The sequence below is a fragment of the Haemaphysalis longicornis genome, unplaced genomic scaffold (genome assembly GCF_048455015.1).
Source record: "Haemaphysalis longicornis isolate Haplotype H1 unplaced genomic scaffold, Haemaphysalis longicornis Haplotype H1 scaffold_1, whole genome shotgun sequence".
NCBI lineage: Eukaryota > Metazoa > Arthropoda > Arachnida > Ixodida > Ixodidae > Haemaphysalis > Haemaphysalis longicornis.
Genome location: NW_027526203.1, coordinates 223,646,387 through 223,790,565, shown reverse-complemented (window position 1 = coordinate 223,790,565; position 144,179 = coordinate 223,646,387). Strand labels below are relative to the sequence as shown.

Below are 144,179 nucleotides of genomic sequence, written 5' to 3'. Positions count from 1 at the left end.
TCTCAGCTCTCGTCCCTGGAGGCCTCACTCCGTAGACTTAACCGCATCGCGGTGGGAGTACCCTCCTACGTCCCCAGCGCCACCATTCTGGAACTCGGAATATACAACACCCTTGAAGAACGCATCGCATGCCGTCGGCAGGCCCAACTCGAGCGCCTGTAGACTTCTGCCCAAGGCCGCGCTATTCTTGGCGTACTTAAATATTCCACACTCCTGCACTGCCCCCCCCCCCCCCCCCCCGTACCTCTGTAGCAGATTCCCAGTTTCTCGCAGAATTTCACGTTCGCTATTTTCCCTAACTTCTCCTCATGACGAAATCGCAGAAGTGGTCATGGAGGTCGCAATGCATGATGACAATAGTTGAGCAGCTTCCGAATATCTTTTGCCCCACTTACTTAGGAAGGTCGGTGCCTCCTGTGACTGCGCGTGTATGCCTTGTGCTGCCCTCTTTGGGCGTGTGACAAAACTTGTAGGGTAATATTTTGATACCTTGCATAAAAAACACACATTTCACGCAACGTCGGAGCGGTGGTCATTTATGCGGCAAGCTTTGTGTAAGCCACAAGTATTTTGCTGTCCGCGATAAATGTTTGTTGCTGTCGTTGTTGTAAGGGTAGCTTTTCTGCCATGGACACAGGACACGGAAGGAAGAAAATTTCGATGCAGTTGATAGTGTGGAGCAAGAAGGCGCAAGTAAGAAAAACGTAACAAGGATCGCTTTTTGAGGGACTATTAAGGCGAAGCTTTCTATGTTTCCCTAATTCGTCCGTGAGCGCCGAAAACGCACTCCAGAAAGGTCACCTTCCACTGACGATGATGATGATTGTGAAGGGCCTCATAAAAAACAACGCTCTGTGTGGTCAGAATCAAACCTGGGTCCTCCGCGTTATGAAGCCGACGTCCATCCGACTGCGTCATTCTTTTTTCATACTCCATGGTATTTATTTCAAATGTAGGGAAACATATATGCAAGACCTATTTACAAATCTTGGTGCTTAATATACACGGTGTGGAAGGATTTAGATTTGGAGAGGGGTGCATCGATGCGCAAATAATCCAGAAAAAATTATGCACCCCTTCATCCAGTGACGACGACGGTTGAACGCGAAGCTTTCTTCGTGAGAAATCAGTTGGTGAAGGGTCAAAGGCAAAATTACTGTGATCAAAAGTCCAAACTGCGTGCGATTCAAAGTCAAAGCTTAACGAGTCGAAGTCCAAACCATCTGCGAGTCAATGTTTGAACTCAGATGACAACCAAGTAATCCGTTACGAGAATTGTTCGCGTTCAACCATAGTCGTCGGCAGATGGAGGGCTGCATGATTTTCTTAATCTTGACTCAGAAAACAAACCAAAAAAGAAAAAAAAAACACCCGGAAAGCTTTTTTATTAAACTTGAGACCCAACTCATCTAGATCTTGCGTCTCAGTACTGCGCTTTTCTCCCAACCAAGTCCGATGGGAAGGTCTTCATCACCTACATACCGAAAATCGTCGGTATGCACACACCAGAACTCTACATTTGCCGATAAACAAAAGGCGGACTGACATGAAAAAACACCCTCCAGGATCGCTACCATGCTTCTTGCGTAGGAGCTTTCCGAAGAAGCTTTGTGGGGTCGGGATAACTAGTGATGATGTAATGCAAAACTCTGATCAGGGGTCCCTGGGTACCTAGTAGTGTTGGAAGCTTTAGTGGCTCCTTACAAAAGATTAGTGGCTACTTACAAAAGTCTGGTGCTGTCGTAGGGGTCTTATTTCCTGCCCCGCACGCAGGTCTGCCTCATGGTCTCTGCACCCCTTCCCGCAGTAGGAACAGGAATGCGTTGCTACCGTCGCCAACACCAAGAGACATCACTTCTTTTTAAGACCCCGCGTCATGTTTCCCGCATTTCGTACTCAGAGGCAACGTTGCTCAGAGGGGCGCAAAGGCATTCCCATTTTTTTCTCCATTGTAAAACACATTTTCCCCTCTGCCTTGCCCATTGGTGCCTCCTGATGGAGAAGGGGGGGGGGGGGAGACTGGGTGATGAACAAGTAAATGAGCCCATGTCGGTGCTCGCACTACTCAAGGGAAACGGCAATACTGTAGCAGTAACTTATCCCAGGGAAGAGGAATGAAAGAACGAAAGCAAGCGAGGGCAGCACATCGGCTTTCCTTTGTGAGTTGACCGGGACGAGCGAAATGCCGCCGACCGACGTGGCCAATAAGCTTCCATACACTCTCAGGACAGCCTTGATATTGTTCTAATGTAGGCGCGTTCAGCAAACGTGGCGAAGGAAGGGCCGGCGCGCTCGCGAAGAGACCCGCGCAAAAGCAGGAAAGCGTTAAACACGGTAGCCCCTACATCGCCGGCGGCAATAGCGGAGCTTCGGCGCAGTCATGCGTATCGCTTACAAACACGGCCGTGTTTGTAGAGGCAACAGCGCTCGCGTGCCGGCGTCTGGCCGCCAAGGGAGCAGGTTCCTGTCCGGCCTTGAACCGCTGAAACGGGGTCAGCGCTCCTGCCACGGCCGCCGACTGGGGCACCCCGTTAAGGCTACGCGGCGGCCCCCTCCAGCTGGCTCGCGTAGTGCACGCGACACCCCGCTGCACCGACCGCGCTGCCCAGAGGCAGCCGGACGCGGTGGTAGCTGACCACGTAGTCTTTTTCACGAGGACCTGGGTTCGGTAGCTGAGCAGTAGGAGTGTCTCAAAGAGTCTCATGCACTCCCGTTTCGAGCTACGACAGCGAACGTCAGTTCAAATTCGCCATTTTAGAATCTCCAGAGAACGTCTTTGTTGGGATCAGGGCACACTAGCTTTAATTTCACACTCCCGCTCGGCCAAGAAAGAAAAAAAAACAAGACCGCTTTCTGGCCATCGTATGTGTCTTGGCATAATGGCTATGCAGTACATTCATTGTTACACAGGGGACTGGGAAGGGATAAATGGTGTCTTCGAAGACACCATTTATCCTTCCAAAGGTTCGTCACTGTCTGCCACTCCGATCGGAGTGGCAGACAGTGACGAACCTTTTGTGGCAGCCAGATATTGTGAAATGTTGGAAGGAGTGCGTGTTGGAAGGAGTGCGTGTTTCAGAGACTTGGTAGTTCCCTATCAATGGTTAATGGTGCGGGAGATACGTAGTATGCGAAACGCTGTGTTGCGAATAACTCATTTCTGGTCCCTAGTCCCAGTCTCATATTACAAGTTAGAGAGGAGTGGCACCAGGCGCGAGATAAACTTTCAACCTTCGACGCTCAATAAAAGCTACTTAGAAGTGGCCAAGACGCAGATGCATGCAGACCAATTCTGAGACCACAAGGCCAACCCACGCATACTTTCTGCCTTGAAAAATAAAAATAGACAGAACTCGTCCGTCTTGTTATAACCAAGGCATGGCTGTGTGTACGGGGCAAGGTTTCAGCAACAAATCAAAGTGCGTAGTCTTCACGGATTAAGGAACTCATTAATTCACGTACTCTTGACCCGTGTTGACATTGAACTCGCGTGGCCGCTATCACTTGTGTTCTCTTGTGTAACTGGCTGCATCAGAGACAAGCCGGGCTGTCGAGCTATAAATAATGTCGGCAAAACGGCAAGCTACGCGTCGTTGTGCGCGCTACAGCGCACTTTTTAAAGCGAAGCTTCATATGGCTAGAGTTCCTGGCATTTTTCTCGTGCGTGTGAAAAACGCCTTGCGGCAAAGCCAACTTTTCCGCGAATGCGCAACAGGAAACGACTGTAACTGTCGTTTACAAGACAAAAACGTCGCCAGAAACAATTGTGCGCCAATTTGCCACTAATACGACTCTAGCAGTGCGCTGAGTTTCATTTATTTGTAATAATTAGCCAGTTCAGAGTCAAGTTGTAAACACAACTGAATTCCCGTTTGCTGTAAGTACGGGATCTTCTACGGGAGGAAAACGGGCATTCACATAAAACTGCTAGGACCAAACTCTAGTGTTTCTAAGCTTCTTTAAATATTCACAAAACCACTCATTACCACTGCCAAGTACGTGCTCACTCTCTGGCCAAGGCTGTGATGTGTATGTTACGCAGCTTCGGTGGTCATCCACTTCACAGAGTGCCAGATGCCCGCGGAAGGGGGCACGCAGATGACCTGTTTTACGAATGCCATCAGTGACCGTCTTGGCATACACCAAACATTCTTTTCAAACTTGAATATGGAACCTCTGACGAAAAGCTATATGTGGTGTCAAGTTCTCTCCGGCCTTTCGCAAGCTGTCGTGCCTGCTATTAGAAATAGATCATTAAAACGAAAAACTAGACTGTGACGACAATTTGTCCACGGGCTCAACTGCTCGCGCCGTATATCCGCGGCCAAGATCGCCAGAGTAGGGAGGAAAACGCATGTAGACGCCACCATGAAATTTAGGATACCACCCGCACGCTAGGTTTGGTAAATGATAATGTTTGAACCAATCACGGCACATTTACATCAGCGCAGAGCGTGGTCGCAGCGCCATAATAATCCTTAACATACTTCACAAGGGCTGTGCGTGGACACCAACAAGAGGTGTCACACGGTGTTGTTAGTATACGAGCCAAGTCGCGGGAGACCTTCGTTCGAGTTGAACCATTTCGTAAATGACTGCCGTATTTCGCTATCGGATTTGGATTACAATTGCTAGCAGGCGTCCAGTTTACCGAACAGGCACTTATTTCCGTACGAAGGTTGTAAAGCTCCATTAGCACCTCGGCGAAACACCCTTCATTACAATTTCGCCGGTTCGTCAAAGATGTATGGTGACTCCTGCACGTTTAACCTCCTGGAGGACAAAGTTAAGGCGACACACTTGACTGTTGCGGAACTACAGTGAAACATCATTTGTACCACATAAAGCAACGCAACCACACAAAGGAGAAAAAGAAAGCTGCCTTGTATAAGCGTTTTTAACCGAAATATGCACGCCGCGGTGGACATTCATCTCGTGTCGGCCTTGGATCGTGCAGCCTTGAAATGTTTATATCATTTGGGGGGACTCCGCAGCACCTCCGACTGCGTAAAACCTTTTGATGTAGCAAGCGGGTGATTACCAACAAGAAAACTTCGGTCCCTATTGAACAGAACATCAGTAAGCATTGCCTGGGGCCACTTCTAAACGCTTTCTTTCAGTCGACAAGGGTCAAGCAACCTACATTGACCAGACAAGAAAAGAGCCCATAGTCCGGACTCGTCATTCGAAAGAGGCCTGCACGATGTCAGATGTAAGTTGCCAGTTTTAAAAAAAGGGCCAGCATAAAGTGGCCGTTATACTGTGGGCCTAAAAAATGAGCGCTGGAAGAGGGAACGGGCGAAGCAGTCGCGGCATTTACGGCGTGGACGCAGTGCACAGCGACAGGTGCCTGTAGTCCGAGAGGAGCACTCATGTCTAGTACGACCCGTGCGCCTTGTCGGCCCGTTCGACGCATTGTCGGCCACCGCTCGCAAGGGACGCCGCTCAGAACGCGGTCACCGTGCCACGGGTATAGTGCACACAGAACACGGCGCTGCGCAGCCTTCTTTCCGCCTTGTCAATCTTAAACGGAACTACAGCTCTCCCGAAAAATGAACAGCACAAAACGTCGATCGTCCCTCGTTTGTGGAGCGCGCACAGTGAGCGACGCGGGCTCGCTGAGCGACTATGCGCGATCCTGCGTGGGGCACCGTGCGAACGTTCCCGCTCGTAGGGGAAATCGGCAAGCGGTTGGGCGGGTTTCTGTTGGTCGGGGTTGACAGTAGCCAAAGCCTCTGTGGGGCAGTTCGTAGCAAGGAGGAAAACGAGGTGTCTGAACAGGAGTTGACTGTTGTGTTTGCTTATTCGCTCTTTTTCCTTCCAATAAACAGCACACAATAGCAGCTATAACACCAAGACACAGTTCTATCGCCACCCGCCCAACTTTTCTGATAGCTGGCACCCCGACACATGTTTGTAATACGGGGAAGTGTTTATCAAGAGCGAACATCTTGCTTCTTCAACGTTTACACTTTTCAGATGAATAGGCACAGGTTTTTATACGCCCTTAACCATGACGCAGGGAAGAGCTATCGGTTTTTAGCCCTTTTTCAAAGCCAAGGTATTAAAATTACCTGTAGGCGTGACTGCACCAGGCGTTCCAACGATGGCTAACACCGCTTGCTCTGGGGTTAGGATTATTTATGTTCATAGTAAGGGCTCACTTCACTTCCACTTTCCTCTTTAGGTGTATATCGCTATTTACACATACGTCGCATACGGTTTCTTTGTATACACTAAATGTGAGGGAGTCTAGGACGAGAGGTATCTACGCGGGTGATACACGCAACGGCATGCTTTGGAAGAAACGCTCAATGTAAGTGCACCAGCCAAACGTCGAGTTCATAACCAGGGATACACTGCACCTAGACCGGTATTTAAACTAAGCACTAGTATTTCAGTTTGTTATTTAAAGCGATGCTTATACCGTATTTGTACGTTTCTAACACGCCCCCGATTGTAACGCGTAGGTACGTTTACTCATGAAAATTCGAAAAAAATAATTTGGCGTTGATACTATCGGGCAGCAGTAAAAGACATGACACCACGTACCTGGCAGAAGACATTTTATTTGACACACGCAACTGTGGTAGCGAAACATCATTGGGCTTCATAAATTTGCCTATCCATCTCCTGCCTGCTGGCAATAAAACTAGAGCGGGGAACATTGAAAAGCGATTTTGGTTTTGAGCTCTATTGTAACGCGCACGCAAATATTATGGCTACCTCAGCGAAAAAAGGCGTGCGTTACAGGGGCGGATCCAGGCTTTTTCTAAAAGGTCAGCTCCTATCAGTGATGATGATGATGATAAGCAGGAGGAGGAGGAGGAGGAGCCTTATTTATTCACTGAAATTTCCGGAAAGCAAAAACACAAGGAATACAACAAGTCATCAATTCACATTTTTGTGCGACCTGAGTGGTCATCTTCTTGGAGGTTTAAATTCAAAAATTAAGGGAGGGTCAGGACATCCGGCCCCCCCCTCTGGATCCGCCAATGGTGCGTTAGAATCGTGCAAATAAGGTATTTTATTAAGCCTGCTTTCCCGCCCACCGGGTGGAGTGCGGACCACAAGCCGTAAGCCAGCTTTCCCACAGAGTTGGCGTGGTTGTCGACGTAGAGTATTCGTTGGGAAGGGCCCGAGGTCACATATGGGCCAAGAAGTTGGATAAAACACTCCAATTCTAAGAACAGCACTGCGTATCCCACGCACGGGCAACCTAACTCTGGGCTATGCGGTGAAGCCAGCTAGCAATGACTGGTGTGTGGGCTGACTGGTAATATTTACGAATTAAATGAAGCGTGCGCACGTAGCAATGGAAATACAAATTGCAAGTTGTGACAATATTGTTCTATTTTGGGGCTGCGCTCGGAGCGTATAAGGAAAAAAAAAGGAAGGGGGGCGGCGGTAGGTGTGATAGGGTGCCTAGGTTTTACGGAAAGTCAGGACTGGCAAATATTTATTTTATTTATTCGCAATACTGCCAGTCTCGAGCGAGACCATATACCTGGTGGGTATTCATGCAGGTCCAGCAGGAAGGACGGCTATGGGTCTAACACTGTCCAACAAAACAAAACAAGATGAAAACTGCACATTTGAAAGGTGCCACACGTTTGCACTTCACATGCAGTTCCGTTGAATTACTCTGCAGACAAAACCGCGTAATATGTTCATTGGGTTGAACACATACATATACGTATCATAAAATCAAAACAAAACAAACAAAATTAGCGATACCAGGCATGCCGCTTTGGAAACCAGGGCCTGTTTGCCCGTACGCATAAATTCCTGATTAAGCTCTCGCTCACGAATAAGATGCTTATAAGTCGAAGTCGGCCACGGCAAATAAGCCGGTTACCAGAAAACCCAACGGAAACGCTACCTGGACCGAGCGTTTGTATCAGTGTCGGGCAAACGACTTATTACCTAGACAGCGCTAGCTAAAGTCGTAGTTGAGAACTTATTCCCACACTTATAGCGTTCGGGCAAACGGGCCCAGGGCCCTCTGTACCTAAAACCATTAGTTGTGTGTGCAGTGATAAAATGCACTAAACGTGTTTAAGGTTCGCTAATGTGGTCAGTTTAGACATTGACATTATCCAGTAATTTACAGAAATTTGACGAGCAGACTGTGTTAGATATAGTTTGGTCCAGTTCATTCCATTACTTCACTGCAAGCGGAAAAAGCGAGTATTTAAATGTATCATTATGGATCGAGTGCTCTGTTAGTGTGTAAGAGTGTTTGTGCCGTGAGAAACGAAATTTAAAAAATGATAAATACTTGGAAGAATCTATTTTCAGCCGATTGTGGAGTGCCTGGAGTAGGAATTTCAAGCGCGCTAGTTTATCCCTAGCAGATAGTGTTGCAAGACCCGCGAGAAGAAGCTTGTGGGCCAGTCGTGACGGGTATTTGTTGTATATGAACCTGATGGCTTTTCTTTGGACCCCTTCTATTATACTTTCGTGAGCAATCGTGCGTTGAAAAAAAAAAAAAAAAAAAAAAAACGTTGGCACATTCCAGAATTGGGCACTCGAAGTGGTGTAGGCTAGCAACTTGGTAAGCCAATTCCAATATTTCGGAATTTTATGTGCGCTATCCCAACTTCGGTCTTGGCATCTTGGCATCCCGTTGCCGCTGTGGAGAGGAAATAGCCATTTATTACTTACGTACTGTGCGTTACGTGCCGATGCGAGTAAGTACGGTGAGCCCTGTGGGCGAATGAGCACATGCTGTGAAATAACTGTCATGTTGCCCTCGTTTTCAAATCTCGGTAGCCGCTGTCCGGTCTCGTTGCGTAGTAGTTCGAACTCGAGAGCTGTCTAGAACGTGCTTGAAGGCTCTGCGTTTAACAGGTGTCTACTTAACGTCCATCGGTGCGTCCACTTTAAGACAGAGCTTTGCGGTTAATCGCGGCGGACACACTTCAACCGGTGCGCGCGCGTGCTGGCCACCGCGCGGCCCAGAAACATAGATACACGAGTGCAGTGGCCCCAAGTGGGCCACTCGAGGCGTTTCGGGTTACGCTTGGCTCTGCACCTTGCGTCGAACAGGGGCGCCTAAAGGATTAACTGGTTCAATCAGACGGCCAGCTGCTTAATCCGGCGCGTGGAAGTGCGTCAATGGCTGATCGCGACTGAGCCCGGAGACAAGGAAGGAAGGAAGCGACGCGTTGCGCGAGGATTGGGGTCCGACGCGCAGAGGACGTGCCGGAATGGCCGATCGCCTCTCCGACAACACGGCCGTGGTGGCAGCCGGAGGAACTGGTTCCGCATGGCCAAACCGGTGCGCGTCTTTTATGTTCTCTGCATTGTCAGTTGGCCCGCTGTACTGCTCTTTGGTTGAAGGTTCCCGTATACCTCCTCGATCACATATACTAGGAACCTGGCAGAGCTGAAGAAACGGCTTTGCTGTATTTCAACACCCCAACGCGCTGTTTAAATTGAGCCGCTGTCAGCGATGAGCAAAGAACGTCAAGAAGTTAGTCAGGGGGACCCGCACGCCCGAAGTACCAGCTGAGGCTCGAATACAAGTACCGGGGCTTGTATTCGAGCGGACTGAACGCCAAGTTCCATCCGCTCCCTTGAGCAGTTAGGCTGGATAAGCCCAAGTGTGGTGGCACGAGACGTGAAGCAGCGGAGCCATCGTAATCGGTCGCATTAGATCCCGCAGAGTGAGATGGAGGAATACTTCTGATGATGGAAACGAAGTCCAAGTTTGGTGGTTACAGCTCTAGGGAGTCGAGAATACTCGGCGTTGTAAGCTGGCGAGGAGAACTCTGCTTATCCATTGCACGTTGCCGCGGAGGGTCCTAGGGCAGTTAGAGGTCTACGACAGCTTGCGGAGCCACCGACAGCTCCTGTGAAGCAATTAATTAGGAAACAGAGATGGATGGGTAGATGGACTACTCTTCTAACAAGAGCGCGGGACGGAGTCAAAGGAGCAAGCTACCGAGTCACAGACTATAGGCCTACTGCAAGAGCACACGCAACATCAGCGTTGGCCATTGCGTCTCAGCGCGTTTGAACGGGGTGAAATGCGCACAATTTCAGCAATTACGTATCAGGGAGCCCGTAGAACTGCCCAAACAATACCTATACAGCGGGCTGCCTACGCAAAGTTTGGATACAGTACATCCACAATGAATATTCTACAACGAGTAAACTATTTTATTCACCCATGCTTTCGACGGGAAGGAGTCGGCGTCCTAAAAATCCACTCTCTGCGGCGAAGCAATCAAAGAGAGATTACGTAAGATTAATCGTGCGAAAAAAACTTAAGAAGTACAAGTCCCTAGTATTGAAACGCTGCTCAGGAAAGCGTATGCAAGAAGTGCCTGGGAAACACAAAGCTCAATGGGACTTGAAATGTAGCCGGAAAGTAATGTCAGATTCGATCTAGGTTTATGACGGAGTTTACCTACTTACATATCCTGGCGATTTTCCTCAACAGTCTCGAAAGTAGGCTGGAGCCACTTCCTGTATTTTTGGGTGGGGGTACGAACATACGTATTATCAGGCAGACAAAATGCAGCGGGGGAGAAGGAGAAGCAGCCTATACGTCGTATGCCGTTGCGACCTTCTCTGACCAGTCCAAGATTCTCTGTGAGGTACAATGCGAATGATATTAAAAAAAAAAAAAACTCGCCTTATAGGGCACCACTTTGTCTCTCGAGTACGTTGATCGCAAAAAAAAATCATTTCTAGATAACGTTGGCCAGAAATTCTGTACGCAAGCCTTATAGTAAAGTCATCGACGACCCCCCCCCCCCCTATATGAAAGCAATTTCAAGGAATCCGCTACAGTTTTAGTGGTTTGGTTTCATAAGTGTAAGAGATAATAAATATACGCGTGTACTACGACCAATAAGCAGTTATGACTGACAGGATTGAACCGTACTGATTGCTCTAAGGATTTTCGCAGTAATTAGTAGTGAACGCAGAATGCCGCACTGTTCTTTATATTTATTTTTGACAGAAAAAGTGTACGGTGGATGACACAGGCAACTAAAAAATGACTCAGTGTAGTCACCAAGTTGGCACCTTGTTCATTTGCTTGGTGACTATGTGCAAAATTACGATAAATAAAGGGCTAACTGACTCAGTGCTGCTGTCTCAGTCCGCTGCTTAGGAGGTAGGAATTTTCGAAACTCAAGTATGCGACAGAATTCTGACGGCGTACCATCAGAAAATTTAGCTCATCCAGAACTCCCCAAAATATCAAAGTTTGCGGAACCTCTTCTGAGCCAAGCAGGGATGAAGCGCTGTTTTACAGCTTCAGTACACCTTTCAGACGGTTTGTACCTGCGTAAAATGCAGCCCCTGGTGGTCATAACCTGCTGTCCGAAGGTGCCATGTATGCGTAGAGGTGATCCTTTACTCCTCACAGAATTCCCTGCAGAAATTTCGGTGAGCTGAGAAAGAGGAAATATCGTTTCATCGATTTCGCTCAACAGTATTTATATTTGTTTTTCTTTGTGCGAGCACACAGCTTCCTAGTTAATCAAAGCTGCCCAGGACCATTTATTACCCTCAAATTGTATATTCATGTTGCGTGAAAATGAAAGCCGCTTATTCGATTTTTAGGCCGCATAGAGTTGCATACGGGGAAATAGCTTGCAATCGAAGGAAGATATACCAAAAGTGAGCAACATGGTGAAAATTCCTCTTCCAGGTGAAGCACTACTTGAGTGCCTACCAATCCTTGGGGTACCCATCAGGTCCGAAGTTGTGTCTAAGGAATTCTTCCGCAACACAAAACGCCGCTGTATGTTCAGTTTTAGTCTTACCAATGATCTCCTTAGGGTCTGCTAAAGAAAACATGTGGTCCAAGGCGCGTGATGTGAAACACTCGATAACTCCGGTTAGGTCACCCAGAATGGCGCCCGAGCTTGATTCCTTTCGGAGGGTGTCCAGCCAACGTCTTAGCGAATTGTTTTCTTCGCTCAAGCACAGGCGGACAGTGCCGAAGTTGTGCACGCACGCAGAGAGCATGGAGCGTCGGTAATAACCCCGTTTGGCACCAAGGGACGGACAAAGGCACCGTGTTGAGAAGACAAAGCGGGCACGGCCGGCCTGTGCCACGTGCAGCGCGTACTGATGAGAGCACACACGTCCGTACACATGCGTGCGTGTTGGAAAGTTCTCACGCGACCATTCCGGTAGGGGCTGCTTGCGAACATATTAGCCCGCGAAAGCGGTCACCTTATTTCGGGGTCTCAACTTTAGAGGCCGGCCACGACGGGCGCAGTGGAATTTAGCGCACGTCGCAATTGTGCAAAGTTTTCCGAGTAGCACAGTGCATCGTTTTCTTCTACTTCCAAAGACGGTCGCGTCACCCAAGTCAGCGGCGCGGTGGAGGACGCACATGAGAAGCCTAGATTAAGAAAGCAGCCACCTGGCTGCTTTCTGCAGCCAGCGCATGGAGATGCGCACGTAGAAAATGATATCAAACAACATCAGCAAAAAAGAAACCACTGGAGTTGGCACCCTGTGTACGCTATGAATATACATATATCATTTGTCGCAACGGGCTATTTAGCCCTTCAAAGGCTGTTTACTTCAGATAACCATAGGGTAGAACCATTATTTTTTTGTTCGTTGTCGTTTCATGTGTTATCGCCGTTACTCACCATGATGGGTGATGCCGATTGAGCTATGACCAATTTTTTTAGTGGGTACGAGTCGACATTTCGGTGTGATCATCATGATCATTGCTATCATCATCATTTTTGTCGTTATAAGTACACCACATGGGAGAGTTTAGGGGTGGTAGTAGTAACAGGGGAATACTTTGTAGTGGAGGATGTCGTCAGGCCTAGTCCGGGAATGACAAGAGAGGAAGTGGGTTCACACGGAAGGCGATAAGTTCTATGATAGGAAGGGAATAAGAGCTTGGGAGAGGAATCCAGCCGTTTCTCGCTAATTGCGGTGTTTGAAGGATGGCAAAGACATGGGTTTTGATGGCCAGCGGAGAGCCGTGGAAACAGCGATATAGCAACGACGCCGACAGGCCGACCCTCCGGCGCCCAATGGCTGCTAGCACAGCTGACGAGAGGAGACGCTTACTTGGCAAAGGCAGAAAACGCGTCGAGGATGGGCAGAGGGGAAGGAGAAAAGGTGCTCCTCTCAAGATGGCGTTCCTGGCCTCTCAGAAAACTAGACGACGTGGCCTCTCCTACGCTTTTATTTCTTCCGTGGTCTATAGCGGGTTGTGCCGCTTCGGCGGCACTTCGTGGCCGGAAACGGCGCCCAGGCATAATCCCGCAAGCTGCAAGCCCTTCGTGTGTTTCAATGCTCCAGGCCGGGATGAAGATGCGTGCCCACTACACTTGCAGGTTGCATTTCACACTAATGCGCGACAAGTTCCTACATAAAACAGCGTGCAGACGACCTTTCTCACATTCTTTCCCGCCAATATTCGCACAGAAGAAGCAGCTGAACGCGCTCAAACAGGAACGGGTGCAGTTCATGCGGGAACCAAGTAAGGGACGAAAGGGGGCCTCTCCCTCCGGTCGCTCCGCTCATCTCTGTTGGCCGAGTCGCACCCTTCCAAGTTCCGAGGCACGCTTCCGTCTCGAGAGGCGACAAGGCACACCGAAAGCAGGCGTCTCGCACACTTCGGAGGAAAAGGAGGGGACCTACCAAAACAAAGACACTCGCGGAGGCCCCCTTCGAAAACGGGTCAAAGAGGTCTCCGCGCCTAAATCGAGTCGCTAAACAAAGCCTAGAACAGATGAAACGCTTGACAGGTTTGCGCTGCGCAAACGACTCAGCTGCGCATCGCTTGTGTGAGCGTACGCGGCCACATCCACGCTCAGGTAGGTGGGGAAACGAAAGGCGGCCATTGAGCCGACGAAATGCCCATGTAAAACGCAAAGGCATCCGTAAGCCGCGTGAGACAAAATGATCGGACGCAACGACTCTGTATGCTGACCTAGAGACAATCGCGTACCGGTTTAGATGTTCGGGACATCAGCGTAGGGGGTCCTTCTCTGTACTCTACGTTTTTGGACGAGCTTCCATGTCTTCTTTTCTAGTAAACGTATAAGACGCATGCCATCCTTTCACTTGAGGATAGCAGTTTTTCGCCAGCCGCTTAAATGGCAGCAGTTTACTGCTTTGCTCCGGTAGTTCGCGTTGGTAGATTCCATAAAAATAATTAGGTGAATATTACGAGATTTTCTATGGACGGATGCTTCCTCTGCTCTTTTTACGTTTTTTTTTACTTTCTTGCATGCTGTGTTCAACCTTCCGTTCGTCATTGCTCGCTACCTTCAAGAGAGCCGTCAAGTTTGGTTTAATCACCTCTGAAATAAAAAAAAAGGGGCAGCCGCTCAAAGAAGATGAAAATTGGAGTTAGACCCTACGTTCATGGGATATCAAACCGCTAAAAAAGGTTGGAAGCAAATATACTGTAATCACCGTCTGCCTCGCCAAGAGAAAACTAGCCGCGTGTCCTCTGCTGTTCAGCGCACGCTTCAAAACAAAAGTGTCAGATTTACCAGTACCCGTGACACGTGCCATGCCCTTGAGTTTGCCGAGTGTAGCAAAATAGGGGTTTTAAATGGGAGCGTGCGTCAAGGATACGTAGCACACTCAGGAAGATGTGTCGATGATGTTTGACTCCGAGAGCACCCTTCTTCGTTAAAAACAGGCCATGGTGCCACTTGTCTCTTCATTTTTCTAGAGTGTCGATGGGCCCCGCCCTTCAGCGACACAATTTTTTCATTTTAACACGTCGATCAAGCAACTATATAAGTGCGAGAAGCATTCACAATTGAAAGCTGGGTGGGAGGACGGTGCATAAGCCACCCGTATTTATCCCGGTTGAAAAAAATAATTAAGGTTGCAAATTTTATTGATTGATTGATCGATCGATTGATTGATTGATTGATTGATTGATTGATTGATTGATTGATTGATTGATTGATTGATTGATTGATTGATTGATTGATTGATTGATTGATTGATTGATTGATTGATTTGTTGGTTGGTTGTGGGGTTTAACGCGCCGACGCAACGCAGGCGATGAGGCGCACCGAGGGCTCCGGATTAATTTTGACCGCCTGGGGTCTTTAACGTGTGCCGAAATCTCGTACACACGGGCGTTTTTGTTTTTCGCCTCCATCAGAAAATCTTCCGCCGTGGCCGGGAATCGAACCCGCGCCAAGGTTACATGGTTCAGGGATTTCAGTTTCTAAGGGTGGTTAAAAATTGTAGATTGGTCATTGACGTACAAAGTCATTGTGCATGGCTATTGTATGTATATCTACGTTTGTCGCTTTTTGTAAATAAACTTCTTTTGATGCCAGCCACGCTATGAGGGAAAAAGAATGCATCGCCTATATACAGCATTTTTCATATAGGCTTCGCCTGCTACCTACTGACAGATGGGAAAGCAAATACAAGAGCAAAGCGTAATTGAGGAGGACACAAAGCGTACAAGAGGCGAACAGAAGAAATTCAGTGGGAACTGGTGGGTAGCAGAAGTCAATAGAATGATGAGATGAAGGATACGTTGCCTTTTGTTGAATCTGACGCAGGAACTACATCAGTCGCATGTCGATGATAGAAACTTTCGTCGTAAGGTTTGACCAACGGTGGTATGGGAATATCAGAGCGAAAATCAGGGACGCAGTCATTCTGGGAAATAAAATCAAGTTTATATAACCCCTCTTGTTCTCTCATTGTACATAAAATAGTGCGAAAAAAAACGGTAAAGCTCAACTAAATAAAGAGGAAGGAAGATTACTTTCGTGTACGTGAACCCAAAAGTCCTACTTAGAGCAGTGCCCGCGCTGCGAGGTCCGAACAATGCCTAGCAGAGACGTCCAGTGGAGTAATATGAGCAGCTTTCATTGACCAACATCACTGCATGGTAGCGGATACTTTTAAGTAACCCGAAAACAACTGAAGGTCGTTCAGCGCGCGAGATAACAGGCGGGCGTCGTTCGTAACCGCGAGGACAACAATGGCCCTCGAAGCGTGCTCGCCGTCATCGAAAGAAGCACGCGGTCGCCCCTGGGCTCTGCAGACGGCGGCGAGAAGCGTTCGCGGATCTGGGTAATTGGCGGGGCCGGCCCCGCTGACCCAGTTCCCAGCCGAAAATCGGCCCCAACAAAAGGAACAGCGCAATGGGGATGGCCCGCAGCGGAGGCGCGGAGAGAGCGAGTGCCCAGGGCGGCTGGGAAGAGCAAGACGCCAGCCTTCGAGGTTGCGACCTACACGGGTTCGACCGCAGCCACTTGAAGCGCCGGCCGCAATGGAAAACAAAAATATGAGGCCCGACAGGGAGAAACCGCGCTCGCGCCAAATCAGAGCAGTGCCGCCCGCTATGGGCAGGTTAAAACAAAACAGCACACGCAGTGGCCAGGTAGCAAGCCCTGCAGCGGGCTCCACGAGAGAGGCCAGGTGAGGGTCCGAGGTGAGGCCTGGTCGAAAGCAGCCCGCTGCAAGCGCCACGCACGTGTCCGTTGTGCGAATCATCAAGGCGTCCCCGGAGCAGAGTAGGCGGCCCATAGCATGCGTCGGTGAAAGAGGACGAAGCGTGGGCTGCTCTTTTGTGGGCCTATTACGGCAACTTCCGAAAACAAAAATTATAACGTCAAAACTATGAAGTGAGCAAGTTTGGAACATTTAGAGCCATAGAAGGCTACGGAGTGAGTGTATGCGTGAGTGTAGTGTCGGTCTTTGGTCGCCGTTCTGGGAAAGTGCGCATGTTTAAAGCGAGGGGGTGACCTTCGTTGCAGGTAACATTTGGAACTGCCCGCCTAAGCAGGAGGGAAGAGGATGCAGCACCTGACTGACGTGAAACATATGCAGTCGATAAAAACTATGACAGCTGTAACTTGCCAGCGAGCCAGGCGTTCTTTTTTTTCGAGCTAGATTTCGCCCCACCAAAATTGTCGTTGTTGGATGTGCCCGGAAAGTGTGATTACCGAATGCATATATAGATTACGGTCGATCTTTGGTGATTCTTTGGCGAGGATGCACTTTTGTTAGGCATAGCATTGTTTTAGTGCAGCATATTTATAAATCTGTGTTTCCTTGGTAATGCTTTTACTCGGGTGGAAGGTGATTTACGGCACAAATTAACAATCTGCCCTAGCTCGCACAATCCATGCGGGGGCCTCTTAAGATCATAACAATGTTGATCACTTCATCTGTGAGGTTGGGGACTATAAGCGTTCGATTTATTTGAACATGGAAGTCTATAGCTACGAATAGAACACGGATAGAACACGGATAGTTATAGTCATCACCATCCGAGTTGCGAAGTCCAGAATTTTCCAATGGCCCTATCTGTATTTCCATCTTCTGCGTTAGTCCCTCGCAAGAACAAGTGCTATCACATAGCCAGCTTCTTCACATACCAGCTGGCGCCACAGGCACTGGTAGAAGTTATTTCATTGTTCTCCTCAGTTTCCGAATACTGAAGTGGTAGTGCAAGTGCGTTCAAGACAAAGATGCAAATACTTTTAAAAATACACTGACGGCAACCCTGCACTGTACGAGGTGCAGGGACCGATTTCGGTTTGGACGTGACATGCAGTGGGCAAACCAAGTAGACTGTGTAGTCTCCTCCATTGCGGGATAGCTGGCAATGTGAATTGCTGAGGCTTCAGCACAGATACACCACCGCCGACTCGGAGTATAAGCGCCTTCGCGCAGTGCGTCGAAGAGCAGAAAGACAAGCACGTTGGACACAAGCGCCTGAAGATATTCGAGCATCGAAGGGAGCACAGAAAGCGATTTAGAGGAATATGACCAAGCTCTCCAAGCGCGACAATCCTTCTGCTCCAAGCTGGACCCCCAGAAGCAGCTCTCCAGAATATGGCATCTGGTCCGAAGTTTGCGGGCACACAAACTCAACTGAAACCGTTCAAATCCACCTCACTAAGCACGAACACTATAGTGACAATCAAGTCGCTGACGCCTTTTGCAGGAAAATACTGCAGCGTCAGCAGCTGTTCTTCCGCAACGCTCTCTCCCCAGCGAAGTATTCTCAGGACCGGTGTCCCCAATGGATGAGCCATTCACCATGGCAGAGTTTCTCGCTGCACTGGCTTCCGTCAAGAAATCTAGCTGCCCAGGTCCAGATGGCAGCACTTACACAACCCTATCGCATCTAGGTGCACAGGGAAAAGTTGTATCCTTTATGGCTTGAATCGTTCGTGGAAAACTGGCCGTCTAGTGCCAAGGTGGAAACACGCGTGGCTTGTCCCAGTCCTCAAGCCAGGTAAAGTTTCCTCTACCATTGATTCCTATCGACCTGTAACACCCCTGATTTCTGTCGGGAAACTGGTGGAAAAGATGACGCTGTACCGCTTGGACTGGGATCTGACCATGCGAAACATATATCCGGAACAAATGTCTGGCTTCTGCAAAGGTCATAACAGCCTCGACAACGTTATTGCCCCAGCAAATAGCATTACACAAGCAAAGTGTCGGCGGACCATTACTGTTGTTGTGTGTTTTGACATAACGTCAGTGTACGACTGCGTAGAGCATGAAGCCATCCTCTCTGCGCTGAAGTCCTCGGGCATCAGGAGCCACATGTATGCATGGCTAACGTACTACGTCTCCAATAGGTATGTGTACATGTCTACGGACAGCGGTGATTCATCACTGCACAAGGCGACCCGAGGTGTTGCCCAGGGTAGGGTGCTTGGCCTTACACTCTTCAACATCACCATAATAGGCCCAGGAAATGCATGCCACCATCGGTAGAAATCTCTCTGTACGCCAACGAGATTTGCATATGGAGTTCTAGCCGCAATAGGCTAGTGTTACGGTCAAGGCTTCAGCGGACAACCGATTCCATTGCGGCATTCCTGCAAACACCAGGTTTAGAAATCTCAGGGTACAAATACTCTGCGATCGCTTTCAGTAGGAAGCGTGACCTTACGTGCTACGGCTTCACTGTTGGAGGGTCTGAAACTCCATACGTCTTGACCTACAAGTTCTCGGGAATAACATTTGATAGAAATTTCACTTGGTCACCTCATGTTCTCCACCTCAAGGACAAGATCATATCGTTCGCCAGCATATTCCGCATGCCCTCTATCAACCGGCGGGTGTTTAGACAGCTCTCTCCTCCGACTGTATGAAGCGCTTTGCGTTGGCCTGATGCGCTGCGGCATCTCTGAGTTGGTCCCATTATCAAAAGGCACTGTCAAAGAGCTAGAGAGCATGCAAGCGCGATTCTTGCGCGTTTGCATTGGCGTTTTAAACACAACTTCTACCATTGAAACACTGACAGAATGCAGGCGGTTCCGACCACTCGTTCTAGGCACCAAGGAATTGCTTCGTGCTGGCTGAAGATTGTGGCAAGACAGCGCGGCCCTCCTTTATCGACAATCTGGGCCAAATAAATGCGGGACTTGTTACTGCAGCTATATCAATAGCGTGGTCCTCCTGAACACCCGGGCTGTAGGTTCCTGCCCATACCAGTCACGACCAGTGGGCCCGGCATTACGAAAAAAAGAGCACGTTCCGGCTCCCACCCTGAACTACTCTGCTGTGGGCTATATTTCACGAAAATACAAAGACCACACCAATTTGAACACTGATAGGTCACTGTTGTCCACGTAATCCCGTATTGGGGTGTGGTTACCGTCATCCTGCAGCACGATCTGTGCCATGCACAGCCACGGCTACAAAATTTGCAGCTCTGCGGGTAGCTTTCGCTCACATCAACAAGCAGCCAGCACGCGAGTGGGCTATCTTTAGAGACTCCAGGGCTGCACTTTAATGTGTACCGTCATTCCCAAAAGACCAGCTTGTGTTTGACGTATACGCCCTGCATTTCCAAGCTATACCATCACCATCACATGCACCATCACATAGCGGCCCAGTGGATTCCTGCCCATTGAGGGATAACTGGCAATGTGAAGGCCGACATTGCTGCCTCCACCACGCATTAACATCGGGCACCAGAAATATCCATTCCATTCTACACGCAAGATGCTTCTGTTCTTGGATCTAGGGTGGCATAAAACATGGAGCGTTCAACCTGGGCTGACGCATTACATCATTACGCACCACTACATTCTATCTATCCACGCTGCAAATTCAAGATGCCTCCTGGACTCTCCAAGTAGGAAGAAGCAATACTACATTTCATGCGGCTGAATGTCGCCTACACGCGAAACTTCCTACTTAAGTCGAAACGGGCTACATCGCAACTTTCCCCGCACTGCGATGTGCGAAAAAACCTGCAGCTCCTGCTCAGTGAATGGGCTTCATTTAGTGCGCAAAGAGTGTGCCCCGCAGTGTCTTTGGGACTGTCACTTACGGGGAACATTCTACTGAAGGATGTCTTAGGTCCGTGGGCATGTCCCAAAAGTACTTAATGGGCAACAAAAGCTCTGATCGCGTTTTTACAATACACAGGTCTTGCCCAGACTCTGTAAATGACTGGAACGCATCCTTGCGCATTAACTTCTTTAACATCATCCCATTAACATTATCTCTGTGACCACATTCATCTGGCGTAGCAAGTTAGGCATATTAGCCCAGCTAACATCACCAGCCTCCATTAAAGATCGTTCTCTTTCTCTCTTCCGAATAGATAATGAAGCCGTGCATTTAGCCGCATCAACCCCAATAAGAACGTTGCCTCGAACAACCCCTTTCTCGGAAGTTCTCAACGGCAATATAGAGCAATGGTATCGCATTTTCATCGATAATTTTCCCGGTAATTCCAGACATTCTTTATATGACAATGAAGTCGGCATCAAACCTGGGCAAAACGGACAGGACTGAGGGAAGGGGAAAAGGACGAAGCGTTTCGTATCGTTGTCCTATCTAGTCCTGTCCGTGCATTGTTTTCGGCAAGTTCGCAATGTATCAACTAGCACAAATTTCCGCTTTGTTGAGGACTGTGTATATGTATACCATGTCCTATATCCGTCCCAAAAGGTACCGTGTCGGAAACGCTATCACATAAGTATGCAATGACTGAGCGCTTTTGTTTATGACCATCGTTCACCGTGGCCCAGGACTTCTCGTTCCCTGTTTCAGAATGGTCCGCTCACCATCCATCCCTCACCGTCCCTTTCGTGGTCCGGGAGTCTCTTCACTGAAATTACATACCATGCCCACGTTGAAGAAATGTAGCAATTTGGTATTCGTGGGGTCCCTTTACGTGCCGCAACAACTTTTAAACGTAAACAGACCGACAAATGCGCAGAAACTGGAACACGGCCTCGTCAATTCACAGAAATGCCTTCTTCCAGAAACTGCCTAGCTGCATAGGTGTGCATTTAAAGGAGTCCTCCCTAAGAGAGAAAAAAAAAACTTTGTGAACACCGGTGATGGCTGTCATAAAGCCGGTAAGACTGATATTTTGTGATATTCACAACTCCTGGTTCCAAATACTTATGCCGGCACCTGTACATTGCTGAGCAACGCTCGAAAGGGCCACTAACGGAGCACTAGCATCGCTATGATAAGCCGGATGAGAAGAGAGCAGTGAGCAAAAAAAAATCATCCTTAACGTGGAGAAGATGCGTGCAACCTGGCATGGACACAGCAGTAAGGGCTACTAACGTGCACATGCGTCCGCATTCGTCAGCTGCTTGACCATTCATCGCTCTCTGCATCGCCGTAATGATGCGCAAGGCTTGTTCCGAGGTCTGAGAACAATGCCCTGATGATATATATCGTACTGCGACGACGACGATGCAGTCGTTACGTGCCTAGTAATCGTCAAATACGACTCTGGTTGCGCCTAAGTGCGCATTAGCGGTTGCTGCGGTCCCCTAGGAAAAGGGCGAACGGTGCGTTCCCATGGCGCTGTGTGTGCCAGCCCGACTTGCGCCAAGTCGATCCTCCGTGGCCTCCATCGCGGCTCCAGGATTATACGCTTGGAAACTGAGATTTTGACGCTTGTAAATTGAATATTTCTGCAAGTTCTTAAAATCTAAATTAGTACTCCCCCAGAACAAGAGAAATTGTATTCAAACGGCAAAATTTCATCGTCGATTCCAGAGAGATGTCACTTCATTGCACTAAAAGACGCGTTAAAAATTGTTGTGTGGCTCAAAATAGCGTGTGTTAGCAAATTTACCATAAAATAATTACAGGTTGCGCCTTCGTTAACACCGTACGTGCTGGTTGTTTGTGCACATTGCGTCCGGGCCGACAACACGGAACAGGGTTAGCAGTTTTCCTCCGATGTTTGAGAATAAGTACGAGCTAGCGCAAATAAACAACAAAGGACAGTGTAAACTCTTTAATTTGCTTGCCTGTTGAACTCGGCTAATCAAACGTATCCAAACAAGGGAAAGACGAAGGTTGCAGTGTTGTGAGGCTAAAATAGTCTGAGCCACTACGTGCAGGGGCGGGGAAGCCACAGCCAATGCGTTTTGTGTCTGGCCAGGAGGGATAAATTTATGGCCGTGTAACGTACCAAAGCGGCACTTCGCCAACAACTTCGGCAACGGTTACGCCTGACACAACGCTAAGGCCGGGTTAAGACTGTTGCCGCAACTGTCGTAATAACTTTGCAGAATGAAGTCATTTCACGTCTCAGCCAACCTAACTGCGTTACATGCAGTTTTCCTACGTCCACAAATCAAGGTATGGCTTTTGCGTCGGCAAGCGTCATCCTGCCATGCTAGACGCGACTGGCTAGACGCTCAACACAATCAAATAGATTTTCTTTGATTAAAGAATCACAGTCATTCACGCGACCGAAGATAGTTTCACTACAGAATAAGGGCTCATGATGTCCTGAAGTGCTGCAGTCCTGACAGTTTCCAGAAAAAAAAATACAATTCACGTTCATGCACAGATGCTGCAGTTACAACTAATTTATCCGTGAGAAGCCGAAATAAACGTTGGACATATTCTCTCTCGTGATTGTGTCTTTCGCGCTGGCTCCCCCCCCCCTTCCCCATTCTTTTTTTTTTTTTTTTTGCGTAGGAGGCGGACAAACCAGGGCACACCGACAAGACTAGCAAGGCGCCGGTGGCAGGTTGTGGCGGCTATTTTATAGTTATGATGGCTCCCATGTTCAAGGAGGTAGCTCCGGGGCGCGTGTGCACATCCTCCATCGGCATCAGGAGTGCCCTGGCTTTCATGGACGCAGCAAACAGAGCTTAAGTTTGACCCGAGACAAAAACTTCCAATTTTGAGCCCCCCACTGCAGATAGACGTCGGCGATGAGTGGGCCGAAATTGAGAGCTGCGGAATAATGGAGATTACCCTGTGTGGGTTAACATTCAGCGCCGATTACAGAGGAGTCGAGGTACTTGAGCTCCGTCGCGAATTCAATGCTCCGGTAATCTAAACGATGACGTCACGCTCAGCAGTAAAATGCGTTGGCGCCACTGAGCCCTCATGGCGGTTAAACTTGAAACGGTGACTCGTAAGCTTCATGCAGCAGTCGTAAATGTCAAGCGCCTTGGAATCTTTCATCCAATTGTGAAGAAACCTGTGGCCCAAAAACAGATCCCACGTCCTACGCATACAGGTGATGCCAAAGTTGCTTTTGACGTTTTAATCAGCGAAACAGGTGTCCAGCAGAGCTTAAAGCCCACCCATTCTCATAAGAAATGTATACTGAGACAAATCTGCTCGGAAAGTTGGAAGTTAAATATAGAAAAAAGAAGGAACGCAAGCACAATTACAGCCTTAAGGAATCCAGATCAAAAGCATAAAATAATTCAAGTAAAATTATAGTGGCGTTAAAACTGTTTGACACATTCAGAACCAGGGCCGTACCCAGAATTTTTTTTCGGGGGGTGTTATGACTTTTGGGAAGGGGGTAATTTGGCTGAAAGCAACAGTAAGTATTGTTTACGTGCTGCTTGGAAAAGATTTCGGGAGGGGTTCGAACCCCCAAACCCCCCCTCTGGGTACGGCCCTGTTCAGAACACACAGTTAGCAAAAACTGGCTTTAAATTACGCCAGGAGCGATTCGCAAACCGCATTTGTGTGGTTCCCTTTCGAGCGGCGAGTATAGATTTTCCTGCGTTTCCACCCCATTCATAATAAGATCATAACCTACTTTTAACCGATGTTTCTTTTCTATCTGCGTTATGTCGGCCCGGATATTTCTTTTGCATTAATGGTAGCGGTAGAGATTACATTGCCCTGTGTTCGCCGCCGCGTGTTCCATGTCCGTTCCGCGCCATGTGAACGCGGCTTTTGGCGCTTCTTCGCACGATCACCCGACCGTTACCAGAGAGCTCCGGCCTGTGCCGTGCCTTACGAATGGGTAGCGCTGATGCGCCTGACATTTGTTGTCTTTGGCGGGAGAGCCTGCAGCCCATGTCGATGCACGCTCAGCAGGAAACAGGGGCTCCGCATGCAGCCCGTTTCGGAGTCACAAAGCAAAGCAGCGCAGATGTTGTAGAAGATGTTACGTTCAGAGCAACATGGCACGAAAAATTCCGAATTCCGAAGTCAGTTACGTGCGTAGATTAATTCTCTCGATGCTGTTAATCTCACGTGGAAAGTACAGCTTCGCGTACTGTCGTGCGGCATTTGCATGAACCTGAAGGGGCGGCGCGTGTTCGTTTTTTGGGTTTAAGCGATGTAATGCACCGCTTTCTTTGACAGTCATGAAGTAAGACTCCACACAAGCCCAGATTTCCCAGCATAATTGTCCGACTGGCGTATTTCAGGGCATGCCGCCATGGCGCCGCCCTCACCTCGGTCCTTGTGAATGCTAGACCTGTCTACTCACAGAAGCAAGAAATTCTTCGCCTTTTTTTACGAGATAAAAAAGAGAGCCCACATCGTGCGGTGCGCGGTGCAGATGCACGAGGCGAGCAGTCGCAGACGTGACCGCGACGACATCGGGGGGGAGCAGGATGCGCCTGCTCCGGGAACCGTCGGGCAAGGATGCTCGGGGCGGGTAAACAAACGCTGACAAGTTACACAAGACAGCGGCTGTCATTCAATACAGGTCGCCTTGAACTTGGCCCTCATCGCGCAAGGTCTTCGAGAGGGGAAGGGAGCCTTCAGCAGCGCTCTTGCACCGGCCCCGCCGAGAGGAGGAGGAGAGAACTAAGTGGAACGCGCGCGATGCTGCCCAATAATAAACGGTGCGGCTCCCGATCAGCGGAAGACGTCAACCTGCACCGTCGATCAAAATCGGAACTCGAGGACGCGTCACGAGCAGCAGAGGCTGCGCGCCGGGGCATCCGGCTCTGGGCGGCTGCAGTGAACAGCCGAGCGGCCAACCGCGGCAGCCAGAGACGGATCTCCGGCGGCACGCTTGCGTGCTCGTGCGCGCGGAAAAGAATGGGGTCTGCAGCGCTGGCAGCTGGGTCAGCACGGCGTACCATGCTGGGCGCGTTCGCCTACTGACACACAAATGGAGAAGGGCCTTTCTTCGGCTCCGCCCTTGACGGACGCTCGCCGGCCTCCGAGGGCCCCCAGAGGTGGAGGAGAAAACGCGTGCCGCTGGCCGGACCCGCGCGATGAAAGCACGCCAACCTTCGCGCGTGTCCGCTCAAAACTGCACTCTTGTCCCACCGTCACGAAATATGATAAAAAGGAAGAGCTTCGCAAGCGGCCGTTGGCAGTGCTGCAAGACGCTGGGTGAGTGTCCTGGGGCGGTATTCTCGAGGTTTGTCCCTTTTGCGTCCCTTTCAAAAGTGTCCCTTTTGGCGAGCCCTGATTGGCTAAAAGCAAACAACCGGACGTGACGTAACGTAAGCGCAACAAACCTACTGTTAACGCCCACTGCTTAACCGGAAGTACGTCACGATGAAAGGGACTCAAGAGGGACGTTTTCAAAAGGGACAGTTACGAGAATACCGCCCCTGTTATGCCTGCTGGAGCACTCGGCGGCGCCAGATGGCGTGCGGCGAGTAGGAACAGTAACGCTATTAACTCCAGTTTTATTCATCTTTTCCCATTTATATTCGAATCTCAGGTGGGAGTAGCTGCAATAATTTAAATAACTTCTCGCAACAACACTTCCGAGAGTACCGTGATTTCAACAGGTCTCCTCTACGGCGGAATATTAGGATAGTTGGCAGCGCAAAAACGGGACAAGACGCGCTGCCGTTTGTTCCCTTGTTCGCCTTGTCTCATCATTGCGCTCTTTTTCTAATAAATGACTTCATGAATACGTCAGCACGCAGTAAGGGGAGTCACCTAAATTCTCAATGCTTACGACCAAAACATCGCTGTCGGGAACGATCCTCAGCTAAGATTAGCTCAGGCAAGCAGTCGAGTAGGACCTGCTGCCGCTATCATTTCGCAAATAGCCCTCGCCTTTTCCACTCTTTCCCGCCATCGCGAATCGAGGTCATGACCAGACGACCTGGTCAAGTCATTTCAACTTCCCCTATCTGCAGTCGTTCCCTATGACGCATAACGAGCTGGCAAGCGAAAACGATTAACATTAAATATGCATGCACACATCTTAAAGCCTATATTTTAAAATCAAAAGAATTATGCACCCATTTTTTACTATTGAGGTCACGAGCTCAGCTATACTGGGGAAGTTCTGGAAACCTGTGTACACATTAGTAAAGCAATTTTAAAATATTTCGCACCGCATTGCCAACGTGTCCAACGTACTCGGGTCTATGTTAGGATGTCCGAAAATATCTCTTTATGTCCAAGTACTCAATAGTAGCGATGGCCCGGTGTGCTCCACTTAGTTCCGCCAACACTAAATTGCTACAGAAATATATTAAACTGTAAAATAAGTCGTCGGGTTCCGGAAGGGGCCGTCGTAGCTGGCGCACTTTGCACGGCCTGCGAGCATAAGCAGGAGGAGCATTCGGAGTGGAGATGTTGATGGGCAGGCGGACAATGAACCGGAGAAGATGCAAGCAGGAGATAATGAATGAATGAATGAATGAATGAATGAATGAATGAATGAATGAATGAATGAATGAATGAATGAATGAATGAATGAATGAATATATCCAAAAAGGTTAAGACGTGTACCTGGTGTAGGTGAAGGGTAGAAAGGGCAATATGCAATCTAGGGAAAAGAATTTATTATTTCTCCGTGCTCAATAGGCGCTCATTTAGCTAGACCAACGCCAACCCAGTGCAAAACATCAACATATTTAAAGCGAAAGATGTGGCGCGTCGTTTGCCGCGCATTAGTCGAACCAGAGTATCTTTTCTCAACTAACTGTGCATTTTCTTTTCTCTTCTCGATTTAAAGTGACCGCATTTTTTAGAACGGCCGTATACATTTTCTGGTTGTTTGTACACCTAATCTATTTTTAAAACTACACACCTGCGTCCAAACTAGCAGACGTAAAAAAAAAATGTTCACATTCTTTAAACGTTACTGAGTGACGGCCGCTTCCACATTATCAATTTTGAACAGTCTTAATATTTTAGCCCTATAATGTCTTTTGTAAAATCTGCAGATCCTTATAATATCTGCTCTATCTGAGTTCATGTCGGAATGGGAGACATTCAATTTCAGTCCCTTACGGTTAGGCCGAAGCTTAAAGGCCAACTGCCCTCAAATGTTCGACAACGTAAAAATAATGTAACCTAATACCTCACATAAAAAAGTGCGAAATGCAAAATACTACGTTTCATTCAACATGAACGTGGGCGACGAGAACGGCTCACGACATTGGCGTTTTCGGAACCCAAACTGAATAGAAAAGGCAGCATTACCAGCTGCCGGACGTGACGTATGTGATGGAACGGACGCGTTTCGCACTGTTACTTCCACAGGAGAACTCCCATCAACATTTGCCCATGAAAATGCAGTTAGGCGCAATTCTGACATCGCGAGTATCCCGAACGACAGTTATTTTTCCACCAGAATAACCGCCGTTGTAGCAATCCTTGGCATTGCGAATAAAAAAGCGGGCCCTCATTTACAAAGATAGTTGCGCGTACAATATTTAAAAGCAACTTTGGTTAGCCGGCATCTCGGCTATCACATCGCGCTCTTTGAAGGGAACAAACCACACGCGGGCGAAGATCAAGCACTATTTTTACTATACGTTGCGTGCAAACAGCTTCGTGAATATCAGCCTACTATTTTTAGCCTTGCTGCACATCTAGAATCGAATTGTAAACGGGTTCTGAAACTATACGCCCGTTTCCACAGCTATATATGATGCACTAAAACAACATAAACGTTTCCCATTTACCGCTGTTTTCTACTTTCACCAGAGACATGTGCTGTTGAAAACAATTTACTTTCAAGCAAACTAAATCTAGTTGTTTACAGAAGTAAATACTTCATTTGGGAATTGAGAAAAAAATCAAGTTTACTCTTAGGTGAGGAGCAGTTTTGTTAGCTTTCGCACTTCGCGAAGATGACGGCCGATATCTGTGCGCATGTATGTTACCACGAGTTAGGCTTATTTTGGTTCACTTAGCAAACGAAGCAAAAGTTGCACAAATGTTTATACCCACGTGTACAACAACTCAAGTTACGCTGCAAAACTTTGGACATATCTAAGGGATGGAGGTGGCGTTGGCTTAGCCCAAATATTGCAAATATTGGACGCACAAGAGCACGTGGTCAATAATTTATAAAAGACCCTTTTTTTCTGTGATAGATGCAATAGAAATGGCAAATCTAAGGCAAGTGTGGAATACCATAGTCAATTATGGAATACAATAGTCAGCAACGGAACCGCTGGCACAGAATAGACAGCAAAACTGGCATGGGGGATGCAAGAATGAGAAGTCAGCCAGACTTTTACATAATTTATTCTCCCATGTGCGAGAGCCCCGTCACTGTGCCCACAGTCAGCCACTTCTGCGTGTTTGTTTTTGATTTTTTTTTTCATGCTCCTCCCATTCGTGTTTCGTTGTTAGCAAGACAGAATAAAGGTAGGAGCGGACCAGGTTTTGTTGTTTTGTAATGCGAATAATCTCGGAAACATTTCACTGGCTGGTGAACCAGCAAATAGACGGCGGCTGGGTGTTTATTTATTTCGTTTCCAGATTGACTCAGGAGGCGATAAATAACGTGGCGCATAGTCGTTTTGTCTACAAACGCTTTGTTTGTATACATGCAAACAAACTGATTTTATCTTGTGACCACCGGTGGTGCAGGCTGGGAGTCCCTTCTCCTTCTCACACACTGTCACATTGCGCAGAAGAAAAACAAACGGAGCCTTTTCGCCCTGATGATCCCTTCGTACCACTCAGACAGAGACAGAGGGATACGATCAGATCAGATAAAATTTTGCCACGGGTGGGACCGTTTTCAGGTCGACTTCAGTGTCCTTCCGGTGACGGCAGGATTCATGCAGATCTCTGCGGCGTCTTCGGCCACCTGGGCTAGTGAGACCTGGGTTATAGGGTCTGTGCTGAGCAGCGCGGCCTAGGAAAGATTTGTAAAAGGTGCATGAAAGAGATACAGTTTCCTCACATATAAGTGTTCACGGGAAGTTCCTGGAGATAATTCTGCTACTTGTTAAATCATCTCGTTGACGAGCACTGGGCGACGGCGTTCAATAAATGCGGAGCTTACGCTTCATAGCTCGGTTGTCCAGGGTGCATGGACAGAGGCATTCCTGTATTCCTGAAATACTTTGAAGGTGAAACCCCAGCAATTATCAAAGTCTTCTTTACTGCCACATGGGCTATGTTACGCTGCATCTACCTCACAGTCAGCGCTCCCCTCCGGGTGCACCCGTTCTACTCACGTGCCACCACGTTCACCTATCACGGCACACACATCAAGCTAATTTTTGTTCAATTCTGCCAGGGTTCCGAGACAGCGTTGTCGTTGTAGTACTTGGCAGCTGCTCTGGCCACCCTGGTTCAAACCTGACATGAACCCAATGCATTTTCTCTTTACAGCGGCGGACATTTTGGTACCATCGTGTTGACGCCGACGATGACTACGGTCACTGTTCGCGTTTGATGACATACATAAAGTTTTCTCCTTGTAAAAAACAGAAGGATGAAGGACGCACAGGTCTCCGTCCTAAGCGTTTTCATAGTGATTTGGAGACGGAGAGACAGAACAACTTTATTTGGCCACAGCTGGGGCGACTAGGCCGGCGACGTCTTCTCCGTCGTCCGTCGGGCAGCAGGGCCCTTGTTGGGCAGGGGTCCGGTGCCGTCGGCAAAGCGGCCCAGGTGTTGTTGGTCTTGGGGGTTTGGGTCTCGCAGGGCGGCCTCCCAGCGCTCCTCGCTGGTGATGGTAAGGAGAATGGGGTAGGATCCGTGCCTGAATAGTGGGATGCTATCGCAGGCCCATATGATGTGGGATAGCGATGCGTGAGGGACCGAACAATATGGGCATGCGTCTACGTAGGTGTCGGAAAAGATCGCCGACATGATGGCGGGGGTGGACAAGGAGCGAGTCTGGAGCTTCCGATAGATGACTGCCAAGGATCGGGATAGAGATGGGTGAGGAGGGGGAAAATGGAACGCTCCAAGCGGTAATGGTCAAGGATGTCCCCGTATGTGCCCAGGAAATTTTTGCAACGAGCAACAACGCCACATTCAGCTCCATGCACGCGCTGTTTTCCTGCCATAACTTAAATGGAGGTCGGCAACAGCCCTTAACCTATTAATGGCACGAAGTGGATCGCGAAAAATGGGGCCAAGGGATGTTTTCGCTACGGCATGCACAAGAGAGAGTGCTATGAGTGGGCATCAGTGGGCATCCGTTATCGAAGTTTTAATCCTTACGTTATACACCGCCCGCAAGTTTGGTGTTCCACCTTCGTTTTTCGGTTTTCTCGTTTTGCATCATTACAGGCTCGAGCGCAAGTTTCACACCCGGCCCACACATCCTTAACGACATCTCAGGAGAGATCACTTATAGGCTGCTTTAAACAAATATGTCCTCCCCCGACGAAATTCACCTAATATATCCCACGCAGTATTCCACTCTGTGTCAGTTTTGTAGCGAACCTGGCACGCTCTACCCTATGGTGCAGGGGAATTAAAAAAAAAAGAACAAGTTAGACGGAATTCCTCGTCCGTCTCATGAGCAGTAGGACAGCGTGCTGTCCAGTGTCAGTGCGGACGACCAGCTTCGGTTCGTGGAAAGGGCCGCCGCAGCTGGCACCACGAATGGGGTTCTGCAATGAGGCCACTACGCCGCAAATTGTTTGCTATTAAAGAAGCTTATTCCTTTTCCCCACCTTCCCCTTCCCCACATGCAGGTTATAAAACTACGCTATTGCCTGGTTGACAGTCGTGCCTTTTACCTCCTTCCTTCCTTATGTCATGGGGCTTATAAATCCGAATTCAGCACTGCTTCAAAAAAAAAAAAACATCGATTCAGGGTCTCTTTCGAATAACCCAATGGCTCTCGTAGGGTTAGCAATTCGAGTTCAGTTCGAAAACGTTGAAAATTTATTTCAGATACACGCGAATAGCAAAGAAATGCGTTTCCGCCCTTTTCGCTATCGTCATCGCTATTTGTTCGCCGCTCGGGTGCACAGCTGGGAAAGTGATCTACGTACTGTCCGACCCGCTCCTCCACTGCTCCGATTTCTAATTCTTGGTTGATTGATTGTAGGGTTTAACGCGCCGCCGCAACGCAGGCGATGAGGCGCGCCGTAGTGGAGGGCTACGGATTAATTTTCACCACCTGGGGATCTTTAACGTGCGCCGAAATCTCGTACACACTGGCGTTTTTGCTTCTCGCCTCCATCAGAAAAGCGGCCACCTTGACTTGGAATCGAACCCGCGACCTCGTGCTCAGCAGCGCAACCCCTTAGCCACTGAGACACCGCGGCGGGGGATTTCTGCTCGTAAGAAACCAGGTTCGTTCTGGCACCCGAGACGCCAAAGCACAGGCAGTGAGCAAACAAAGGTGCGGGAGTAGCAAGCGAGCTTTTAGAGGAGCTATGCAGCCGCGACTGGGCCCCATTATTCGAGTGTCCTGGGGTGCCGACCTACCTGATACCAGTGGGGCCCTTAAAATTCTAGCAAGCAGGTAATTGGCGTTGCTTCAATGGCAGTGCTGAAAATTACACAGGACGCCGCGATCCACTGAGAAGTGGTCATAGAGACGCCAGTCCACTGACTGCCTATTTAGACGTCTATTGTCCTACCCTCGTGGACGAAAAGGTTAGAGGATCTGACTGATTACGGGCACGCAACAAAGAGTGGCCGCAGTGCGCGCGATGTTTGAAAGCACTGGAACTACCTCTGAACTGTTGGCTAAACACTTTGTTATTTAGACTGTAAATGAAAAAAATAGCCCCACGTCCCGGATGGAACCACAACAACTCCAAGGTTTCATTGGCAGCAGCCGCCGCCCGACGCGGTCTTTGGGGCGCTGATTTGTTATCTGAGAGGGCGCTCTCCCCTTTTGCATGGTTCATTGTTTTTCCCCCTCTCCTCCTCTCTCGACGAAAAATCCTATCCTGGGTGGAGTCAGCATGATCTGTACTGCCATGGGGCATCCTTAGAAACTACTTTCGTACTGGCATCGTAATGGGCCCCGATGGCACAGGGTCTCCAATGGTTGTCAACCAAAAGCAGTGAATTCTTAGGGCGGTCCTTTTAGAGCATTTGACGGAGAAAAAGTTGCCAACAAATGCAGCGCGAAGTACTCCGCGGCGAACAAATCATCGATGCCCGTTACACGTGGGATCTTTGTAAACTGCGAGCAGCCATAAGTAATGCTCCCAGCAGTTTTTACAGCGCAAGTGGTAAAGAACTGCTCGCCCATGGTCCTGGCTTACGTGCAGTAGCCGTTTATTAAAGAGGAGCCGCCGGGGCCTTGATAGCTGGAAAGATACCAGCAGGTATCAGCGGAGGGGCTATCTGTACACTCTCTCCAGCAATGCAAAAAAGCGGCAGTAAATGCACAGCGCACAATCGGTGCATGTGCGCATCCATAAAACAAGTGACGTCACGCTCTTGATGGCGCCGCAGGTGCACTCCGCCATCCTTCAAACGGTCAAGTGTATATAGTGCGAGTATATTGCGTGTATAACCACAGGTAGTATCAGTGGCACGCGGTAGACCGGGAGGCGGTTCCAATGAATGGATCTCCTGAAGGGGTATTCACACGATTGAGAAATCCGCTGTTATGCTCCTAGGAGTGCGTGCCACTTGACCGCAACGTCACGGTTTCTCTCCGGCGCACCGCTCCGATCGGAGGTCGGGGCTTCTCCTCCATGGGGCTTCTGCTCGCGAGCTACAAACGATCCGATGCTTGGCTACGGAGGCGGCGGGATTTCGTGTGCTCGTCGGGCCGCGACTCAAGTTTTAGAGCGGTTGCAGGCGCTCTATTTTTATTGCTTTTTATTACACTGGGCACGAAAATGCAACGCGGAAACGACAGGCGCACTGAAAGAGCCGCGTATACCACCAGCACGGTCGCTGGGCGAGCGGCGGCCGCGCGCAGTGGCGCAGGCCGCCGCAGGTAGCTCGAGCGATAGCTTGTTATCGCTACCCAATGCGCAAACAAAGCTGCACATACGAGGAAGGTGGTAACGATGTGATGGGAAATTGCATTAAAAATCGTCATCTGCGCCGCTTGCGAGAGCGGCGATCGAATATTCGCAAAATCTGTATGCGGGCCCATTCTAGGCGGACCGGCCGGCTGATCCCAGCGCGCGGTCGCCCCACCCACTGCCAAGCGCGTCGCGCGCCGTTCTCTTTCCGCGGCAGCGCCTGCATCGCGTCCGTGGCCAATTTTTGGGCGGCTGACAAGATCAGTACGTAGGGGCTTTAGCAGAAATTGCCGCCGTCACGGAATCAGCGGCAGGCCTGCTATTGAGATAGCCGACTGCAAACAGTGATATCCGTCCGATCGTCGCATCCTTCGTAGCGAAGGAGCTGGCCGAGCGGAAGTCCGCCTGCGGTGACGCCACGATCTCTCTCGGATATCTCCGCCGAAAAGCTCCGTCGTGTGAATACTGCTTGAAAGGAAAGCAGCGTACCGTTAATGTGAGCATCTTCGCACCCGAGAAAAGCTCAAACGCCTTTGGGAGCATGCATTAACAGTGCATGGGATGGAGAACTGATGGAAGCACCCAGACTCATCTTGATAACAACGGAATAAAATTATTTCGACAAATCGTTTTGCGTTTAATTTCATTTAGTTTTCTTAAACGGCTGCAGCTACCACTGTCAGTTTAGATCAAAATATAATGCTCTTCTTTGAATTTTAGCCACCTCATTTGTCCGTGCAGCGTCGGGTCTAGGGTAACGCCAGATCCTGACTAGTTTTTGCATTGCATACATAGACAGAACTGAAAAATCACTAAGGATAAAGGGCGACTTCGCTGTTGGATTATCGTTTTACAGTGTAAGTGTGCGAGTAATAATTCCTCTATGCAAAGCTCCTTACCGTTTACGGGTTCACATAAAGGATTGTATGACGTATCTAGTGAGATTTGTGAATACAAGAAGAACAATGAGGTAAAATTGCCCGGTTGTAGTTTCCTTGGGCGTTAATCGCTCCTGTGATACCGCTACTCCTCACGTACATGTTTTCAGGGGCTAATGTCGCTCAAGTAAAGGGCCTCTTTTTGCAGTGCGGAATGGTACAGCCCAGGAGCATTTCTTTTCTATCCATGTATTCCTCAAGAGCCTGTTTTAAGCCAGACACTGTTCAATGCGGTCCTAACGCAAACGCGATGCATTCTGCGAATACACACGAAATTTGGGTCTGAACGATGCTCCAGGCACTTGTTTAAATGCTGTCTAACAGCGCAGTCTCATGGAATCTCATCGAGACTTCCCTCTTGTCTCGTTGCTGTCTGTCAACAAGAAACCCAGGTGGTTTCGTACCCCCCCCGTCACTTTTCACATGCCCGCGTGAGCGCGAGTCCGCACGCCACGTTCCACTTGCTCACGACTCCCAACATCCTCTTACCATCAAAAATTTGGCCGCGTATCTGCTCCTTTCGTTGCAACTGTCGACAAAATACGATAGTCTTTATCGACATTTGCAAAGTAAATGCCTCCCTTTGCTATCTCGCTCACCTCTCATGTTCTTCCTTTTGCGTCGCGCTCCTCCCAAGGTAAAGACGCCAAAGGTTCGCTTAAATCAATTGAAATTTACCGCGTTCTACTGCTGCATGGTACTTCGATGCCAGCGCTGCCGTACGGCGGAGACGCGCGTGAATCGAGGCGCCCTACTTTCAACGTTTATAGAACCACGTTACCCTACTCCACGTGCGTTCCAAGCAGAACGTGGAACCTATCTAGTGGAACCTTTCGTAACCGTTGCCGCTTGATTTCTTAAAATTCCGCCAGAAGCTATAGTGGCGCGGGCGACAGCAGGCTACGGCGTAGTGATTTTTTTCTCTGCAGTGGATGAAGTATTTATTTTTGCAAAAATCAAGCATCCGTAAATTTGTTATAAAGGAACAATGCAAATATCGCTTATGTATTAATTTTTTGTCTTACATTTACGTAATGTCTTGTTCTTGTTCAACAATGTTGACAAGTATGAACATTACACCGGACTTAGACGGGTAGATTTGGCTGTGACTGTATAAGACTATTGCGCAGCCCGCTGTTTTACTTCGGCCGGGTGACTGAATCGAGTTACAGACAGACGTACAGACAGACCAAAATCTATGTGTTTAAGTAGACCAAGAAAGACTATCGTGTTTAAAAATTATGTGTACCTTGCTGATAATGGCTCAATACGACGTATGCCGTCATGAGCATAATCTACTTTTCCGTACCTGGGGAATCCAGCACCACAGTAACATAGAGCGTAATGCTGATTGTGCTCCAGCCCCTCATATAGGGTCATCCCGCTCCTGACGGTTGTCGGTTGGGGAGTGTAAAGCCGTAGTGCCGCCCAGCTCCCCATGAGCGACACTGGCGATCTGTATAGGGACCGGGCGGCCGTTGTATGGCACCACCGTCGCTTCAGCGAACAGCGCCGCCCGTGGCGAACCGCTCGTCAGTGGAATGCCGGTGGCGGTCAGCGCTGCGTTGTTGTTCATGGCTTTCTGTCTGTTTTCTGCGGAGCGGGTTGCAAAGCGTACATAACCAGGAGGGCTTTTTTCAGGTCGGTAAATCTTGAACGTGGATGTGACCTTTTCGAGGCATGCCATGTGCGTGATTTACGCCCATACTCAGTATTTGCAAATAGCAGACGACGCTCAATGCGCCAGGCTGGAAGCCGAGCTGGAAGTGAAAGTCCGTTCCTTTATGCGATTTTTTCATGCCTGCATGCAGTTTCGCGTATCGAGGAGTATATTGCAGCTAAATGCTCCCACAAAGCCGGTGTGCGCAAACGATCCAGGAATGCTGCGGCGCTGGCCTTTGCAGCTGACGATGAAACGGCGTCGTGCACAAGCGAAAGGCAAAGTTTGCGGGTGTCTTCTAAGATTTACCTCAAAACATAAATTGTGATGGTCGACGCTTCCGTAACTTCATTAGCTACGGCTGAAACGTGTTTAAGTTCACCGAAATGCTCCTACAACAGTTATCGGGAATCGTTAAAGAATAAATACCGCATGATAGTAGAACGTTATTGCTTGTCATGGAGGAGCATTGCTTTGCAAGAATTTCAATGGTTGCTGGCTAGTTGGTTAATGGTTTTTCAAAAACCAATTCCTGAGTGGATGAAGGACGCGAGACAGGAGGGCGCCCGAAACCTGTACACAGTTTCACAACAGAATGCTGCGGTCAAGCTGCCACCTACCCCTGAAAAATCTTGCACTCCTCCGCCTAACGAAGATGATGTTGTTTTATAGCAAAGCTTTCTCGTGTGTGTTACCTTGGTTGTCTTCTGGATTTGAAATTTGACTAACTGAGCTTCGAATTTGACCATCACGCAGTTTGTCTTTTGATCGCAGCGTCTTTGACTTTGACCATTTCCCATTCGATTTCGCGTGAAGAAAGTTTTGCATTCAACCATCGTAATCATTAGATGGAGGGCTAGATGATTTTTCTGTTTAATTTTGAACTTCCATGCACCCCTCTCCAAATCTAAACTTTTTCCAGCGTGTCGGAAATGTGTCTGTACTGAAGGACTCGGGCTGGTGCACCCATATTTGAGGCAACTAATCGCGCGTTTTTGGTGTCTTCACTAGGCATTACACGATTTTTCAGGAATTCTGTAAAGAATGCTTAACCATTAAATAACACCGGCTGACGTCAACACTGCCACATTTTTAAACTATCGGTGCCAGCCTTTATTACCCGCAGGTGGGAAAACGGGAAGGGGAGGAGGGATGGTTTGTAGCTTGGGATGTTGGGTGGGTGAATAACTTTGGCTCTTGATAAAATTACCACCACAAACGTGGGAGTTCCACTTCGGCTTTCAGGCTCCCATGCTGTCACAGTGTCGCTCACCAAAACCGAAGGCACAAAGCTTACGGGTACAGAAAGAAAGTACACTTCTACGGCTACACGGTAATCCATCTCGTACGCAAGTGCCTTTCTCTTCAAAGCACACGTATCGAGGTATCCCAGCGCTAAGACTGGCGTGGAAACCGTAGTCAATTAAACCAGTGAGGATAATTTAAAATGGTAGAAAGAAATACTAATATAATATTTTATTCCTACTCAGAGAGCGGGCAGCCAGGCGCAGAGCGCTGTAAAAAGCGCTCATGTCAGTGTCGCCCGTTCCCAAACTTAGAAGCGTCAAATACGTTTATGTAGCCGTTAGTGCATTTAGGAAGAAATAAATACTAATAATAGTAGTTTTATTCGTACTCAGAACGGGTGGAGCCAAGCGTAGATCACTGCAAAAAGCGCTCATGCCATTGTAGCCGATACCCAAATTTAGAAGCGTCCGACAAGTTTACGTAGCGTTACTGCATCTAAGAACCCAACGAATCTGTCTAGATTTCGTTTCATCTCACATGTCCGCTCACAACACCGCCAAGACATTCAAACAACCGAAGCAAACACGACAAAAACAACGTGAGGCTGTGTAGTCGAATGCACCGGCTCATTCCACTAACGAGGGGAGCGCCGAGTGGTGGCGCCACCCGTACAGCTGCCCGGTCCCTATACAGTGGACTGACACGAAACGCCGTTGTCCCTCTTGTGGATAAGAATGTGTATGCGTATTCTCGACAGGGGTATCCTAGGGAGCAGGGAGCGTTTGAGATTCGTGGCACGTTTGGGCAGGAGTGTTTTTTTTCTTTCCTCTTTATTTCCATCTTTGTAAAGCAGTACCTCCTAAGGTCTTCTTGCGGGTGTTCACTGCCTATTGGGACCGTTCATCAAGGCCAGCGTGAGGCAACTTACTGTACACACGCTTTTCGCTTGATTCTGTCCCTTCTTCGGCGTGTGGGTCTCCCAAGTCGATGGTCCCCATCCAATAACGCCCTTGTTCCCCAACGGCTTCCCCTTTTTGCTGTAACACCCTCCCTCTTTCTCGCTTTGAAGATAAAACTTGAGGTTTGTGTTTTATGACAGTACCTCATAAACGGCCTTCCGGTCAGAACTGTCATCCATATGATATTTTCATGAAGTTATCATCATGATATTTCCTTGATATGCACACGCTGTACCCAGCGCGGTGGCTTAGTGGCTACGGCGTTCTGCAGCTGAACCCAAGGACGCGGGTTCGATCCTGACCACAGCGACCATTTTTCTGATGGAGTCGAAAAACACAGAAAAAAGCCCGTGTGCCAAGATTTCGCGCAATATTGAGGGACCCCAGGTTGTCGAAATTATTCTGGAGTCCTTTGCGACGGCGCCCCTCGGGATCAGGTGCAGCTTCGGAGCGTAAAACTAAAGAAAAAAATTGTAATCGTTTATGTGTACCCGTAGCGCTCCTGTATACAAATTTATTGTTACTAACAAATCCAAGTCCATGACAAGCTGGGGATTTGAAGTTTAGAAACAATTGGACATTCAGCGTTTCGGCGAACAGAAATAAGTCACCAAGAACAAACCGGGAGAAAGCTTGAACTCAGAAAGGCAGGTATTGGAGCCCGACTGGCTTAGTGCTTCGTAGGAGGCCAAAATACGGAGGCTAATAACGCGAACACTGATAGCCCAGCCCGTGTGCCTGCGGAAGCTCACCTTGGAAAAGACTAAAAATAATAAATTAAGGTTAAAATCGTCATTAGTCTTTACTCTGACAGCGCACCCTACCGAAATTTTACCTCTACATTCAGCCTGCCTCACGATGCTGTGCATGTTTTAGATCGAATCTCCCACTGTCTCCTGTGCACAGACTCTCAAAATGCATCACTGCTTTTTAAAGCTTTATACGCACAAAAAAGTAAAGTAAACCCAGTTCCATCCATTGTGAAATTGCTGAAACAGAGGGTCTGTGGGTTGTCTTTACGGATATTCCATTTAGCTTTGTTTTCTTTCTCGTGCGTAATGTTAGATTCATCTTAAAATTTTTCTCTGGGTAGTTCAGATAAAACAACAGTCACAGCCGTTTTATGTAACCATACTTCCTTCGTAGATGGCCATCTAATCATCGCAGAAAGTAATTCTTTAACGTTTACAACTTCACTGTGAACTAATTCGGACAAGTAAATAAGACTCGGAGTAATGGTAGAGCCATTTTAGCGGCTAATTTTCTTATACTTTGTTTTGGTATACTTTTGATAACACGAGTTAGAGCTGTTTTCTGTAATCATAGTCCCTCGATAGATGGCCATGCTTCACTGCCCAACAGCAATGTGGCAGAGCCAGCTTACAAACACCAAGGTTACGCCGATCACCTTAAAGTCGGTTTCACCTCTGAACACAAATGAATTACTGAGAAGGAATTTTTTCCAAGGCCCTTCATACCAAAATATGAACGCCTTCGTACCTGTTTCACTTTTGATGATTTTTTCTGTACCGGGACGCGTTTTTTTTTTTGTCGGCGAAGAAACGTGCTCCGCAGAGAGCGTAACACAATACCAGGAGAAACTGTAGTCCAGGCCAAAGCTAGACAGCTCCGCTGTTAAAAACCAGCTCGCATATACTGAGTGTATCGTGGGCAAGTCTACACTGACGTTTTAGCTGGGGGATATTGATGCTGCGCTGACCAGCCGTCGATATGAATGCTTTATGTCAAGTTAGTAACTTACAGATCGTGGACCCAGTGAATATGCCACCTGACCGATTATACATTTGCACACGTAATCCGTGTTAGTGACGGTCAATGGGCCATGCGGTGTGACTTGAAGAGTTTCGCGATGCATAATTACAGATCTATGCCATCACTATCGGCGGGAGCCTTTTCAGTGAGTCTATAGGCTTCGCAACTGATTGCGCGTTATATACATATACTATGAACCGCCCGGCATATATTCGACAGAGGATTCGGGCATGGAAGTACCCTTACAAGGTGGTGTCTATGGGGTTGCAACAGAAGGTTCTATTGTGGCCCATCCAAGTGCCGCGTTCATGTATGGTTTACGCGCATAAGTGAAAATGCACATAAAACATGCTTATAGAATATCGTTGTCTCTTATGTTAAACGGGTGAGTAAATGCGTGCTTTTTGTTGTTGTTGCGCAAACCCACAACAACTCGATACGGGTGAAATACTGTGGACCTTGCTATGCGTTATAACTGCATTTTAACCTATACATATACATGTACATACTACATACTGCCCCATAACGACAACGTCGTTCACACTGCTTAAAAGATGTACACACGTTGAGGCTCTACGTTGTTTACAAAGCCGTCCCGAACACAAGCAAAGAAAGGGAGAATAATTACTTTTTGTAAAGCAAACACATGCACAGGGTATTCGGTGGCGATGGCGTCTCGCAGCGTCAGTTATGTGGAAAGCCAAGAAGCACTGTTCGGTCAATCCAGCGGTTACTCGAAGCTTGGAGTTCGGCAATGGCGACTCTTACAGGCCTTCCGGGCGTCGGTGTGGGATCTTAGCGGTCAACTAGAGGCTATATGAGCAGATCGCGTTCGCCTCGTCGCAATCGAAGCGGATAAACGAACTTACAAGGATATGGGCGTTTGTGTTCGGCCACCGTTCCAGGCCAAGTTTTTTTCTCCCTTCCTTCTAATCTGCCTTCTAATCTGCTACCTCCCTTTTAATCTTACTTGGAGGAAGTAGTTGGTTAGTAGTTACAGAAACAATGAAACCAGTAGCAATCTAAGTAGCAGGAAGGAAATTTCGCGCCATGACGGCGCCAGACTGCGTAATGCTGCGACCTATCGGGGGGTTGAGCAGTTGGCGTTAACGATTGAGTGATTATGGGGTTGATTCTGATGCTCTTTCATTTGGAATAAAGAAAATATATTCGCCAAAAAATTGGTTGTCGGTCACTTTAGGGTGCCATTGAAGGAGCTCGTGTGAAGGAAACTAATCTCGATTGAAGTTATCAGACAGGAACTCTGCAGGTAGCCAACTTGAGAAAGTTATCTCAAGGGAAGTTTGCTCAACTGAAATTTTGCCGGTATCCGGGTTCGGCGCCTCTAACAGCGCAGAGGGGGATTCTTTGGTAGCACCAGAGTCTTTGGTAGTACTGACAGGACCAGGATGACGGAGGAAATGAGGAGCCACTTGATTGTTTGAACGAGTCCGGTATACGCGGTGACGTTGTTCGAGAACCGGCAGACAGTGTCTCTTGATTGATTGTAGTGTTTAACGCGCCGACGCAATGCAGGCGATGAGGCGCGCCGTAGTGGAGGGCTCCGGATTAATTTTCACCACCTCGGGATCTTCAACGTGCGCCGAAATCTCGAACACACGTGCGCTCTTGCTTTTCGCCTCCACCAGGAAAGCGGCCGCCGTGCCCTGGAATCGAACCCGCGTCCTCGTGACAGTGTCTCTTCTCTTCTGCAGGGAGGAGCTATGATACCACGACCGCTATGCCTGTTCCTCGTGCTCCTGGCCGGCGCGTGGCCCCGACAGCAGCAGGTAAGAGCTCCGGCACATGCGGCAGGCTGCGCTTTTCGGAAGAGAAATAGCGGGGGGTGTCGTTGTTCCGCAGCAATGAAGACACCACGAGACTACGCACAGCTGCGTTTTATTTGCAAATGCTAGCCTTTGGTACGACCCTCAACTTCATTTCAGCCACTGCTGTAGTGGATTTCACCAAGAAATGCTCCTTAATTAGTGTTCAGAAACTTTAGATTTTCACGCTGCACGATGTCCGGAGGGTCGTCGAAAGGGGTAGACCAAGAGCAGTGTACTTAGCGCATTACGTCTGCGCTAGAATTCAGCAGCAAATTAAAAGGAACCACAGCCCCACTACAATCGCCCACTCAAGCTGATTGCCGTTGGAATTTGTAGCCGGCATCAAATCGCACAAACTGGTTGCTGTGATGACATAGGGGCAGCGCCAGAAAGTGGTTGGTGAATCACCGCTTCATTTTTGTGAGAGCGAAGCTCCTATCAAATCGTAATTTTTCGGGTACGCAGTTGAAAATACCAAGAAATTGCTGAACGCGCGCACGTAAGAGCGGGCCTCGCGGCGGCCACCGGCAGTTAACAATACCAAGAAAATGCCTAGCGCTCGTGTGTGCGTGCCTCGCGACGACCGCCCAGTGTCCCCGGCGCACGTTTGCAATCCAAGCATACCCAGTTGGTAGGTAGATTGGCGAAAGTTGGCAAAAAAAAAAAAAAAACTCAAGCGTTTGCCGTAATTGTGGCAAAACTTACTCGGAACGAGAAAGACACGTCGTAGCGTACGCCCTCCAAAGTGATGTACAATGCTTATCCCTTCCGAACAATTGAGGGAAGCTTACAGTTATAGCAAAACTGACGGGGAGTAAAGGTCGTTGTCGCAGCGAATATGAGAGCAAATCGGCTGCAATCCTGTCGTGATGGTCGTGAAGGTTGCGCGCAGCTTCGCTACCTTCAAGTATTATGTGTTAGTGTGAGCTTCCTTAATTTTTTTTCGTTCTAATCTAGCTTAATTCTTGGAATTTAGCGTTAAAATTGACTTGACTGTTATTGTGACGTCGCAATCTTTGGAATAAGGGAAACTTGTATTTGTTTTCATGGCACCTTTAAGGCTGTCACGAATATATTTGCTCCTGTTGAAGTGAAACGTAACAACTGGGGCAGGGATGTGCAAAAAATACATTTATTGTGATTAAATGTTCTTGGTACGTTTATAAGGCTTCGAGATGATAGAGAAGGAAGCAAACAACAATCTGCAATTTCCCAAAAATAGCTTGGCGGATCCCACACTATGGTGGGAATAGATGTAAAGCGAAGCTTCGAACTTGCGCTTCTACAATAACATCATCATTTTCATGTTTTTACGGTGGACGTAGATCTCCTCGTCATCGCAAACGTCACGCGAAAGGGTCGTAACCATGTGGTCCCTTGCCTGTAACGTTCGAAGACGAAGGAGCGAAGGCACTCCTACTGGTCAGAATGCTGTTTATACCCCACCAACTCCAGGCTCGGATAACGTGATACACGCACAACCTAGGGCTTCCCCGCCGACAGTCACTTGCGGCCCCACAGGCGCGATACGCGGATAACAGTGTTAACTGGTGTAACTTTACTGGCGTACCCACTACCAGTGACTTCCAGGGCGGGTGGACACAGTGCCCGGCGGTCAGCGTTACTGGTGTACGATAAAAGCCAGTGGTGCGCCCTGCCAGAAAGCAGCAGCAGACACCGCAAAACCGGTCGGAGGGCTGCAGAAAGATTAGCTTTAACAAAGATTCGGCCCCAAAGGGGCCATGTAGCCTGGCGCAACTTACGAGTTGCTCGTTCCTGTTGTGTCAGACCCCGTGTCCTGTCTTGAGCAAGTTCATGACAGGCACCTTCAATTTACCTGTCCCAAATTGTTCTGGATATATTTAACCGGCAGTCCAAGGTACGCCGTCGTAATAAGACCATATGAGTGAAAAAAAAAAAAAAAAAACAATACCGAAATGAGTCTGCAACCGTTCTCGACAGTCGGGAACTGCAAATCGAAGAGACTAAACTTTTCTAGAGGAGTACTTTGCTCATGAAAACGTCGGAAAAAGCGGCCGCAGTCGAATTGAAAGATTACTCCTGGTACCCAACTTGACCTCGGTTGAGATGCGCGCTTCCCGCCTTTTCTCTACTTGGTTCGTAACTTGGCTGTCCACTTGACTTGTGTGTGAGTAATGTGACACCGCTCCGTAGATTGGTTCAACCCAAACGGAAACAGCGCGCTCGCCCACATCGTCCGTGCCGCGCCAGGGCAGACGGAGTAGCCGCACGTGGGGCTGACCCGCTTAGCCACTGCTTCGTGACGGTTGGTGCCATGGCGCCTCGGGGTTTTCAAGGGCCACACTCGGCATTCACAAATAATCTGGAGGAACGCCGAAACTCGGGGAGTGTCAAAAGGACAAGGTGTGGCGAACTTCCGCACTCACTGGAGATTCGTTCTTCTATTTTTTTTTAAGCGGAACGAGGCAAGACGGAACGGTAAGCCGAGACACGCCGGCATAGCGCATGCACGCCGGTGTCGGTAAAAAGCGTGGTTGTCAGGCGCGGGAAAAAATAAAAGAAATGGAGGGGGAGAAAAACTACTAAGAAAGAAACCTCGTCGTTGGATTTTTTTCTGTCGAGATCAAGCGCGACCCCTTCGAGGGGAATGTGCATAACGCGTCTGTGCCTCACACTGGGAAAGAGACGCACGGCCTCGTGCTTCGTTTTAGTGTTCTTATTTATATCTTTTTTAGAAGACGCGAAGGGTTGCGAGACAGGCTCTGCAAAACGGTGCATTTGAGCGTGCGGCTGCCGGGGCTCAACCACTCAGCGCCATGCCTGTCTGGCCATCCCAGGGGGAGGAAATAAAGACGAAGGACGAGGAGGAGAAAAAGGAAGCGCCGTGCGTGCCGTTGAATGGGCCATTGCGCACGCGGCGACGAAAGATTACTCCCACCAGCGTCGTCAAGTTCCAGCTCAAATGTCGATTGCAAACCGCTACCTCACTGAATTTCGGATGCCATCCCGACGCGCACTATGCTAGGTCTCAGGGATTTTTTTTATTTATCGTAGCTTCATTTCAAGAATATCTTGCAAATTTGTATCTCTGAAGTGTGGCAATCGTGCGTCCTTAAAATCGAACCGAGTTCTGACACCGTAGAGAATCGATTACGAATCAGATAGGAAGAACCGAAGAACACTGAATATTATCTCTACGGGGCTGATAATATACAACATCTCCAAAGAGCGCTTTTACTCGCTACCTTTTACGACTGTTTTCCTACGACGAGGTCAAACTTGACTGAAGGGGATTACGTTGATTAGGAGATGACAACATGCGCCTCTACGTTAGCGGGTTGGGGCTTCTCGACGTGCCTCTCGGGCTACGAAAGCCTTATTTGCGTACCTAAAAGACACAAGTCTTGATCAGACCTTGTAAATAGTTGAAATCATATGTGTTTCTCTTGATCACTATAATCATCATTGTCACCGCATTTATGAGGCGCAGCAAGCCGGGCAGCTTAGCTCGGTTGACATCGCCAATGCCACTAAAGATTGTTCTCTTTCTCGAGCAAACCATTAAACAAACAACATTGGAATGAAAACGTTAGTACACGAACAGTCATGTGTCAATAAAGCATTGGTTCTATAAGCTACAATAACTCGAAGATCACAGTTGTTCAAAAACCGTTCGAAAATTATTTTTCGTGTAAACCAAATATTGTTAATTTCGAATAGTTTGAATACGCACTACTCGAGTGGTTCACCCGACCGACGAAGAGGGTATTTGATTCAAGACTGATATGTTTGTACAGTGATCCCCCGTTAACTTGAAGTCGCAAAATCTGCTAAAAATCTCGAGATAAGTGGAGTTTCGAGTCAAGCGAAATGCCAAAAAATTTGTGGTCAGGGATAGCTGCAGAAGAGAGTAATGCGAGTGGGTCGAAGAATTGTACGAAGCTTAGATGACCACGGATGCCTCGGGATGAGCAAATAAGGCGGCTTGAGCATCAAGGGATCCCAGCAGTGTAGAGATGGCGAAACGTCGCCCGGAAGCTACGTCATATGAGCTGGTAGGAAAGTCTCGCAAAAAATCGCGAGGAGCGCGCCAACGTTCGTGGGCACAAGACACCGAATGAACGAGCTTTCACTATACAGTGAAAGCTCGTTAATTCGGATCTCTAGGTAGTAAAAAAAAATGTACGAATTATCCGAATGTCGACTTATCAAAGGAACGACAAAAAATGCCCACTTACAATTTATTTACGCGCGCATTTACTTTGCGAAGAAGTCAGTGATGATAGCTTGTCTTTTACCGGATAGCTGTGTGGAAAGAACAAGGTTTCTGACGTGCGACAATCCGAGCATGGCAAGAGCATTGCGTGGAGCATCATAGCGGAATTGTTCCATAACAGCGAGAGCATCGGCAGCTTCTTTTGCAGTACCACCCGTCGGGAATACGACATTGTAGGGGTCCTCTGCGCCGGACGCTTCATCCTACACACCGATGGCGTCGTTGATGATCGCATCATTGCTTATCTGGCCGGCGGCAACAACGCCATTTTCAATGAAAATATAGTCAGCAAGTTGAACGTCGGTTGGGAGCAGATGAAGGAATGTCCCATCGCCACATTTCTATTCTGGCGCTGTAGCTGTTTTCTGGTCGCGATGTACGCTTGTATCCTCCCCATCGCAGGGGGTATGGAGCCGGTGAGCGCAGAAGGCGCGTGGCGGCGTGCGTTTCGGGAAGACGTTGGTCCGAATTAAGACGTGCGTGCGTAATTTTGCGCCAAAATAATGAAGATACGTGGCCATTGGGCAATGCACATTTTTGAAGAAAGGGAGAAGGGATGCCGAATGATCTGAATTTCCCAAGTAAAAGGGGACCAATTGATGAGCTTTTGCTGTAGGTTGGGCAGGCCCAGCACAACCCCCTTGCTTCCCGGAAAAATGAAAACTTTCCGGCTATGCACTAGGCCACCTGGATTGGTCATTCTGAAATATTGTGGTGAAGACGCCCCACGGAAACGCGTAGCCAGTGATCCCACCGGGGCGGTTGGGCCCACTCGTCCCACCACTCAGCTCGATGCGTAGAAGTTTCATTCAGGACGACTTATGCTGTCCTGTTCCGACTGGATTGAAGTTGGAAAGCACAAATTTGGTGCGCACATTGCGAAATTTGTAATGACCTATAATCGCTCTGCCAATTACAGTGCTCTTTCTAATCACTTGTTTGGTTTCCCAAGCGTTCTACACCTAATATGACTACCTTTTTTTTTTTTAAATACAGGTGCGCTATACGCGGGTTCCTCGGGGCGTGTCCGGTACGTGCGCCGTAATCATCGGCCCGCATACTGACTGAAAAACATTTATTTACAGAAGTTTGTACAGGGAGGGTGGGAGCGGTCCTTAAGGGGCCGCCCCGTACAAAGACTAGGTGGGCTCCCCCTTACGGGAGCCCAATGGCGTCGACCGCGGCCCGGGCCCGCCCGACCAGGGCCCGTTGGGCCGTCAGGTCAGAGCAGCCGAGCAGGGCTGCCTCCCAGTCCTCCCGGGAAGGGTTGGGTAGAGGGGGTAGGTTTGGGGTTTTTTGGCACGCCCACACCATGTGGAAAATGTCAGAGGAATCTTCCTCACAGTGCGGGCACTTCCCCGTGCAAGCGGGGTCGAAGTGTTTTAAGATTGCCGGGCACAAGAGAGTTTTCGTATAAAGGCGAAGGAGGATGCGCTCCTCCGCCTTCGTGAGACCCCTACAGGGCTTGGGATAGACGGAATGGCCGGATCGATAAAACTGTGTGACCTCCTTAAAGGTGCACCTGTAGCGTAAATATAAGATTGTGGGCTCTTCGCGTCTCGGTGTTACTTCTGGCCGCGCTCCAATCCCGACAGAAATGCACACTTCGCGGCACAGTCATTAGGCGCGGCGCTATCAGCGTGCCTCCAGGCACGTGCGAACGCTGCTCGCATGCAAACAGCGATGGGCGGTGCGGCCAGCGGCACGAGCGGATACGGTGGAAGGCAAGGAGGAGGGGGGGGGGGGGGGGGGGGGGGAGGACGCAAAAAAGATGCATGGGACAACCACCGATCAAGCCAATACAAATTTAGCATCCGCTACGCGCGCGCTCGTCGGAAGAAGCGTGCGCGTGCTTTGCGTGATCTTGGCTGCTGGCTACCGGTAGTCAGCTTCTTTTTGTATTTTTCAAGGCCAACTGATGATGTCCCCGCGAAGCTGCGCCTCCCCGCGGGCTTGTCCCACATTTGCCGCTGCACGAGCTGCGTGCCCTCACGTGCATCGAGGAGTCAAAAGAAGGCCGGAAGGAAACCGGGTCAGACGATAGGCGGGCAGTCGTGTAGCAAGAATGTGAATGTTGAGTTTTGCGCGTTGGAAAGAAGCTATGATATTTACGAGAGGCGTCGAGTTTCTGGCGATCACCATATGTGTGTATGAATACATATATAAATTTTTTGAGGGTGACGAGGCTGCACTCGCAGCCGTGAAGGGATGGGTTGACGAAACTTTTAACATTATTGTACAAACAGTAACACAGGATATATACGAATATCGTGTTGATTAAAACTTGGGATGCTGTAAAAATACGCCCAGGCACCCATACTTCAATGAATTTCTTTTAAAGACGCCGCGTGATGTAACACAGAACATTAAAGGGACCCTGGAACAATTTTGTCAACTTTTTTTCGCAATCTTGAATACTTGCAGAACGTAGTCACCCAACACACCCAGTACTTAGAATAGGGGGTCCCAAAGTATCACGGCCAAAAATTACTGCTCTATGGCCATCAGATAACTTAGAAACTTGCTCAAAAGATTTTTCTCTCTTTCTTGCTGTGGGCGTTCTTCGACCGCTATAATTACGTCATCACAGCATTGTATCGCCTATTGGCCGGCTTTTCTTCAGTTGCAGAAATGGACGCATTCGATAGCCAGTTTAAAAAAAATAGCCACAAAAGCAGAGCAAAAACGGGAGGCGTATATCTGCTGCGACGAGCAAATCACGCAGTGCCGCTCCGTGCTGGTGATAGCTATAGCTTTCGCAGTGCTTCCAGACGCGAAGGAAAGAGTGAAAGCGTTTATGGGAATTGTTGCATAGTTTCTTTAAGTGGGCTTTTTGTCCGTTACCTGCTTGTCTACACTGAGGCAATCCCGTAATTCAGCTTGAGCAAAATGCACTCGAGTGTCCGATCCACGCTGCACACAAAGCAAAGTCGACGAATGACAGCAACGTCCACGCCATTTGACTCAAAAAGGTGATCTGCGCGGTGGCACAGCACAATGCAAAACGTCCTGCTTGCATTGCGTAACGCCACCACACAGACGAAAATTTTGAGTCAAATGGCATGCTCGGCTTTCTCACTCGCAGGAATTTTATTGCTGGCTGCAGGAATTGGCAAATTTAATGCATTGGGCGAATCTGAAGCACAGGATTGCCTAAGACCGTACTACATCAGCCTTTCGCTATAGCGGGTAAAATATACACATACCGAAGGTGGGCATCTTGCGACTTATCACGTTAAACCCGTTGGAATAAATGCCCATCAAAAATTGAATTTGATTTGATTAGTGCATCGACCCTGTAGGCACCCTGTCATGATCTCTTGTACGAGCTGCTTAACCGCGTATACACGCACTCAAGACTTCATGCCCACACACCCCCTCACGCTCCTGCCTCAAAGGGTTAACGCCCCTTTGTTCCTCACACCTACGTGCTCTGTAAATTAGCCACTGTTCTTCTATCCATTTACCCCATCATGCCAGGGAAAGGGGTTCCACTCAAGTCAAGTTGATGGCGAACACAGTGCGCTCCAATCGGTCACCATTACGGGCCCCTTGAAGATACCCCTCTCATGACGAGGGCCGTAGGGCCATTCGGATGGGCAGTTAAGCTCTCTCTCTCTCTCTCTCTCTCTCTCTCTCTCTCTCTCTCTCTCTCTCTCTCTCTCTCTCTTACAAACACACACGTGGTCTCCCAGAACTTCATAGTCACCGGAATACATAGAAAATCCATGAACCCTAGCTTAAGCCTTGAATTAGACATCCTATTGCCGGACCTGTAACAAAATCACACTGAAATTGACATTTGAGCTATGCTGAGCTTTGGCGAGGAAAATTGAGGGCAAGGAATAGGGCAGTACCCGAAGACACGCTGTAAACAATCCGAAATGCACTGAAATACTGTGTGAATTTTTGTTTCGATACAGAGCGCTGGGGATTAATTAATGTGGATCGCTGAAGTTCTAATTAACGCACCCAGTTTGTTTTCCCGCCCAAGCGGACATTTAGGCCACACGTTGTCGAACAGGGAAGAGACGAGTGGTGGGCTTTGTGCGCACTTATATTACGTGAGGGACAGTTAAGGTAACACGAGCCTCCGCGGAGGGTAAATGCCAATAACCCTTCTTCTGAACAGCCGTTATCGCGCATCACGCCGTCCCTGCGTATGCCGCCTATTGTGCCGGATTTTCTTTATTTCTTCTGGTAGGGCGCCAGAGATAGCCTCGATAACCTCTGAACCGATGTGCAAGCCGGTTCGCGTAGAGGAACAGTGCGTCATAGCCGCCGCACGGGCTCCGATCGAGATTAGGGCGTTTTTACAACAGCTACGTCGACTGCGTGCCTGTAGCAGCCGAGTGCACATCGCCTGATATGTAGGTCGAGCGCTCACCACGAGTACGACTTTCTGCGGTCGCATACTTCGTGCAGCACTTCGAAGCTTTGCAGTAGCCCGCGGAGGACGGGCAGTGCAGTGCTCGGGCGGCATGCCTCTCGAGGTGCGCCAACAGGGTCAGGCGAGGGGGATTCCGTGAGCGAGTCGTGGGCCGTTTGACCCGCTCGCCTGCGGCGGAGAGCCCCAAGCGCGCTCCGGAGACAGCGAGTGCCTGCAGCTTGCGCGAGCCACAGACATGCCGGTCCCCGAAGGGAACTTGGCGGGGCCAATTTGTCTTCGAGCCCTGCAAAGAACCTCAGTAATTTGGCCTGCGGCGCGTCACGAATTTCGAATATGCCGGCATGAGGCCAGCCGCCTCTTGGAAGCTCGATAGAGGAAAGGGCACTGCCTCTAAGGTTCCTGCGTGCACGTGCGCCTGTCAGGCTCTGTAGTATGGCTGACGGCTTATTTACAGAGGTAACCTGTCTTGGAAGGGGTGATCCGCCTTGCAAGAAGCAATTGGCAAGTGCCGCTCATCTCATCGTATGCAGATCACGTGCAGCGCCTTAAAAAAATACGCGCTTTGCAAAGGGGATGTGCTGCGCTTATTCCCACCGCGGTGGTCCCGTATGAGGCGTAATGCAGTGGGCGAACATATATCGGAAGCATCGCCACCGCTGCGGAAGCAAATCAGCGTTTGGCCACGAGTGCGTATTTACACGCGACTATTTCATGCGTCAAATGTGTGCGCCACAAGGCTGCCACCGCAGAAACAGGGTCCGCGAACACCAATATTATGTAAGCGGGGGCTACAGAAATTTCAGCAACCACCATTTGCGCCTAACTGTATGTCTTGGGGGTTTTGGCGGACGCTTATAACTGACTATGGCTGCTAGATTACGAAAGATTACTAACACCAGCGTCGTCAAGTTCCGGCTCAAATGTCGATTGCAAACCATTACCTCACTGAATTTCGGATGCCATCCCGACGCACAGTATGCTAGGTCTCAGGGATTTTTCTTATTTATCGTAGCTTCATTTCAAGAATATCTGGCAAATTAGTATCTCTGAAGTGCGGCAATCGTGCGTCCTTAAAATCGAACCGAGTTCTGACACAGTAGCGAATTGAATACTGCCGCAAACCATCTATGCGTTTGTTTATTTATTGTTTGTTTTAAAGCAAAGCTTTTTACCTCTACCCCCCAAGGGTTTTTTGCGACCGTTGGTGTCACCAGAAAACTCCCGCGAACCAATAAAAGAATGTACTGCCACCGACAGGAATCGAACCTGGAACTAATATAGAAACAAAGCGAGAGTCCGTTGTCTTACCGATTTAGCTACGGGTCCACGCGGAGACGGGCAAGACATGCAGGGGTAAACTCACCAAGCACGTCTACGGGTTTACGCCCTGCATTCTCGCTGAACGCCACGTGATAGATTAACGCGACCTTTGGCACCACTCTGCGCTCCGCCCGCGGCAGGTCTAGCGGCCCTGTGCGCTCCTTGCACCTGTGCTAGGAGTTACAAAAATTAAAGGAAGCTCACACCAACGCATGGCACCTAACTTCTAATACGCAAATGTGCTAAAGTCTGTGGTCTACAGTGTTACGTAAAAAAACACAGCTCCTTGTCGTCCGCGCTAACGCCAAACGACACATCAAGGAACACATTCAAATACTCCTTGATGGTCAGGTCATCACTCCAAGGCCCAGCTTCAAGATCCTGGGCTTACAACTCTAGACCAACACCAAGAGTGATGTATCCTTGCAGCGCCTCAAACGCAGCGTCAATCAAATCATACACATGGCAAGGCGAGTTGCAACCAAGAAGCGAGGCCTCAAGGACTCCGATACCTTTCGATGAATTCAAACTATTGTCCTTTCGAGAATCACTTACGTCAACCGCCTGTCTTCTTCTCGGCAAGGAGGACATAACGATGCTTTGTATAATGAATAGAAAGGCAGTTCAGGCCATTGGTCTTCCCATGAGAGCGTCCACAGACAGAGTGCTTAGCACGGGGCTTCATAACAGAGTGGAATAGCTGATAGAGGGCCACGTTTCTAACTAGAAGCTCCGAATGAGCAGAACTGTGGCGGGTCGCCGCATCCTTCACCAGATTGGCTGGGCCCCACAGAATGTCACCCGCTTGATGTACTCCCGGACACTTGGCGACAAGGACTATATATGCTCCCTTTGCTCAGAAATATGAACCGCTCACACGAAAAGCGTCACCGATAACCACCGGCTCAAGCGCTCAACAACACCCTCGGTTGAGATCATGCAGTTATCTCCACAGACGCTTCCCAACATCCAGGGCAGCAGTAGGCCATCATCGTGGCAACCTCCAGAACCAACCTCCTTGCGTGTGCCTCACTCAAGACCGAAGATATGACGGCAGCAGAAGAGGCAGCCATCGCATTGGCTCTCCCTCAACCAGGGGTTCGGAAGGTAGTCACCGATTCCCAACAAGCGTGCCGGAATTAGTAGTCGGGTCGGATGTCCCAAGCTGCACTGCGCGTGGTAAAAAACCACTCCCCAAACGGTTCCATTCACCTCATCTGGACACCCGCTCACGCTTCCATGGAGCAGCGAATACGCCCACCAACAAGACTGCGCTTTTACCCCCCGTGCTATGGAGCTGCACGAGGACAGTCACCTGCTTGTCTCGTTAAGGGACATAACCCAGCAATATCGCCTTCAGAAACAGATTCTACCTTCGCCTTACCCTGACATTTTCAGAGAATAACAAACTACCCTTAGGCTCATACAATTCGGCTCCTTCCCACACCCTACGCGTCTTCACATAATGCGCTCGAATAGCTACGACACTGAATGTAAATTTTTCTCAGAAGTAGGAACACTCTGCCACATAATCGGGGTGTGCGACTTTAGCCCTGAACACCTTCCTCTCTTTCCATCAGCTACCCAACAAAAGATATGGGAGGTGCTGCTGTCTAGCCCCTCTCTGCCTACCCAGCTTCCGCTGGTGGACAGAGCACAGGCGGCGCGGACTGCATATAGTCTCCAGTGAAGAAGGAATCACTTTCCTGGGCCGCACTCTGGGGAGTTCAGAAATCTGACTAAAAATATTTCCTCCTCTCCTCCTCGTCCTCCTCCTCCTCCTCCTCCTCCTCCGTCTCTGCCATCAATCTCGTCGCCTCCGTCCCCAGCGGCAGAGACGGAGAAATTAGATCGTCTAACCCCGGAATGGAGCTTCCTTTAATTTTATAAAAAAAGTCTCCAACCAATACAATGGAACTCCACCAATCACCATTCATGATTTAACCTTACCAAGAATATCTCTTTGAAGTAATAAAGGGTGTGGTTAAGTGTATTTCACTTCTCGCTGGTTTTACTATTTGTAGAGCGACGTGAGTGAATTTAAGTGACGTCGCATGGGTAATCGTTGTGGGTGGAGTTTACAGCTTTGCTTTCAACCACATTCACAGGGTGGACTGGCGCGAATTTTTTTACTGCCCGGCCACGCCCGGCTCTGTTTCTGTGTCCCAAGCGAAGCGCGTCTTCCATTCTTTATTTTTATGCCACACGGGCTATGCTGCGCCCGTGTGGCATAAAAATAAAAATTTCTCATTCAGATAAGCAGACTGTTTCGCCGTAACGTCACTAGCCCAGAATAATATTCTTTGATCTACAATGTTCTGGATGTAAATCGAGGGCTCCAGAAACACTCGCGCCGAAAGATAAAAGCCTGCAGAGCAGACGCCGCGGCATTCGAATCGTCGACGCTCGCCTTCGCACGTAACTTTTTTGACTGCTGTCTCGCCGCCTGTGTATTCTTTGAGTTGTTAGGGGAGCACAAGTTTGCTCCAATAAACTCGTTTGCTTTGAAGACAACTGTGTCGTCTTTGACTTCGTGACAATACGAATCGAATAGAAAAGAACTGAAGAACACTGAATATTATCTCTACGGGGCTGATAATATACAACATCTCCAAAGAGCGCTTTTACTCGCTACCTTTTACGACTGTTTTCCTACGACGAGGTCAAACTTGACTGAAGGGGATTACGTTGATTAGGAGATGACAACATGCGCCTCTACGTTAGCGGGTTGGGGCTTCTCGACGTGCCTCTCGGGCTACGAAAGCCTTATTTGCGTACCTAAAAGACACAAGTCTTGATCAGACTTTGTAAATAGTTGAAATCATATGTGTTTCTCTTGATCACTATAATCATCATTGCCACCGCATTTATGAGGCGCAGCAAGCCGGGCAGCTTAGCTCGGTTGACATCGCCAATGCCACTAAAGCTTGTTCTCTTTCTCGAGCAAACCATTAAACAAACATTGGAATAGAAACGTTAGTAGAGGAACAGTCATATCAATAAAGCATTGGTTCTATAAGCTACAATAACTCCAAGATCACAGTTGTTCAAAAACCATTCAAAAATTATTTTTCGTGTAAACCAAATATTGTTAGTTTCGAATAGTTTGAATACGCACTACTCGAGTGGTTCACCCGACCGACGAAGAGGGTATTCGATTCACGACTGATATGTTTGTACAGTGATCCCCGTTAACTCGAAGTCGCAAAATCTACTAAAAATTTCGAGATAAGGGGAGTTTCGAGTCAAGCGAAATGCCAAAAAAATTGTGGCCAGGGGTAGCTGCAAAAGAGAGTAATGTGAGTGGGTCGAAGAATTGTACGAAGTTTAGATGACCACGGATGCCTTGGGCGGAGCAAATAAAGCGGCTTAAGCATAGCGTTCCTCGAAGTCTGGCAGACGATTCTTTGCTAAGCGGTTATCTTGAAACCTGTTCGAGGTTTGATACGCCCTTCAGAAAACATAGGCTAAGCCATCTACAAATTTTTGTGAGTACACGCGTGCGTATAGGAATTACCTCCGCGTACGGTAAAAGTAAAATTAGGTTTTTTTAGTGGTGGGGATTGCGCCGTGGAGTATTGTTAGTTGTGAATTACGCAAATCAAATTCACTAAGAAACGATTCTACTGCTAGTTTGAAGGTACAATTATGGGCTGTTAAATAGAAAATTGGCATGCTGTTCAGATGAGCAGGGAGTGGAAGCAACTTCACCACGGTTTGTACATTCACCCTCACCTCGAAACACTGCACTTCGGTCAACAAGTGCGGGTAAACAGGCCGTTGGTAGATCTGGAGGGTCACCTCGTGTTAATAATATTGCCCAGGTCCCATATTTGCAGGCGTATAGAGCATTACGAGCGGAAGTTTGTTTCCTTGCTGGCTTGGTTTTAGATGTAAAATGTGCCTGCGTGTGGTTGGAAAGACTACTGGAGAGAAAAATGGATGCTTTAGCCTCAAAGTAAGCCTAACGGTCTGACCTAGTGTCACTAGATAAGGTGTCAGAGTATCGCACTGAGGCACACAAGTCTGCAACGGCGGCCATTTTGGTGTTTATCACTGTCGCGATATTGCCGCATCTACAGCCTCACCGCTAACTTTGACCGGGTCTTTTGTTAACAACACTGCCGCAGATGCAGAAAAACGGCATCTTTGAACACTCTTCTGCTGCTGAAATGCTGCCACACGAGTTATCTCAGATTCGCGTTCGGAACGACGTCAGGCGCGCTCAGCCACAGAGCAGGAAGGACAAGCTAAGTCTACCAAAGTTGGCCGACTAAAACGCATAAACAAAAAAATGGCCGCGCCCGTCAACCGTCGCAGTGTAAACAAATTTCACATGATGTGAACTGACCAATGATCATGGCAGGGGCACAGCACAATACGAGAAAAGAGCGCCTTTACTCTGTAACCTTATATAACCCTACCATGCACTCGTGTCTTGCGGCTTTACGTCCTCTCACATTGGTGTGGTGCCACGTCGGAGCGTTTTGGAGCGCACGTTCGGTTAATTGCTGTTTTTGTGAATTATTACAGCGAAGCTATCTCTGCCTCACCCATGGCGCCCGGCGCGCGGCAAAAGGCATTACAGGAAAGCCAACTTTACACAGCCGCCTTAAGAGGAAAACGTGGTCGGAATCGAACGAAGCTGGGTTCCTCGCGTTATGAAGCCGACATCTATCCGATTGCGCCATTCCGACAGCTTCGCAGCAGTTTGGATTTTAAAGCGCAGCTTTCTTTTACTCGCTTATGGCTACCGTGCCATCGCCGAAAGCACTGCAGGGGAGCCAACTTTCTCTGAAGATGTTGATGGTCGTGGGTGAAATGAAAGATGGTTGAAACGCGAAGCTCTCTCTGGTCGAGAGCCAATGTCTTCAAAGTCCAAAGAAAAACTTCAAAAACCAAATCTTTACGCCCAAAACACACTGCAGAAAAGCCAACTTAAGAATGGGTTTCCACAAAGGCACACCAAGCGCAGGTGCTGTCAACACTCGATCCCTGGCCAATCCCCTCGAGTGGGCACGCACCAAATACTTAAAGGCCATCATCACCGTCATCGTCATTAGAGCACGCGGAAAAGCTGGCTTCGGCGCAGGACATTTCGGCAGTAGACGTAGGTGCACATATCGTTGCATCGCGACCACCAGTCAGTGCACTGCCGGCTGCCGTCATGTGTCGCGACAACGAACGAATCCCTCACGAGATTGGACTTTGATTTGACTCTGTTTTCGGCGGAACAAAGCTTCGCGTTTCAACCAACTTTGTCGTTAGGCGATGGGGCTTTGATTTTTTGGTAGCCTGTTTCCTCAGCCTCTTGCGGGGGTGTGGGTGCTACTTCAATGATGTGCGGGCTAATCTGCCTGCTTTCTGACTTGCTCCCTGCCATGCATGATTGCCGGTTTGACCAGGCAGAAAGTCCATTTTTGCCCTTGCACCGGACTTTTTTCTCTCGTGAACGGCCATGTTTTATTGTTTTCAGCCTGAGGGATTTCTATTTTAAAGAAAATTAAATGCCATCATCGTGTGGAAGAAGGATCCTAGAAGAGTAGTTCTCGCTGTAAACCCGTTCAATTTATCCTACTCGTCTTGCTTCTCGAGAGGGTAAATGGTCCCTGAAAATGAAACTGTATCTTTGTGTGAAGCCTGGTTTGTACTAGTAAGGCTCGCGAGAGCGCATCCCCCATCAGGATTCACTTTCTTTAAGATGGGTGGCTGCTGGCGGCGCCACATTCTGAAAAGCAGTGTTTCCTTTGCCATAGTGTCGGGCTCCGTGGTGGGTAGGTTAGGCCGGGGGCAGACAGTTGCTGCAACTGTCGTAATATCTTTAAAGAATGACGCCATTTCACGTCTCAGCCAACCGAACTGTGTGACACGCTGTTTTTTTACGTCCATAGCTCACGACATGATTGTTACGTCGGTAGTCTGCCCATAGCCTTACAGGTAGGCGACACTTGTTCCAGAACTGCTCCTGACAATAAGGGCTCGCTTAAAGGAGGAGCCAAAGGGCAGATCATTTCTGTTATTAAAGACGATGGCCATTTTTGGCTGTTCAGATTGACATGCTGTTCAGATGAGCAGGGAGTGGAAGCAACTTCACCACGGTTTGTACATTCACCCTCACCTCGAAACACTGCACTTCGGTCAACAAGTGCGGGTAAACAAGCCGTTGGTAGATCTGGAAAATTTTGGTCTGTCTGTCTGTCTGTCTGTCTGTCTGTCTGTCTGTCTGTCTGTCTGTCTGTCTGTCTGTCTGTCTGTCTGTCTGTCTGTCTGTCTGTCTGTCCCTCTATTCAGTCACCCGACCAACAGGTAACAGAATCCTTGAACGAAAAGTTCATATAGGCAAAACATTTCTAAACCCCTAAATCTGGTACGACACTTCATACTTATCATTATTGAGCGAAACAGAAAACATTGGGCATATCTCAGGCGAGACATAAAAAAACATAACTGGTACTATGCAGTGTTCTTTTAGTAAAAAATAGGCGTGGTCTTCATGTTTACGCGGTAAAATAAAAATTCTTGCGGACAACAATTTTTTGACCCCAAAATACAAAGAGGGCTAGTGGCGACGTTCCAATTCCAACCGTAACGAAAGGTTCCAGTAGACTGCACGCGAGCAATGGAACGCGGGAAAATTGAATTGACTTTAGCAAAGTTCCACCGTGATTATCACGGAAGGAGCGAAACGGAAGGGATGAGCCTGAGAGGTGGACGAGGGAGATAAGAGAGGCAGTTACGGGGCAAAGGCGGCAGAAGGCTATCGCCTTTCGACGAGATTTGAAGCGAAGTGAGCAGATACGCGTCTAATTGTTTACGCTTTTATATAAACGCTCAGGGACCCCTAACATGTTCAACGTTTTTCTGGGTAGTAAATAAAAGGCTGAAAACGCGTTGTTTGTGGGTCCAAATTCCATGACCACTGAAAACTTCTTCAGGAGAAATACACTCCTAATAAAAAAGGTCGTAAAAAATATTAAGGCTATGCTCAGACTGCTGACGCAAAAGCGATATCGCAGTCTATGGACGTAAAAAAACGGCTTGTCACAGAGTTCGGGCAGTTGAGACGTGAAATAACGTCATTCTTTAAAGATATTACGACCGTTGCGGCAACAGTCTGAAGCCGGCCTAACCGCCCTATTTACTAACTCTTTACGAACCTTACTAACCCGCGGTATGGTACGTAGGCTCTGCCACTATCAAATGCATAGTTAGGAAATTAACAGGTTGTAGGAAGTAGTATACACTAGATTAAAATCGTGCTTGTGAATAGGTTATGCATGGCTAGTTAGTAAACGCATGTAGCTCAGAAGGGTGTTATCGTATAGGACTTTACTAGTGAACGTAGTGGTGCTTACTGCCTGCTTCAGTTAGTAACCTTGGCTAGTGCTACATTTACTAACTCCAGTTACTAACTACCTGGTGTACACTGGGACAAGTAACTTGTTAGTGTTCCGTTAGTGAATGCCACAACCTTTTTTTTAAGAGTGTATATTATAACTTTCCACTGAGTATGGATGCGAGTGGATAACGGTACGAAGTATTCCTGAGAGTGAAATGTTGGGTGAGTTGGTTTGCGGCGTGTTGGGCGAGCGACGTGCTTGTGCTCCATCTTTTCGTGTCCTGTGCCCTTTTAGCTGGTTCTTTTTGTGCGCGAAGCATTCCTGCGTACCACTTAAAAAGGCTTAAGGAAAGCGGCGGCCCACGTTAAAATTTGATACGGCTTTTCTGATGGAGGCGAAAAGCAAAAACGCCCGTGTGTACGAGATTTCGGCGCACGTTAAAGATCCACAGGTGGTCAAAATTAATCCGGAGCCCTACACTACGGCGCGCCTCATCACCTGCGTTGCGTCGGCGCGTTAAACCCTGGAATCAATCAATAAATTTTGATACGGCTTGAAACAGACACTATACTACAGAAGAGAGCACATCACTCGGGCTTCACTAAGAAAGCTACGATAATAGTAGGAGTGACGCCTACATGGAAGAAGCTCGTATGCATGCAGAACGACCCTGTATGCGTACGGACGGAAGGGTGGAAGTGCACCTGTCGCTTTGGAAGGTAAACACCGCCACGGTCTTGTGCACTCGGCAAGAAGCAGGAAGCTGATTTGTAATGCGAAGATACCGAAACATGTTACTTGAATGAAACACCTTTTCCGTACCTAATGCTCCCAGCGAGCTTCCTGCTTTTTTGATGTTACCTTTTTTAGCTCTGAAGGAATGCGGCAATATTAAAGGGAAGAGATGGAGTTGATGCGCCGAAGTGATATGAAACAGCTCAGTCACGAAATGGAAGGAGGTTGAAATGTAGGTCCTCGTAAACTAAAAGAATTCATTTTAGCGTATTTTATATTAAAATACCAGGTCCCTTTAAACTCCAAGATTTAATTTAAAAGTATTTTATGTATGCCAACTGAAGGACTGTCAGGCATGTAACCACGGCGATGTGAAACCGGAGTGCAGCGTCGGCGTGCACCTAGGATATCGGTACAACTGTACTGTTCTTGTCCAAAGTATTCGCGCATGCTGATTTTATGCATTTCTTTGTCACAGGTGTGGTCCAAGGAGATCGACAAGGCGCAGGACCTGCAGCAGGAGGAGACGGCACATATCCCAGCCGAGCACCGCGGGGGTGGCGGCTACGAGCCTCCTGAGCCGCCGCAGCAGCGGCCGCACCACGAGGCGTCGGCTGGCCACGTGGCCGCTGTGCCGGTCATTCCGATCCACGATCACCACGGCGATCACCATGGCGATCACCACGGTGATCACCACGGTGATCACCACGGCGACCACCACGGGGTGGCGGCCGTGGCGCCACAGGACCCGGGTGACCCGTGGCCGCTGGGTCGACCGGACATGCCGCAGATTAAAAGCCTGAACGTCAAGTGTGAGAAGAACCACATGAAGGTGTTCTTGGAATTCGACCGACCCTTCCACGGCATGATTTTCAGCAAGGGTCACTACAGCGACCCCAAATGCGTGCACCTGCCACCGAATACCGGTCACATCGCAGTCAACTTCGACATCTTCCTGGGTAGCTGCGGCATGTCGAGCAGCCAGCAGGGTGGCTACGACAACCTGGGCAGTGGCGTCTTCATCGAAGACACCATCATAGTTCAGTACGACCCACAGGTGCAAGAGATCTGGGACCAGGCGCGGCGTCTACGCTGCACCTGGTATGACTTCTACGAGAAGGCTGTCACTTTTCGTCCCTTCAACGTCGACATGTTGGATGCCGTGACAGCGAACTTCCTGGGCGACAATATCCAGTGTTGGATGCAGATTCAAGTGGGAAAGGGTCCTTGGGCCAGCGAGGTGGCGGGCATTGTGAAGATCGGTCAGACCATGACTATGGTGTTAGCCATCAAGGACGATGAGAACAAGTTCGACATGCTGGTGCGCAACTGCATAGCGCATGACGGAAAGCACCAGCCCATCGTGTTGGTGGACGAGTACGGGTGCGTGGCTCGACCCAAGATTATGAGCCGGTTTCAGAAGATTAAGAACTTCGGTGCGTCGGCATCTGTTGTGTCGTACGCATACTTCCAAGCCTTCAAGTTCCCCGACTCAATGAACGTACACTTCCAGTGCGTCATCCAGGTATGCCGCTACGAATGCCCCGAGCCCAAGTGCGATGGTGACGCTGCGCTGGGTGGCCACTACCTGCCGGCCCCACGTGATCCTTCCTCGGCGTACTCGGAGCAGAAGGCACACTTCGTCAAACCGTCCGAATCGCAGAAGCAGACCGTATCCGTGACCAAAAAGCAGGGCGCCGTGACTGTATCCACAGACCCGCCCAAGGAGAACCCGCCGCCCGTCTTTTACAACCGACAGGGCGAGCAGCTACCCAGTGACAATGACGTGGTGCACTCGAACACTGGTTACGCAATCGCCCATACGGGCGGCATGCCACGTTCGCACGACGCACGCCGGCGTCGACGAGAGGTGGGCGCCGATGCGACGGACATCCAGACGCAGAAGGTGATCCAGGTGGTGGCTCCCGGCGACGTGGCCTTCAACCTGCCAACTGGAGACAACGACACCCTGGTCGACGTGTACAGCAGCCGCTCAGCGTCTGCGGACGGGAACATCTGCATCTCGCTCCCCGGCTTCGCCGCCGGCCTCATCGTTCTCTTGCTCTTGCTCATCGTGTCCGCGCTGGTCGCGTCGTTCCTGTTCGTGCGCGTGCGCCACGTCGCCAAGAACCACGACCAGATCATCTCCTACGACAGCCCAGAGTTCGTCAAGGTCGCCATTACACCTCAGTGAGATGGCAGCGCGCTATCTCCGGCACAGCGCGCTGTTCCCTGCCGGTTGAGCAGCATCGAGTGGTGTACACTTTAGTGGAACGCGTAAGCGCCGACACTTGGTGCTTTCAAAATCACGAGCTTGTGCGCGAACCACGGAGTGATCACAGCTTGAATCGGGTAGCAATAGCACAATGCGATAGAGCTGACTGATCTGCTTTGACAGTATCACTTGGCCAGTCGCATTTAGACTAACGAGGTCACGGCTAAGAATAGTCATTCTTTTTTGCGACGACCTGATGTCGCACGGCCCGGAAGCAAGCCGAGGAAGCCATAAAGTGTGCGGAAAGATCGTCTGTCACGAAGCTACGCAATACTTTTTCTCTTTCGCCGACGGCATTCGCACCGAGCGGTCTTGAGAGCCTCCTTTACTTCCGGCATTTTTCTTCGGAGACCTTACTATGAGAAATGGCAGTGCAATTAATTTTCGGAATCGGTGGTCTCCGTCCCGGTTTCTGTGGCTGTTTATTAGAGGCAGCTGACATTCTTTTGTCACAACATTACCTACTCCAAGCTATGAACAATAAGAAATCCGACAATGTAATGGAAGTAAAACTTCTTGCGGGATTTAAAGAAACAAACATGCTCCCATACCCCATAAACGTAACACGCACAAAAAAACGAAGTGAACCGGTAACGATAACTGTAAAATACAGCGCCAGTGAGCTCCGGTACATAAAGTGGCATTTTCAGTAAATGACACGGATAAATAATTTATGGTTGTATGCAAACATAACCTGCAGCTGCTGCTTGGCTATCAAAGGCTGCATAAAACCAAGTCACTCTTGAGAAGGCCACCGGGAGGGGCGGCCGTTACTGTCGTTTTGTGCTCAGGGACAGCATACTGTTGTTTTTAGAGCAGTTGAATCGTGCACGACAGGTTTAAGGCACTAGGGTAAGTTGCGCTTCTGAAAGTTTTGTTGCGTCTGGCACATATTAGTCACCTATTGACGCGCACGCACCAAGGCCTTTCCATATGTTTGCTGACGTCGTTTTCTAGTTGTATAGACGTCCGCTATGGCTGTGTGTGCGACAGTACACGTCCTCGCCCGCCCGTGCTTCGTTTTGTAACATATTTATTTCGTGTTGACGAGACCACCGTGCTATTTTGTTGTTGCAAGCATATGCACATATCCTGTTGTTGAAGTTGATGGACACTAATCGTCGATAGTGTTGCACCATGGGACCTGGACTTTTAGTTTTGCGACCTTCTTATCTGAATGCATTGTTCCTGAACGCGTGTGTGCGTGTGCGGGTATCTGTGTGTGTGCGCGCGTGTATCCTTGTTGGATATACCCGCTATGTGTATCTACCCCATGTATTTTAGTTTTAGATGTGCGCAGTGCAGCTTGTTGCTCGGCATTCTGAAACAGGCACGGGATTCTGTCTGCACGCCTCGATAAGCAATTGTCGGGGTCCGGAAGCACGGGTGCATGCAGACACTTCAGCACCGCTACTCCTCCACAAGACCGCATTCGTGGGGTTCTGCTTACGACGCAGCAGTGTGGCAGTTCACCTCTGGTCGACGTGACGTGAAGAGTATGAATCCTGCCACGAGCCGCATCAACTCGCGGTCATCACAAAAGGCCGCGACATTCAGCAAGGCCCTCATGTGTTTTACCTCCAGCAATCATGACGGTGATGCTGAGCGTGTAACAGACGGTCGGTTTTTATTTTTTGTGTTATGTGGCATTCTATTTTCTTCGTAACAAGCAGCAGACTATGCTAGAAGTATAAACTGGTCCGCACAAGCCACCTTAGACAAACTACACTGTTTCCGTTACGCTTGTTTGGTTCAGTTTGGCGGCGCGTATGAAACGCCAACGCCACAGGCATAGACTTTTGTTAGCTCTTCTACATATGCCGAAATATGCCCTGCCGCGAAAGGGTGTTTGGTGCAGTTGGTATTTCTATAAATGCTGGCTGATGAAGCTCATTCATTCTTCCTAAAGACACCTTGGAAGTTGCAGGGGAGGACTTCTCTGCTGTAAGGCGATGCGGGTACAGCAGTTGTGCCTTTGTGCTGCACCGGGCCACTACTTTGCCGGCTGCGCGCCCAGTCAAGGGGCCTCCTGTATAGCGTGGGTAACGTTGCCACGTGCCTCGAAACGCTCTGCCCTATCCCGTTCTTTCCTTACCCCGTTGAGAAGCTGTAGATCTTGAGAATACTTTTTATGGTTACCTTTTTTCTTCAAACACGTGCACATGCACTTGGAGTGACTCTACAAGACCTGTGGCTTGGCTAGACTGTAATAATGTACAGTCTCAAGTTGGTTTTGCGACGAGGATTCTAAAACACGGTAGCATATAAGTGCAGTGAGATGGTGTCGATTTACTTTAATAAATACGAAAAGAAAAGACTTACGCTTGTTTTCTGTGTGGAAGAGTGCCTTATTGCGCCTTTGAGTTAAGGATCAAGGTACAACTCTGTAAAAGAGTTTTGTCTTGAACTGCGGCTCAAAAACGTTTATTCCCCTACGAATCAATGACACAGCCGTGTGAAATTCTTTGGAGTTTCTGCCAAGCAGTGTGCCTAAGTGAGCCGTGGGTTGCGACCTCTTTGTTTACACGAAAATGTTATTCTGATATTGTGGGGAATTCCGATCGCCTATCGCTGAACACACTGTCTCGAGTTTTTGGGCGAGTTTTGATGTAAATATGGCTGATTGTGCGGGCAAGTTGAAATCACTTGTCTCTTTGAAGCATTACAATTTCTCTGCACGTAATGTTTATTTCAATGAAATATCGTGTCCTCTCGTGTCCTCTCAAACAGTTTACTGCACACAGGGGTTAACTGGCTGGATCGTAGCGTTGAAGTACCAAGTAGGGGAAAGATAGCTGACGCAGTTTTAAAGCAAATATACTGCTGTGCGATGCTATAATAGCCGTTCGCTGCTCTTACAGGGACACTGCTCTACCAGTCTTCTACAGCGATGCTGCAGTAAATGATAATCCCTCTTTTAGCCGCCAGACTATGCTGTTGGCAATTTCTATGCATTACGAAGACAGTAGAAAGATTATTTCGGACTTAATAATCATCTCTGCGTCATAACCACTACTCCATATGAAGGAAAAGGAGGTGGGGACTTTGAACCAGCTCATCAGCTATAAGAGGACCCTGAGTGGTTCACTTTCGTTCACCTGAGTGGTTCAGTGAAGACCAAAAAAGTTTGTGTAGTGCCTCGCGCTGGAAAAGCAGGCTCAGGGTAAAAGAGTGGTTAGGTTAACCAGAGGCTATAATTTGGTTGACTTCTCTGCACTCAGCAAATTGGAAAAAATTCCCCGCATTTCCCCGAGGGGAAGAATGTGAAAGTGCGAATGCACGAGTTGAATTTGCGCGGTTCGGTAATGTTCGCGAAAGAGAGATCACACACACACACACACAACTACAAAGAAAGAAAGATGCATTTATTCACAGACACCTATTTGTGTTGTCGTTGTACTTGATTGCTAGAGCGGATCTCAGCTTTGAAATTTCGTGTCAGTACTCCTTTAAGCAGGTGCATTAGCCCTTCTCACGCCCGATTCTTGGCCAATCCCCCACGTGGGTATGTGCCATGTCAGCGGCCAGGCAGCGCGCGCCCATCTCCCCCCGTTGCCAAGGAAGACGAGGAGATTCCTGGCCAATCCCCCACATGGGTATGTGCCATGTCAGCGGCCAGGCTGCGCGCGCCCATCTCCACGTGCGCGGACATCGCCGGTGGACGCAGGTTCAGGGTCGCTTAAGAAGTGCATTGCACTTAAAAACGACCAGCAGAAGCGGTGACAATAACAAAATACACACTTGCGTCCGGTAAGCGTCACACAACACGGCTGTGAGTAGCGGGTAGATCAGCAAATTAGCTACAAGTAATGCCCACACACACGTTGTAATGAACCCCAAATGGAAAAATCTCGAATGTGAATGCAGAAACTTGAACATTTAAGTACAATAACCACATTTGCTACGTAGGACTTGCTTTATTTGACGTTTACGTGGAACAATGGCTAAATTTTTTCACTCTTTTTCAAACTTCGTACTACCTGACATTCCATAAGTCGTTTGCTTGAAGAAGGTGTCAATATGATTGGACAATTTAAATATGTGATGCCGCATCACTCAGACGACCTGTAGAGGAAGGTGACGCGATGTTTTAGACCACCTGGCTTTCATCAATGCGCGACGAAATAGGAAATACAGTAGAACTCAGCCGGAAAACAAAATCGCGGTTTCCTACTTAGCCGCAGACGTTTAGCCACGACAACCCGTTAGCGTCCATAACTGGCAGTGAGGCCTGTTGTACGGGGCATTGTTTATCTAAGTGCTAACTTTCCGGGAAATTACCGACGAAGTAGAATGGACTTAGTGCTGTCGTTACTTCATGCAAATAAAGTGACAGCAGCAATGTTACCTTTCAAAAAAATTTTGTAAAAAAGTACTAGTTTCGGTTGTTATGTATGTATATGTGTACATAATTAAACTTCGTCGAACCTTAGATTTCATTATGTGTACATAACATTTGCAGTACGGTTATGGTGATAAGAAATAATACACATACACTGACGTACACAGGGAGGGGTACTGAGAGGCCGCGAACCCCCCCACCCCCTTTTTTTTCTCTTCCTTCTGAAATCTCACAGTCGTGGATGGATGGGGCCCAGACTCTGCGTATCACCAAATAACAACCGAACGGTACATATTACAGCGAACCTGTTAGCCTCCCAGAGGCCCGGATTTTTGCGTCGTCTGTGGGTAGAAAGGAGATGAAAACGAGTCAAAATACAAATTAGTAAGACAAAAAATAGTCAAAAAGAAAATGAACGCGGCCCAGCCGCTCACGTGCCACCAATGGTCAAAAAGAGCGCCTTTCTATTGGCTTGCGTGGAGGAGACTGTTGCGCTAGGATCATGCAGAACCCAATGAGAGGAATGCCGGACGCACACACAGGACGGAATGTATTTAAAACATATTTAGCCACTCAAGGAAATGAAGGAAACTAAAAAAAGGAATGTTCGCAAAGCGGGTTCGGTTAGCTTTCCACGGCAGTGGCTGTCGCTAGGCCCGCAAAACAGTTGCGTTGAGCACGGCTCACAGGTATGTCTTGTTGGGGCGCAGTGGTCGTCGAGGGTGAGGGCCGCAAACTTGGCCGGCCGCTTCATGGACAGGTCGCCAACGAGCTGGTGTGGGACGCTCCGGAACACCTGGGCGACCAAGCACACCAGGCCCGGAAGTCTTGGCCAGGACTTAGCAACCCGGCGGTCCGAGCAGGAGCATGGGGCCGCTGACGCACCACGAACGTCGGCCTCGCAGCAGCAGAAACCCTGGCTCGAGCCGGAACGGGACGACGCGGCAGAGCCTTGCGGTCACTCGTGCCCGAGCCGCACCCAGACGAAAGCTCGCCTTAGTGACCGATGGCGACGGTCTCGTAGCGGACGGCACGTCGACCGGACGTCTGACGTGGGAATGCCAATCCAGCCGTGCCCTGTCTCGGTCGCCCTGCGCTTCCCGGGTTCGCGGCTCTTGCTCCCACCACGCCTCGTCTTCTTCTTCTTCTCCGTGGCGTCTTTTTCCCAGCGGCCGCTTGGTGTCTGGCGCGAGTGAAATCTTCTTCCACTATTTTCCCCGTGCCCCCTCCGAGCCACTCATCACAGAGACCACGTGAACACCTCAAACATGAAAGCTTCAAGGTCACGGCACTAACTTATGCGCAGGAAGCAGAAGATTACGTGGACGCCGTTGACCAGCAAGACATGTAAGGTGTAGCACGAAGGAGGAACGGAGGGTGGTGGCTATAGCAACAACGAGTAGTGCGGCTTCTTACAAGTACTAGTGGGGTCGCAACGGCCATTATCTGCCGCGTTGGGTACTTTTCAAAAAACGTTTGTAACCTAGCTGGAAGGTTACTGCAAACCATCTTACATGCTGTCGTATTTTGTTCACATGTACACACTGAAATAGTCACTGAATGCTGTTATCTCCAACCGCTTCACTGGCTATCCATTTCTGTAGGATAGGATGGATCCTCAGATATTTTGCTTCAAGCTTGGCACTAAGCTCACGCAGCTTTGGTGCCTTCTCTCATCCGGACGAGCTGTCGTTCTTTATTACTAGTCAATAAAAATGAAGAGGAACAAAATAATAAGTTCAGGTACAGTACGACCATCGCGTCCCGAAGTTTGTTTTCAATTGAGCATTAATTGCTAGCTGGCTGAGGCCTTCTTTCTTGTCGGGTTGCCCTTTTCCATGCCTTCATGATGTCCCTTGACTCCCTTCATGCTGTTTTCCGCTGAAATGAGGTTAAAATGTGTGGTTAAGAACTATAGTTCGCTTTTGTAAAATATAAAATGCAACGCTCCTATTTATAAACACAAAAAAAGAACTGAAACCTGTTCTTAGCTCGATCACAAGCAATGATATCTAGCACACTATGACACCACAAAGCACTCCGACGGGCTCCTTGCACAAGCTTAGGAACTGCTGATATATGTATTAAGCATAGAAAAGGGTGAATGTGCTCCCCATGTGGGTGGAATAGCATGCTGAGGGAAGTTGTCCCATTTGACGACGTTTGACGACATTGCGTAGGGAGACGTTAAAAAGCGTTTTGGCTAAATTTTAGAAACACCACGTAAGTGCACCCGCTCTCAGCACCAACAAAACATGCGTGACTTGCACTGGCTTTTTAGGCACAGACGACAGGAGTTGTGTCGCGAAATGGAATGAGGAAGATGAACTCGGAGGGATTGTCTCGAGATGATTCGAGGCAATATGAAGTTTCCGTACAAACATGAGAACTGCTCACGCTGAGAAACTCAACTTTCAGGTGTCACTCAGTGTTGGTTGTCGCCAACATGTGCAACGAGTAAGCTACTGGCATAAGACGAACGAACGAGCAGTGTCCTGAGAAATGATGACTTGTGGAATCCTGCCATCGGTTCTAGCAGGGAGCTAGCGTTAGCGCTTACTATCCCGAGGGTTGCGTATAGGACCACCAGGTAATGTAGCTAGGACCGGGATGTAGCTTGGCTCTGCGGCATACTCTTCACATAAGATGATTCCACTTTGCCATACACTGGATATCAAAAGTGTTCAATAATGCGTTCCACTTCCTTTCTGGTGCTTAAAATGGCATATTTCAAATAATTAGGGCTGTCCACTCCCGCAGGCGAACCAAGCAGCTGTCGGTAATGCGTTCTATACACTGCGGGTGTACTGTTTACGGAATGGCTTAAAATTAGGGAAATTGCGGTCTTGAAAACTAGCTGCTTCTAATTTGCAGGGGATGCACTACAGCCAACATCTGACGATATTATGTTGTTATGACAAGATGGTGATTTTTAAGCTTGTTGTGGGTGAGGTTTATAATAGCCCACGAGTGAGAGAGAGATAAAAAGAGAGAGCTAGAGAGAGAGAGAGAGAGAGAGAGAGAGAGAATATATTTATTTCGAGCTCAATGGTGCAGGATGGGCAGAGTACTGGCCCTCTGGGGGGCGTCCGCTAGTCTGGGATGCCCCGGTCCTTGCTGGCTGCTTGTGCCCTCTCTATCAGCATGCGCTGGGTCGAGAGGTCCGAGCTGGAAAGCCAGTCCACGCACTGCTCGTACGTGGGACGGGGATTGAATGTGAGGGATGAGCATTGTTGGCCTTCCCAGACCAGATGGTACAGGGTGACGGTCTGGGGGCAAAAGTGGCAGGTACTGTAATATTGGGTGGGGTAGAGGAAACTAGAGTAAAGGCTGGAGTTGGTCTGGACTCGGCGGAGTGTGGTCGCTTTGGTTCGGGAAAGGTGGGAGTGACGTGTAGGGAACCCTTGACGCTAGTTTCTTAAGTGAGAGAGGATGTCCGCATAGCCATTGAGTGTGTGGGGGGGGGGGTCTCCTCCATGTCTTGGCGCTCTTCTGAAATGGCCTGCGCGGCGTCTACTCTGGCACCAGCAGCGTGCGCCGCCTCATTTTCGTTGAAGGACTCGTGTCTAGAGGTCAAAATGATTTATTTTTTACCTAAATTAGAAAAACATCCAGCAGGCACCCGCAAATGTGTAAGTCTGGCGTCGTACTTAGCCTAAAAATGCAAGCGAAATAAGGAAAACAAGGAGTGCTTTTTAAAGAATGATGAAGCAAGACTACCATCTTGCCGATACGTGTGCTTAACTAGGCCAGTTTAACAGTAAAAAAAACGTTTCTGTATGCGAATGCTATTTTTATGCTATTGGCAATGGCCGCGCTATTAACCGATCTGTCCCCATCTCTCTCGCGTGCGTATGCGAAACGAATCGCAGCGATGGCTCAGAGGTACAGCACTCGCCTCGTATGCGGGAGGTACTGGGTTCGAATCCTGGTACCACTGGGCACCCACCGGTTTCTTTAACGGGTACAGGCGTCCCTGGTCGAGTGTGGACCCTTGAAAGGGGAATCCAGCGCCTGGAAAACGGCCTTTACCCTTTCGAGGTGCCCTGACCCTTGCCCATCTGGCGGGGCCCCCGCCACCATGGCCCATTGCCGAGGGTGAAAGAGTCTGGCGGCATGTTCTGCCACAGGCGGTTGCGAGTTGAGCGTCCACCTTGGCTGTGGAAGGCACCATGCGCATTCATGTGCCTTGGTGGCGCAGGGCACCTACCGGTAAAATAGGTACAAGAGACTCCCTGGCCTGGCGCTTAGCCCTTGCGTGGGAGTACAACGCTTGGGGAGTTCACCCGGCTTGCACGGGAAATCGCCCCTAGGGAAAGGGGCGGCTGCAAAAACGCAGGAACTTTTTTTTTCAGACGTAGTGTGCAACGCTGCCAAGGCTAAAAGGTGTAATAGGACGCTTCCTGCGTCGACAAAAGTAGGAGTCAAGGCTGCTCAAAGCAAGAAAATTGCAAATGCTGTGAACTCAGTTTGTAGGCGGCCGAATAAAGTGGTGAGGCCCAGCCCACATTTATTCACAGTTGCGTGGGGACGACATGGGCCCGAGAATCGGAGAGCGCCCGTGGAGTGCGGCTGAGCAGCGCGGAAGCCATGATGTTCTGTCTCGCGTGGCTCGTCATGCCTCTCGAGGCCACGCACTGCTGACAATGGAGGCAGCGGCCAATGATGGTGATGGTGGGCGCTTGCAGTCGATGGCGAAGTGGCCACTACAGAGCTCCCCCCCCCCTAGCGCGGAGCGTGACAAAAGAAAACAACTTAGCAACTACCTAGCTAGGGAAACTACATACAAGGTGACAGGGACATCACAGAGTACGTAAGTATATGTACAGAGGGCAACACCCTTGTCTATAACACAGATTTCGTACTTATAGCCTCATCTTGCCTCGGGCAAAAAACATTTGAAGAAAACTATTGTGTCATTCTTAAGTCTTGACCATATATTTTGACCTCAACGTCTTTTGTGACAAGTTTGAGTCCGCAGTTTTGAGAGGTGACCAGTCAAAGTTGAAATCAGTGTTATAGACAAGGGTGTTGCGCACTGTACAAGGTGTGTCCGCGGTCAAAGTTCCTTACGGAGTCCGAGTCAAAGGGTACACAGATGTTAAGGTTGGTTCAAGTCACTTTCGTAGTAGCGTCCGGGGACAGTCCAAGTCGTCTTCAAGAAGGCTCCCGGAGCGTCGTGGAGTCTCTGGCGGTCTGGGCTGAGAGTGGAGTAGCGGACGTACTTCAGCACGAATCAGCACGAATGTCCACATTTAAGCAGATGATGGGACGGGTCTGGAAGGGTGGCCGCAGTGAGTGTAGCGTTCCCCAACGTGAGTGGGCCCGTTTATTAGCCGCATGCCTGAGCTGTTCAAGTGGAAGTTCAGAGGATAGAGCTGGGTGCAGGATCGATGCGTGTGCATGACGCGGAATCTGGAAGTGACGCCGAGGATTTTCTCTGCGTGCGCGTGGTGGGGATGAAACCAGAAGTAGGCGACGACTCGGGCAGAACAGATGACGGGTCCATCGCAGGCACCATGGGCGTCGGCGTAGCCGGAGCAAACGGATAACTTGGCATTTCGCCCTCGTAGGAGGCGGTCGTCGTGGTCGGTGCTTGTGACGTCTGCGGTGACGTTTAGGCTTGACGGTGCTCGTGACTGCTGGTTTACGACCCTTCAACGCTGGAGATGGTTTGTTGTTGTGAGATCGACCATGTGGCTGGTCCGTTGGAGGTACAGGACTTGTGTATCGTGAACTTTGCGTCCACTCAGCCATGCTGGTCCCGCTAGAGCTGCACCTTAGAGTCGTGTGGCCGGGTGTGTTGTGTGGGCCAGAGGGTTGCCGGTGACACAGACCTTGGTGTCGGCTTTGTTGTAATGGCTGGTCACACTGGACTGGGGCAGCAGCTCGTCGGAGGATGGGCTTTCCCCGTCGCCGGTAACGAGTACCATAGTTTGCTTCTCGAGCGTACTATGCAGCGACTGCAGTGGAGCTGGAGTATACGCGTCCGCCACCTCACAGATGGTCGACATGTGTCGTGAGGCAGCGTCTTCGACTGATGCCTCCAGCTGTGTCGACGAAAATGGTGCAGTGGTTGCCGAAATTGCACTTGGGTCGACGGGAGCCGCTTTCACGAAAGGTGGTAAATGCGGTTGCCTAAAACGCCACCCCGGTGGCTCAGCAGGGCGTGGAGGCATTGCAGCTGCGGTGGTGGACAGACTGCGGCAGGGATGGGGGCACAGTCTGCTCTACATGCTACCGCATCGCTGTGGTCCATGAGGCATGATGGGGCCATTGTTGTCATGACATCGTTGCTGCACGGCAACGCTGTCGCTGTGAGCGGGCTGGTAACGGCTGCAGGTTGTGTTGGGATTATCGTCTGCCGGGTTTTCATGCCGTAGTGGTTGAGGACAGTGTCTTTTAAGTCGTCATACACACTGGGGACTGGGGTCGGCAGCTGGATCTGCTCAATGAGGTCAGCAGGTAGCTTCTGTAGTGTCAAGAGGTACCTGATTTCCGGTGACCAGATGTCATTCACATAAAAATGGCTCTTCAGGATGACGAACCATGCAGCGTGGTTTGTGATGGAGTCAAACGGAATCAGCAAGGGAAGGTCTGGGAGGGCGGGGAACTTTCTTCGCGTGCCGTCATCCACGTTGTGGCTGGGGAGACAGCGTTGCGAAGCCATGGCGAAGCCGCTTGTCCGGGTCACCAAATTGTAGGCGAAGCAGGGCTCCATGCTGCCGACGTCCGGGTCACCAATTATGTAGGCGGCCGAATGAAGTGGTGAGGCTTAGCCCACATTTATTCACAGTTGCGCGGGGACGACATGGGCCCGAGAATCGGAGAGCGCCCGTGGAGTGCGGCCGAGCAGCGCGGAAGCCATGATGTTCTGTCTCGCGTGGCTCGTCATGCCTCTCGAGGCCACGCGCTGCTGACGATGGAGGCAGCGACCAATGATGGGGATGGTGGGCGCTTGCAGTCGATGGCGAAGTGGCCGCTACAAGTTGTTATATTTAGTATTTCATTATTATTGTCTTAGCAGACTAATACCCCGGTCACACGGCAAATTTAATGTCCTTCCCAACGAATATCATTCCTTCGACTTAATGCCATTTTCTTGACGCGCTGCTACACGGACAAAATTAATGTCATTTGCAAATGCTCGCAGTGCCGATGGGTAAAAGCTTGCGTAGGGAAAATATTTTAGTAAGCGCTTCAATATTTGCGAAACCTTTGAAGCAGCAACTGCGACAAGTGGCACTGGAGCACTTCAGTTTCGCGCACTGCCGTCGCACCAGCATGGAGCATTAAACAAACATGACCGCTGAAGCCCACTACACCGGCCGAGGCACCGAGGCTGGCCTGGTAGCTAGACTAACAGTTTTCGTCTTTTACAACTCTATTCGGCTTGTTTCATATGAATCAATAAATGGCTAAAAAATATACGCATGTAAAAATATTGTAATGCTACCGACGCTATAGTAATCTGTTTTGGGTAGGCTTTCCGACCGAGGGACCGAGTCTCTGGTGTCGAGATAACACATTTGCTCGAAAACGGCGTCGAATGTGCTCCGCAAACTCACTCCGTCCCTAACGTCGTTTTGATCGAATGTCATTACATTTTCTCGTGTTACAGCAAACAAATGTCATTTTGAACGAATGGCATCGCATGAGAAGTACATCAAATTTGCCATGTGGCAGGGGTGTAAGCTTACGTACGTTTACTGCTGCAATATGCGAGGGTGTGTTGCTTTCAGTATTTGTTACAAGAGTAGCTCAGAGATGGCACCCCGTGTCCAATCGGAGTACGTGGCCGAACGGGCCCGATGCACTTTTTCTTGCTCCGTGGCTCGACGTTTGAGCACACGACGTTTCCGGTTCTGCGCCCCTTCTGTCTTTACCTTCAGGCATTTAGGCAGAATTAACCTGAATGCGCTGGTTTTATTTTCTTACCTTTGTCGTTGTTTTAAAAAATTGCTCCAAAATAAAAGGACACCCAAACTCACACTGCGATCCTAACCTTGGTCCTTCGATGGGGTTCGATTCCCCGGCGCGCACATCGTATACCACTGGGCCATGATGAGAGGAGGAGTGATGTAATGGGTTTATTTCAATCCTGGGGTCTTTTCACGTAGCTTCCACTGCTTTGCACGCTATCCATGAAAGTGAGTAAGAAATCCGGAAACACGACCCTCGTAATAATGAGTGTATTATCCCTCGGAAAGGCAAAGAATCCAGAAAGGTAACCCAGTCGGGTACAGACTCGCCGTGGTGGCTCAGTGGCTAAGTCGTAGTGCTGCTGAGCACGAGCAGGCGGGTTCGATTCCCGGCCGCGGCGGCCGCTTTTAAATGCAGAGCATTTCAGTAACTCACGATGTCACCCGCGTTGGCGTCCGTAGTCCGCATCGCTCCCCCTACACTATATAAAAAAATAATACTTAATATATATTAAAATAATAATCTTCTGTTTGGTGGTATGCGTCAGTGCGAGGACGGTGCAACGGACAATCTTCCGTCTGTGGGCATGCACCAGGGTCAGGGCACTATCATGGTCCAGTTTTGGTCACGCCCTATCGCTCCCGCTTGTCTCGTGCTCGCCCTGTTCCGACCGGCTGAAACGACGGCTTGGTTTGGCCCAGCTCATCGTCGTACCCTTATCTGCCCTCCCAATAAACACCATTTCAATATATATATATATATATATATATATATATATATATATATATATATATATATATATATATATATATATATATATCAGGGTGTCGAACCGGAACCGAACCGAACCGTAAACCGGAACTGAACCGATATTTTTGCCGGAACTGAACCCGAACCCGAACCGATATTTTTTGAGCGCGCTGAACCCGAACCGGAACTGAACCGAAAAAAAAATAACGGTTACCGGTTCATGCCGAAATGGTTCGACCCTCTGTTGTTGATATTGCACAGTAAATGCAATTCAGGCCTTTTTTTCTTTCACGTACCATCAACTTCTTACTTGCTCGGGTACTTTCCCCTCCCGACAATTGAACACTATCACGCTCTATGTAACAACAGGGGAAATGAATTAGCACCATTGTAGCAATGGTCTGTTGCTGCTGGAGGCGCGAGCGTAGTGCAAGCTGACCAAACGAAATGTCATTCTCGGCAGCTTGCAGGGGATATAAAACGACTTTGCCCTTCCCTAGTTGCGACTTCATTGGAGCAATCAGGCTGCAGGAGTGCTCCACTGCGCAACAGCGAAAGCTCACACCCGATGTGTGCAAACTTTTTGCATTTCATAATTTGTTTAAAAGGTCCGACACCTGCAAATTATTAATACTTGACAAGTGTGACCGCAGGAGCTGCTCAGTGGCTAAGCCGTTTGCTAAGCCGTTTGCCCAACTCGCTACATTGCTTCTACTGCGACTCGTTCCGGAGGGGAGTACTGCTGTGGACGAATTAAAGAGCGTCTACCCAAAAAGTCCCATCTCATGCTCCGCGTGACAAATTTCCCTTTCATTTTGTAACCGCATTATCTGTTGTAAGATTCCGCAATGTAGCACACGGAACGATGGTAGGGGTTCAGGCGGTACGATGACATACTGATTGTAATGCACACTTTCGGTATCGCAAAAGGAATTGCAGTGGTCAGAGCAATAATGCAGTGACTGAGCATTAACTAAAGCTTACTTTTAACAAAAGTGTGGCTAACACATTCGATAAGGTGACAGCTAACAAATTATTCAGGGTGACCAAATATTCTAATTCATTGGTAGTATTTATGTGCCTGTTGTAGGATTTTTCTGTTTTGTTACAAATATAAAAAAAAATGTGCGCTATTGGTATTAAGCGCTGGTATTTGAACGCGCCAGTACGCAGGACTAAATTTCAAGCTTCAAGGTTAGCGTGATGGGTGATTGCATAGCGACGATTGCGATTTCAACAAAAAAGGAAAGGACAGAAAATATATCCCACCGTCATATGTCTTGGCGGTGGCTTTATGAATAGTCGCTGGGACAACATAATGTGAGCGAGAAAGAAGGTGGTAAATCGTCGCCACTTCATTTGTTTTTCTAATATCTCGTGATTGTTTAAAGTTTGCTTTGCAATTGCGCCACTGCCCTTGGGGAACAGCAGAATTTTGAATTTTTGTTTGTGTTTTGACTTGACGGTCGTTTTAAACTAGTAAATGTTTTTTTCTAATTTCAGTGATAATTCAACTCGTCGAACCGGTTCGCGAACCGGTTCAAGCTCCCGAACCGGTTCGTGAACCGGTTCGGTACGTGATTTTGTCGAACCGGAACTGAACCGGAACGAAATTATTTCACCCGAACCCGAACCGTAACCGAACCGGTATTTTTTTCGGTTCGACACCCTGATATATATATATATATATATATATTATATATATATGTATATATATATATATATATATATATATATATATATATCATCATCATCATCACCAGCCTATCTACGCCCACTGCAGGGCATAGGCCTCTCCCATTATTCTCCAATTATCTCGGTCCTGTGCCAACTGTGTATATATATATATATATATATATATATATATATATATATATATATATATATATATATATATATATATATATATATATTTGGAAACATGTCATAGGATCCGTGCCGATGGGCAAGTTAGTTCATAACTTGAAACCTAAAAGGGCGCATGTGGAATAAATTAGGACGAAAACAGAAGAAATAGGACTCGCCGTGTTGTCGTCGTTTCTTCTAATTTGCGCTTTTTTATAGTTGCCAAAAGACTTCGTATGTTAACCTGTTCGCCTTAGGCATTCGTCCTTATCGCTGTTTTGTCTCCAGTAACCCCGGATAGAGCTTAGCTCTTTTCTGTCGAGGTCGAAATAAAGGTACCCCTCTCAACGCTAACCTCCATCGCGGGCCGGATATATAGATATAGCCCGTTCTACATGGTGCGATTTTCCCTGCGAATTCGCAGATGCGGCGCCGCTCGTGCGGCAAAACGACCTTTTTTCGTTGCTGCGGCAGTGTCAAATGTTTGGAACGGTCGAGCATCCCCCGCAAACGCCGCTCGAGCGGCTCGTGCGGCCTAGATGGGACGGACCTGCGGCCAATAAGCACATAGTTAGGTGACCATCACGGCATCATCATCCGCACGCTTAGCAACCAGATGGCGTTGCTTGCATATGCACGGAGTAAGCGCGGGTGCACCAAAACAGACGCACGCGCGTTCACAACACGATGTCGCGCGCCGTTTTCATCGAATGTTTATGCAGTATCCGCGTAAGTGGTGGACATCACAGCAGGGAACAAGTACAAAAGAACCCAAGAAGAACCGGCAGAGGTAAACCGAGGTGTGGTAGGCGCGCACAACAAGCGAATCTAGGGTTGTTTGCTGTGTTTGTCTTCTCTTCTATGTGTGCGTATATTGATAAATAATTCGCGATTGTTGTATGGAACCGCAGATAAACTCATATTTATTGCAAAACAGTCTGGAAAAACTTGCCCAGAAAGTATATTAAAAACCTTTTTTGAAAAAATCACAAGCTTTGCTAGCGGCAGACGTAATTCGGTCTGAAAACAATGTGCCTCTGAAATGCGAAGAGCGTGCCGTTCGCACATCGGGGGCCAATTCGCCCATGTTTTTTGCGTAAGCACGACGTAAGCCATAGCCTGCTTTATAACGCCTTGTGGCTGCTCAGTGCCAGAAATTCCGCCGTTCTCTCTGGTGGCGCCCTAATCCCAGGATCTCCTGTGTTGGCGAGGGCACGGTCAACATTTGTCTTCACACCTGGCAACAATGTGTGGTTTAAAAAAAGTTGCAAGACCCTTTGCAAACGAAAACATTTGTGTTGTATTTCGGAGTCTCTGGCTCTAGCACTTACGGGCAGCTCCTTATTGAAATAAAAAGGAATAAAAATTCGCGAGGCCTTTCACGAAGCAGACAAATAAAACTTGACGGCGGTGATTACAAAAAAAAAATGATCTTTCTTGGTCTACCTTGTTCGTGTGTAAATAATTTAACGCAAAAGTTTATTTCGTTGCGCTGCTGAGCACGAGGTCGCGGGTTCGATTCCCTGCCGCGGCGGCTGCTTTTCTGATGGAGGCGAAAAGCAAAAACGCACGTGTGTACGAGATTTCGGCGCACGTTAAAGATCCCCAGGTGGTCAAAATTAATCCGGAGTCCTCCACTACGGCGCGCCTCATCGCCTGCGTTGCGTCGGCGCGTTAAACCCTACAATCAATCAATCAATCAAGTTTATTTCTGCGTTTCACTCGATTCAGCCAGAAATGTTACGGGGGAGTTTGCTGGCGGGTTTGTTACCCACTGGGAATTGATCGCTTATTCGGTATCTGATTGGTGAGGGAAGAGTGAGTGTAGCGGGGAGAAGTATAGTGAGAAACGAGCTTAGTGCATGCTTAATGCTTATCCTAAGCCCTCAACAGGGGCCCTCAAACACTGAGTATCGCCTTGAGCTGAAGTTTGAAGTCATCATTCTTCTCGAGCAGCCCGGCATTGCCGATTACTGCGTCGTCAATATATCTACTACATGCGCGATGGGACCATTTCCTGGAGCAGCGGCGGCGGAGAAATAAAGGGAGGACGAGAGTGGGGGCGTACCCTTTCGGGGACCGTTATTAGATATTAGCGGGAGAACAAGACTGAATGGACTCGTCAGTAAAAAGGGGGCGCTCAACGGTTTGGACTTCTTTAAACAAAATTTAATTTGTATGGCTCAATTACCACTAAACACCGAATCAAGCATAATTATCTTTCACTTATCAACTCCTACAGAGTGGCAGAAAAGTTAAAGGAGCCCTGAGATGGATTGAAAAGTGTTTTTGTTTTTGTCAGAAAACTACTGTATAGTTCTTGTAGAAACAAGTCCAAAAATAATCAGCATATTCGCTCACGCTAACAAAAGTTATTACCCCGACGAGACAGAACTATTTGTTGGCTCGGCGGCTTGCGATGACGACATAGTCCGACCTCGTCCGAGGCGAAGCACTCATTTCATGGTTGGCCGCCGGAATGTCCGCGATTTTTGACGGCGGCGGTCGTTGGTTTACAGCGTCGTCGTTACCATGGTTACTTCAGCGAGTGGGTCGCACATGAGACGACAACGCCCTTTTTTTTTTTTTTTTACCTTTTCAGTCCTTACGGACTTAGAGCAGGAGATACTGGTGATTGCGGAAGTCGACCTTGCATGCGCGAGAGTTTCCGTGAACGGTAACTTATTTTTACCGTCAGTACATAGCGATACAGAGGCTAGAATTTCTATCGACTGTAGTGGCGAGCCCCCTCCGCCGGCGAAATGTACGCTCGCGTCATGATTAGATTACCGGAAAGTTCCGAGTGAACGCCCTCCCCCGAAACATCGCCCACCCCCCTAATACGGGTGAAATATTCAATTTACTGAAAGACGCACCCACCCCGTAAAATCCATGGCTTTAGCGCCGATGAGTGCACAAAACAAACCCGAATCAACTCTTTATGTGTAGGTGCGGTCACTTATTCGTCCTTTCCGCGCTTGACCCGAAAGTTCGCCCATGTCGTATTTTTCACTTGATATCACTGTGCTTAAATTTGGGTGGGCGTTCTTCCGGAACTTTACGGCAGAGCAAATGCGTTGCGCTCGGCGCTTCATGCAAGCAATCTTAGTTGATGTTGTTTACTACATTCTTGCTAAATGATGATCAGGAGCACGATAAATGACAATTTTTTTCAGAATGAGCGAGCAAAATCTCCGCCCCTACTCCAGCCTCTCACGCTTCCAATGATTCAGATGCCCTTATGAACTAGCATAGCTCTTTTATGCTTTAAAATCGTGTTGGGCAAGGTAATATAGGTAACTGCGGAATCATTACAATATATCTTACTCATTTTATATCGAAATATTTAGCGGTGGCGTGAATTCTAGTTAATGCAATACTTGGTCCTAATTGTTCCCACTAGATGGTGGCGTCAACGTCATGTTTTCTATTTTTTAAGCTCTACAGCAGAAGTATACGGCTCTTTTAAAAGAAAATTATTGTATTGTGAGAGTTCAATCTAAAACGTCAAAGATTCAAGCTATTTCAAGCGTAAGCGAACAGTTCTGGGCAACAAACTTTTGTGTCATTTGCTTTGACACAAATTCGCGAGATGTCGCTACTTGGCAGAGCCGGTAAGCCGGAATGCAGAAACCGCAGAGTGCAATCATTTCGTTTTCAGCGCCAAACGGCTACTCTTGCCTTATTTAACACGGTAAACGGTAAAGCGCGCTAAGGACACTAGGCAACAGGTCAGTTCAGGAGGCCGGTGCAGCAAACAACACTTTCCTGCGATCATGACTTGATGGGAAGCAATGAAATGAAACTCTTTGGCAGGAGTTGTCGTTTGGAACTGGTGTCTGTAAATGACATGAAACGTCAAAATGACGACAGCACACACAACCGCTTTGTCAACCGGAAGCACGTGACCAAAATCGAAAGCCAATCAGAAAAGACTTCCGGCCAATTGCCAGAATTGCCGGCGATTCGCCATGTTTTTTATTTGCGTAAGCACGACGTAGGCAATCAGTGACGTGCTTCACCTATAGCTATGACGACATGCAGTGTAATTCGACGATTCACTCATAAAGATCGCAACCAAGGCATGAAATATTGTGCAAGAAAGATATAAAAACACTTGGCATGTACTATAAAAATTAAGACGGTAGCTGAGGCTGACAAGAAAAACACATTTCTGGAGGTAAAAATTGGCGTCAACACCACAAGGCGATCGAGTAACGTTGATCCAAAAGTGAGCGAAAGGCGGATGTCGAGCTAAAGAACATCACACAATTTTTTTACCGTATCTATTTATTTCTTTCAATCGCTTTTAGTAACATAGCTGGGCTCTGTGCTTCAATGCAAGCTTTGTTGCGTTATCACCTTCCCTGCCGCCACCGCCGCCACGCCATCGTCTGCTGCTATGTTACAAGTTTATGGCGTGACTCACAGAAAAAGACGGCCGCGACCATCGCTTCTATAACACATAAGAGCAGCGAAGCGCTACGCCTGATGACCGCGGAGCGCACCGATGTCGCCGATTCTTTTATTCGCCAATCTCGACTTCAATCAGCGCTGTAACGAACGAAAGAGTCACTTTTCTTTGTTATTTTTCTCTTGAATTCGATCATGTGACCCAACAGCTTACTAGGACGAGTGTGGACGAATGGCATGCATTGGGTCCTCTTTGTCATGGAGAAACTTGTACTGCCCTCTCATGTTGGGGTAACGCCAAACAAATAATTTTTATTTTATTGCCAAACCTAAAAGCAAAATACCGCACGTCATTTGTATGCTCCATGATCGCTGACTTGGAAGCAGTTGGAACTATAATTTATTTCAGTAGGAAACATGCTTTAAACAGCGTGCATGCGAAACTGCGCCTGCTGCAAATTGGCAGACATTTCGCGGCGCCAAAAGCCGGGGCAATTTTTTGCCCTATTTTGCTTGTATTTTGCAACAAAAACAGCCGCCATTTTCAAGCTGTTACGTAGCTTTACGTCACTTTTACGCAGGCTGAAGTTGCCAATGCATGACGTAATCATTCCCGTCAGCTGTTTAAATTACGTCATGCCTTCTCAGCCAATCACAGAGAGGGCGTGTATTACAGGCATTATTTTTGTTGAATAGCAAAGACAGGCCTACGTTGTCATGTCTAGTGCTTTTAGTCTGGGTTTTCATTGCCGGCCAAGAATTATGCGCTTTCAGTTAAGATAAATAAGGCAAACTTTAGAACTGGTGCCCGTAAATGTCATAAAACGTCAAAATGACGACAACACACACAACCGTTTTGTGATCCGGAAGCACGTGACCAAAATTTAAGGTCAATCAGAAAAGACTTCCGGCAAATTGCCGGCAAACATAGCGAATTGCTGGCAATTTGTGCAATCGAAAATAGGGTCCCAGGGGCCCTATTCTCGACTGCACAAATTCCCAGGCAATTTGCCATGTTTTTTTGCGTAAGCATGACGTAAGCAATCAGTGACGTGCGCACATATAGCTATGACGACATGCAGTGTAATTTAACGCTTCACTCATAAACATCGCAACCAAGGTATCTGATATTGTGCAAGAAAGATATAAAAACACTTTGCACGTCCTATAAAAATTAAGATGGTAGCTGAGGCTGGCAAGAGAAACACATTTCTGCCGGTCAAAATTGGCGTCAACACCACAAGGTGATCGAGTAACGTTGATCCAAAAGCGACCGAAAGGCACATGTTGAGCTAACAAACACCAAACAATTTTTTACCCTATCTATTTATTTCTTTCTATCGCTTTTAGTAACATAGTTGGGCTGTCTGCTTCAATACAAGTTTTGTTGCGTTATCACCTTCCCGGCCGCCACCGCCGCCAAGCTATCATCTGCTCCTATGTTACAAGTTATGGAAAAAGTCCGCCGGCCGCGACCATCCCTTGTATGACAAGAGCAGCGAGGCCCTACGCCTGATAACCGCGGAGCGCACCGATATCGCCGATTCACTCATTCTTCAAGCTCGACTTCAATCAGCGCTGTAATAAACAAACGACTAACTTTTCTTTGTTATTTTTCTCTCCAGTTCGATCATGTGACCAAGCAGCTTACTCAGAGAAGTGTGGACAAATGCCATGCATTGGGTTCTCTTTGTCATGGAGAGGCATGTGCTCCCCTATTATGTTGCGGTTACGCAAAACAAATGATTTTTGTTTTATTGCCAAACCTAAAAGCAAAATACTGCATGTCATTTGTATGCTCCGTGATCGCTGACTTGGAAACCGTCGAAACTATTTTCTTTCGGTTGAAAATATGCTCTAATCCACGCGTCATGCGAAACTGCGCGTTCTGCAAATTCCCGGACATTTCGGGGCGCCGAAGGTTTGGTGAAATTTTTTGCCCTATTTCACGGCAAAAGCAGCCGCCATTTTCAAGCTGTTACGTAAGATTACGTCACTTTTACGCAGGCTGGAGTCGGCAATGTGTGACATGATCGTTCCCGCCAACTGTTTAAATTACGTCACGCCTTCTCAGCCAATCACAGAGAGGGCGTGTATTACAAGCAGCTATGACAAGCAGTATTGCTGTTAAATAGTAAATTCAGGCCTACGTTGTCATGTCCGGTGCATTCAGTCTAGTTTTTCATTGCCGGCCAAGAATTTTGTGCTTTCAGTAAAGAGAAATAAGGAAAACTTTAGAACTGTTGACAGTAAACGTAATGAAACGTCAAAATGACAAAACCACACACAACCGCTTTGTAAAACGGAAGCACGAGACCAAAATTGAAAGGCAATGAGAAGAGACTTCGGCAAATTGTCCAATTTCCCGGAAATTTGTGCAGTCGAGAATAGGGCCCTCGCAGACCATGTAGACGACATTTCCAGGCATTGCGAACTTCGCGAGTGCGAATTTTCGTTCCACCGAATTCGCAGACAAAAAACGCACCATGTAGAACGGGCTTAAGCGTGAATAGGGGCAACTAAAGACGAAGGACAAGAAGAACGCACAGGGACGCTTGCGTGCGTCCTTGCGGACAGTGTGGCTCCTTCCCGTCCTTCGTCTTTGGTTGCACCATTCACTCCTCAGTTATTCTGTACCAACTAGCTTAAAGACACACCTTATTAGACGGTAGATGGGAACGAAATAGATGAGTGGCACCCGTTCACGTCCACACGTGGTGAAGCGCGACCGCAAGCGCGCGTCCTCCCTTCCCAAGAAGTGCATCGAGCAATGAAATTCGCTCGCATGGGAGCGGCCTTCCGCTGCTCTCCGCCAAAACGCAGCCCGGGAGGGAAACCGGGGCGGCCGAGAGGAGCCAGCAGAGCGTGCCGCCTTATTCCGCACGAAGCTCGCGGGACGAAGCGGGGCTTAACGATGCGGAACGCTCATCCGCTGCGCCTCGTGCGTTCCAATGGGCGAGTTTCGGGGCTAAAGAGAACGGACACACGCAGACGGATGACGCCATTCCGGTTGTCTGCAGGCACCGGGCGCTCGTTATACTTTTCTCCTCTCGGTACAGGGCTTAACTTGTGTAACATACGTGCGCATGCGCTGCGCAGTAACAACTGGAATTCTCGCAGAAACGTCGGTCCGCCAGAATGAGGCGTCCTCGTTCGAGTGCGGTCGAGCGCGTGCACGGAAAGCTGGTTCGTTCGTAAAAAGCGCATGCGTTTTACCCAGAAGGGTTATTTGGTGTGAGTGTTCTAAAATAACAGCCTGCCGCGTGTCTCGTATAGGCAACTGCGAGGCGTGATTCCGTATTAAGCGACTTCTGCGTGTGGAAGGCCTGTCGAAGAGTAGTACCAGAGTCCTACCCGCCGTGATGGCTCAGTGGCTAAGGCGTTGCGCTACTCAGCACGAGGTCGCGGGTTCGATTCCCGGCCGCGGCGGCCGCTTTTCTGATGGAGGCGAAAAGCAAAAACGCCCGTGTGTACGAGATTTCGGCGCACGATAAAGATCCCCAGGTGGTCAAAATTAATCCGGAGCCCTCCACTACGGCGCGCCTCATCGCCTGCATTGCGTCGGCGCGTTAAACCCCCACAATCAATCAAATCAGTACCAGAATCCTTCAATGCCTCTCTGGTCACGAAACTCCCGGCCAAGTTTCGTACGGGGACAAAGGCTACCGCGAGTGGCGCCACCGCAGATCGGAGGGCATCGGGCGGCCGCCGCTGCTCTGTAGCCAGACCGGCAGGCAGGAACGCAGTGGCAGCATGCCCGTTCGCACCAAATTTTTTCGCCACTCACAAAATGATAAGTACGTTTGAGCAGCCCACGACAGGTAAAGCGAAAGGGCACTGCTGATAAGGCGGCGAGCGACACTGTTTTATCTTACTCCGTGGTCCGTTCCCTGCCAAACGCGCTCTGACCACGCCCCCGGCTGCCCTCCGATCGACAGCATCGTCGCGGCGCGGCGGGGAACGAAGCTCTCCCATAGCGTGACGGCGAAGTTTCATGACCAGAAAGGCATTGAAGAACTCTGGTAGTACTGACCAAAGGTGTGGCAATTGGCTCAGGTATGCGACGATTACATACGACACGAAAGTGCATCCGTACCGTGTTTCGAGGTGAACAAGAAGGAACATACGAGATATGCGGTGCACAGCAGCGGATTTAGAAAACTGCTCATGTGCTTGTCACAGGAGTGGAAGTTCTGGTGCGAGATAAAAGCGGGATAAAAGCGAGGCAACCTATACGGTGGATTTCCGCTGGTTCGGGGCTTTTGGTACCTGTGTTGCATCAACTGGAGAAAATAAAATCATGTAAAGGAATACAATAAAATAGCCCTTAATTAGCAATGTGAACGTAGCCGAACGACCTTGTGTGCGTTTGTGGGCTGCACGCCTTTTGCAAAGAAGGTACCAGCACGTGGACAGGCAAACAGGCGCTGCTGCTGCGGAGAGAAGACCGTCTTACCACGAAAGAGAAAAAGAAAGAAGGGACATGGAATGGAGCGGTAGAAAGTCCAAAGAGGGAATGGTTGAATGCGCGGTGGTGCAGCGGAATGGCAAAAAAAAAGTGCAGACACTGATGAGTCAAGAGAAGCATCGCGCACGCGAATAAAACTCGATGGGCAGTGTGCCGGCGTCAGCGCGCAATGAAGAGCTACGCGAAGCGGCGCGCCACATGTGCGCCACGAGGCGGAGCTCCTCTTGTCTCTGTAACGGTGCGTGCTCCTCGGGCCCAGTTTGGGAGCCGTTTTGGAGGAAAAACACATTGTGCGTGCGGCGTGCACGAAACCGAGCCAGATTGCGCGACCACGACGGCGGGCTTCAGGCCGCGGACTGTCTCTCGGCCGGCGGCAGCGGTCGTCTTTTGTCCTCTTCTCGCGACCCGTTCCTCCTCGCCGCCGGCCTTCTGGCTAAACGATGTCGACCCTTCCATTCAACACTGCGACCGGTGGCCCACTCTGACGCCGGCGGCCACGCACCCACGGTCCCCAGACACGCAAATTGACGGCCCTCGCTCAACCGACCTACGGGGGGGCGTCCGCGCCGCCGCGCGAGAGAGGACGATGAATGTAGTACACATTATCCGGCTGTGTACGGACGTCGGGGCCGCGCGCTGCAATTATCCCAGAGCTCATACGACCGCGTGAGTGCGTGAACGGGGAGCAAGCCGCTTCCAAACTCCACGGATGTGTTTTTTTTTTTTTACATGGCTGACCTTGGTGTTAGGGCTTGCCGCCCGATGTCTTACCGGCCGTCACTGTCGGAAAAAAATCCAGCTTATATCCAGCCGCATCTTCTGGTCGCAGAGCACTTGAAGTATCGGATGAGTGCTGTAGAACAACCTTTGTTGTCACGTTCATTAGCACGAAGCAGTGCCGCCCTCTCCTCTGCCCATAAGGGCGAAATTAAGCGACAATAAAAGTGTGCTCGGAATTATTTTTAGCAAACTGCACAACCTGCACAAAGGTAACAAGGAGCCCCTGCGACGCTTTTTGCAGCCTTCATTAACATCTGAAAAGATTTTAGAACATGGTCGATAAGCGTATCGATACGTTGAGCTCGGTGGCCACCAAATACACGAGCCAGATATTACTGTTGTATGCACATTAGATAACTAAGAAGCTATAGCAAAATATGTTGTTACATCCGGGTTGACCCCAATACGTACAGAATGGATTTGGGTTGAATAGGGATTGTAAGGTCCACTTATGAGATTAGCGGCCAGGGGCCCGGGCTGCGTGTGAGAACCCGACACGCTGTCTGGTGGCCCAGCACTGTAGACTCTACGCTGCAGCCGACGCCAATTCGTCACGGCGCGCACGGGAGACGGATTGCTGGCCCACCGCATACCACAGGGATAATCCCCCATTGAGAAAGCAGACGGCGCCGCCGGATTCCGGGAACCGTCTGCGTTACGCGCGTAGGTGGTGGGATTACCGGCGTCGAAGCGCGCGCCGCGCAAGACACCATTGTTAACGCGCCCTGGCCGGCACAGTGCACTGTCGCCGCCTTTCGCTCTCACCCCGCGGGGTCACGCGCACCTGCTCGTCCGCGAGCGTGCCGTTGACCCATAGATGGCGGCGCCTCAATGAATATTCCATGGCGTGCTGAGTGACAGCTGTCTTCGTGAATTTGGGCACTCCCTTACGCGTGTACGAACGCTACAGGGGCGTTCCCGAGAGAGGGTGATTTCGAGGTTTTATAAGACCGAACTTGGCCGTTGGAAATCGTTCTTGTCTGAGCGCCGAGCTGGGCAGTTCCCGGCGTGACAAGGAGTCTCGACCGTTGAAGCAGAGTCCTTCAACGTTTTACTGGTCACGAAACTGCTCCGTAACTCAATGGGAGAGCTTCATATTCTGCCTTTGGCCGCCGCGCGGTGGCGCCACCCTCTCACTGAGGTCACTCCACGGGCGGCGTTGCGCTGGCTCGAACGGCGGAGCCGCGGCGAGTTGTGTTTGTTTTGTGCGGGAAAAAAATATAACGTGCATATCGCGCTCTCGTGATGCGACTTAGTAGTGCAATGACGATGCCGAACATGTGTTGCGTCCCGGGATGTCGTTCTTTGTACAACGATACCACAGAAAATGTTTCCTTGTTCTGTTGACCGAGCGACGGGGAGCTGCGTGAGAATTGGAGGCGCGCCATTCAAAGGCAAGTAACGGGAGATTTCAGCTTCAATAATAAGTGTGCGACAGTGTGTGGAAATGCACTGTGTGTGAGAATAGAAAAAGCAATGTACCATTTTGAGAGCATCGTGGACCTAGAATTGTACAAGGCTAACTTAAAGCGGGATTTTTGTCATATAACTCAGGTTGTAGCGGTGGTCCATTACCTGTTTGCAAACTTGTATTGCCTTGCGCTCAGGCTCGCGTGTAAAAAAGCTTTGGGACGTCCTTGGGCTTTTACTTTTCATATTTCCCCGAATTATCTCTTAGGGTTCGTTTTGTTTGTTCTGTAACCGCGCGTGGGCAATTCCGGTTTCTTATCGCGCGTTTCAACCGGAGCGCCCGTTTGCTCTGTTTGTCATACATGCCGTCGGGCAATATTGTTTGATATGGAAAGGGTGCCACCTTGTCGCTAACTTGATTTTTTGTTTCTTCGACAATGTTCTCGATCCTATTTCCATGGATCTGAAATTAGTGACGTTCCGAGTGTAGTGCATGCATAGCAAACGCCGCGCAACTCACTTTATCGACGTTCATCTGTGCACGTCACAGTGCGGACTGCTTCTTCGACGTTTGTGTTTCATTCTAGTCTTTTGTAGTGCCGGAGATCGCTAGCTCGCTGCGTTCAGAAAAGCTTTACCTCGTTCTTGGCTACGTGGAAATATTGTTTCCTCCGTGAGCTGCACATCGCAGCGCGAAAAAATAAATTTTTGTACGCTGAACCACGCTCTTTTGTCTCCCTTCGTAACATTGAATTTTTTGTTGCGTGTGATAAAATCAGTTTTATTGTTCTTTTTCGCTTCCTGTTTTTGCAAGTATTGCAAAGCGTGGATGCAGAAAGACACATGGTGCAACATATATCTCTTCGTGTTTTGATCCTTCGCGTTTCTGCAGCGTTTTTAGATGTTCTCAATTATGTACCCACTCATCAAAACGACAATACTATTGGGCTATCTCTTTTATCGTTCTGTGCATACCAGAGCAATCGACGGATTCATTAAGCGTAGTCTGAACGACGCGTACTTGGTTTCTTTCAGTTTTTTATTGTATTATCGATAGGCCCGCAGCAGTCCGTGACTAAACAGCTACCGTATATGTGGTAATTACAACTTTGCTTTAAGAAAAGAAGCAAAATAGATTTAAAATCCGTAAACACGACGGCGCAGCGCTTGTGCAAGAGCACACAGAAGCTTTTGCCGTTCGCGGGCGAAGTCTACGGTAATTTACTTCGAAAAATATAATCTCATTGAAGGCAGGTGATATGCACAATGACTGGACTATTCATTGCTAACTACTACGAAAAAAACAAACTTAATCAGCGCGCAGACACCAAAAGCAGCAAGTGTTTGCACGCCAAGAGCTGGCCAATGCGCCGCACGCGCGGCGGCTGGAAGACCTTCGTGCGGCGGTGGCGCCTGTAGTGGCGCGCGCGGTCCCTATATGAAACAAGCGCCGAAGTTTCGTGACCAGTAAAGCATTGAAGGACTCTCGTTGAAGCTAGGTTTAGATTTGTGAGCTCCCTAAGATAAAGGTTCGGAACGCGTCGGAAGTTTAGGGTGCAGCGCCGTACTGGGAAACTAGACGGATCCTGCCTCTCGGCCGTCGTTTCTCGAGCGGTTTGTGTACGCTCCGAGAATAGGAGAGTTAGACGAAGTTGAGGAGCTCGAATGATCTGTCGCGGACTCGGAGCTAGCGTCTAGATGAAGATTGAAGTTTTTCCTTTTTCTACTCATGTACCCTGTTTTCCTACTGTAAATATCTGTATATAAATTCTTCGTTCCACTTAATCAACACCAACGCCTCGAGTTCGTCAATTCGACCGCCATCTCCAAGAGCTTCAACACCATCGCCCTGCCAGCCTCCTGCCAAATCAACCGGAGCCCGGGCGATTGGGTTCCTGATCGACAACGGACTTCGGGGAAACGAACTACACAACCATCTTTACTGGCGCAGCCGACAGGATTTGGCAGAAGAGAACACCAGGACACAACCAAGGGCAGCAAGCGGGCGCAAGCCCGCCTTCATCGGCAGCAGCCGAGCTCCGCGCGGAGTGGAGCGGCAGAGCCAAGCCAGTGCACGTGGCCAACGACACGGCGGCCGACCACCGAAGGTGCGGGTGAGTGGGATTTCTTGCGCTTCGTTGTGGCGGTGTAGGCTGAGAATGAGGTTGCATGGTAGTCACGTGGAGCATGCTGGTGAACATGGCGGAAGGAGACCGAAATGGTCAGACACATGAGGCGCCACCTCAAGGAGGAACGGCGGCAGGAGGGGTTGTCCAAGCGGAGTCGGAAACGATAATTCTTAGACGAATGGAGTTGGAGTTTCAGGAGCGGGAGAGAAAAGCAGAGCGCGAGGCGGAGGAGCGAAAGATAAAAGCAGAGCGCGAAGCCGAAGAACGAGAGAGAAGAGAGGCGCGAGAATCGAAGGAGCGCATGCAAAAACTGAAGCTTGAATCTGAAGAGCGGTTGCGAAGGTATGAGTTGGAGCTGGAGCGAAGAAGGCAGACTCCCTTGCGCTCGGACTACCGTGAGCAGAAACAATGGGGCACGGATCCAGCCAGTTGAATAGCGACAGCGAAGTCGAATGGTGCCGGCCAATGTTTCGGAGTTGAACTTGGCGATGCCAAAGTAAGTAGCCGTGGCTCCCTACACGAGGCTAGCATTTCCGTCGGTGTCGAACGGGTGGAGACGGACGTTGGGATGAGGAGCGACAAGGTAAGCGCGTCCGGTGATACCGTAGAGCGGCGTAATGAAACGATGCTCGAACATGCTCGAAAATTTGGGGATGTAGCTGCAGCGCATAAGGCAGAACCCTTCGAGCAGGCCCAGTTATGCACTGACAGCAAAGTTGAATGGGGGCAGCCCGTTTTTCAACTTTAAGCCGCGCGAGAACGAGATAAGCGGCCGTGGCTGCGCACGGGAAGCGAGCGGCTCAGCCGGGAACAGCTGCATGGAAAGGGAAGCGAGCACGCGGAGCATCCCAGCGAACTCGTCCGGTTGGGAGCAGAGTCGAGGGCTAGCCCCGTTGTCGCGGATATAGAGCCGCCAGCTGCTTTTGCACCGGACACTGCGCTAATGCATGCTGAACTTGCTGGCACGGGCAGTACCCAAATTCTAATCGGTGGACCAGAAGAGACTGGAGTCACGCAGGAAAGTCTTGGGGCCCGCAGCGCTCCCAATTACGCTCGAAAGTTGCACGAGAAAGCGAACTCCGTGTCGGGCGTTCAGGAGCTCGCCCAGAAGAGAAAGGAGATAGAAGACGAGAAACCATGTGACGAGACAGAGCGAAAAAGAGACGGAGTTGACGATAAGGCTGAGAAAAAGCAGGAGTTAGAGGCGGATAAGGGAGCTGAGAAGGTAGACTGCGTTGAACATGTAGAAAATGGAAGCGGAAGTGACAAAGAACGCCAGAAGACCGAGGATGAGGAGCTCAGAACGTTTGAAGAGGGTATGAGCGATACGGAGATGTCGCGTGGGTTTGGTAGTCTTTATGGTGAGAGTGTAACTGAGGAGGCTGATGGAGAACACGAAAACGCATGCGTGGAGACTGCGAAACCAAGAATGAGAGCTCCCGAGGAGGTTGCGACGGAGAGGGAAAAACCATGTGAGGAGGCAGCTACACTTGAAACAGAGGAACCAGACGCAATCGGCGATCTCGTGAAACCGGTGTCTGAGATAGAGCTTCGTAGCTTTAGGGTTGGTTGCGGCCATTACCGAGATTTAGTCGGGAGCCGCGCTGGATGGGTTGACGCACTAAGTTCTGCGACCTGGCAGTGTGTCACAGGCCCTAGTTCTGAGTAGTGCCAGGATGAGTGCGTGCTGGGACAGCCGAAAAACTGTCTTGGTCAGGCCGCTGCTCAGAATGAACCTAGCGTGCACGAGTGGTTTTTGGTAATAACAGGTGTTTGTGAGGTTGTTGATGTGGGGCACTCTATACGTAAGGGAAATAATGACCCCGTGAAGGTCGTCGCGTTCGCGGGCCGACATTCCGCTCCAGCATCAACCCTTCGCTCACGCCGCCAGCACGCGGCATTGCCGTACGTTGGGGCATTGGAGAGGCATGGCCGCGTGGCCTATGGGGCAGGAAACGGGGTCGCATTTTGTGATACCACTCCGTCTTCCCCGAAGTTGTGTTCGCCTCACGGGGCTAAATTGTCGAGACTTGCGTCGACATTGCAACGCTACGCGGTCTGGATCATCTGCAGAGGGGGCTGGAAGTACGCGAATGCACTCTTCTGCTTTCAGGTTGTTGCTTGGGGGGGCTAGTATTGAATTGCCTCCGAGCCTTAACACTGCCACGACGGACGTGAACGTTCCCGTTCACCTGTCCTTTTTCGTTGGCGTGCGTGCGTGCGTGCGTGCGTGCGTGCGTGCGTGCGCTCGATGCCTTGAGTGCTCGATCCGTGCATCGAATTGATCGATCCGCGCACCGAACTGAACTTTCCGTGCACCGCAAGTGAGCGAAAGCACAGCCGAACATTCTTGAAGGAACGTTATCAGGCTGCGCCGTCAAGGAGGACATTTGCGTGCGTGCGCATAGTGGCAATGCAAACTTTCTTAACGCATTATTTTTGTTGACTGCGAGATTGCCCGTGTTCTGCCAGTCCTTATTCCTTTTGTTCTTGTTGTCGAGTGCCGGAATGATTGTGCGTGTTTGCAGTTATAGCGCGCATCAGTGAGTTGTCTCGTTGTTCGTGGCGTATACGCGCCCCGGAGACACGACCCAATTTCCGGTTAATCGCCCTTAGTGTTTTTAGCATTTTTTGGTGTGTGTTTCCGGTTTGCTAGAGCATTCCGCCCCTTTTGAACGGCTAGTGAATAGGTTGTGCAAGGTAAATATAACTGGTAGTGAAGCTTCCATAAAAGCCCATACGTTCAGAAAATGGCGGCTCTTAAGCTGCTCATGGGGCTTAGCGCCATCTGTGTGAGGAGGGAACACTTCCGGCGGAACAAAAAATAAACAGGATGTGACGCAAGATCAGGTCAGAAAGTGACGTCATTTTGGTAGCATTAGCGGGAAAACTTGACTTCAAAATAGCCTTAGCAGGACTCTGATCGCTGAGGGCTCATGTCATTGCCATCTGACGCAAGTTGGCGAGCCCTTGGCGTGTGTGCTTCAAGTGAACGCCAGCTTATACTCGTGACTAGAGAAACGCACTTTAGCATACTGTCGTATGATTCGCCTCGGTGTTTATAAAAGCATCTTGCATCTTCTCTGAACCTTTATTCTGTATTCATGCCTTCCACCGCTGTATAAAAGCAATCAGTTGTTTATTTTGATTGCAGCGGGTGGCAAACGTACACCCCCCCCCCCCCCCCCCGACCGGAATTTTTTTTCTGCCTTGGGATACAGAGCCCAAAATGACACTTGACCACTCTCCCCGGCCCCCCTTTTATATAAAAAACGTGCCCACTCCTTACCCCGATACCAATTTCTACCAACGCCACTGCTAAGTTTAATTTCGTCGCACATACGAGGTAGGCGTGCGTGCCTTAAGTATAGATCAAGGTTATATAGTGCTTGCTCAGTTTGTGTACTTCTGTTCTAAGAGAAGAAATAACGCAAAGTCATGCTATAATCAAGACATTTGAATTTTATTCCAGGATGAACATAAAACACATTTACCACACTGCACAAAATGAGCACGTATACAATAAGTACAAAATGTTCGTGGGCACTACATGCATTATGATTTTCCTTACGCGCCGAAAAATTGACTTTACCCGTAACACATAGCATTATGAGCAATGAAAGCGTCAACAGCAGAACTACTTCCAAACAAGAGAAAAGAACTAGACACTGCATCTATACGCAGAAAACCGGGCCGCAGGAATGCCGATTCACGAAAGTGCAGCGAGCACCCTGCAGCTGTCCCGGCGTCTTATCAAGTAGACAAGGGTTTCTACAGAAGTTCACTCAGCATTCACGCCTGCAATTTCCTGGTTGCATTATTAGGCAAGTGTCGCAACAGATAAGTAAAAAGAGGAAAAATGGATCAATGCAAACCAAAGTGACGGCAGTATGTAAAAGCACATAGCAGGAAAGATCTGGCAGCAGCGCAGCACGGAGCAGCACAACACAGTACTGCGATGGAAATAATGCTTGCGCATACAAGTGCCGGAAGCAACGAGCACTACAAGCGTTGTAATGCCATAGAGAAGACACTGAGATAGACAATTAAAGCGACTCGTTTAAATTCGAGTGGTACTACGCCGAGAAGTCCTAGAGTAATTGACACAACTTGCTCTGAGCCAGCCTGAGGTGAAATCAAGAGATAACTGTGACATAACAAAGCTTTAGACCCATTTTTTTTTCGAAGCACCACCACGTCCCCTTACACAACCCCCGTGCACATAATAACAGTACAATAGTTTCGCGTTACCTGTGGAAATGAGAGGAAAATGGTGCAGAAAAACGCCAGCTGTACGGGAGTTGCTGTTGCAACTTGTATGTACAGTGCGCGTCAGGCTTGTCTAGGGCAAGCGAGCGTGCGGCTTCCGAGCCCGCTGGCGACATCTGCTGATAGTGGCTGGGTTGGAGATAGCTTGCCATTGCGCGTGCGTGGATCTCGGACAGACTCGGGTCGGTCGTCTTATAGCATGGGCCCCTCAAACTTAGAGACGCCACGCCCCACGAGGGGCGCTTTTGTTCTGCAGTGCCAATCGTAGGCGGTGACACGGGTATAAGCGCGTAATTTGACGCGATGCATTATCAGTGCAGCCGTTACTCAATCACTCAAAAGTTTCGACGGAAAGCGCAGCATTGCGTTCTTGTTGCGTGCTTGTCGCGTGCTAAACGTGAGATTCAGAAGATTAGCGGAGGTCGTTTTGTAGTATTACGTAACCGCCTGCTGGGTTATCGCACCGCGTCGAACGACGCGTCTATCTGGCCTGTCAACGCTTCCAGCTGCCACTGTGAAAGACAAGCGCCACTCGAAGGTGGTGGCGTCTGCAAATTCGAGCGGCACATGCGAAACGACGACCGGCCTGACCCTGTCCGAGATCGGCGCACGCGCAATGGCAAGCTATCTCTAACCCAGCAGCTATCAGCAGATGTCGCCAGCACGCTCCGAAGCAGCGCGCTCGCTTGCCCTAGACAAGCCTGACGCGCACTGTACAGCACATCGTTTCTGTAGGTACCGACGAAAGCGCTCCCCTCCAACCGTTGGCAGCATCGTCCCGTAGTTCACCGTGCCTGCCGGGCACGGTACTAAACGTGTTCACCGACGATACAACGCACCTCGCAAGTCCACGCACGGCAAAAATTAAGTTCACACCAAATTACCAAGAAAAAAACGAATGCAAATGCGCACCAACAAAACACACGAGGGGCGTTTCCTAGCAGACGAACTTTAGGAGCGCCTTTCCGATCACTACAAGGACTGCATCACAAAGCAATGACATGTGCCATTCTTCAGAGGGCGCTACAAAAAAAGGTTTTTGAGAATGAACGGCATTTTCATAAATTATTTATACACTGTGCCTAAATAAATGTGATTCAGAAATAAATATAGTTCGTAAAATATAATTGTTGTTTTATTGTTGAACAAAACTTGGTTTTTTGTTACTAGTGTTTGTTCCCTCCTCACCTAGTCGCGCTTCAATCGCCACTCCCATAAGCCCCCATGCTGATGTCGCTGGCAATAGGTTCTGAACCGCTTTTTGCCCGAACCTTCGCTACCATTTATATTTACCTTGGGTTGTGTCTGTAGTATAGGTGAGAGAGGGTTCAGATCAGCTGCAGAAATGGACGGGGGCTCATTTGTGGTTATACCTAGCTCCTTCCACGTGTTTTTTTTTGTTTGTTTGTTCCGCTGTTATTGCTGGAGGAGAGATGAAACGAGTGGCCCTTTTAAATTCTTTTCGGATTGACTGAACCAAGAGGTCCAGTAACCCTCTTAAAGGAGCCATGAAGAGAAAACACAAGTTTGGTTCATTCGAAAGATTGCCTCGTTAGAACCACAACGACATCACTTATAACGCAAACTTCGCTCAAATAAGCTACATAATTAGGAAAAAAGGAAATGACCATGCGACCCACCAGCTCATTTTCCGCAACAGAACCTGTGATGTCACTTGGGAATGCTCTGCGATTGGCGGAGGCCGGCAAAAGCAAACGCATGTTAGGCAGGGCTTACAGTTTGCATAGCGAGCTAAATGCCCGTGAAACATACTGCACATTCTTTTTATGACAAAGAACGGTGGAGTAAACGGTTGAAGGTCCGAACGAACACGCAAGCGTGTGCGCCAATGCATACGAAACTAGCGCCGGCCGAGCTCGACATCTCGCCGTCGCGCAGACGAATTTTCGGGTTCGAGGCTCTTCGGGGCCAACGAACCGTTCCAGCACGCACAGCCGCGACCTTGCTTCGTATCGTAATCCCTCCACAGGAGGTTGGCCGTCATATCGCCAACCAGCAAAGGTAAAAATAGAAACGAGGGGAGTAAGGAACAGCAAGAAGCGACGAGATTGTGCCAGTCGTCGCGTAAGTTTCGAATGGTGTTGGCTTGCTGCTGTCGTTACGAGCTCGTTTCCAGTTTACAACCACTGAAAACTTCAGTTTGTTCGAGTAGTTTACAATGAAATTTCGTTGCTGCGTTTTGAAATGCCCATGTAGTACGGGCAAATCGTCGAGGGAGTGCGACATCCCCGCCGGTGAGGAGATCTCCTTTCATGTGCTGCCCAACGACGAACCTAGGCGAAGCAAGTGGCTACGTTTTGTGAACTTTGCAAACGGAGGAGAAAGAGAGCTAAAGGAAGTACGAGTGTGCTCGCTTCATTTCCGAGGAAGTGATTACGGCAGGGACCCTTACGTTAGCTCACTCCTGGGGCATGCTGGCGCTCGTCGCCGACTTCGTCAAATCGCTCTGACCTTGGGGAAAAAAATGCCGTAAACACCGCGCATTGACGCTCGTATCTTTCTGGTCGAAGCAGAGAGCTCGCGTGAACGGCTTTCCACACACGACACCGGCCAACTGGCATAAGTGATACTGCTACTGAAATTGAACTATTATTAACCGTAATCAAAATACGGCACATACGTACCAGTCTATATTCGTCCGTCGCGACGGGGCTGACAAGGCAGCGGTGCCGACGGCTGGGCGTTCGTCTGTTGTGGCTATCGCGGAATGGTCGCTTTCCCGTCCACCGCGTATCCCACAACTCTTGCCGCTCGTGCACTTAGAAACATTGAGCGTTTTAGTGGTGTTAGGTTGTTAAATGCAAGCCCGAGCTTCTCGGCGAGAGTTTTGTTCTCCGGATCAGGCGATTCCATGACTAGGGCTGCGGGTGCACTAGGTTTTACTAGTATTTTTAAAATGGCCGCCGTCTCGATCGACTCCCGCGTGTGGGTGCTATATGGAGTCGACATACTAAGTATCTGTTTCATGGCCCGGCTCTATGACGCCATTCTACACGTCACGGAATGTTCAATTTTAGCGGGAGATTTAAAATTTTGGCTTAAATTGCCTTATTTCTCAGTGAATAAAGCATCATTTGCTTCCGGGAAAGCGCTTGGGGTACTATGAAACACCTAATCTTTCAAATAAAACAAACTTTTGTTTTCTCTTCATGGCTCCTTTAAAGGAGGGAGTTGTAAGGTACACTTATGAGATTAGCGGCCAGGCACACGAGCTGCGCGTGAGAACCCGCCACGCTGTCTGGTGGCCCAGCACTGTAGACTCTACGCTGCAGCCGTCGCCAATTCGTCATGGCGCGCACAGGAGACGGATTGTCTGGCCCACCGCATACCACAGGGATAATCCCCCATTGAGAAAGCAGACGGCGCCGCCGGATTCCGGAGACCGTCTGCGTGACGCGCGGTGGTGGTGGGATTACCGGCGTCGAATGGCGCGCCGCGCAAGACACCATTGTTAACGCGCCCTGGCCGGCACAGTGCACTGTCACCGCCTTTCGCTCTCACCCCGCGGGGTCCCTCGCACCTGCTCGTCCGCGAGCGTGCCGTTGACCCAAAGATGGCGGCGCCTCATTGAATATTCCTTGGCGTGCTGAGTGACAGCTGTCTACGTGAATTTGGGCACTTCCTTACGCGTGTACGAACGCTACAGGGGCGTTCCCGAGAGAGGGTGATCTCGAGGTTTTATAAGGCCGAACTTGGCCGTTGGAAATCGTTCTTGTCTGAGCGCTGAGCTGGGCAGTTCCCGGCGGGACAAGGAGTGTCGACCGTTGAAGCTAGGTTGAGATTTGTGGGCCCCCTAGGATAAAGGTTAGGATCGCGTCGGAAGTTTAGGGTGCAGCGCCGTACCGGGCAACTAGACGGATCCAGCGGCGAGACAGGGTCTCGGCCGTCGTTTCTCTAGCGGTTTGTGTACGCTCCGAGAATGGGAGACTTAGACGAATTTGAGGAGCTCGAGTGATTTGTAGCGCACTCGGAGCTAGCGTCCAGTTGAAGATTGAAGTTTTTCCTTTTTCTACTCATGTACCCGGTATTCCTACTGTAAATAGCTGTATATAAATTCTTCGTTTCACTTAATCAACCCCAACGCCTCGAGTTCGTCAATTCGACCACCGTCTCCAAGAACTTCAATACCATCGCCCTGCCAGCCTCCTGCCAAATCAACCGGAGTCCGAGCCATTGGGTTCGTGATGGACACCCAACTTCGGGAAAAAGATATACACAACTATCTTTACTCGGATCAAGTGATTGATGTTGCCAGCATAATGTTCCGCTTGCTGTTTCCACGCGCAAGGCACGCGGGGTCAGTCTATGTTTGGCCGTCTCGCCAATGTGACCATCGCCCCCAGCTTTGACAGCCGTGGCGAAGTCCACGTTTCCGAAACCTGGGGCGCTTGGCGCTCGAAGAGCTGAGAAACCACTGGTTGTGCAGCTGGCTCTGCGCACACAGGTGGCGTGCCTCACGAGTTCCACGGGAACTTTTCGTCGCCCGTAAGCCCGCAGTATTGGCAGCTTATCGCGATACTTCGCGCTAAACCCCCCCTCTTTTCCCTTGGCGTAGGAGCGAGTCGTTCTTGAGAACATTCCGATTCGCGAAGAGAACCGGAAGCCAAACTCTGCACGGCGCTTTGGCAACCGTTTCAGGAGTGTTCCGATCTTGACCATTTTGTCCGTGACACCGCTTCCGGGCAAGACCGCCGGCGCTCCGTTTGTTATCGCTGTGACCTGCAGGACGGACACATAGCTCGTTATTTGTGGCTTTCACAATGACTTCCAATTGCCCTCGGGCCTGTCTCCGGGAAATTTGCGTGATCCAACCTCTGCGCGTATAGATACTCGGCTTGTGGCTTGAGTGTAATACAGCCTGTCCTACACCGTTCACCATCGCCACGACGCCGTTCGCCTCCTCCGAAAAACTAGCCGGAGCGGCCTGGGGGTGAGGGCGCAAGTCAGTGCTTATGCAACATGCCTTGACCTGCGCTGATACTAACAAAACGAAGTTGGAGTGGTAAGTGACCGAACGCGATAAGTGACCGTCCTCGTCAACAAGAATGATACGAAAATGGCCACCACAGACTCAACGAAACGCCTTCCGTATATGCGAGGCTTTGGAAAACGAACGTCCTGGCGGGTGTGCTATTGGCAGGCGGTCCCCATCTAAGTCGCGTGCCGTTCAAAACAGGACCAGGGGTGCTATTCCAGAAGGCCCGAGTTTGAGCGAAACTCGGTAAATGCGGAGCTGTGGTGATAATAATTAGCTCATGATAATATTTCGGGCAGGGTTAAAACGCATTAAAAATGCGATTCATGCTATTTGCTGATTATTGAGGTGACGTAATCGGTCCAGGGCAGCGCGCACCAAGGATGCGCCACTAGGGCGTGGCGCATCTTTCAGCGCTTTCTCTCGCTCCACTGCTGCCCTGCTGGCTACTGGGGGCACGCAAATGCAATTACTTCATTTTATTGTACCTTTACTTTATTAGTCTGTATTTCACTACAATGTACATTTTATTTTTTATTTCATGCGTTCATATGAGCTTTTTGTTTGGAATTTTTCGTCCTAAGAAGTAGTTTCTGCCGCTGCTGGCCCACAGTGCAATCACGTGACTATGGCCGACTGACAAAAAAAGAAAGCGGGTGATGAAAGCGCGCCACATTCAAAACACTTACTGCTCGTATACGTTATCGAAACCCTCCGATTTTCCACACAAAACTTCATCGGCACGGTCCAGTCTGCTTACGTGCTTTTAAGGCGGTACCTTGGTGAGATGTATTAGCAATTTCTTTTTTTAATTTATTGTATTTGCGCCTTTTTCTCGAATTTGTTTCTTTTTCTTTTGGCACGGAATAATTTAAACGGCTTTTTTAAATGCAGAGCATTTCAGTAACTCACGATGTCACCCGCGTTGACGTCCGTAGTCCGCACGCTCACTGCGCATGCGCGTCGAGTCGAGTCGAGGCGATAGCGAACACAACGTTACTAGATAGGTTGAGCGAACACTCTCTCGCGAGGGGCATTGGATTGGATTCGAACACACTCTCGCGAGGGGCATTCGATTGGATTGACTTGGATTGGATAGGATTGGCTTGGCTTGGCTTGGCTCGGATTGGATTTGGATTGGATTAAAGTGGATTGTGTTGGATTGTGTTGCGTCATAGCCGCGGAACGTTACGTCATAGCCGCGGCAGACGTGCCGGCGCATGTGCAGTACTCTCAAGGTAAATATAACTGGTAGCGAAGCTTCCATAGAAGCCCATACATTAAGAAAATGGCGGCTCTTAAGCTGCTCATGGGGCTTCGGAATTCAGTTCGGAATTCAGTCAGCTTGGTTTTCGCTTGACGTGACGCTTTGCTTGACTCGAGTAGACGCGACGCATTTACTCGAGTTCCCCCCGTGGGAAGATGCGGGCGGCTTTTTTCTGCTGTTGCGTGTTTGCGTCAGTTTCTTCTTTTTCATTTGTTCGTCTTAGTGTGATTGATTTGATTGATTGATTGTGGGGTTTAACGCGCCGACGCAACGCAGGCGATGAGGCGCGCCGTAGTGGAGGGCTCCGGATTAATTTTGACCACCTGGGGATCTTTAACGTGCGCCTAAATCTCGAACACACGGGCGTTTTCGCTTTTCGCCTCCATCAGAAAAGCGGCCGCCGCGACTCGTCTTAGTGTGCAAGCAGACTGGAACATGCCACAGCCTCCCTAGAATCGTGGTTCTGCGAGGGTGGTGTGCACCTGTCCTACTCCCGTAACATCACGTTGAGGCTTCCCGCTGCACGCACTATTCTACAACTGTTACTGTTAAAATCCACAGTGTTAAGAATTTTGAGAACCAGGCACTTTAGTTACTCAAAGGTCCAAATTCCGGGCCATGTGTTACGAAGGAAGGAATAGATTGATTGATTGATTGTAGGGTTTAACGCACCGACGCAACGCAGGTGATGGGGCGCGCCGTAGTGGAAGGCTCCGGATTAATTTTGACCACCTGGGGATTTTTAACGTGCGCCTAAATATCGCACACACGGGCGTTTTTCCTTTTCGCCTTCAGCAGAAAACCGGCCGCCGGGGCCTGGAATCGAACCCGCGACCTCGTGCTCAGCAGCGCAACGCCTTAGCCACTGAGCCACCGCGGCGGGTGAAGGAAGGAATAGCAACAAGGAAAACGAGTTTTAAGGTTTGTTTGCTTTATTTCAATTTGCTCTTCACCGCTGTTGTTCGGAGAAGCTTTCCACAGTCGTTTTTTTTTTTTTTTTCTGTAGAGTTCAATCCCCTCGCAACCCTCTCTTCCTTCGCCCCCTTCCCACTCCCGCTTACCCTCGCTCTGGCGTCACGCGGTTGTTTTAATTTTTAGCTCTCCCCTTTACTCGCTTTCCATTCTCTGCTTCCTACCACACGACGGTAACGCTGAACAAAACCCGTTGAAAAATGTTAAGATCGCCTCTCACAATAGGCACGCGCCGTTCATTGTATTGTAGAGAGGATAACAAAAAGATGCAACAGGCCATCAAGCTATCGGGGTATTCGGCGTACCAGCATCGACCATGCGCAAGAAAAAGGCAGGATCATGGCCAATACAGACACGGGGATATGCGCCAAAGACGTGCCAGGGGAAGAAGATGAACCCCATAAGGTGCATGCGCGAGAAACGAGCTAGATTATCTCAACGCTCGGACCTGCGTTCCTATCGGCTTCACCCCTGCAAATACACCACCTCAACCGACTATCGGTGCGTCGACTGTCTCCTTGACAGCATATGTAATACGTATAAGCTATCCTGTCAGTAACGTTTTCACAAGAAATGCGCGCTACGCAACCCCGCGAGGGAGACTGTCCGCCGCGCTGATGATAAACAAAACACACGGTCATGCAACGCTTCGTTCGGAATTGCTTTGCGTGAAGACGATAACTGAAGCGCACGCTCCGGCTGCAGACGGATACACGTGCGGTAGGAACTTGCGGAAGCCATGTCCGCCAAACCACCTAAAAGAAAGGCGAGGTCTGCAAAACACGTCTCCACTGATTATATTGCGCACACACCCGCTGACAGTTGACTGGTGGCGGTCGATGGTGCGGTCGCCACCAACGCTTATGTAAAAGCTGCCCGCCGCGTAAAACCGCAGCGCACACTACACTTGCTCCTCGACAGTCACAGAGCTAAAGCCGCCTCTATGTCATCGCAAACGGGGGTCTGTCGCCAAACGACTGCACAACCAATGCAAAGCACTTTTTGAGAGAAAGAAACGGGCTCGAAATTCCTATTTTGTTTAAAAGTCCTGTCGGGGCAGAAATATGCGTGCTACGAAGACCATAAATATAAACCACGCCGCAGAAGCGGTCACCGAGGGCGTCCCGAGTTCAACTCAGCCGTGCAAAACCATGCCCGAGTTTCCTCCGAGTACTAATGTCCGTCAAACACATCCAGCCCCTTAAGGGCCCCGCGTCGTAACAACCGAAGCCACACCCTCCCATGGCGTCCGCTTTGTAGGGGCGTAGCGTTCTAGCCACTAAGTCGTCACTTGATGCCCCCTAGCAGCGATAAGAACTTAGCACAAAACCAAAATAAAGTCCCCAGACCACTGTCAGCTAACGGTGTCACAGTCGCGGGGGTGTTCGGTCCGAACTAGAGTTCACTATTGTACAAACCGACAGGAGAGGCAAAAAGAACACGATTTTACCATGGGAGCCTTCTTCATACACCGTGAAAACAGTCGATGACTAATGACACAACTTCAACGCCTAAAACGCACTCGCCAATTCTCAAACACGCTCTTCAATTGACACCGGACGATTTAGCGCCCGCCGTGAACACTCAAGCAAGGACCCTATTCTGGACTGCACAAATTGCCGGCAATTCAGGCAATTTTCCGGAAGTCTTTTCTGATTGGCTTTCAATTTTGGTCACGTGCTTCCGGTTGACAAAGCGGTTGTGTGTGCTGTCGTCATTTTGACGTTTCATGTCGTCTACGGACACCAGTTCTAAAGTTTGCCTTATTCCTCGTTACTAAAGGCGCATAATTCTTGGCCGGCAATGAAAAATCAGACTAAATGCAGTGGACGTGACAACGCAAGCCTGTCTTTGCTATTCAACAACAATACTGCTTGTAATACACACCCCCTCTGTGATTGGCTGAGAAGGCGTGGCGTAATTTAAACAATTGGCGGGAACGATTACGTCATGCATTGGCAACTTCAGCCTGCGTAAAAGTGACGTAATGCTACGTAGCAGCTTGAAAATGGAGGCTGTTTTTGTCGCAAAATACAAGCAAAATAGGGCACAATATTGCCCCGGCTTACGGCGTCGCGAAATGTGCGGCAATTTGCAGCAGGCGCAGTTTCGCATGCGCGCTGTTTAAAGCATGTTTCCTACCGAAACAAATTATAGTTTCAACTGCTTCCAAGTCAGCGATCATGGAACATACAAATAACATGCAGTATTTTGCTTTTATGTTTGGCAATGAAATAAAAATGATTTGTTTGGCGTAACCGCAACATAAGAGGGCAGTACAAGCCTCTCCATAACAAAGAGAACCCAATGCATGGCATTTGTCCATACTTGTCCTAGTAAGCTGTTGGGTCATATGATCGAACTCAAGAGAAAAATAACAATGAAAAGTGACTATTTAGTTCATTACAGCGCTGATTGCAGTCGAGCTTGACGAATGAGTGAATAGGCGACATCGGTGCGCTCCGCGGTTCTCAGGCGTAGCGCTTCGCTGCTCTTAAGGCCGGAATACATGGAGCGTTTATGCGACGAATAGTCGACGAACTTCGCCCGGCGGCGTCCGCTGGACGCTCGGCGGCGGAAAAACATCGTCCGCCGCCTATCTAGCCAGGGCAGAAAAAGTTCGTCGCCGTCGACGGCAGCGGCAAAGCGTTTCCAAACATGGCGGCGCCCTCTTCGCCCGCTTCACAGCTAAAACAGCTTCGTCGCTAATCCCTCAATGCGATATCGTGTGCTAAACCGTTTACTTCGAATTAAATTTGTCCACTCTTGCCCTCACATAAATTTTCAAGCGGCAAATAGCCTTCTTTTTTCAGATAGAAGGGCGTTTTTCTAGCTGTTAAGCCTGACGCAGTAGCGTTGGTCGTCGTCATAGCAACGGTCTCGCGAGATGTGTCGTGACCACGGAGCAAGATATAAAGAGGAGCGCCGACTGTGGCCCAGAAAAAATCTTTTGCTCGGGCCGATAATGTCCACGCGCCGCCGGCCGCCCAGCTTTCCCTTTGCTCTCTTCCTCCTTCGTTCGCCCTCTCGTCGCTGTGCCTCTGTACATGGCTCTTCCCTTCTTCGCTCTCCCCAGAGGCATCTTTTCTTGCGCAGCGACGTCTGTCTTATGCCTGTCCTACTATGCAGGAGGCGTGCGTGCACGCGCGGAATTTAAACACCCGTGCGCGGCCGCAACAGACGGCGCAGATAATCGCACGCCGCCGCATACATGGCGATCGCTTATTCCCGGAACGTTTAGTCTGACATTATTACTATCCACTAACATATTGTACTAACCCAGCACATGTAAGACGCAACTGAACGACGACGACTTCAGAAGCACCAAAGAATGAGCAAGAGTAATATGAAACCCTACAACATGCAGTCTAGCGTGATTCTGCTTACGACAAATCGATGCAGCGCAAAGGTTACCCTCTGTTGTTATCCCGCTCTCCGGCCGCGTGCTTAATTATTTATGCCCCTTCTGCGCACGAACAATGCTTACAAGGGTCGCCCGGAGTCTCCATCGGCAAACGGCAATGAGACACACATTTCTGTGCCAATGACTGAATTGGACGGCTGCCCTGTTGTATCAAGTGTACAAAAACACTGTCAGCTTGATAAGGAACCCAAGAATATCAAACGCATACTTCATTTTAACTCATGCCGCAACTTACAGCCCGATGTTCACTGTCGCTTACGGTCGTGTTATCTCGTCGATAACACCGCGGTCTCCAAATAAAATGCTGCGATTTGTATGGCTGCAATTTTTTGGCCTACCAGGGTTCCCGGCGTTTTTTTTTTTTTCGTTAAGCGGCTGACCAGCAAAACAACCGGTTCGTTGAACCTTTTCTTTCGGCGAGTTATCGCGAAATGAAGGCTTGTGAAAAGACCGCACTGCCAGGGACTCGATCTTGAGCAGATTGCTACGTCGCGTGCAGTCGCGGGTGATGTTATCGCATTTCTGTTCTTTTCTGATGAGCGTGTAAGTGCCGGCCCGTGTTCTAGGCACACTCTGTTTTGGACGCAAGTTGCAGAACTGCGAGAAAGCTGAGGGAACTTTTATAATCGCTATTGATAAGAAACAGTTGCTCCTTTCGCCTTCTGTAAAACCTGTTAAAACACAGCCAAGTTGGTATTCCCAAATGTACAAAACGGAGCCACATTTTCGGCAAGAACCGCGCAAAAGGTAGTGTTTGTATAGCAGCCATATGTTTGTATGTGGTCTTTTTTTTTTTGCCCGCCATGCAAACCAATCCTTAACGTATCTTTGCCGTACGGCCACTCAATTCCTTCGGGTCCGGGTTACCCGGAAGGTGCTGTCGAACAAGTTAATCAACTGTGGAAAGGAGGCGCTCAATGAACGCGAAGCGGCGCCAAAGCAGGCCCAAAGCAGTCCGTGCACAAAACTACCGTCGCCGAAGCAGACGACAGAGCGGACGAAATGCGTTCCGCCAACTCGCCCGCCGGCGCACGGGGAACGCCGGCCGCTTAGCCGCCGCCGGCTAAGGTCCCTTTCGCTGCGCCATCTACATTGTGCTCCGCGAGTTATGGACATTAAGAGCCCGCCGGAGAGAGCGAAGTCGGCGCTCCTGTTTATCTTGCTCCGTGGTCGTGACATTCCGTTCTCTCCGCCCGCGCCCCGACTTCCTGCTTCCGAGCGTGCCGCGTCCCGTCCCGTGCCGTACACGCCGGTCGCATTTGTTGCAAAATGTCATCGTCCAAAGCTGTGCGCCTGGAATTCAATGACAAATTCATTACGGCAGTGCAGAAGCGTCCTATCTTGTGGGAATGCGGACGGGCGGACTACAAGGACCAACGTAAAAAAAGTGTGGCTTGGGAAGAAGTTGCTGCGGAAATAGGATGCGACCTTCAAGGTATGTTTACAGTTCCTATTCCTAGTACGCTTCAGCACGCAGGATGTACTTCCTGCAGCGCTTTCACTTACAGGGGAATGTATCCAGCGAAGTCCTCACTGTGCGTCATAGCTTGCCGTTGTCAAAATTGCAAAATAGTTGCAACTGCAATAACTGCCGCAACGTTGGCGCACCCTGCATATCCCGACGATGGAGCCCGCACGCGAGCGGGTAAATTCTCATTTCCGTAATCAGTGAATGGACAGCGAACACCTGCTATTGCGCGACGGTGCAGTGATTAAATGCTGTAAATATTGCAACCCCTAATTTGCTGCGCTGTGTGTCTTGATTTTTTCCCGACCGGCAAAACCGCCTCCGCTCACTGACTAGGCAGTCACTGTTAATGGTTAATCACTACACTCTTTTTTGTTTTGGTTGGGGTTTCGCCCAGACGTATCGCTGGCTTTCGCTGGTGTGTCGTGCACACGTAGGCTATTAATACTGACTAATCAAGGACAGTAACTCTGGCTAGTCAGTGAGCGGAAAGGTTTTTTGCCGGTTGGGTAAAAATCGAGACAGACTAGCTGCTCCCACCGCGAGTTGCGATGCGGGCGTGACATGGGTCGCCGGGAGGTGGTGGGGAGATTTGGCGACGCTTACCGGACTCTTGCCCTACTCGGCATATATTACCCTGGAGCTACACAAACGAAATATTTTTTGACCACCCACACGGCTCGCCGTGCCTCGAAAAGCCAAGGAAACACGAGTGATGTGCAATTTCAGCGATTGTTATATCTGATGCCCCCCCTCCCCCCCCCCCCCTCTCCAATTGCTGGTGTGCTAGAGATTTAAAGGTAACTATGGGGTAACAATTTTTATACCTACTTCCAGAAGCGAATCTACCGGGCCGATGGAAGAGCCTGCGGGACACCTTCACAAAAAAACTGCGGATGCAGAAAACCGGCGCCCCAAGTGGCTCAGGTGCGAAGGAAGGCAAGAAGGCAAAAGAAGTCACCTGGCCGTACTTCACCATGCTGAAGTTCCTAAAAGACGAGACGGAAATTGACAGGTTTGATCCTTGTAGTGGTTGTTTGACTTGTTTATTTCAGGTCCGCATGCAATCAAAGCAGGTTTAATTAAGTGTCAAAGTTGAGGTTGCACAAGTGGCTAGTTACAATACTATATCCAAGCAACTGGCACTTAACTTGAACGTACGTGTGAGCTAGTTGCTTGCGTGAAACCGTATGGCAACTAATGCAAATAAGGACAGATGGCTCATGTGCCATTACTGCTTTTTTTATCAATATGTAAGCCTCCTGCAGACTCTTACAAGTACACAGCCATCACAACGCTCAGTGAAAGGGCCAAAATAGTTATAAAACACGTGAATACAGGAATAATAAAGGCAGGAAAAAAAACAGCATGACGAAATTACATGAATGCTCCATTACTGGATCAGTCTTCACCAGAACAAGTATACAGTAGTAAGCAATGTGGAAAAATATGAATAACGGACAGTGCGTGCGACACGAACAATAACCAAACTAGTCTTTTCTGTGCCATAGAACACAGATGTACACTCGATGTGCCTCTAACAAAACTGGTTGTAATTTTCAGCACCATATCAAATATTACCGACCCGGAGTGCACGGATGAATCCCCTCAAGCACTGTTGGCGGCCATCTATAGCGACACTGCAGGTAACAAGTTATTAATCATAAATGAAAGTACTGTGGATGTTTACACTGTCTTCGCTGTTTCTTTTTTGCAAAAGAGCTGGAGGAAGAAGAGGTTGTCGTCCACGACGTTCCTGCCAGCAGCTATTTAGAGGAGAGCAGCCTCGACGACACTACACAGAGCAGTAGCCATGACACATCCCACACCACCGTTCCGGAACGTGCTACTCCGAGGAGGAAGAAAACAACGAAATCAAAAAACAGATGGGAGGAAGAACTGTCACAAGTTGACAAAGCCATTGCTGCCCAGAGCGACCAGGCCTCTCTGTACGGCCAGATGTTGGCAAGCAAATTGAGATCTTGTCCGAAAAGGATGAAGCAAGTCATGGAGTTGGACCTCCTTGATTTCTTTAAGAGGTATACGTTTGAAGAAGAACCTGAGTAAAATCTGTGCATGCCAGTGTCGTGCCTATGTTTTTTGAGGAGCCGGGAGGCAAGTGTGTGCCCACTGCCACGTCACGGCACCTTCATTCATGAAGTACTGTGCGAACATTTTTCGCGTCTCTGCAGCACCTGCACTGTAGTTCCTTGACGGTGTTGCTTCCAAGTCGAGCAACTGGCTCCTCTGGGTTTCATTCCTCCACTGGGCTGGAACAATGTTGCCGTAGTCGTCCTCCATGTCGGCGTAGCCTGGTGGACTGTACGTCGCCTCACTTGCTTCACACAAAAAGTTATGGAGCACACAGCAGGCCAGCACAACAGAAGTTGCGTTCTTGGGGAGTAGGTTGATTGGCCCAAGCAGAACGCGCCATCTCGCTGCCAGTATGCCAAAAGCATTTTCGACGATGCGCCTGGAAAGTGTGCATTTGGTACAATAAGTATAACTGGAGCAATTGCTGTCAATGGTTTGAAAAGGTAAAACGTACATGCAAAATTTTCGTTGCCTGAATTTGGTTGAAATGATCATTTTATACCCGTGAAATCACCATAGCAAAGGTTTAAGTAGCCCCATAACACTTTAAAGCGACATGGAAACAGAATACAACCACATTCAATTTGAAAGAACTAGGCTTTGGTAACTCACTCGGCTCCATTCCAACCATGATTTTTTTTTGCCGAAAAACAAATACTGAAAAACGTAACTATTTCACTATACACGAGGCATGCAGTTACACAATGGAGGGAACACTACAGATAGCATTACGAGTGTGCTAACTGCCCGTTTGCATTCCAGTGATTCAATGAATCAAGCCAAACTAGTGCACCACTACAATAGCAGTTACGTTTCTTGATGGTGGCTTTGATCGGCGGCCGCCAATCGCACAAACTTCAGTATGCTTTTGCAATAAGGGTTTAGCAAAGCAATAGTTTTTTGGTTATAGTGAATGGATGCTTGCGGAAACCCCTCCCTGTACCTTGCTCTGCTCAGCCTGTAGTTGAATACCCTCTGGGCTGGCAGCACGTGTTTCCCAGGGTACGGACGCATAAAATCAGGTCTTAGTTGGAAAGCCTCGTCCCCAACAAACACGTGAGGGGCAACACTGCGGCTCCTTGGCAGACGGGCTGGCACAGGGAAGACCAGGACTTCATTCTGCAGCTGCCTTCCAAATGAAGTAGCCTTGAAAACTCCTCCATCGCTGTGCCGGCCAGGAGCACCGGCGTCTACCATGATGAAACGGTAGCTGGCGTCTACGATTGCCATCAACACAATGGAAAACGTGCCCTGGAATATGTAAAATGTTATTCACATACGAAAAGCCACAGACCAGCTTGTTGCGAAAGCACCACTGTTAATTATACCTTGTAATTGAAATATTTGCTGCCAGATTTTGGCGGTGCCTTGATCTGTACATGTTTCCCATCAACCGCCCCGATGCAGTTTGGGAAATTCCAGCGTTTGCCGAATTTCTCAGCAACGCTTTGCCATTTGGCAACCCCTGGCACCTAGATGGGACAAAAAAATAGAGCAGTGCATTTTGCACAGGTTGCTTCACATGGCATGGCATCAATGAAATTTTAACTTTACTGCTGGGCACTGCCCTTAATACATGTTACACGTATGGTTCATTTTACAAAAAAAAAAAAACAACGTAAACATAAGGCCAGCAGTACTCACGGGTAGGTACAGTGGCTGCAAGTGCCGCCACAATACTCTGCAGGTGTGGTGGATGACAAGGCGGCATGTTGATGGGGCAACTCGAAAGGCCAGTGCAACCTGCTTAATTGCACTTCCGGAGGAGAGGTACCTGCGCACAACAGAAAACACTCAGTCATGAGGTGAAACAGTGTGTGAAAGCATTATTCATGTTGCAATCAATACTGTACCTGAGGGTAATGGCCAGCCTCTCTTCAGGGCTCAAGGGTTCCCGACACAAATATTTTTTCACCAGGTCCTTTCGGACAAGCTGCAGGAGTTCATCAAATTTGGTCGGAGTCATTCGGTAGTACGAGAAAAACATGGTAGAGTCTGAGTCCTTTTTCATGACTTGGAACTGCAATGATTGGAGTACAACAAGAACACGAATGAATTGTTAAATGTGCACTCTTTTGTAAAGCAACTTACGACTCGCGTATGTACATTTTTTAAGCTGTTTATGATATCTTGTTCATGTTCCAAAAGCTGGTGAATATATCAACGCCGTGGGCCTCACTGTAATACGAAGGTTGTGTCACCCGTTTTTGGAACCCAAAGACAAATTTCTCCCCAAAGCTGACGTAATCACTAGTACAGAATGGGAAGTGGGACTTACAAGAACTGCAAACAATGTTCGCTATCGACGAACTCTTGTGTGTGAACTCGTGTTTATAGCCCAAGCGCGGATGCTGAGGCCAATGGAGTTTTTCAAAAATCACATTTTTTGGGTTTTATGCGCCGGAGCTGCACCTGAGCTAAGAGGCGAGCCGTAGCGGAGGGCTCCAGATCAATTTTGGCCACATGGGGTTATTTAACGTGCGCCGAAATTTCAACACACGTTTGCGTTTTCCGCCTCCGTCAGAAAAATTGCCGCCGCGGCCGGGATCGATCCCGCGTACGTGCTAGCAGCACAACGCAGCCACCGCGGCGGGTGCGGATATAGTTCGTCAGCACGTCGGCGCGGCCGGACGCTTTTAGCAAGAAACAGCTGAATCAAATCGCTTACACGGTTGATTTACTGCACAAAAACACTCCGTGTTGTTTACATCTACATGTGATCTACATGACCTGCAGTAGCAATTCCGAAAGCAGTAGGGGACACGAACGGGTACTTACCGCGGTGTGGTATTCTCCCTCTTTTTTTCGCTGCTGCCATACCTTGTGCACCCAGTACCTCCGCTTTCTTTTTTTTTCCTCTTCCAGCTCTATTAATTTCTTCAATATTATTCTTTTCTTCGCAAGGAGGAGGCGCCCAACGACACCCATGATCAGCCACGCTCCGTACGGGGTCTGTTGAGAACGGGCGTGCGAGCTGAGGAAAGCGGGGAGGGAGGCTGCCGCTGGTTCAGTGTCGGACGTTACTGATTTACAGGGTTCACAGGAGGAGGAACTTTAGATAGGACCTAAACGTTTACTGTGAGTAGAGCGAAGTAGAGCTACAGAACAGGGAGGAGAACTAACCAAAACCAACGCCGCTTCAACCTTCAACTCAGTATATCCACACAGTGTAGCCAGACCACATAACCTCACCGCTTTCTTCCAATCACAGAAGCACATAAATGTCGGAAACACAACAAAAACTTTAAAAACTTCTTCTACACAACATTTTACGCCTTTCTAGAGGGTTTTGCAACTAAAAAGCAATAATAATAGTCTTGACGGCTTTTTTTGCTTCTCCTGTGTTTCACTTCAATGCATTTGCCTCGTCTAGCCACACTGACAGCAGCGCAGCGGCGAGGCGGCGGCGGCCGCCGTACTTTGCTACATGTAGCGCAGCCCGACGAACATTCGGCGTCGTGACGCGGCTGGTCTTCCGCCGCGCGAACTTCGTCGTGAAAGATCGCTCCATGTATTCCGGCCTTTATGTGTTATAGAAGCGATGGTCACGGCCGTCTTTTTCTGTGAGTCACGCCATAAACTTGTAACATAGCAGCAGACGATGGCGTGGCGGCGGTGGCGGCAGGGAAGGCGATAACGCAACAAAGCTTGCATTGAAGCAGAGAGCCCAGCTATGTCAATAAAAGCGATTGAAAGAAATAAATAGATACGGTAAAAAAATTGTGTGATGTTCTTTAGCTCGACATCCGCCTTTCGCTCGCTTTTGGATCAACGTTACTCGATCGCCTTGTGGTGTTGACCTCCAGAAATGTGTTTTTTTTGTCAGCCTCAGCTACCGTCTTAATTTTTATAGTACATGCCAAGTGTTTTTATATCTTTCTTGCACAATATTTGATACCTTGGTAGCGATGTTTACGAGTGACTCATCAAATTACACTGCATGTCGTCATAACTATAGGTGTAGCACGTCACTGATTGCTTACGTCGTGCTTACGCAAAAAAACATGGGCGAAATGCCGGCAATTGGTGCAGTCGAGAATAGGGCCCCAAGCCGTTAACAAAAGCCATATTTGATGGTCGGGAGCAGGGCGCGTTCCATTCGCTACAGTGTACCCGCTTGATTACTTGGTTTGCGTTTGCGTAGAGCTGCACTGGGACTGCTCTCAGGCCACGTTGCAAACATAATTCAGTGGAAGAACAGAACACCGAAAAAAACTGACCGCCCCTTACAGGGCGTGGCCAACAGCCACGCTGGGGATTTCAAAAGCAGTGGGGTTATCTAGTTAATGCTCGGGAATGAGTATTGGAGAGCGATTTCAGAGGGTGCTGCATGCGGAAGATAGCACACGCCGTACTTTACCAACGTAAGCGGCCCCAAGACGGCGCAATGGATATGCCAGGCGTGCTGCGCGCGATTCCGGTGGTTTTTTGCTCAAGGTGTATCGAATTCTCCACTATCAATACTTTCATAACCCAAAGAGCTGGAAACTCGGGAGTAGGAGAAACACGAGCCTTCTGGAATAGCGCCCCAGGAGGAGCTCTGATTCTGGAGAGGAGCGCGCAAAGGGAAAGGGAAACGGCAACCCCGGAGAAGGGTAGCCATTGCCACACGTGCAATACAAGCTGCCTTGAGATGTCAAGATACGAGGTCGCGGGGCCGATTCCCAGCCGGCCGCGGCGGCCGCGGCGGCCGCTTTTCTGATGGAGGTGAAATGCAAAAACGCCCGTGTGTACAAGATTCGGCGCACGTTAAATATCCCCAGGTGGTCAAACTTAATCCGGTGCCCTCCACTACGGCGCGCCTCATCACCTGCGTTGCGTCGGCGCGTTGAACCCTACAATCAATCAATCGATATGTCAAGATACTCGCGGAGGCGAACAGAAGTCTCCTGGTAATGGCCCGCGAGCGGAACTAGCTTCGGGGGGGGGCTGTCCACGGGGCGGTTAAAATGGTGACAGGTGCGGTCACAAAGTTCAAGACAAAGTTCAACAGCGGATTAATAGAAGGTACATGTACGCTTTAGCCTGCACGTTCTCAGAAAGTTCCAGGTATAACCTGTGATTTTCATGGTAATCGCAATGGCTTTAGTCGATTCTGGCACGACAGTTTCTTTTTCTTTTTAAATGTGATAATAGGCCTCTAGCATACATTTGTGTATTTTACAAGTGCAAGTTGACTCCCCCTTCGAAGAGAAAAACCAGCGATGGTTTCTGTTAAAAGTCTAGCTTTTAAAACCCCACATGGACGTAAAGAGGTACCTAACTGGGACCGACCGGTAATATCCCTGCAGGGTTGCCAGGTCTGGTGGTTTGTCGCCAAACTGGCGACTTTTCGAGACTTGGGGTGACGGAAATTGCAGCGTGGCGACTCGGCTACTTTCTGACTACTTGGAGCATTGGTGCTTTGATAAATTTATGCGCACTTCCGAAGCCCCATATTTAAAAAAGAGTCTATGACCTTTCATTTCACTTCAGACGTCGAGACAAACTGAACATAACAAACTTTTGGGCAGACGACAGTGTTCTTGCAAAGTGTAGGGTAGGCCCTAACAAATCAGTAACTTCAAGTCACTCAAACAGACCACCGTACAGCGCCACTTACCGGCACAAATTTAAATTGGCCTTGGTTTCTATACTTGCTGGCACCTGGTGTCGTATGAATAGCATCAAAGCCTTCAAGCAACGCCGTCGATTGTAAGTGTAATGCTTCAGTAATTTACGGGAGCTTGAAATTTCGTGACGAGTAGTGGGAAGTGTGTATGACGACGTGTAATAGGTACGGGAATGTAAAGAGGCGGTGAAAGTGGTAAAACGTGGTAAAAGACCCGTTCTAAGTCATTCATATTCTTTGAATGGTTTACCCAAACCTGCATATTTTAGTTTTTTTGTATAGTAGTCAGCCGCGGTCAGTTTCCCACACCACAGCGCACGAATCAAGCATGTTATGCGTAATTAAAAAGGCCCTCCAAACCCCTACACCGCTCTGTGCGCACACACATGCTTGAGCGATAAAATTCGGTCGGCACCAGAATCCCGGGACGCTCGCCACCGTGTCTGTACACAAAGCAGCCGCGTCGGCGGATTGCCTCGAAAGCGCGCCATCCCTATTTCATATTTGCCGCGCTTTCGAGGCGCTTTTTCAAACAAAGTGCTACGAGTTGTGCCGCGCCTCCGCCAGATGGTGCCACGGGTCCCGCGACCGAGAGAAGACGCAGTGAAACATCCCCCTCGCGAGGGGCACGATCAAATGCAGAGCATTTCCGGGGGCGCACGACGTTAAGTAGTTTGCGTTAAGTTAATGTTGTTGCACTTGTGGCAACTGCTGACGAGAGAGCGCTCGTCAGCAGTAATTTGAATGAGTCAACGATATAAGGCGCGTTCGTAGCGTCCCATTCTGTGTCGGCTTTGTGGCGCAGTGGGTAGAGCACCATGTACATTGCGTTCCGCCCGCAGGGTCGAGGGATCGAAACCGGGCGCCGGATAGTATTTTTTTTTATATAGTGTAGGGGGAGGGGTGCGGACTACGACTACGGACGACAACGGACGTCAACGCGGGTGACATCGTGAGTTACTGAAATGCTCTGCATTTAATACACCATTATTCCTGGCATTTGTGCGGAGTTTGTGCCAACCATGGCGTCATGCGCCTCATCTAATAAATTTGATGCCATTATTTGGGCTATCGCCACATCCAGCCTTATTTATTTATTTATTTATTTATTTACAAAATACTTTAGACCAAGTGAATGGTCCAAGCACGACGAGAAAACATGAAAAAATGTACATGCACATACAATGCAATACAATACAATGCAATAAAGACAATGGAGTAACATCAGCACAAAACTGGCTTGGAGACATACGAAATAAACATGCCAAGGAGAAATGTAAATATCAGTACAGGAATAACAGAGTTTCCAATCCAAATAAAACACAAAAACGTGGTAATCAAGCACAACTTAAAACGGCGGTAAAATCCCGAACGTCGGCAATTAAAAGTTTCGAAAATATTCTTGTAAGGCTTTCATGAAATTTCCACTAAAATGCTTTCTGGCAAATTTTTCGAGTCTCCTATTGTTCGTGGAAAGTATGAAAACTTAAAAGTATTTTTTGGGGCAAAGTATGCGGATAAACTATGGCTGTGTGTATGTCGCGTTTTTCTCGAGGCTTACGGACTAATAAATAGCGTAGGTGATAATTCCAGTCTTACAACCAATTAGAGATTCCAGAAAAGAGATTATAATCAGAGATTCTAGATTCACGAAATGATTGCTACCTACAGTAACAAACGGTGCAAGTACGGTCCGAAAGAAAGCAAAGGCAGACAGCGGCCCTGCGCAGTATGGTAGCGCCATCTAGAACGACTAACAGCAAAAACGGCGTTCCGCAGCAACCTGCGTTGTAAACAGTGCACTACCGTCTGCATGAATGCCTTTGTTTATTACATCATCCCCGACATCACGAAACATGATTTGGCGGAGAATCAAAATCTTAAACAAAAGTCATTAATTTCTCAGTGCATAATAAGCATCGTTGGCTGCCGGAAAAGCGTGCGGGTATTACAAAACAACAAATCTTACCAATAAAACAAGCTTGTATTTTGTCTGCATGGCCCTTGTAAAGATCTTGTGGGTGAAGAGTGATATAAAGCCCAGCTGGTAGTTGCGGCGTGCATGCGACTTACGACTCGAGTCCGTGATGACTGTGCCGTATTCGCAGTTTGGTGCGGCTGCTAGTGCGATGGCAATTTCTTCAGCAGTGTTTGTAGGTGTGGTGCAGATTGTGGTGGTTGTGATTTAGGTTCCTTGGCCATCCATCACCGTGACTGCAGGACCGGGTTTGCAGGTGTAGCGCGCGGCGTCTGTGTAGCGAGTCGTAGGGCTCCCTACTGCTTCAAGATTAGTAACCGCATCGACCCATGCTTTGCGGCGTGCTTTGTTGTAGTGGGGTTCGTATTTTGCGGTATGGGAGCAACACGAATGTGTTGACGGATGTGGAGGGGGAGATGCTGTAGCTCTTCTTTGGGCTGTACTGGATATCCGAGGTGTGCAAGGTTTACTTGTCCGGTAGGTGGGAGCTTGAGGCCGGTGGTTTGGGTGTGTCGACAAGCTTCGCGCAGTTCTTCTAAGGTATTGTGTACTCCGAGTTTGACCAACTTGCATGTGGGTGTTAGAGAGCAGCGTTCGGTGTCTGAAAATATTGATTTATGCCACCACCATATTTGGTGCCCGTTTGTACTGCCGTTATCAGACTTCGTCGTGCGGCGCTTGATCCTACGCAGAGACGAAGTTCGATAACGATGAAGATGATGACGATTAGAGGCCCTCCCTTTGTATCGGGACGTCGGTTGTCACCAACCGACTTGCCTGTGTTATTCTACTTGTTTGCTCTACCCTTTATTAACCTAATGGGTTATCCCCCCTCCCCCTGGGTTTAAACTCCCATCGCTTCCCCCCCTTCCTGCCCTTGCACCCCTGTTTACCTCCACCCTTCTGATTCTTTTTCTCTATATTACTCATTCTACGTCCCACTATCTTCCCTACTTTTCTTCCACCGCCACTCCAGCCGCCTCTTCGTCACCTCTAGCCCCGTGTACATGGACGCGACGTGGGCGGGGTGGGTTGAGTGGCGGGTTCAGCTTACCTCGACGCGTCCGAGTTTATATGAACCCCGTCCAAAGAATCGAGGTGAGGGGAGCGGCGGGGTTCACGGAAAAGGGTCTATCGTATTTTCACGATTCTAACGCGCACCCTATTTTGCTAAAAGGTAGCTTATATTTGTGTGCGCGTTACAATCGGGCTCAAAACCGAAATAGGCTTTAAAGCGGCCAGCAGCATTGACATGCGCAACGGACACGAAGTACCCGCAAAACTCAACTCAATCCAATAAAAACAATCCGTCAACACCACGTAGTGAATTTCGGCGCACTGATTCCTCAATGGTATGCCGCATACCCTGGTTGCACATTTTTTGTGCTTCTGCTTAGCCCCTAACGCTTAGAGTTATGAAGATTAAGGCACTTGAAATCGCAAGCAGCTTCAGTGTTCCCCGCTATAACTTTATTTCCAGCAGCAGCTGGATAAGCAACCTTGTGAAGCACAATTCATTTTTGGCTTCCAGAGCTGCTTACGCCAAATAAAATCTCCCTCTTCCAGGTACATGGTGTCATGTCTTTTCCATCTGCGCAGTACCGTCAGTGTCACATTTTTTTTTTCGAATTTTCCTGCGCGAAGTTACCCGCGCGTTACGACTGGGGGCGCGTTAGAACCGCGCAAATACGGTATTCTGCTCCACGCGGCCCGCCGACTCAGCCCGACGAGCGAGCTAACCCATCCCCTGCCTCCGAGTTTACTGGACTCGCCGCGACGACTCTCTCACGCACCCCGTCCGCTGGTATACATGGGGGTGTCTAGTCCAAAAAAACCTGTTTATTTCGACTCAACGCGCCCTCGTCGGGTCAATGTAAACGGGGCTTCTATGGCACTGAAGTTGAGGCTCCCCCTCACACCAAATCCGTCAACGTCGCTTCCCCATCACGCCGTCACGGTCGTATCTCTGTGCAGTCTATGACAATATTCCCTACTGTTTCCCGATCCCTGCCACAGCATACACAAGATTCGTCCTGTTGCCTGTAGTTAGCCGTGCATGCCAGTGTTCTCAGACACCCCGCCCGTGCTTCAAAGAGCAATGAACTGCCTCGCGTGTTGCCATAGAAGCCTTCCTTCCTGATTTCTATTTTTTCTGTTTTATAGGTCTACAGGGCTTTTTCCCTTCCATTCTCTGCACCCAATTCATCGTGTCTGCTGCTTTTACCTGCTTTTTAACTGTTGTGTATACCCCACCTTCCCCTACCGAATTTCCGTACCGCTTGGTCAGCTGCCTGGTCCTCCGTCTCCACCGCCTGTCCATGCTCCTCATATACAGGTACGTAAACACTCCCGCGGCACATTTTTCCTCCTCCACGTCACGCAGTCTCTCCTCAAATTTCATCTTGCTCTACGCCTCCCTTGCCTCAAAGGACGACCAGCCCATGTCCCCGTGTACCGCTTCATTCGTAGTTTTGCTATGGGCCCCTAGGGCCAGCCTACCTACCGCCCTATGATTTACCTCCAGGCCGTTTGGGTCTGTGGTTTCATGCACAGAACCGAATTTCCGAAAATCAATCCTGGTACCATGACCCTCTTCCAGACTCCCCTTACCACCCCGTATTTGTTGTAGCCCCACAGTGCTGTGTTTTATAATAGCCGCGTTCCGTCTTCCTTTTGTTTTGAGGTGAGCCTCATGCACATGCGTGTAATATGCGCCGTGGTTAAGCCATACTGCTAAATATTTGTACTCCTTTACCTGTGGTATTTCTACTTGTTGAACTGATACCGATTTGTGCTCCGTGTCGTCATTGAAAATCAAGATATCTGATTTTTCTGTGCTAAAAGATAGCCCGAGGTGCGTCGCTTCCTCCCCGCATATATCCATCAGGCCCTGCCTACCTATCTGGTCATCCGCCATCAACAATATGTCGTCGGCATACATTAATCCTAGAATTCGCTGTTCCACCGCCTGTCCATTTTTTATGTATGATAAATCCAATCCCAGCCTACTGCCCTCTAGCTTCCTTTCTAAACCCGCCATGTAGATCATGAGCAGCAGTGGAGAGAGAGGACATCCTTGTTTCAAACCTTTCTAAGTGTGTACAGGCCTATTGTATGTTATCCCGTCCCACACTATTCTCACTTGGTTCTCCCAGTATAGCTCAATGAGCAAGTTAATGAATTCTGCCCCCAGTCCCTCATCCTCCAGGATACTCCACAGCCGCTCCGTGTCTACATTATCATAAGCCACTTTACTATCCAGAAAGGCTAACCACAAAGGTTTGTTTTGCATCTTCGCCACCTCTATGCATTGGCTTACTACAAAAAGGTTGTCATCTAGCCTTCTGTCTTTTCGAAACCCATTTTGAAGTTCCCCTAGCACTCTGTCCTCTTCTATCCACTGCTCTAGTTCAAATTTCACGGCCTGCATTCCCATCCTGTATGACACAGACGTGACGGTGACTGGCCTATACGAGCTTGGCTTAGTCTTGTCTCCTTTGCCTTTATAGATTAAAGGAGCCATGAAGAGAAAATGCAAGTTGGTTTTATTCGAAAGATTTCGTGTTTTATAGTGCCCCCAGCGCTTGTCCGGATACAAACGGTGCTTTATTCACTGAGAAATGAAACAATTTAGCTTAAAATTTTGATTTTCCCGCTCAATCGTGCGTTTTCGTGGTCCCAAGTGACATCATGGGAACCGACCGCTCTGCAGCCTAGAGTACCTTCATTCACGCATCCGCCGTACAGGGTAGAGACACGTAACGCTGGCGCCGCCATGTTCAGTTGCTCGCTCGCCGCCGAAGCAAGTCATTAGAGAGTTTTAGCAGTACGTATGCTCCGTTCGTTACGTTCGTTACGTTGCTACCGGGTTTACCGGGACCCGATTGCGCATGCGCCAATTGTTCCGTACGCGGCCGGCGTCTCTCCCGGCGCTCTGCTTCCGTGTTACCGTATCCGGAGCCCGCAACCGGCTTGCTCGGGTGTTGGAAACTTTAGGCTTAGCGTCCTGGCGAATGACACTCCATAACACAACGTTTCACCTCACTGTCATCCCCTTTCTCGCATGTGAAACTTTATTTGAGCTACAACTGCCGTGAGCGATCGGTGACCGAGACATCTGCGTAGCCTGTTTCGATGCTTCCGAGGCAGGTATCGCCATCTCTCGGCCGTTCGCCGCACCGCGCGCCGCGGCATCCACGGTCGGTCAGCATATGCTTGCATCGCGGCAGATATATCTGATCGCCGCTTTTAAAATAAGCCCTGAGAACAATCCATAGCACAATTTTTCACCACTCTAACACCTACTTTGTCGCAGGTGGAACTTCGTTTTAGTGATCAGATTGATTCGGAAGAACAACGACAAGCGGTTGCTACCGTGGTCTGCGCCGGTTCGAGCCGCTGAGTGTGCCGAGCTGGCAGGCGCGACCGGCGTGTGCGCGGACTGTTTCCGATGCAGAAAACGCTTCACGATTGCCTGCTTTATCCATTTCTTGCTTACAAACCCGCGGAATCTACAAATTCAGCTCAGCGATCGTCGTAGTTGACCATGGTGCAAAAACAGTGGGTGGAGCGGCGCCGACGAGGCATCGCACACCCGCATCGGGCCATGTGTCTCAAATTCACGCGTACGACTAGTCGTGGTGACAGTCGTAACGATCAGTCGCATACGAATCGCGTGTACCAATCGTACATGTGTCTAGCGTTTCAATCGGGCAAGGCCAAGGCCATTCCTCCACGTGAGCGGCGCGCGACCATGTCGTCACCTGCGCTCGCTCTGGTGCCGTCGCCGCCACCGCAGCCCCTGCCTCCCAATGCGTCCGGCCGAGCGCGATTTATTTTAGATTTGCAATGCTTTAGGGGAAACTGCGTTGTTTATTTACAAATTTTTAGCGTGTGGATTTTTGCAACTACTCGGCTAATCAGCCGTCACACGGAACGAACGGTACGACGCTACGGAGTGCTAAAACACGTTTTCCGTCTCACTCTACGGAAAGAACCCGGTACGTACGCGCGCATGCGCAGTCGGGTCCCGGTAAACCCGGTAGCAACGGAACGAACGTAACGAACGTAACGAACGTACTGCTAAAACTCTCTATTGTGTCAAAACCGCACTAAAATTATCGCCGCAACGTGGTTTACTGAAGAAGTTTGAATCATATTGTCTGTTTCGCGTTGCTAGGTCTCGTGGGAAACGAAAAGAATAACGCGTTGAGCCCGTTGGCCCAATTGCGGCGGCACGGGGCCGTTCAAAGGTTGTCTCCACCCTATACAGCGGTGTTGGTTTGTTCCCGCGTTTCTTTACGTTCCGTAACCTAGATGGCGCCACCATACCGTGGCAAGCGTTTGGTTTGTTCTTGCCCGCATTTAAACCTAGCTTGTTTTTGTTCTGGGAGAAAATATTCGTTCCCTGAAACAGTGCTCGCTCGACAAATGGGGTCACGTAAGACACCGTTGCTTGCGTTAATCGGCCAGTGTCGTCTGAGACAACCCCAAGCCCCGTAGTGCTGTGCAGCTAAACCACAGCATGCTGTGCGCAGTACGAACAGCAGAACGCATCAGTACTTCTATGTTTACATGTGCTTTCGTAACTTCCAGTTTGTCCCATCATTCTTATTGCTTTGTAAAGAATGTGCCCTAAATTTAAGCGCAAATCGCTCGTTCGTCTAGTTTGTAAGCTCTACCTAATTTGCGTCTGCTTCTGCCAGCCTCCGCCAATCGCAGAGCTTAGCCCATGTGACATCACAGGTTCTGTTGCGGGAAATGAGCTGGTGGGTCGCATGACCATTCCCGTTTTTCCTAATTATGTAGCTTATTTGAGCGAAGTTTACGTTAAAAGTGGTGTCAGTACGATTCTAACGAGACAATCTTTTGAATGAACCAAACTTGTGTTTTCTCTTCATGGCTCCTTTAAGCTCATCCGGCTAGTACGCCACGTGCCCGGTATTACCTTTTTTTCTATCCCCGTGCTAATTGCTTGTAGTAGCCTTCCCTTGCTCTTTGGTCCTAATTGGTTGATCAACTCCATTGGTATCCCATCCGCCCCCAGCGGTATTTTTGAGTACCTTTCCCTCTGCTTTTACCCACTTGAGCTTGTCCCCTCCTATCTACAGACCTTTCTGCCTCCCCGTCATGACATCGCTGTGGAGCTGCGGAGCCGCTCTGTCAACCTTACAGAATTTTTCGGTGATAATTTCATGAAGGTATGCCAATGCCTGCTCTCCCTTGAGTATCCGGCCCACTCCAGTTTCTATAGTAGCACCTTCTGTATGTCTCGTGCGTTTCCCTAATGACCGCACATGGTTCGAAAACATTTTCGGCGTGTCTCTACCCCTCCTTATTTGCGCCGCCCATAGCTCGCTGTCGCCCTTCATCTTCGCCTACACCAACAGTTGCACTTCCACTTTGCTTATATTGCTCCCATTTTGCGTCCACCTCTTCCTGCTGCCTCCCTGCCCTCTTGGCCTGCCTGTGTTCTCTAGACGCCTGTTTCCGCCTCTCTAAAGCCTCCTTGATTTCCGTGTTCCACCAGCTTCTTGGCGTTTTCGTACCTTTCCATTGATTTGCCCTTATTGCCTTGACCATTTTTTCCTGCATAGGTTTTATCAACCTGTCATATTCCCATATTTCTCCAGCGTCCTTTCTATGTCGGATTCTATACTTTTAGCTAATGCCGTAATTTGTTTACTGTTTAACTTAGTGCACTGCCCTACTCGGTCCTGTTTTGCGCACCCCGGTTTCCGAAAATTCAGTTGCATATGCATGTGGTACTATTTACTATGATCAGGTTCTATTCCTCACACATACCCAGCATAAGATGTCCGTTGTTCTCTTTGTACCCGTCCAGATCTTCAATGTGGGCATTCATGTCCCCTACGAATAGTACCTACCCGGTCGTTTCAAATCCTCAATGTCCATTTTTAGGCACACCACTGGGTTTTCATTTTGTTCCTTACTCTCCTTACCCGTACACAGGTACGACACTCCTAAAGAAACCTCCCTACCCTCTACCATCCCTTTCACCCACACATGCCTTTTGCAGTCTTTTTTCACTCTTTTCCAATTTTCCCCCAGTCGTATAGCCTACCTACTCCTCCGCCTTTTCTTGACCCAGCCGTCCTATTGCAACCTTCCCATACATACTCTCCGATTACCGGAGGCTCGTCTAGGTCCCTTAGGTGCGTATCGGTCACTCATTTACCCGGATATCTTCTTGTTCTAGCTTTTTGCGAACCTCCATCCATTTATCTTGTTTCCTGACACCCTGCATGGTTATGTACGCCATCTTCAGTTCCCGCCCTCTCTTATTTACACACCAGGGTCTCCTATTTCTTCTACCTGCACCCACCTGTACCGACCTAGCTATCTCTTCTTGTTCCCCGTTTACTCCCTCCTCACAAAGGCCTTCGGCCCCTCTAAAAAAGCCACTGCACGCTTGGCGTGTCGCTGCCCGATGGCTTCGCTGAAATGAACGAATGAAACTTTATTAACAATTAGGGGGCTTGGTAGCCTAGTTGGGGATGAGGGATGAAAAGAAAGGGAGTGGGGTGACCGTCAGAGTCGTCCGGTAAGGTCTGCCGCTCACACGAACTCCCACAAGGAAAGGATCGTGCTCGCGGCGTCCAAGTGAGGGGCCGGGTTTTCCATTCTTCCAATGATGTAACGCCGGCGCCCTTGTGCCTGTTCCTCAGCGGTGAAAGGCTGGGGCAGTCCCACAGTAGGTGTCTTAACGTTGGAGAGGCACCGGTATTGCATGTGCAGCACGTCGCAGTGGCTGCCTGGTCGCCCTCCTCGCTCTGATCGGTGATGTCCGCCTGTGGGTCACCGCCACAAGTGCTTTCGGATGCAGCGTGTGCTCGCCACTTTGCCAGAACAACTTCCGTAAGGGCAGCACCTGTCATAGCCTTGTAGATTAGCATTTCCGCGCCACGCGGAAGCCCTTTGGGAAGTGGGTGGGGATTGTGCGGCACCTTCGCCCTCAGTTCTCGTTTGGCTTGCACCTTTATCCGCTCGCGTTCCTCGTCCGGGTCAAAGAGCAGCGGAGCCTGAAGGACTACGTCAAGGGGGGACGAGCGGAAACGTACCAGCTCGCTCGCCGCGTCATGGGCAGCGCCGTTTCCGATGCTGCCCGCATGCCCCGTGACCCAGTGCAACCGCACCGTCACGCCGTAGAGCTCGTGAAGGGTTCCGCAAGCGACTTTCACGTTGTGCGCCAAAGTGCCGGCTCTAGGTGTCTTCGTCAGATTTTTGAGGGTGTCCAATGAGTCGGTAAAAACGGTGAAGGTTTGTCCTCGCACAGAAAGTGGGCTGGTCCTTGCACATTCAGTCAACTTCTCTAGTGCATAAAGGATGGCCTGCAGTTCAAGTGACCTCACAGGTTGCTCTTGGGAGTATTGAAACGCCCGCGCATCCCGCTGCTGTCCTCGGACGGCAGCGACCGCTCCCCTGAAGGTATCGGGATCCCAGGCAGCGTCCGTGAAGATGGCGTTGTCCTGGACGTCAGCCCTCTCAGCAAGGGCGGTTCGTTGGGCGGTGTGATCCCCTTTCGTGCTTCGGCGCGTGACTGGCTTCATGACATGAACCTGGACGTCGTCCCAGCGAGTGATCGCGCGGAGAACTTCTATCAGTTCACCCAGCTGTTCCCCGTACAGCTCTAGGAGCGACTGGCCCGCTCGCGTGTAGAGACGGCGGCGATCATGTCCTGCCTTGCGTTCTGCGGTGATGTCTCTGAGCGGCGGGACGCGAGAGTAGCGGTGAAGCTCCTCGACCCGGGCTTGGCGGGGCAGGCCCGTTATCTACCGAAGACATTTCCGGTGTAGTCTTTCCAGCTTGTCGTATTGCGATTTCGTCAGGTCAAAACACACAGCTCCGTAGCAAGCTTTGGCGTTAGTACTGCTATTGTGACGGTACGAGCTGTGCGTGTGCTGGCTCCTCCAGATTTGAGGGCTATGCATCTTATAAGATGCAGAAGCTGTTTCCACTTAGGCTCTAGCTGCCGTAGCCACGCTGCCGCACCTCCGCCTTCATGTATCGGGATGCCAAGAATCTTGATGTGCCGGTCTGGAGCTCTCTCGAGTGTCTGGCCGGCGAGGCACAGCTTGACCCTTTCGCTTTCAGCCATAGAGCCGCCCAGGAGAATGTATTTTGTTTTTTCTGGAGACACTTCCAGTCCCGTGCTCTTCAAGTAGTCGGCTAAAGTATTGAGGGCGTCTTGCATAGCGTTGGCAGCGTCTTCTGTTGTTCTGACAGGGTCACCGGGCTCCGTCCATAGCGTCACATAGCGGCGTACATCATGAGGTGCACACCATGAATTCGCTGCAGACGTGTAGCTAGCCCTCGCATCACCAGGTTAAAGGAGCCATGAAGAGAAAACACAAGTTTGGTTTATTCAAAAGATTGTCTCGTTAGAATCATACTGACACCACTTTTAACGTAAACGTCGCTCAAATAAGCTACATAATTAGGAAAAACGGGAATGGTCATGCGACCCACCAGCTCATTTCCCGCAACAGAACCTATGTCGTCACATGAGCTAAGCTCTGCGATTGGCGGAGGCTGGCAGAAGCAGACGCAAATTAGGTAGAACTTACAAACTAGACGAACGAGCGATTTGCGCTTAAATTTAGGGCACATTCTTTACAAAGCAATAAGAATGATGGGACAAACAGTGGAAGTTACGAAAGCACATGTAAACATAGAAGTACTGATGCGTTCTGCTGTTCGTACTGCGCACACCATGCTTCGTTTCGCTGCACAGCACTACGGGGCTTGGGGTTGTCTCAGACGACACTGGCCGATTGACGCAAGCAACGGTGTCTTACTTGACCCCATTTGTCGAGCGAGCACTGTTTCAGGGAACCAATATTTTCTCCCAGAACAAAAACAAGCCAGGTTTAAATGCGGGCAAAAACAAACCAAACGCTTGCCACGGTATGGTGGCGCCATCTAGGTTACGGAACGTAAAGAAACGCGGGAACAAACCAACACCGCTGTACAGGGTGGAGACAACCTTTGAACGGTCCCGTGCCGCCGCAATTGGGCCAACGGGCTCAACGCGTTATTCTTTTCGTTTCCCACGAGACCTAGCAACGCGAAACAGACAATATGATTCAAACTTCTTCAGTAAACCGCGTTGCAGCGATAATTTTAGCGCGGTTTTGACACAATGACTTGCTTCGGCGGCGAGCGAGCAACCGAAAATGGCGGCGCCAGCGTATACGTGTCTCTACCCTGTACGGCGGATGCGTGAATGAAGGGATTCTAGGCTGCAGAGCGGTCGGTTTCAATGATGTCACTTGGGACCACGAAAACGCACGATTGAGCGGGAAAATCAAAATTTTAACCTAAATTGTTTAATTTCTCCGTGAATAAAGCACCGTTTGTATCCGGACAAGCGCTGGGGGCACTATAAAACACGAAATCTTTCGAATAAAACCAACTTGCATTTTCTCTTCATGGCTCCTTTAAATAGCGTGGGCGACAGAATGGCTCCCTGGGGAACGCCAATGCTGCTGCTGCAAATCTTAGGGTTCCTAATGTCACTCCGAATCTCAAAGGTGCGTCCCTCCAGGAATGACCTGACAATGTTGAGGATGCGGGCTCCTGGCTTCGTGTCTTCGAGTGCGGAGATTACTGCATCGTGCGTTACGGTATCGAACGCCTTCCGCAGGTCCACGGCTACCAGTATGCCAGGAATCCCTTTTCTTCCTCTCCGCTTTTGAAGACAACGACGGAGCAAGAAAAGGCTGCCCTGTGTGCAGAGGCCTGGTCGGAATCCTGTCTGGCCCTGGTCGAAGTAGGGTTCTTTCTGTGCCTCTTCAACGTGGTAGTTAAGCCGGGTGAGAACCATCCGCTCCAAGAGCTTGCTGAGTGTTTAGGTAAGCGAGATGGGCCTCAAGCTACTGATGCTGATGGCTCACTTCCCTGGTTTGGGAATGGGGCTCACCACGGAGTGCTTCCATTCAGCAGGAATTTCGCCTGATAGCCACACTTTGTTTATTTCTTCAAGTAGCTGCATTTTCCCGTGTTCGTTAAGGTTGCGCAGCATCTGCCAGGGGAAGCCATCCTTTCCTGTTGCGCTCTTGGCGTTGACGGATTCGACAGCCATCACTAATTCTTGCATTGTGAAAGGCGACTCAATATCTTTGTCGGAAGCAGGTGCTGTGCGTTGATATGATAAATTCTGGGGTCTGGTGGCACTGCTGGCTGCGGGAAGAGCGTCTCTGCTGCCTTTTTTTCGAAGTCGAACGCCGAGTCGCCGGTCGCCAGCCTGACCTTTTTGACAGTGTTCCCAGTCTTGCGGTTGCCTGACATGGCCTTGTAAGTCTTCCAGAGCTTCCGCCCCCCAGTCCGTTCATTGAACGAGGCGCAGTGGTTGTGCCACCGTTCCCGAGAGAGCATTCTGGCGTAACGGCGCGCTTGTGCTGTCTTATTGCGCACCTTGACAACGTCGACATGTTGTATCCCCCTGTCGAGGTAAATTCGATGCAGCTGGCTACGGGTGTCCCAAAGGTTGAGAAGGTGCTTGTCGGGTGTAGGAAGATGTTCATCCACCTCAATCTCTCCAGTGGCTTCCCGGGCAGCTGTGGAAAGCTTCTGAAGAAACGGTACGTTTTCGTCGTAAGCGTCAAAGCCGGATCGAAACCTGTCCCAGTCGACAGCTGCGGTCATCCGTTTTTTCCGCCCTGTATCCCGTACTTCAAGTTCATTCCAGATCGGATAATGGTCGGTACCCCTTCCGCCGGGACCGCACCTCCAGTCCTTTACAAGCCTGGACGTTGTCCAAGTCAAATCTGGTATAGTGTCGCGCTGCCTGGAGTGAAGTGCATGAGGAGTAGGGTAGTCTATGTCGTTTGCCAAGGTAAGTCCTGCCGCTTCAGCCTCTTCGTAAAGTCGGCGCCCCCTCTGTGATTTCTTGTCGTATCCCCAACTCCTGTGTCGAGCGTTGAAGTCTACCCCGGCCAGGAATCGGTCTTTGGGGTACCGATGTCGGAGTTCGCGTAGCCAAGCGAAATTTGCAGTCTCCGACTTGCCCTTTCTGTAGCAGCTGCTCTCAGGGACACCAGGATGGTCTGGCCACCACCAAGCTCACATCACACGGCAACCTCTTGTATTCTGTTGCAGTACTTCCCAGTGTTGAGTTTGACGTGTGGAACATCTTTACGTATGAAGATTGCCGCCTGTGCTTTGACTACCTCGTCTGGCTGCTGACCTTGCTTGTTCTTGTTTGTCTGTGTGTGCACAATCATAGGTTGAAAATGCCCTTCGTATCCCTGGATGCATGGATTAGTACCTCTCGTCTCCTGTAGTAGAAGGGCCGCCGGTTGCCCTACGTGTCTGAAAAGGGCTCCAAGCTCGGCAGCGCAGGACTTGAGTGACCGGCAATTCCACTGCAGGACGTCTGGCGTCCGCGCAGTCGTTTTATTCTGGCTTATGATGGGCTGGCTGGCAATGCTGTAATAGTACGGCTGTCACTTGGGCCTGCTGTTTTTTAAGGATTTCTCGGAGTTGTTTTATCTTCTCCTGCTGTGACTGGTGCATTTTGGTCCACTTCTGCATAGCTTGATTCGTTTGAATAGCTTGTGTTTGTGCTTGCGCTTGCAATCGCATGGACTGTGCCCTTGTTTCTTGAAGGAATTGGGTGACCCACGGAGGAGCTTCGTAAGCTAGGGGAGGTGCTTGCTTTGACTGCTGCTCTTGTAGATTCGTCAGCTGAGCAGTAGTAATTGCAGTTGTAGACTTGCCTGCTGCCTTCTGTGTTTGTTGCGCATCTGGGGGAGTGGCTACTAGGGCTCTCTTGGGCGATGGGAACTGCCTCAACTTCGCCTTGTCAATTCGCGCCCTTTTCTCCTTCCATTCTTTCAGTCGGTGCTGAAGAACGAGTTCTTGCTCGTTTCGCGTGTTGAGCTGTTCCTAGAACCTTCTACGAGTCACGTCCATGGAGCGCTGGATTTCCGAAAGCTCTTTCTGTACACGCGCCAGAGTGTTCTCGAAATGCCTAGTGCTGACTTCTGTTTCATTGTCGAGTTGCTTCAGCTCACTCTCGATTTCTTCCTTGCAACGTGAACTGAAGCCGGATGATCCCGGCTTGCTGGCTGTTATTTGAACTCCGGACGCTACCGTGGCGTATGACAATGCGTCAGCTTGAGGCAGCGACGGATTGTCACTGGGCTCCGAGAACTTGCTTTTTAGATGCGACGCATCTCTTGCTCTGGGGTATGTCCCTCCGCCGTCGGCGTCGGCGTTGTCCGCACGCTCACTGCACATGTGCAACTCTCCCCCGTTCTTCTCTCCGACAGCTGTGCGTAACACTCTCACTCCGTCTCATTATCATAACAACAGTTGCGTGCGCGCGCTTCACTCCGCTCCCGTCTGCTCCGGCGCGCGAGTGCGCGCATGCGCGACTCTCCTCCGCTGTCTCCTCTACTTCAGGCGCTGCGATATAAAGCGGGTAGCGCGCTTTGGCGGTTCAGTCAGCGCTCGCTCTCGTTCGACTCCGCGTGACTTCGATTGATGACGTCGTGCTTGGCTTGATTCTTCCGATGAAGACGTGATGGAAGCGACAGTCCCTTCAGCGAGTGGACTGACGCAATCCAATACCAGCGTCAGTCCAAACGCTCCCCCCTGATGCGTCGCATCACATCAGGGTTCCCTCGCGGGAAGATGGGCGTAATTTTGCTAGGCGTTGCGAGCGACCGCGTTGCGGTTTTCGGCTTGTGCTTGTGTCGTTTAGTGTGTCGGTTTCCCGGCTGGCCGACGGTGTGAAAACCTTTCGCTGTCCACGTTTGCTGCGTGACTGACGTTCCTGCGTCGCTTCCTTGACTTTCTTATTGAAAAGCCTACGCGCTATGCACTGTTTGTCGGTTCACAGAAGACCATCCTTCCCGCAGTTGGCGCAGTGTTTTTTGTCTTTCTGAGGGAAGGCTTCTGGAGGTTCCTCGTGGGAGGAGCCGCACTGCGAACACACTGCCTTCTACTTTGGGCACACATCCTGCTTGTGGCCTGGTGCGTGACAACGAAAACACGCCACGGATCGCGACTGGTACGGGCTTACTCGTTTCAGAAAATCCCAGTATTTCACGTACCAGGGTGGATGACGCGACGCAAACGTGATCAATTGCACCGCCCCTTTCTTTCCAATGGGACGGGCTTGTAGCACCTGGACGCTCCCAGAGTCCAAAGCTTCAACCAACGTCTCTGATGTTTCGCCTGGAGTGCAGTCGTATAGTCACGGGAAAGGATGGGCTCGATGGAGTGTCTAACGTTCTTAGTCTAAGTACTGCCGACGCCTGCTTCTCGTCGCAGGTATGCACAGTGAGGGTGTTAGACTCCTTGTTGGTGCTTCGCTAACTGCTGGTTGTACGAAAGGGCGCAGATAGCCCGTCTCACTTCCTGAGGGTTGAGAGATGTGATACTACATCGCTCCTTGGGTCGTATTGACAACACGAAGGTGCCGAGTTCGGTGCGCTCAGTGGCTCTTGCCGCTTTTGCGGACGTCCCGCTGCGCTGTAGCGCTGCTTTTCGTTTGGCGCGAGTAGTTGCGCGCTCCCAAAGTCCGTCCCCTTCAGCGCCATCTTCCGGGTCTCGGCTGCACCAGTCGGCCTAGAAACTTGTCGCTTTGCGTAATGTGGCTTCACCGGCGTCCCCGGATTCCGTTCACCGTCGCTTGCTGCCATGCTGCTGTCTGCGGTCATTTCTAGCTCTCGTAGTTAGGCCGTCAGCGGCCGCTCCAGATGGTTTGCGCCGCATGCGTAGCTCCCCTTCCGTCGTCGGTGCACCGTGCGCCGTCCAGCGCAACCTCAATGAGCTGCGCTGGCTCCGCTCCGCGGGGTGGCGCAGCGGGCGGGTATGACGTCAGTTCTCCTGATGAAATCGCAGGCGTTCCAGCGATAGACGGCGACGCCATCCAACCGCAGGTAAGGTCCCTGAAATTACTAAGGTAGCGCCATCTTTAGATCTCGCCACCTTTCGCCCTCGCCCGCGCTCCTTTCCTCCTTCGTTTTTTGCCATTTTCTTTTTCGCCGGCGAACGCCGCGCGCCATTGGCCAACGGCCAGTGACGTAGTACCTCGTTCCCGCGTTGTTTGTTTTTTCTTCTCTTCGCCGCCACTGTCCATTTAAATTCGCCATTTTAGGCTCAGCTGCCTCGGAGCAGGCCTTAGCTCCATTCGATTCAGAAGGGGTGCACGGCAACGTTGCAGAGGAAGTTCTGTGGTGCCGGTGCATGTGCAGCAGCGTGGTTCCGCGGTGCCGTGCATCACGGTTGCACCGTCAGTAGCGCCCCTGCGTGTTTACAATCGAGCGAGGTGCAGGCATAGCCATCTGCTAATCATCCTCGCCTGTCGTCCTCTACAACTGGATGTTTTCGGCCATCTGGGTTGCGCCGTACGCATCAGCGGTGACGCAAAGTTTGTCCCACGCATCTTCGAGCTCGACGGACATTTTCATGGGTCGCCGCAACTGCCGGTAGCCGCCTGCCAACCCGCAACGCCCGAATGCTCACGGCACCGAATCGCTGCACCTCCTCCGTAGCAGGTGCAGCGGTTCTCTGCACCGCGGCGGCACCGCTGCAGCACTATAAGCAATCGAGCGACGCAGTGCTCGGCACCATTCCTGCAGCGGCGAATCGAGCGCTTTGGTGCAGCGCACCGTGCAACGTTGCAGGCGTTGCAGGGAATCGCGTCTGAATCGAATGGAGCTCTTATCGAAGCCGCTAGCGTATAACAACCGAAGAGTCAGCTGCTCGTTTCAAACAAGTGTTGCGTCGGCAGCTTCGCGATGCCGAGTTGTTGTGCCTTCGGCTGCTCGAATAAGGTCAGTGCAGTCACGGCCAGCTCGGCTGTAGCAAGCTGTAATTTATCAAAGCCCACGCATGAATCAATGTTAGCTGTACAGCATAAAAAGGATTCACAATTGCGCTTGTTAGCGCGCTTCTGGCCTTGGAATACGGTAGTTATTATAGAATTGGGCGCTACAACTAATTGTAAGCTGAGCGCATTCTTTAACTGCGCGTTCTTTGTTCCAGCCTTTTCCACATATGCCCGACAGGGCCTTACTCGAAGTAATTGTGAACGCCAATCGCACAAACATTGCTATGCCACGGACGCACTGCCAAAAGTACGGCCGTCATGGGCGAGGCCAACGAGGAGACGCGAGAACTTTGACCCTGACAGCAGCCTATAACGACGTGAAAGATATATATTTTGCAACAGCGTCAAAGCACCGTAAAGTGCACGGAATAAAGGTGGCATAAATGTCTGTAGCTAACGCGGGGCGCATACTGAGCGCTGCCTAATGATCTACAACTAACGCAAAAAACGCGAACGCAAAAAAGCCAGCGCAGCGCTCGAACTGCCGCGAACCAAGGTCACCGCGAACCATACGCAAGCCCTCTGTGCAGCGCTTGCACAACTTAATCACGCAAATGCAAGAACGGAATTACTGTAACAGAGCAATCTGAAACGTCCACGTTCGATCCTTTCGCGTTCACGAACTATCCTGAGCATGCCGCACACGTAAACAAACACCGCGCTGTCCGTATGCGCCCGCGGCATCCACCCCGCAAATATCCCCTTCGATACAAAAATATACAACAAAACAGTCTCACTTAATGCGTGTTGGTAAAACGGGGCTCTAGAAATACTATTAATGCTACCCAAGAGCGATTGCGGCGCGAAAACAAGAGCAAACTGCACGAAAAACTGCAGCGAGCGGCCCGAAGCGTTGCGAGGGCGTCTGCTCTGAGGAGGCCAACAAAAATGGCGGCCCCGCCGCGGAGTTAAAGGGACCCGGCGCCGCGGGTGAGGGGAGAGAAAAAAGAGGAGGGCAGCGAAGGAGGAGGGAGCAGTTGGCGCTACCTTAGTTATTTTAGGGACCTTAACCGCAGGCGGCCCAGCCGCCGCTTCTATCGTTAGGGTAAGCTTTGGTTCGGCCGTGTACACTCGAAAGGAAAGTGGCCTAGGATGCCCAAAGAGTGTGCAAAAAAGATCGAAATTTTCCTCACGTGTGCGGAAGGTCAGTTTCCACGATTGTAGAAAAGCGCAACAATGTCCGAGGACGGGAACCATGAAGTAAGGCTTTCCTCTGAAGCACGAAATAAACGTGATCTTTCGCTCTGGCGCTACTGCAGCGCCTCCTCGCTGAAATGAACTCCGTCCCGCTGGAACGCCCTCTTCCAGCCCACTCGTCGGACATCACTGTTGATGTCAACGACTGCGAAATGCATCTCCTTACCGAGACCCCGTATCTCCCCACTCACTGTCATCACCTCCATCTCCACATGCCCCCCTCTCTCAGTAATCTCGGGTACTGTGCTCACGACCGCCTGCACAGTTGGGTACAGCGTCCTAAGCTCCCTCACTCCCCTCTCCAGCTGCCTTCGCACTCCAGCGCCCCTTCCTTGCAGAACGTCATTGGTTCCTCCGGCTAAACCACGAGGTTTTGCCCTTGCATGCTTTCCGACAGGTTGTACTTCGCCTTTTCTAAAACAACCCTGACCATCTGGCCAGGAAACACGCCCTCCTGCACTCTCTCGTAACCCGTCACCCGTCCTCTAATCTCCCCATCGGAGTAGCGCATGTTCGAAAAAAAAAGAATCGGATCATAACGGCCACCATGCGCCGATCTCGTTTCTTTTGGCTGCCCCCTTGGGGCGGCCAACTGCTCCGGCTGTGTCTGAGTCAGCCTGACTTCCTTATCGCTCGGACCCTTTTCGACCGTGTCTCCGTCTTGGCTACTCTCCTTTGTTATGGCCGCACTGGTATACCCTGGGTGACCAGGGCTGCCCTGTCCGTCATCGTTTTCCTGGGGGCCAAGCCCACTCGGCGCGCCTGTGTTTCTGCGTACGCCAATCTTGGCCGGAATGGCGTCCCTAGTCGCTAGCTTGTCCTCCATCTGCACTACCTTCTCCTCGAGCGCCTTCCGCTGCTTCCGTTCCCCGTTCAGCTCCTCCTGTAACTCCTCAACTTGCAAGTGGAGCTGCTGCTTTTCCGCCTCGAGCCGGTCGAGGTGCGACGCCAGCACACGCACTGCGCATAAAATCTCGTCCTTCCGCCTCCTCGAACGACCCGAACCGCGTCCCTTCGAGAGGGTACTCGCGCTCGCACCCCAGGCACACCACACCCGGCTTCTTCTTTGGTGGCATGTTACTCCACGTTCCCAGGCATGCTCAACTCGAGCCTATTCACTGCTGCGCTTTTCCGCGCAGTCCACGTTACTCAGAAAGCAAAGCTACGTGTAACAACCATTTGTCACATTTGGTTCATGTGTTTCCCTATGCTAACCCCGCCTGCTCCTTTCCACCTTACCCTAGCGCCTTAAATTACATCTATAATGCATTGCCAATCTAAAAACGAAATAACAAAATTTGAACACTTATCCGCTTTCGTCATCGGTGTCTCCGCTGCTCTCCGCACGTCCGTACCGTCCGCTGCCAAGCCAAGGACCCGAAGCTCAGGGATCCGAACCGTAGCGCGACCCCGCGCCAAATGCAGCCGTGGGCCAAACTAACATTCTCACATGCTGAGCGACGCTCTTTCCATACCAAGGTTGGACACAAATTCTTGTAACTTGTTCCTTCTATGCATACACAGCCCGTATATCATGATGCACAGCCTGTACTAAAAGTCACGCGCTTTATTGTTCGTATTTCAATGTATCTTGAAGGTACATGGGACAGACAAGGCACTGCCGCAACAGGCGGTGGTGGGAGCATGCTGCGTCGCTGAAGATTGGGACAGAAAGAAATTTAGTGCTCCACCCCAAGACTGAATGCATGCCACTGGCGGCTGCATGCCGAAATTTATATGACCAAAGGGCTGAAATTGTAGGGCACATAACAGGAAAGAGAAATCTTTAAGGCCTATGTGATTAAGGTGGGAGACAGATGCATTATAGATTTCCTGAGTGATTAGTCTGAAGTGTGCAGCAGCTGTAATGGCTTTTTACATGTGGTGTTAAACCAGTGTGACGTGGGCCTTTTGTTAACTTTGTAATTGATCTCCAAGGAAAACGAAGCCTAGTTGATAGTGTACCTCTTTCCTGTCTCTATCCTTTCCTTTTGTTATGCATGGCATTCACTGAAAATGTCAACAATAAAGACCTAACTAGCCTGCATACCCACCTTCATTCAGTTTACTGTTGAGATGCATATTCAAGCATAAAACCCTGGGACGTCTGCCGTTAACGACTTGTAAGAAACCCCTGATATCCACCGCACTCACCACTACCACCTTCACAACCTTACAAAAAACCTCGCTGCAAGCGTAGCCAGAACTGATTCCACTATCACCATCTCTGACTCTCAGCAAGCATGTCGCCTCAATCAAAAAGGATGCATCAAACCCTAAATACACTACGACGCATAAAGAAGCTAGTGATCATCCACATTATCTTGACATCACGCCATGCTAAACTACAAGGGAATGAGGCTGCACACACCGCTGTCCACACATTTACTTCCCAGGGACCCACAGAAAGCAGAAAAGACCCACCAGATTCCCTCACTCACCTTTAAGACCAACGCCGTTCTACAGATATCCTTTACCAGTACCAACAAATTCCCCCAACTATCATTCCCCTCATCTCCCTTACAACACCAGTGGCATGCCTTTTGCGATGCCTACAAACCCACACATACTACAACATGACACGACATATCACCCAACACGGGCCACTATCAATGCTCATCCTGTAAAGGGAGGAAAGGCACAACACGGACAAAGGAAAGACACGGACAGGCGCTTCCAGCGTCTGTCCGTGTCTTCTTTCTTGTGTGTTGTCTATTTTCGCCACTCAGTATGTTTGTAGACCTCAACCTACACACCCAGGAACACGTTCTCTTGAAAGATATAGTACACGGAAGACAGGGAGGTTAACCATCCAATCAACTCCACCCAATGCTTATCAATGATTTCAAGTAAACGCGTCCAACTTACATAATTAACACCTAAAGCATTTTTAACTTTCATTACTGAAATTATTTTCGTAAATTTAATACACGCCTATACTGAAGTGAACAGACAGCATATCTGAAAGTGAGTGAACATTCGCAACTTCGAATACTTCGCGAATAGCTTTTTTTATGCGCGTTTATTTAGACACAGGGGACAGGGGGCTATGAGTTGACGACGAAACGTGATTATTTGAAAATAAAAATGTTCGCTTCGTGGATGAAGTTAAGGCGTGAACGATGATGGCGCCCATCGATCCATGCCGCATATGCGGAGGCGTCGTCTATGCGGAGGCCCGTCGCCGCAAGGTGCCGCAAGGCGAGGTAGGACCCCAACAAGTGGTGGAGGTCGGCGATCGAGTCGCTGCGGTGGCAAACTGGGCAACCAGGGTTTGTAAAAGAACCTCGGTATTGAGGCCATTGGCGGGTCATGGCGGCAGTTAAGGCCACCCCCACCCGAATATTCCTGATCGCAACCTCCTCGGCACGGGTAAGACTCGGGGGGAGGGTGGCAGCCCACGGTGGAATGCGAGGACGTGTGCGGCGCCGGTGGTGTTCTTTTCTCGTCTCCAGGAGAGTGGCATGATCCAGCTCTAACGGGGAAGTCGGAGATGGAACGGATGCTGCCAGTCGGGGTGGCTGGTACGTCTGCCTTGCAGTGGTCTGTGAGTAGGTCACGAGGAACCCATTCAATCAGAATCTTGTGAGCGATTCGTGTCGCAAGTTGGTAAATACTTTGAGCCAGCACAGGGCTACGACTAACTAAGCGAAGTAGGTGGACTGCTTTTAGAGCATCGGTGCGAACTACGATGCGCTCCCCGGCAGCAAAGTAATTCCGGTTACAGCAATCAGAGCCTCTCTGATGGCTACAAATTCCGCACACAACGATGACGGAGGTTCCGGGACATTCAATCTGGACGTCTTGCTGAGGCTGGGTGGCTGGGAAATGTTGGAATGTGGACGGCGAAGGTCAGTTGGTTTATTGACACTCAATTGCCCGAATTGCCACGGGGGAAGTACTCGCTGTGGTAGGGCTGGTAGCGCATGAGAGACTGCGTAAGCTATTAATGCTCGCGCAGAATCACACAGTGCAGCCTTCAATTTCCGAGCATCGCAGCGTTGATGAACAAGTTCATCCAACATGTTCAGTTGAGCTTGTTCCAGGAGAGCAACTAATGGGGTGAGGGGGGGGGGGGGAGCTTTTGGTACTCGATTTTCATCGCTGTTTCAAATATTTGAAATTTACAAAAAAATACAGCAACAAATGTTTACTCTGCCGCAAAACTTGCAAACATTCAAGCTTCACTGCATGCAAGACTTTACGGGATGGAGGAGGAGGAATAAACATTTAATTGAGCAGTCAATGTTGTTGGGTTGACCGCCAGAAGGGGGACCTCCTCAGTCCAGGCAGCCCTGGGTCTTGGCAGCCTGTCTCGCCCGGTCTACCAGATGTTGTTGGTGATCCGGATTGGAGCTGGTCAACCTACCCTCCCACTGCTCAAATGAGGGATTTGGGTTTGGGGCAAGGGATTGTGTGTGGCGGCACTCCCATACCATGTGGTAGAGAGTGCATGGCTCCACGCCGAATTTACAAGTGTATTTGTACAATGTCGGATGCATTGAGTGTAGTAATGTACCATGTGGAAATGTGTTAGTTTGTAGCGAGATGTTTTTTTTTTGCATGACACCGAAGCCGTGCAAAAAGCTTGATGTAGAAGCCCTGCACGAAACAAGTGTTCGCTAGCTGTGGTGTACGTTAGCTCAAGTGCAATGCCACGAGTAAAATTTATAACCTGAAAATAGGTGTCCTGCGAATTTTATGGCATGAGTGAGAAATCAAGCGTCATTGTTAGCTTGTTGGTAATGTCTTGCCAGCAACTAGCATACCCAGTGTTCTTTTAATGACGGGGGGGGGGGGGGAGTGCTGCCAGCCATAGTAAATATCTTGTAATAGACGTACTGCATTCCCAGGATTTTGAGGAACCCGGATTCTTCCGTGGCAATGTACACAAACTTCTTGTTTCGCTGCTTTGTCACATTATTAGTTTATCTGTAACATTAATTTTTTGCATATCAAACACTAGTACCTGATTTCGCTGTTTTGTCACGTCTTTATTATTTTATCTGTAAAATTAATTTTTTGCCCATAAAACCATAGTAGCTGAACACAGGAACACAGATGTGTTTCGTTATGACTGCCTAAGATGCCTTTTTTATGTAGTCATGCTTTATACGCTATATATACAAGTGTCGCGGAGGGGCCCCTAGCCGCCCACTGTAAGCAGTGCGGGTGCAAACCACACTACGATACGTGCAGGCTGATAGGAGAAGGAAATCATAAGATCACCCGAGAAATCATCGAGGCCTTCGAAATTCATCGGCAGAGTGACAAGTGCATCAGCGTGCCTTCTGTAGCCCTATCAGAAAAAGAACTAAAATTTCTGGCCAACCGTCAATGAGATGAGAGTGCATACTTTGTTCACACTTGATAATGGTTTTGTGGTTGTTTGCATCGTATATATATGTTCACTTTCCCAATAAACCCTTCAGTTGTTAGTCAGCGCTGTCTCTGCGTCCTTCCCTGTGTCCTGTTTGTAGTGCGCTGTAATACAAGAAAGAAACAACAGCAGACAACTTCCTGTCGCAGCTAAATTCGATTGAACCAGCCATCCAATTCACCATGGAAAAAGAAACAAACAGCACCTTACCATTCCTCGACGTTTTGATAAAAAGACAGCCAGACGGACTAAATTTCACAGTATACAGGAAACCCACCCACACAGGCCGCAACCTGCAATTCGATTCCTGCCACCCAAATTCCCACAAATCATCTGTGGTCTCAGCTCTCTTACTTAGAGCCAGGACTATATGCTCAACAGAAGAGGACCGGAAGAAAGAAGAAAAAGCCGTAATCGCTGGCCTGAAGAATAATGGATACACGAGCAACTTCATACGACGCGTCAAACGCCGTCTCCCTCAGCCAAGCTGCAACCAAGGAAATTCCTCTGTACTGACGCCGCCGGTCAACAACCCCTCTCCTGTCTCCGCCGTCATCCCCTCCGCACGCCGACCCACCCGTATTTCCGTCGCCTATGTTAAAGGAACGAGTGAAACATTATCCCGCATTCTTCGCAAGGAAGGCATTGTCATCTCCCACAAGCCAGTGTCAACACTTGGACGGCTCATACCTCGACCTAAAGAGCGGCCGCCAAAAGAAAATCCCAAGGGGTCGTCTACAAAATTGCTTGCGCACAATGCCCCGCTAGTTATGTTGGGGAGACCATGAACTTCCCGGAACGCCTCCGCCAACACAAAAACGACGTTCGCAAGTCCGACCCTCAGCGCAGTGCATTGGCCGAGCACTGCGAAAAAGCTGACCACAGGATTAACTTTGAGGGCGCGCAGGTGATTGGTACCAAAACCAATTACTCACAAAGATTACTGCTTGAGTCCTGGCACATACAAGGGAACCGGCAAGGCCTGAACAGATCCCTCGGAGCCCTTCCCACCATCTACGCCCACGGCCTCCGACGCGCAAGGCAAGAATCCAGTAAGAAAAAAATCGCGCCAATCCACCCCGTGAATGTGGTTGGAAAGCAAAGCTGTAAACGGCACCCATAACGATTACCCATGCGACGTCACTTAAATTCACTCACGTCGCTCTACAAATAGTAAAACCAGAGAGAAGTGAAATGCACTTAACCACACCATTTATTACTTCAAAGAGATATTCTTGGTAAGGTTAAATCAATGCATGATGCATGAACGGTGTTTGGTTGAGTTGTATTGATGTAGCACAAGAGTGGAAGCTTTTTTTATAAAATCAAAGTAAGCTCCAACCCGGTGTTAGACGATCTGACTTCTCCGTCTCTGCGCCGCGGACGGAGGCGACGAGACTTGCGGCTGAGAAGGAGGAGGAAGAAATACTTCTGTTAAGATTTCTGAACGGCCCAGAGTGCAGCCCTGCGGAGTGATTCCTTCTTCTGTGGGGCCCATATGCAGTCCGCGCGGCCTGTGTTCTGTCCACCCGCTGAAGCTGGGTAGGTAGAGAGGGCCTGGACAGCAGCATCTCCCATTGCTCTTGTTGGGTAGTTGACGGAAAGAGAGGAGGGTGCTCAGGGCTAAAGTCGCACACCCCGATTACGGGGCGGAGTATTCCTACTTCTGAGAAAACTTTACATTCAGCGTCGTAGCGATTCGGATGCATTACGTGAAGACGCGTAGGCTGTGGGAAGGAGCCCGGATTGTATGAGCCGTAGGATAGTTTGTTGTTCTCTGGAAAGGTCAGGGTAAGGCGAAAGTACGGTCTGTCTCAGAAGGCGATAATGCTGGATTATCTCCCTGGACGTGACAAGCGGGTGACCGTCCTCGTGCAGCTCCATAGCACGGGAGGTAAAAGCGCAGGCTTGTTGGGTGGACGTATTTGTTGTTCTCCATTGAAGCGTGAGGCGGTGTCCAGATGAGCTGAATGGAACCGTTTGGGGAGTGGTTTTTTAGCACGCACAGTGCAGGTCAGGACACACAACCCGACTGGCAATTCCAGTAGGCTTGCTGGGAATCGGTGACTACCCTCCGAACCCCTGGTTGAGTGAGAGCCAAGGTGATGGCTGCCTCTTCTGCTGCCGTCATTTGTTGGGTCCTAAGCGAGGTACACGCAAGAAGGTTGGTTCTGGAGGTAGCCACGATGATGGCGTGTTGCTGCCCTCGATGTTTGGAGAAGTCTGTGTAGATAACTGCATGAGCCCCACCGAGGGTGGTGTTTAGCGCTTGAGCCTGTGCTTTTCGTTGACCCTCGTCATGTGAGGGGTTCATATTTCTAAGCAAAGGGAGCATCTTTAGTTTCATTCGCCAAGAGTCTGGGAGTACGTCAAGCGGAGTGACATTCTGGGCTGCCCAGCCAATCTGGTGAAGCATGCGGTTACCCACCGCAGTTCTGAGCCGGACCTTCTGGTTAGAAAGATGGCCTTCTATTAGCTCTTCCACCGTGTTGTGGAGCCCGTGCTAAGCAGCCTCAGTGTGGACGCACTCATGAGAAGACCAATGGCCTGCTCAACCACCTTTCTAATCATTATATAAAGCATCTCTATGTCTTCCTTGTCGAGAAGATAGGGGTTTGTCGTAAGTAACTCTCTAGAGGACAAAAGCTTAAATTAATCGAAAGGTACCGGATTCTTTTAGGCCTCGCTTCTTGGTGGCAACTCGCCTGATATAGGTATGATTAGATTAATTCTGTTTTTGAGGCGCTGCAAGGAGACGTCATTCTTGGTGTTGGCCTGGAAATGTAGGCCCAGGATCTTGATTCTGGGGTTTGGAGTGATGGCCTGGTCATCAAAGAGTATTTGAATGTATTCCTTGATTTGCTGTGAGGGCGGACGACAAGGAGCTGTGATTTTTTACGTGAACACTGGGGGCCACAGGCTTTAGCACATTGGTGTACTAAAAGTGAGATTCCATGGATTGGTGTGAGCTTCCTTTTATTTTTGTAACTCTTAGCACATGAGCAAGGTGCGCACAGGGCCGCTAGACGGGCGTGAGTGGTCGTGTGACGCTTTCACGTGGCATTCAGCGGGAAGGCAGGGGGTAAACCCGTAGATGTGCTTGGTGAGTGCACCACCTGTCTTCCCCGTCTTAACGTGGGCTCGTAGCTAAATCGGTACGACAACGGGCTCTCGCTTTGTTAGTCTATTAGTTCCAGGTTCGATTTCCGGCGGTGCCAGTGAATTCTTTTATTTGTTCGCTGGAGTTTTCTGGTGACACCAACGGTCGCGAAAGAACCCTTGGGTGGTAGAGGTAGAAAGCTTTGCTTTAAAATGGTAACTTGCGGCGACCTATAAAAAGATGGATGCTTGGCACTGGGGCTTATCACAACTAGTTGCCATTTTCTCCTTCACTACTACAGGCCTGACTGTGTACTAATAATGCTTGGTTCCTACAGCTGGTAACGACAACAGCAAAAAAAAATTGTCCAGTGTGCAGCCCTCCTTCTACCGCGCTGTATGTCCTATAATCAGCTGGCTTAAGGTTTGCGACCCACGAAGTGATTAGCAGAGAGATTTTTCAGCACAGTAGTTACTACACCTTCTTCGCTATGGTGAACGTTACCTGCCTGCCTCATGACAAAGAATACGCAATTATTGCTTACGTCGAACAAGTTAACTCCGTTATACCAGGCCAAAAACACAGCCCTGTGGTCTATGTGGCAGTGGAGGGCGGTATCAGTTTTGCGCGTAGAATCGTTTGCAGTGGCTAGTTTGGCTACGATGCGATCATGCGTCCTCTCACTGTCCTCGTGTGAACGGCGTTGCTGGTTCTCTCGCGGCTGCACGTAGGCCACAAAATGCCAAGCTGCCTTACACACGGCCCTCTCATAACACGCAGCGCCACACTGTAAGTACTTTCCAGACGTTCGTTGGGAGCGCACCCATCTCTCTCGCAAACCGAGAAAGCAGAACTGATACAGAACTGCCGTGGTCACCGTCGTAATGTACTACGCGGCATTTAGGCGGCCGCACACACGCCGCGTTCCAAAATCTGTTGCACAACACCGCAAGTTCTCTCTAGAAGTTCTTCGGGAGCACTCTCATAACAATCGCAAACTAAACGCATATGTACAAAGCCCGTGGTCACCCCTGCAACCGTAGAGAAAACGACGACGAGAAGCGCAGCAAAGAAGCCGGACCGCAGCGGCTATTTTTAGCAAAGTTTCTCAAACCATGACGTCACATCCGGCAAAAAACAGAAAAGTCCGTTTCTTTTTTGTGTGTGTGGTCTAGTTCACGCATCCGTAGTAGGGCTCGCCCACCGTTCCTGGACATCAGGTCGCTGCACTTTTTTTTTCGTGTGCGTAACTTTGTATCATAATGAAAGGCTTAAAATCTCATGCACTAGCTCAAGGCGTGATTTAAAGTACAGTTTTTGATACCGCTCCGGAAGAAACATTGCTGGTGTCACCCCATTCAATGTCAAGCCGGTCCCGTACGGCGCCGAAGTGCAGCAGCTAGGCAACAGTTCCTGCATCGAGCAATATTTCGAACTCAGGGAACAGCGAGCTTCTAATAACCAACAGCAGCGAAAATGCAAGACGAAAACCTATTCTGTTTTGGAAGATGACATTACGATTCCCGGTTATCGTATGTAAGGAGATGGTGCATCAGTTTTTCCAACCTTACCGAATGCTCCAAAGTATTTTATCCCATCACTTTACGTTGTCATGTTATGAAAGTATGCCGAAATGCACTATGCGCCGCACAAATGTAAGTTGAGTTCCAAAGTAAGTTGAGTTCTAAAAATAAGTGTATAGGCGCGGGCTGGTTTTATACGGGCTTATAAGCAGTATGGAGGCTTGTGGAGGAAAACTTTAGCAATTGAGCACGGCACCAATAACGTGGTCGGTTCAGCTCGGAGGTTGTACTCGTATACAGGGCACGGTGCCATAACCTCTTCATCCACAAAGTAATCGCGGTTTTATCCTCGTGTGATATTTGTAGCTGTAAACGAAATCATAGGGAGTTAGGAATAACACGCCCATTTTTCATTACTGCTTTTCTGCCCTTGTAAAAAGTCTGTACGGAGTGTAAAAAGTCAGTATGGAGAGAAGCTATCACTAGTCGGTTTCCCTACGAATTCTGCGGATGCGCCGCCATAATATTGTTACAGTGTGTCAGTAGTTCAAGAACGAAATGTTAGTACATAGCCCCAAGCATTGCGGACATGTGCTAGGGCTCAGCTGGGAGGAAGAAGAGGTTCGAGCTTGGTCCAACGCGGTGCTCGCTTCTCTGTGTGTGTGAAATACACCTTCATTTTCACGTATTCCTCTCCGTAACAATATGTTTCCGTCATATCAGACACGCACCTATATACACACACGGACGCGCACGCCCGCTCACACACGCAGGCACACACGCGCAAGCGCGCACACACGCACGCACGCACATATGCACCCATACTCACTCACGTACGCATGCTAGTCACGCGTACCGTAAAAATACAGTAACACTATGTTTGTTCAGACCTGAAGGCATATTTACGGT

General features: G+C 49.5%; 2 protein-coding genes across 2 annotated transcripts; both read left to right on the top strand.

Annotated features, from left to right (window-relative positions):
- The first annotated feature begins 25,038 nt into the window (after positions 1–25,038).
- LOC144157953 (uncharacterized) lies at positions 25,039–62,771 on the top strand. The gene is made up of 4 exons (XM_077688663.1): positions 25,039–25,283; positions 30,088–30,118; positions 41,635–41,709; positions 60,270–62,771. Exons 1-4 carry the CDS (start codon positions 25,039–25,041, stop codon positions 61,983–61,985), a joined length of 2,067 nt encoding a protein of 688 aa, XP_077544789.1. The 3' UTR covers positions 61,986–62,771.
- Positions 62,772–106,301: 43,530 nt separating this feature from the next.
- On the top strand, positions 106,302–108,605 carry LOC144142266 (uncharacterized). Its single transcript, XM_077673637.1, has 4 exons — positions 106,302–106,489; positions 107,360–107,537; positions 108,086–108,168; positions 108,243–108,605. The coding sequence occupies exons 1-4, from the start codon at positions 106,324–106,326 to the stop codon at positions 108,587–108,589; spliced, it is 774 nt and encodes a 257-aa protein (XP_077529763.1). The 5' UTR covers positions 106,302–106,323; the 3' UTR covers positions 108,590–108,605.
- Positions 108,606–144,179: the final 35,574 nt, after the last annotated feature.

Coding starts and splice junctions, on each gene's coding strand:
- LOC144157953 (XM_077688663.1), top strand. CDS start 25,039: ATGCTGCCCAATAATAAACGGTGCGGCTCCCGATCAGCGGAAGACGTC. Junction 30,119..41,634: donor AGCGCTCCTCGCTGGTGATG/GTAAGGAGAATG, acceptor TCTCTTCTGCAG/GGAGGAGCTATGATACCACG. Junction 41,710..60,269: donor CGTGGCCCCGACAGCAGCAG/GTAAGAGCTCCG, acceptor TCTTTGTCACAG/GTGTGGTCCAAGGAGATCGA.
- LOC144142266 (XM_077673637.1), top strand. CDS start 106,324: ATGTCATCGTCCAAAGCTGTGCGCCTGGAATTCAATGACAAATTCATT. Junction 106,490..107,359: donor AATAGGATGCGACCTTCAAG/GTATGTTTACAG, acceptor ACCTACTTCCAG/AAGCGAATCTACCGGGCCGA. Junction 108,169..108,242: donor CATCTATAGCGACACTGCAG/GTAACAAGTTAT, acceptor TTTTTGCAAAAG/AGCTGGAGGAAGAAGAGGTT.